The sequence below is a fragment of the Lutjanus erythropterus genome, chromosome 23, assembly GCF_056507025.1.
Source record: "Lutjanus erythropterus isolate fLutEry1 chromosome 23, fLutEry1.hap2, whole genome shotgun sequence".
NCBI classification, from domain to species: Eukaryota; Metazoa; Chordata; class Actinopteri; order Lutjaniformes; family Lutjanidae; genus Lutjanus; species Lutjanus erythropterus.
In genome coordinates, this window is record NC_139339.1 from 16,889,535 (window position 1) to 17,007,942 (window position 118,408).

General features: G+C 37.7%; 10 protein-coding genes across 12 annotated transcripts in view; 3 read left to right on the forward strand and 7 right to left on the reverse strand.

The window, feature by feature from the left end:
* Nucleotides 1-10,876: 10,876 nt before the first annotated feature.
* Nucleotides 10,877-29,516, forward strand: LOC146305932 (sterile alpha motif domain-containing protein 9-like). The gene is made up of 12 exons (XM_084713163.1): nt 10,877-10,985; nt 12,567-15,104; nt 15,724-15,795; nt 15,933-16,201; nt 20,133-20,253; nt 25,323-25,455; nt 25,742-25,956; nt 26,076-26,332; nt 27,358-27,486; nt 27,577-27,718; nt 28,760-28,795; nt 28,909-29,516. Exons 2-12 carry the CDS (start codon nt 12,590-12,592, stop codon nt 29,175-29,177), a joined length of 4,158 nt encoding a protein of 1,385 aa, XP_084569289.1. The 5' UTR covers nt 10,877-10,985; nt 12,567-12,589; the 3' UTR covers nt 29,178-29,516.
* Nucleotides 19,167-24,910, forward strand: LOC146305933 (protein NLRC3-like). Its single transcript, XM_084712557.1, has 7 exons — nt 19,167-19,694; nt 20,133-20,343; nt 20,674-22,453; nt 23,294-23,467; nt 23,877-24,050; nt 24,346-24,519; nt 24,639-24,910. The coding sequence occupies exons 2-7, from the start codon at nt 20,307-20,309 to the stop codon at nt 24,748-24,750; spliced, it is 2,451 nt and encodes an 816-aa protein (XP_084568683.1). The 5' UTR covers nt 19,167-19,694; nt 20,133-20,306; the 3' UTR covers nt 24,751-24,910.
* Nucleotides 29,517-29,888: 372 nt separating the features above from the next.
* On the reverse strand, nt 29,889-33,517 carry mrpl48 (mitochondrial ribosomal protein L48). 2 transcript variants are annotated; one of them, XM_084712978.1, is made up of 8 exons: nt 33,346-33,517; nt 32,987-33,039; nt 32,607-32,638; nt 32,356-32,435; nt 32,016-32,185; nt 31,440-31,542; nt 31,242-31,331; nt 29,889-30,154 (listed from the first exon to the last, which is right to left on the reverse strand). In XM_084712978.1, the coding sequence occupies exons 1-8, from the start codon at nt 33,364-33,366 to the stop codon at nt 30,077-30,079; spliced, it is 627 nt and encodes a 208-aa protein (XP_084569104.1). In that variant the 5' UTR covers nt 33,367-33,517; the 3' UTR covers nt 29,889-30,076. The 2 variants fall into 2 exon arrangements, with proteins under 2 accessions (XP_084569104.1, XP_084569103.1); XM_084712977.1 differs by having other exon boundaries at nt 32,987-33,045; nt 33,346-33,516.
* A 2,961-nt stretch (nt 33,518-36,478) lies between these two features.
* On the reverse strand, nt 36,479-46,488 carry LOC146305935 (E3 ubiquitin/ISG15 ligase TRIM25). Of its 2 annotated transcripts, none has more exons than XM_084712264.1 (8): nt 45,911-46,488; nt 42,422-43,066; nt 41,264-41,372; nt 39,979-40,074; nt 38,980-39,213; nt 38,712-38,734; nt 37,796-37,944; nt 36,479-37,175 (listed from the first exon to the last, which is right to left on the reverse strand). In XM_084712264.1, the coding sequence occupies exons 2-8, from the start codon at nt 43,051-43,053 to the stop codon at nt 36,895-36,897; spliced, it is 1,524 nt and encodes a 507-aa protein (XP_084568390.1). In that variant the 5' UTR covers nt 43,054-43,066; nt 45,911-46,488; the 3' UTR covers nt 36,479-36,894. The 2 variants fall into 2 exon arrangements, with proteins under 2 accessions (XP_084568390.1, XP_084568389.1); XM_084712263.1 differs by having other exon boundaries at nt 42,422-43,194; nt 45,911-46,487.
* A 1,279-nt stretch (nt 46,489-47,767) lies between these two features.
* LOC146305936 (sterile alpha motif domain-containing protein 9-like) lies at nt 47,768-52,085 on the reverse strand. The gene is made up of 2 exons (XM_084712357.1): nt 51,825-52,085; nt 47,768-51,207 (listed from the first exon to the last, which is right to left on the reverse strand). The coding sequence occupies exon 2, from the start codon at nt 51,120-51,122 to the stop codon at nt 48,945-48,947; it is 2,178 nt and encodes a 725-aa protein (XP_084568483.1). The 5' UTR covers nt 51,123-51,207; nt 51,825-52,085; the 3' UTR covers nt 47,768-48,944.
* An 8,686-nt stretch (nt 52,086-60,771) lies between these two features.
* Nucleotides 60,772-67,245, reverse strand: LOC146305937 (macrophage mannose receptor 1-like). Its single transcript, XM_084712365.1, has 7 exons — nt 66,736-67,245; nt 66,605-66,643; nt 65,756-66,100; nt 64,272-64,628; nt 63,810-63,901; nt 62,911-63,025; nt 60,772-61,340 (listed from the first exon to the last, which is right to left on the reverse strand). Exons 1-7 carry the CDS (start codon nt 66,767-66,769, stop codon nt 61,333-61,335), a joined length of 990 nt encoding a protein of 329 aa, XP_084568491.1. The 5' UTR covers nt 66,770-67,245; the 3' UTR covers nt 60,772-61,332.
* Nucleotides 67,246-68,004: 759 nt separating this feature from the next.
* On the reverse strand, nt 68,005-83,706 carry LOC146305938 (uncharacterized). Its single transcript, XM_084712564.1, has 12 exons — nt 83,555-83,706; nt 82,736-83,018; nt 74,662-74,813; nt 74,026-74,296; nt 73,791-73,936; nt 72,723-72,954; nt 71,397-71,572; nt 70,798-71,187; nt 70,026-70,358; nt 69,481-69,563; nt 68,999-69,087; nt 68,005-68,447 (listed from the first exon to the last, which is right to left on the reverse strand). Exons 1-12 carry the CDS (start codon nt 83,673-83,675, stop codon nt 68,417-68,419), a joined length of 2,307 nt encoding a protein of 768 aa, XP_084568690.1. The 5' UTR covers nt 83,676-83,706; the 3' UTR covers nt 68,005-68,416.
* Nucleotides 83,707-83,843: 137 nt separating this feature from the next.
* LOC146305939 (fucolectin-5) lies at nt 83,844-84,259 on the reverse strand. The gene is made up of 2 exons (XM_084713164.1): nt 84,250-84,259; nt 83,844-84,130 (listed from the first exon to the last, which is right to left on the reverse strand). The coding sequence occupies exons 1-2, from the start codon at nt 84,257-84,259 to the stop codon at nt 83,844-83,846; spliced, it is 297 nt and encodes a 98-aa protein (XP_084569290.1).
* Nucleotides 84,260-87,858: 3,599 nt separating this feature from the next.
* Nucleotides 87,859-100,193, reverse strand: LOC146305940 (uncharacterized). Its single transcript, XM_084713165.1, has 13 exons — nt 99,180-100,193; nt 98,850-98,884; nt 98,748-98,753; nt 98,499-98,635; nt 91,949-92,219; nt 91,724-91,855; nt 91,017-91,262; nt 90,527-90,702; nt 89,757-90,137; nt 89,039-89,041; nt 88,623-88,955; nt 87,934-88,019; nt 87,859-87,864 (listed from the first exon to the last, which is right to left on the reverse strand). Exons 1-13 carry the CDS (start codon nt 100,191-100,193, stop codon nt 87,859-87,861), a joined length of 2,826 nt encoding a protein of 941 aa, XP_084569291.1.
* Nucleotides 100,194-115,456: 15,263 nt separating this feature from the next.
* Nucleotides 115,457-118,408, forward strand: part of LOC146305941 (GTPase IMAP family member 8-like) — a 10,098-nt gene continuing 7,146 nt past the window's right edge. The window contains exons 1-2 of the mRNA XM_084711856.1: nt 115,457-115,605; nt 117,262-117,928. Of these exons, the coding sequence (XP_084567982.1) occupies nt 115,563-115,605; nt 117,262-117,928 (710 nt within the window). The 5' untranslated portion in view covers nt 115,457-115,562. The remainder of the gene's footprint in view (nt 115,606-117,261; nt 117,929-118,408) is intronic.

Below are 118,408 nucleotides of genomic sequence, written 5' to 3' on the forward strand. Positions count from 1 at the left end.
ATATGCAAAATAGCCAAAATATCAACACTGACAGACTGACAACTACAATGTAGACATGAAATTAAATTAACATGTGTAAATACATCGTTTACAGGATCAAAAACTATTTTAAAAACAAATCTGCAGCTAAACTTGACACTTAGTAAAAAAGAAGTTTAAACTAATCTTTATCTCACACATATGACTCTGGTCTATTTCTATGAGGGTGACTGTTTTAGCATGTAGCTGCATTAATTGTTCAGGTGTGTTTGTAATGTGAAAGGGATAGTTTAACATTTTGGAAGAGACACTTATTCACATTTTTTTTGCCGTGACTTAAATGAGAAGATTGATGCCACATTCATGTTTCTCCTTCTTCTTCACTACATTTCTTGTAGGGATTGTGTTAATTAGGCAGCTTTAGAGTCACTAGTGGGCAGATTTTTTTGTTACTTTTGGAAAGCAGGCTTGCAATTCCTCCCAATTTACTGGATCAGCTAACTGCTTCATATTTTACAATCAAACATAACAGTGATCAGATTTTGTTATTTTTGGACAGAGCCAGGCTAGCAGTCTTTATGCTAAACTAAGCAAACTGACATGGCTCACCGCTTCATGATTACCATACAAACACAAGAGCGGTATCAGTTTTCTTATCTAAGTCTCGGCCGAAACGCAAATTAAAGGATTTCCCAAATTGTGTGACTGCTCCTTTAATGCCCCTATAGTTCATTTAAAAAAAAAAATCCAGTCATTATGTTGACTTTTTCTTGCCTCTTCTGGCCACGTTGCCATGAGGCCACTGTATTTGAAACAAAACTTTAAGTCAAACTTAAAGGACAGAACAGTCACTGTTCCTCAGCTAGAGGTTTCTTAATGCATTCCCTTTACTCTTACGCAGATAATTATATCACGTTTCAAGAGCAAAAAAAAAAAAAGTCTAATATTTTAGAAGATATTTAAAGTTGATTTTCATAGGAAAAGCCAATATTTGCCTTTAGCTTATGAGTCATAGCAAAGAGTTATTTAGAGAAAATATTTAGATGGGAGGTTATAGCAGTTATTTCTATACCATGGATGTTCCTTGTCCATAAGTTCTCTTTTCATCAGAGAGGACCAGTTAGCATGAAAGTCTGTTGTATGAGCTGGCTAGAGATGTAAATAAACATAATATATTGCAAGAAAAATATAGCAGAAATAATATATTGACCCGCAGTGTGTAGTCCATAGAGGACACTGTGGCTCTAGCAGCAAATTCCATTGTACGTTCAGTTTCAACGTGTCTGACTTTAACCCTGATTTGATCTAATTTCAAACTATTATCCAGAGTCTCTCTGTGATAAATTAAGATGAACACTTATAGAATATCTACTTTGGACTTCATTGAATAATACAAAAGTATATTTTGAAAGTGCATATTGGATATTATATTTACTTCTGTGAAAATGTGAGACGAACACTAAACTTTCTTTCACCCCTTTGTTGTCATTTCATTTGTTACACGGAAAATAACTGACTAGCTTGTGGTTTTTCACTGTCTGAAAGAGGACAGACGAAGGCCTCTGGAAATAAAAAATAAGTGCAGATAAAAGTGAACGAAGGGAGAAAACGTCAGAAAGAAAAACACGGCATGTGATAATAAAACATGTCCTTTAATAAACTGTACATAAAGTAGATTGTGACAAAGATCTCTAATGAACACAAAAGCTCATAACCCGCTGACTATGCCATTCCCGCCATGCACCAACAATAGCTAGCAAGACTGTTGAAACTAAACTATAATAACTGCTCTTTTGAACACTGTGTCTCTTTTTCCCCCGCATTGAAGCCTTAGCGGACTTTGTGTTTACCCCAAAATTTTTCCAAACTGTGAGAGATTGTGTGTGTGAAGCGGAGACAGACGCCGGCGGCACACACGCGTCAAGTTAATCAAAACAGCTCTCACTTTTAAAGAGAGTGATGCTACTTTTATTCTGAAATTTGCTAAGGACTTCAGTGTACAGAATGTCTGTGGGTCTATTTCTGCCCCCCATCTTTGTTGTTATCAAAGCTGTAGGATCAAAAAAAAAAAAAAATGAACCAACGTCATAAAAATCTATCAGTGTATGACTAGTCATTTCTCCCGGCCCCGCTGCCTCCCTCCTTTCACCCCCTCGCCCTCGAACTCCTCTCCGACCCCTGTGCCAACGACCAAGACTTTTATTTCGATCACACTTTCCGTGATCTGTTTCTTTTTTCTTTTGTATTGCTCGCCGTATATTGTAGTGTTGAACTGATTTGTATCCTATGCATTTATGTCTGTAGGAAAACTCTGCACTGTAACATATCCTCCCAACAAATCACTTAATCTACAAGCTCTTTAATTGTGACAAGCCAGAGTGTTTGACAAGAGCCTTACATTCTTGTGTTGAGCGGCACTAGACACGAGGGACTGAATGTGTGCAGTGTCAGGAAAGAAAAGAACTGCTTGTTACTCAATATTCATTGTTTGAAACTGGAGAAAAAAACTTGTAAGACCAGCTATACTGTACAACTCTCTGCTCTTTTGCAAGAAAAGTCTTATGCTAACTAAAACATTCAGTAGTCCTTTAATGCCTGCATTTGTATGGCAAGGTTTGATCATTTACAGTAGATATGTTTCTTTGCATATAACATCCAGTTAATCTAGGCCAGATCAAGCTTTTTATAGTATTGTCGAAAGATTAGTCCACCCTTAAATACTTTAACACTGTTATATGTATGCTTTAAATTGAACCATTTAGGTTTTATCCACCCACAGAAGGCTGGAGGTGGTCAATTGGTCATTGGCTAAATCAGACAATAAGCAAACAGACACACTAACATGAAAGACACACAGTAAGAGGAAGCCAAAAATCTCGATCTCCCCCTGGTGGCTGGCTCTAGTATAGGTCATAAACTCCGCCCCTCCATGATAGCAGATCAGACATGGGCCAAAATAATTGGTCAAAGTACACGTAACGTTTTAGGTAGTTCTTATTGCACTGATGTATTTTCGACAGCTTATTTTTCTCATAATTGTTTTCCTTTCTCTCAGGAAACCAGGGTTTGAGTCCTGTGTGGAACAAAAATAAACAGATAGTGATTTAAAGTTTTGAGTTACTTAAAATGTTGTTCTGGACATGACATCTGTTGCAACCTTTTCTGTTGCGTGACATGTTTTAACCCAAAACATAATCTTTCACTAATGCATGTGCACATCACAAATATGACTACACCTGTTTCTCTGGACATGATACTAAAAACTATAGACTACAACACTTCATTAGGCCTATAAAATGTATATCGGTATACTGATCATCTGCGATTGATGATATAAAACAGTGTCAGAGTATTTCTGGGTGGATTTTCCCTTCAGCATCCAGATTAGCCCTCACTAGGCCTGACCCCAAGTGAAGCGGTAACTGCCCTCCTACAGAAACACAAAGTGGGACCACTGCACTTATCACGGAGCTGAGAGCATTTTATCAGGCAGAGGGAGGCGGTTGTACTTACTGCTATGACCTGTGGGTAATGGTCTTTCCCAGCATTAAAATGGATGTGATTATCGGCCATAAATGATAGACTGCCACTCACCATTTTCAGCAAAGAGTGTTGGTAATTTTACAAAACCAAAATGCAGGTTTTTTCTTTCCAGATCTTAGCATGTGTTTCCACTACTGTACAAAATATCAGCAAGGGAGGATTTGGGCCATCGTAATTTCTTTTTAGTTTTTTATTTCTTCTCTTTTTATTTGAAGTGCTTTTTGAATAGCAACTTGTGAATTTAGATGTATGTGACCAAGTGACTTTTATTTTTTTTTTCCTCGCTCTCAGATTTTCAGTAGGCAGTGGACTCATGTTAGCAAATTGTGTGGTAGTTTGTCAGTAGTTTGTCCATGCAATATCTGTAAACATCAAAAAAGAAAAAAAGTCCAACTGCGTGATGCTCTAGATGCTCATTCACATCAGTTTACTCACCGGAGTGTTACGATTTCTGTCAGCATCAAAATGTGGCTGTGCTGCGCCCTTTCCCATTATTATTTTATGTTTTTCACATTCACTTCCTGTTACCTAGTCCTATAAAGTCGAGCCCCTTCAATGTCACCATGGTAACTGTGGCACAGCCCCTCTGACTTTGTCACCAGGCGGATTATATGTTTGGCATCGCTTAGCGTTTTCTTCTGTAGCCAGTCGGCACATAATATATCAACATATCAGTCACAAATGATGTCAGATTTGGATTTCCATGTACCAAGTACATATCAACTTAATAAATGCTGCAAAAGTATACTAAAATATATATGTATTTATGGTGAATACCTGATTATAACCAATACATGAGTATAGATGAAGTAGGAAATGAAGAGGCCAACACTGCGTGAAGGTATTCAGCATGTAATGCTAACAGTCAATTAAATTTAATTCAAACAAGAGTATCATTTTCCCTCAAGGATACGACTGTATTTTGTTTTTTGTTCTTTTTTTTCATTTTATTAGGTTGTAAATATGTATTTTGAATATATCACTGTTTGTTTTGAAATTGATTAATTTATTTAATGCTTATATATTGTTGTTTTTACGTATCCTGATTTTGTTTTACTAACTGGAAACAAATCACGGGGATGAAAACATGTTGCTTATCTAATTTTAAGCAGACCATGCATCAACACTTTTATAATTCATGTTATTCTCTTCATTTATGTTTTGCTGTTTTGGCTTTGGGTGATGATTTTACGAAGAAAAAAAAAGTGATATTCATTTCATTGTATTTACTGATATGTAACATATTATGTTTTACTGTGTTGTATTTGATCAGATGTGTCGTGGTCACTGCTTGTAAAATGATTTTATTCAGAGAGTTTCCAAATCATGACAAAAGACAAAAGCAGTCACAAAGTCATACTCTGCCATTTTGTTCGTATGGGAAATGTTGTCACTTGCACGTTGCACCAAGAGCAGCAAATTTTAAGGGTGGAGCATCTAAACCTGTTGAGCAAGGTGCCTGTAGAAACTTAAAGAAATGTTGATGCCTGATTTGTTATCTGTAGTCATATGAGAATAATCGAAACAAACAGGTTTTAGTATCATCTCAGTTCAAAAGTTTTATTACCAGATCGTCAGTATTTTCTCATTCTACTTACTAAAAAGAAAAAAGGTGACCCATTGGTTACAAAAAGCAGGCAATTGACAACCCTCATCTGAACAATAAGCAGTCACTCTAGTTTTTTATGGCGCCCCACAGTGTTAAATGTTAAATACATAAATAAATAGTCACATGAATAAATTGTGTAAGTCTCATAGGCACTCGGCGAGCACAGACCAAAGCCAAAGCCATGTTAATGAAAGTAAAAAAAAATTTTAAAAAGTTGCACACTTGCCCATCCTCTGCAAAACTGAATTGGTTCAATGCTACACCCTGCACAACTGTTTAATAAATATTGGGCGGGTAGTTTTTCTGTAATCCTTGCTAACAGACAAACGGCACCAAAAAAAAACCATAATAATCAACTGAACATTTGTTAAGCAAACGAGCTCAAAAGCTGCTACCACATTTAGTTAGTATAGTAAATAGACACTGTAAAGAAGCTTTTATTTAGCACCAGGCTGCATAATATTATCTACTTTGCCAGCTAACTAGCTATAACAGCAAAAGACAGAAGTGTGTAGTTGCTGTAGCTAACAGGAGCTAGCAAATATGGCTTAACAACCCATCCTGGCTAGTTAGTCAGTTAGCCTGTGTGGCCTCGTTAAGCTAATTACTGTGTCAGCATTGTGTTCATTTACAGCAACAGCTTCTAGTTAAATCAGAATTACTTCTGCGTCATTTTTGCTCTAGCTAACACATGCTAACTGGCTTAATGTGGTAGAAGTTCTTGAGCTTGCTAGCTTAAGAGTGTGGGGGATACTTTAACATACCGTAACTCTTTGTTAATGTAAAAATAAGATCATGAAGTCGAACTAATAATTTGTGGAATTAGTTCACAATTTATTGGTTCGTTTATATATTTTACACAATGTAGTCATGACTATTTATTTCATAACATACCGTTTATTCAATATTTAACACTTGAGGCCCCGTAGTTTTATTTGCTATTTTTATTTTTAAAGTAAGGATGAGTGGACAAAGTGAGCAAAGAGGAGTATCAGTGCTGGGTAGAGTAGTGTAAGTAAGCCTTGTGAAGATTAGTTTTGGGGGTTGTAGCTGTTAAAGATAAAAATTAGAGGTGTGAGATGAGAGAAATACGTAGTTTTTTGGGAAACATCACTGGTGTTTATGAACAGGATATCACACCTCTGCTTCTAGTTAGTATCATTTTGAATGTGGCAGGTATTGCACAAGAAATGCTGTACAATGATGAGGTGTGTTCATTTCAAGAATGTTGAATGTCTGGTCAGTCAAATGATGATGGATTAAGTGTTTTTTTGTTTTTGCTTCCTTTACAACTTTTAACCGTCGCAGGAAGAGTGAGTTACATTAATTTGGGCGTTCCTGTTTGTGCACAAGCTTTTTTAACCACACCTACTTACATTTCTGTAGAGCTGCACATTCATTTTGACCAATAAAGTTTACACTGCATGCACAAAAGAGCTTTCGCATTGCACACTCTTAGAATTAAAGGGGCAAACTAGAGCCATAAAGGGTTCTTTGGCTTGTCTGCATAGAGAACCTTTTTCACTTCCTGGTAGAACTTTTATAAAGACATCACATGGAAACATTTCAGTGAGTTGTACTCAGAAACCAATATAAAGAACCATCTGTGAAATATTTCACCCAGAAGACCCTATGAGAGATTTTAAAGAAGAACCATTCTATGGTGTCATGGTTCCACCCAGAAATCTTTATGGGGATTCTTCCAAGAACCCTTTCATACACCAGTGGTTTCATCTAGAACCCACCCAGGGTTCTTCTAAAAAAAAAAAAAGGTGTTCTTTGGATGAAAAGGGTTCTTCATGGAAACCAAAAAAAAAACTCTTGATGACCCCTTTCATCAAAAAAGAGAAGCAGATGGTTCTGGGTAGAACCTCAGCCCTTCAGGTAGAACCCTTTTGGAACCCTTATGTCTAAGAGTGCGGGTTAACGTGCCAACTTGATTCAGTTGCGAGCTGCTGGGGCGGAAGGACTTGAAATCATGACGAGCTTGACATTTTGCATTTTCTCATGATGTTAGTGAACAATCTTTATCTCACATGGTCACATTAATGTCTGTGACTTGAGCAGAGATTTTCTGAAGCGTGTGTGTGTGGGTTTTCAGTAGTAGAGGATATTTTTGAAGTGTTTTCAACAGAAATGTGATCTTTGTAACTGGAGGTTTGACGTAAGGCTGAAAAACATTCCTGTGGTGTGGTTTAGGTTTTAGAGGCGTCTTAACAATTTGACTCGGCATGAAGGTGTTGTAGGTTAGAGGAGGTTTTTTGCAGAGGTGTCAGGCAGGACTTGAGGAATCTGATTTTGTGTTCGTATTGTACAAATTATCTAAACACCTTTTGAGGACTGATTTTGAAACACTAACCTCCAAGTGGAGATTTTCCCTAAATGTATTTGCGGCGTTTCACCTATGAATTAAAGCATTTTGATTTAAGTAACGTTGCTTAATTTGAATCTCTTGTGTCACTGCTTTGAGCGTGAGTCAGTGGGATGTTTTCTCTCGTATTCTGCCTGTTATTTTGTAATGTGCTTCATTCTCAAATGGTGTAGCAAGTGACAGGTGTGTGTTTATTTCACAGAGTCAATCCAGTCCATCATATTAGTCAAGACTAATTGCTTTTAAACAAATTTACAGCTGTTAGACTGAGTTTTCTTTGAGACAGTGGAGTGATCCAGTTCTCTCCCAGTGACAAAGACACCGACATGATTTTGGAAGGTGACACTGTGCTTAACAATGCAGTGAAGAGTGTCATTACGTACATTTTTACACTCTTGCATACAGCTCACAACATAACCCCGTTGGATGCCATGGGCTCAATGCTGTTAGAAACTTTTGCTATGGGGCAAGAAGTACTTCAGGATTTATTTTGCAATGACTGCAACTAAATATATGAGGTATTATTCAAACAAGTATAAAGGTGTGGCTTTTTGTCATGATTTAAATGAGACTGAACTGAAATTATGCCATTTTGTCATTGTGCTAAAATGAATATAAATATTATATATTAAAATATATTTGCTAACCTATACTATGTTGCCTGGTATTTCTTTCTTTAAAAGATGGTTAAGAGATCACAAAATCCAAAGACGACGTGGTAGAAAGTTCATTTGGAGTGCTGGAATGTTACTAAATACTTTTACTCAGGTCCTGTGCTGACAGATTTGAGAATAAGATAGATTAGTTAGGGCTGCACAAAAAAAATCATATTGGGATTATTTTGACTGAAACTGCAATTGCAATATGCAATGCGATTAGTGGAAATGATCAGTTTTGCATTACAATTTTCATGTTCACTGAAAAAATAATATTAATATTGTGATGATGTGTTTGAGGTCTGTATCAAACAAACATTTTTGTTTAGTTTTTTTCAAAAAATTACGATGTGGTTATGGTTCTGCAATGTAGATATTGCACTTGGCTGTATTGCGATTTTGTTGCCATTGTCATTAATTGTGCAGCCCTAAGGTCAGTGATAGACCAAGTAATCAGCTGACCAATTAATTGGTCTTTCGCTCACCTCGACCAGCTTCAACAGTAATAGACGGTGATTTCAACAGTGATTTCTTGCATTTATTATATTATATTATAGGCATAGTTAAATAATGACTTTTTTTTAACTATTGAGATTGTTATGTAATAATATTTAAGAAATAGTAAATTATTTACTATGACTGTCCCCAACATTTCAGAGATCAAATGAATGCACCCCACCCTTTAATGGAAAAACTTCCTAGCATTTCCAGTAAAACAAAACTACTGCAGCTGCTGCACATGTCAATCTGTAATTATACTCAGGTCAACCCACCTCCCTACCTGCCTGCTCGTCTGCATGGGTAATAACATTGGTAATATATTATATCTAATGATATAAGTTATAATAATGAACAGTCACAAGGGCTGTTAGTTTGTACTTTTACTGGTATCACTTTATTTGAATGGGTGGGCATAAGACTGTCATTACACTATCATGACTATTGAGACCTGTCATAAACATAAATTCTTGATTAATGTTGATGACTGTTGTCATTCAGCATCATTCAGTCAACTATGTAAATTTTAACTTGACATTAATTAAGACAATAATGTAATAAGACAGCTGTTAACCTACTTTAGTAACAAGTAAACTAGCTAACTGCATTTATAAATCAAGCAACTCTGGAAGCTAAATCACAATGGTACTGAACTCTGTCATCAAACTGGTGTTATAACATTTAATGACATCTTTATGACTAGTCCAAAAGGTTCTTGAGGTCAAGGGAATAAATGATAAATGTTGTGATATGGTTTTCATACCTTAAGTTTATTTTCCTGATTTGTACTTAAATGTTTATCAAAGGTAGTAAAAGTACAAACATTCTTTATTCGAGTAGAAGTACAGATACTTATGTAAAAAAAAAAAAAAAAAAAAAAAAAAAAAAAAGCCTACTTTAGAGTCTGTCTGTCCATCAAGTCTTTAAGTTAAATCACTTTGGTGCTGTACTCTGTAATAAAACTGGTCTTATAGGATTTAATGACATCTCAATGACAAGTCCAAAGGGGTCTTGAGGTCAAGAGAGTTATTCATGACACCATTATAAAACATATGACAGTGTAATAAAACTTAATGACATCTTTATGATAAGTCAAAAATGAAACATTTTACATGAGGTAAACTTAATAATTCATATTAACAGCTTATTTAAGATTAATGTTAAGTTGTCATACCAAAGGAATCTCAAATCATGTCAACTTTGTATTGAAAATGACAACTTGACCAAATTACATTCACTCTATGTTTATGACAGATGTAATATCATGGTGATGACAATGTAATGACAGTCTTATGCATACCCATTCAAATAAAGTTTTACCATTTTACATATCATAACGTAAGTGATTTATACTTACATACTTTATTATCTTTTCTTTATTATTATTTGTACACACAGTGTGGGACATTGACTTCTAATGGAGTTTTTTCAGTATGAATCTGAATACTGCAAACTCAGTGCTACACAACAAACATAAAAGTTAGAAGCTTGATAAGCAAACATTGAGGTATCATGACAACAGTTAACTCTGAGTTAACCATAGAGATTTGATGAAATGCTGATAAAACCTGTCAAACAGGTTTAAGTAACCACAGGAATGAACTGTTGGTGAAGGAATGCATTGTGTGTAGGATTCCCTGTTACAATTAATGAAACTGAAAGTGCATTATAGTATCCATTAAAACATTCAGAGATCAAATGAATTCACCCCTCCCTTTAGTGGAAATACGTCTAAGCATTTCAAGTAAAACAAAACTACTGTGAGATAATAAAAAGACAATACCAAAAGACATCTTACTCCCCCATTTTATCATTTTCATGGCCAATTGTTCAATCTGCCATGACCTGTATCTGCCTGATTCTGGAAAATGTTTTTTTTTTTTCTTTAATATGTGATGATGCTCTTTATGCTCAGACAACATTCATTTATTAGCAACATATTTTTCCTCATTTATATTTTTGTATAAACATATGCAAGTATAAACTTCCATCTGTAACATTATTTACAAACCAGATTTACAAAGCAACATGTTTCCAAAAGTTTACCCACTTACTATGTAAATAGTTTGTTAAGTTTTCTTTCTCCTTTTCAAGCAGGGAACACATACAGTCTTAAATGACTCTTACAAACAGTTCGATGACAACATACTAATTAGTAACTTGGCAATCACAGTCTGCACATATTTGTCTGTAATTATATCCACCAATCTTGGGTTTGGCATGTGACCATATTAACTCCTCCTCCTCCTGTGTTACATTATATAGTTACCTGAATACATGACTTGTTCACAAGACTTCAGAGAGAGACCTCTACTTCATGTGGAATAAGGTAAGACAATTACAAATATCTCTCTTTCTCTCTCTCGGTCTCTGTCCATCCATGTACATATATATATTCATATATATATATATGTGTGTGTGTGTGTGTGTGTGTGCATACACATATATATAATGTAATAATATGTAAATAGATTTTATTTATAGGGATGTGCATAATACTGTCATGACACCTATCGTGAATTTAAGGGACTCTTTAAATTTTTTTTAAATTTTTCTCTGTTGTCATTAGATGTCATTCAGTCAGTTATAGCACTTTTGAAGCAAAATTGCTTGAGTTGTCTTTGTTATGACAACCTGACTTAAGTCAAGCCAACAGTCTCTTTGTTATGACTTGACATCATTAAACTTAAAGAAACCGTTAACCTTCATGATATATTATTATTATTATTATTATTATTATTATTATTATTATTATCATTATTATCATTATTATCATTATTATTGTTATTATTATTATTATTATTATTATTATTATTATTATTATTATTATTATTATTATTATTATCAAACCATGTCAAATTTATTAAAAATGACATAACTGACCAAATGACACTACATGACAACAGTCATAAACATTCATGAATACTCCATCAGGGTTCTTCATGAGGGCCTGAGGTTCTACCCAGAACCATTTGCCTCTGAATTACCCTTGTTGGAACAAAGGGTTTGTCAAGGGTTCTTTGTAAGACTAAGGGTTCCATTAAGAACCCTTTTCATCCAAAGAATGTTTTTTAAAAGAAAGAGTTCTTCAAGGATTTTAAAAATCTTGGAAGAACTTTTTCATTGAGGGGGTCAGGATTCCAGCCAGAGCTCCCTGGGTGGGTTCTAGATAAAACCTTTGTAATAGAAATAGATTCTACATAGAATTCCCTCAATGTGTACAAGATAAAAGCCTTGGAATATACAATGGTTCTTGATAAAACCCTCTTGGTGGGTTCTGGATAAAGGCTTTGAAATTTAAAATGGTTCTGTGTAGGACCCCTGAGTGTGTTCTAGATAAAACCCTTGGAAAATAAAAAGGTTCTCCCTTGGTGGGTTCTAGATAGGACCAATAGAATATAAAAAGGTTCCCCATAGAACCCCCTGGGTGGGTTGTTGTTGGCACAAATAGAAAGTGAAGGTTCTTAATAGAACCTCCAGAGAGGGTTCTGGGTGGAACCTTGCACAAATAGTTCTAGGTATAACCCTTTATCTTGGGTTCTAGATAGAACTCTCTGAAATGGTTCCAAGTGGGACCTTTAAAAAAATGTTCTAACAAGAACCAAAAACAGTTCTCCTATGAGGACAAGCTGTTAGCACCTGTATTTCTATGATCATATGAAAGCCTTATGACAGTCTTATGCACACCCCTTCAAGAAAAGTGTTACCTGTTACTCATGACTCAATGACTGATCCATTTTACTGGATTGTTATCACTGACTTATTAAGCCTCATAACTGGTTGAGGTGAAGCTAATTTTACCCACTACATATAATGCTGGGTATTACAATTGGTGCACTATAAACTGATTATACCAATCTGTTATGTTATTTCAAATCATAATCTACAAATATTCTCATTTTTCATTAAGGTAAAAGTAAACCAAAAGTACTGATGGCAAGTGGATCTGCCCTGTCCACTGCTGGAGGTGTGGAAATTTATGTGGGAAGTGAAATCAAAGACTCCTCACTGCTGGATGTTGTCTATGCAAATCAGTTTGAAGGAGAGGATTTTGATCCAAAAGTTCTTGAGCAAACAGAAGAAAACTTTTACAGAGGGGCCCCACCCAAATGGTTAAACTTTCACATTAGTGAACAAGCGGAGTCAGACGGCACTAGAACTCCCCTTATCAAACGAGATGGTGGGGAAGATGGATACAATACACTCGTGAAAAAAATTAAACAAAGAAGAAAACACCCTGGAATATCAACTGTTAAACTGTTCCACCAGCCAGGATGTGGGGGAACCACACTGGCCATGCAGGTGTTGTGGGACCTGCGGAAAACCTTCAGGAGCGCTGTTTTAACAGGCACAACTTCAGATATCACAAATGTTGCAAAGGAGGTGGTCCACCTTTTCACAGCCGGCAGCAGAGGCTACAAGAAAACTGTGCTGCTGTTAGTGAATGATGAGCAGATTTTGGGAAATCTGCAAGAAAGTATCATGATGAAACTTGCTGAACAGAAAGTTGTCACCTATAATGCTGTGGTGATATTACTCTGCTGTGTTAGAAAGGATGAGGTTCTACAGAGTGACCATGTTGTCCTCAAACAAGTACTTTCTGACACAGAGCAGCAAAAATTCAATGAGAAAAAGTACGAGCTCAGTAAGAGATTCAAGAAGAAATGCACACAATTCCATGGCTTTAACATAATGCAAACTAATTTTTCTCAGGATTACATCCAGGAGGCATGTGCTGTATTCAAAACAATCAAAAGAATAAACAAACCAAAGACACAGCTTGCTGCCATCCTATCCCTGCTGAATGCCTATGTACCAGGCTCATATCTTCTGGAGTCTCAGTGCCTGGACTTCCTCAAACATGGAGACCCTTTCAATGAAAACCCTTCACTGGAGGACAGAATGAAGCCCTTTAGCGAACTAATTATCACCTTCCAACAAGATATAAGATCTGGGAAAAAAGTCCGCATGGCTCACCCTTTGATAGCACAGTGTTGTACTAAATTGTTGGATCAGGCAGGTGTCACCAGAAGTGATACAGCAAGAAACATCTTGACCGATTTGTGCAGAGATGAGGTTCCTTCATTTTTTCTTGGTTTTGTGAAAGACATGCTGACCAAGAGAGAACGCAATAGTACAGAGAATGAAGAGCAACAAGAGCTGTTTTCTAAACTGATTCAAGAAACTAAAAAAGAACCAGAACTGTGCACATCACTTTTAAAGGTTGCATCAGAAACATTTGACCAAAATCCATTTTTTCCACAAGCACTTGCTCGTTTTTATTACATAGCAGTAAAAGACTACAATCAGGCAGAAATGTGGGCAAAGAAAGCAATGGACAGAGATCCACAAAATTCATTTGTTGCTGATACACTGGGTCAAATCCATAAGAAACATCTGGAGACCAAAAGGGATTCAACAACAGAAGTTTTGAAACTGGCCAGAAAGGCCATTGAAGCTTTCAAGCATGAAGAACAACTTGCTGAAAATGAACTCAAGGCAGACGTGAAAGAGAATGGCAAGACGAGATTCTCTTTTTTTAACACTGCAGGGCTGTTTGGATACCTGGAGGTTTGCAACATGTATCCTCTACATGTATTTGGAGACAGCCTCTTAAAAGATCTAATAAGCAGAGACGAGGTTGAGAGAAAATGTGTATTTCTTAAGAAATATCTGACATACTCAAAGCCTAACATGAAGAAAGATGATCCTGATGACAGGTGCATTTCAAAATGCTACAGCAAGTATGTTGGAGACACTCATTTGAAAGATAACAGACAAAAAGGCACTGATTTCATGCAGAAGCTTAAACAAAAGCTGGTTGACTCCTCCACTGGAGTACCCTCATTTCTCGACAGAGAATTCACTGAATCAGAACTTAAACCAATAAGCACATGGTGGAAAGAGATCTTTCTACGTTCTCCAACTGCAAGAGAAAAGATGCCCCTGAGGTCCAGAGATACACCTGAGCTCCACCTGGTCACCCTCCTCTTGTCCTGGCCTACAGACAGTGAGGACACATGTGTTGTTGGCCTCAGTAAATTAATTCAGGATATGCACCGCTCTTATGAAAATACATATGAGAAATACTTTCAATCAAGGCACCTCCGCCCTCTGTTTTTCATGGGAAAAGGTCAAGATCTGAACAGAATTGTTCACAGAAATGTCCTCAAGGGTTTGTGTCCTGAACAAGATAAGGAAACAGTACAAGACTGGGGCAATGAGAAGATTTTCCGAGATCCAAAGGTCCAAGCACACCTTCTCCAAGTTAAAGGCGTAGTACAAAACTACAGAGTCTATGTAACTATTGGTGGCAAAGAGATTGAGGTGGATGCAAACCTGCAAAACAGCCTCTGCATAAGAGGCACCGTTTCCTTTTTCCTTGGATTCACCATCAGAGGTCCTGTAGCCTTTGGCATCCAGAGAACTGCACAAAAGGATAAGCAGGGTAACATACTATAACTTAAGAAGAACTTAATACCTTCCTACCTTAAAGTTCAAAAACAGCTCCAGACTTGAGTCTAGTTCACTTTTTTAAGTATTGTTGCACTATGCTTGAACTTATCTCTTCTCTGTTCTGGGAGAAAATACAGAACAGAATAATTACTCTTTGTTATTTTAATAGGTACAATGCTTAACTTTCACAAATTGCATCCCGGCACTTTTCAGCATAAAAGACCTATATTGTAAATGCCAGAAAGCCATTTTTAACACATACCAAAAACTCCTATGATGTGTTGATGATCCTGAAATACAAGATCTTCTGTTATCTTGTCACTGAGATTCAGGGATTTACCACCAACATTTTTTATAGATGGTTTAGGAACATTACAGAATGGGACATGACAAATTTGGAGAATACACATTGTACCCCAATCATCTAGATGGCAGACCAGTGCCTGACCCTATTGTGATGCATGTATGAGCTTATATTGCATTTCTAACAATTTAACAAATAGTTGCAATTAAGATATTTTTGGTGAGTCACATTGCTGTTTATTTTTTTAAATGTTATTCTTAATTTTGTGCACTGCTAATGAAATCTCATTCTATTGTACTGTGTGAAGTCTCAGAGGTGGATATCTCAAAACCTGGACGAATGAAACCACACCTGTCTGCCTGGACAGACACCACTACAGGTAAGTAGTATGCAAAAATAAAAACTGGGAATGAGAGGTGATAGTTTCAGATGTTTTAGAATTTTAACATACGACCATTACAACTTCTAGTATTCACTTTTTGTTTACTTTGCTCTTATCCTTTATGACTGCCTCAGGTCAGCATTTCGTGGATCGTCATCAGACAGCTCTGATCAACAGAGTGAGGGATACAGGGTACATCCTAGATAAGCTCAAGGAGAAAGGGTTGATCTCAAAGGAGAACTGTGAAGCTGTGAGTAAGCTGCAAACCACACAAGACCAGATGAAGGACATTCTCAAGTTTGTGACTTCGGCTGGCCCAACAGGCAAAGATGCTCTCTGTGACATCCTGAAAGGGATGAAGAGTATGAAGCCTCTTATCCGTGATCTTCAGGAGTCTGGAGCTTAATGTAAAGTTGAAAAGCCAAAGCACATGTGACAATGAGAAAGAAATTGGGAAACAGACTGTATATTTTGATTCAAAGGAAATTTTGGCTTTGCATGCATTAATGTACTTTTTTAACTGGATTGTTTCTTTTACTTTTTAATATTTTTAGTATTTTTAGACTTTTTTTTTTTTTTTTTTAACTAATCAAGCATTAAGAATTTGAGGTGTAGAGAAGCTGCTGGACAAAATGTTTTCCAGTAAATGGAAGTCATGCTTAAGGTTCTAGTCAAACAGCAAAGCACTTTTTGTAATGGAGTTATACATGTCTGCCATGAAAAGGAATGTTAAAGGTCATTTATGAGGATCATATAATTTTTGTCATTTGTATATAGTTTGTTTATGGTTTGTTTGTGGATAAGAAATGTAGGAAAATATAACATCTCTTAAGACTAGTAAAGATTAAGCAACATACAAAGAAACGTATTCTCGGTGGATATTTTTTCATACATTTTGTCATATCTGTCTTTTGATGTTTAGTTAATTTCTTCCATGTAAATACTCTATTTCACATTTAACAAGATAGGTTAAGCAAACCTAATGCAATTGTAAAGGGCACACTTCTGAAGACTTTAAGGAGGGGATTTATCTTCCTCATCTTGCCAGAACCTGGCAATAGCTCCACCTCAAAAATGTTGGTTTTTAGGGAAGAATACACTAGAATACAAGACTTTTGATGCTTTGCTGTAATGTGCTTGATGTAAGGCTTGGAAATATGAGGTGTAAATGATTAATGCAGAGATTGAAGGTTTGTTTGTTTTATTTGTGCAATAAAAAAAAATCCAACAGGGTCAGTTCAGGTAAATGGTAAGATTTATCCAAACAGAAAGTTTTAATTTAGAAGAGATGAATTGTTTTAATCCTGTATCACTGATTCTTCCCCTCTGTCTATCATTTATTTTATTTTGATATTGTTAAGAATGAGAATAAGATTGTGTATATTTTGAGAATTTTCAGTTTCTCATGAGCAAATAGGGCAACATTCTCTCATGGATGTCTCTAGTACTTTTATCTTTTGTGATTTTTTTTCCCCCACTTACAATTTTGTTATCATTAAATATGTCAATAAAAGTTTTATTTCTGCAACAAATTTACTCAGACTGAAGACAAAAGTTTGTTGTTGTAATGGTTTCACACAAATAAAATAATCCAGGTGAAATTGATGCAATATCTGTGAAAATATAAAATGCATAGTCTTGTATTGACTCTCAATAATATTTGTAAATGTTTTTGCAGTTACTTTGTGAAGGTCTTTTTATCCTGGAATAATGTGCTGCTTTTATTGAACATTTTGTCACTGACCAGTTGAGACAAATTCACAATACTGAAGAATACACAGTAATTTTCATTCATTTTACTCCTTCATTTTACTACTTTAATATTCTGTTGTTATAATAGTTATTTTCACTTTACTTTCACTTTAATCTTTATGGCTTACTTTTATTCAAGTTTTAGGAAAAAACAACAGTTTATTTCTAACTGTTACATAATTTACTTCTCTTGTTTAGCGAATTGAAGGAAGGGTTCTCTGTCAGAGCAAAGTTCCACTCACTCAGATAAAAAGATAGCTTGCTCTGAGGAAATATGAGTTTGAGGAAGTCACACTGAGTTTGAGGAAGTCACACTAATCTTTCAAAGAAGCAGATGCCACCTGACGATAGCAGATAGAAGGTGAGTTAAAAATTTTTACACAGCATTTAATTGAAGTAATGATATGAATGAGGAAATGTCACTGCGTTTGGTAAATTCTTATGAAGATAGTTAAAGATGTCTTAGGCCTGTTTGGGACTGGCTCATCTACTTTGTGGGAGACAATCACTGATGCTTCTTGTCAGGCAATTTCCTGCTGCTCTTTATTGGAAGTGAAAAGTTTATTGCCCCATATTTTACAGTACACTAATAAAGACGTTACAAGCCATAATTTGTATCAAGTTAAACTAAAAACATACATAATATATTTATGTCTTTCTGTATTAGAAACTAAATAAAACATAAGTGTAGCCTAATTAGACACCATACACCTAACTGTACAGTATTAGACCCATTACTCGTACTATTAGTAAAACTCAGATGGTAATTTGGGACACATTACAACAGAACTGTGCTGTAAACAAAGGTGTATTATTTCTCACTGTTAGACCCTTGTTATACTTTATTACCCTGCAATTTGGGACACATAACAACAGACTTGTACTGTTACCTAAAGTAGATTATTTCCCTACTATTAGATCCTTATTAGACTATCATGCAGCGTAACTGGGGACACATTACAATAGAATTGTATTGTAACCTAATGGGAAAACACATATGAGCTACTTCCCCATTTCAAAACAATATATAAACCAGGTCTACTGAGTAATGAACAAAATCAGAGAGGTAGAGGAATATTTTGTCCATGGGTGAGTGCACAGAGTTTATTGTAAAACCGCCAGATAATGTGATTCAACCAAAAAAGTAGGCATCAGTCTTGGCTACTCTGCCGCTCGTATGGGATCAGTGTAGGAGTGTGTGTCTCACACAGATATGTGATTTCACTTTATTTTATTGTACAGTTCTGTTGTAATGTGTCCCTAATCACCTCTAAGAAAGTCTAATAATGATCTAATTAGGGTCTAATAAAGAACACATTATTTCTATTTTTGTCTAATTTGGTACAAAGTAAAGGGTTGTTACATTTTATTATTATACCATTAGGTGTATAGTGTCAAATTAGGATATAACTGCTGTCTGCTAAAGAACATATTTCTAGTTGGTTGATTAGTGTACTGTGAAATAAAGTGCATCCAAGTTTACTCCAAATACTACTAAATGTCTTTTTGATCTTGTCCTTAAAGCATTTTATCTTGCTGAAATGAACCATATTGTGTAAAAAAAAAAAAACTCTACTAAAGCATAACTCTCCCATCATTCTAATGCTAAATGATTAGGCTACAGATTGAATGGACTTTCAAGCCAACTGAAAACAAATGAAATCCACAATTAATTTTTATAAGCTGGTGTATTATACCGCTGACTAAACTGTAAGTACATTTTCAATGCCATTATGTACAGTATTCTGTCAATATTTTGTATTTTCTGTTTAAAGTCATAATCCTGCACCGGGATTTGCAATGAGGAGTGAAAAACACAATGCAAGTTTTCTTGTTGTTGTTTTTTTTTTTTTTAGGAAATGGATGAAGACATCACATACTCCTGTAGGCTTCTGCGTGCCTGTGAGCGGCAGCCAACGTATGAGAATTGAAAATAACTAATGTTCATTTTTGTTAAATAGTATATATATATATAATAAGTAGTAATCTGATACAAAAATTTAGACAGTACTATTATCATTTTAAGATGTTTATGCGTGCCTAGCACAACCATTGACCCATATGTTCTCTATAGAGAAGAGTCTGGGATATACAGTATCAAGTCTGACTTGCTTCAACCAGCAGATCTCAGCTCCATATTTACGGTATGTAAATGTGCAAATAAACACACTACAAATACACAAAATTATGTTATTGTCCCTATACACCTTTTACACTTCTTCTGTTGAGTTTTCTGTCCTAAACAGAGCTTAGCTGTCTCTGTGGTGATGAGGTCACATGCTTGGGGCTCACAGTGACCAGGAAACAAAAGATCTTTATTGACATAGAGCTGGCGGAAAACTCCAGGAGAATAGTCCTACACCATGATTAGACATGTGAAAACAGCCAAAATGATCCTGCCTTCTTCAAAATAGTCTGCATTTAAATATATCTGTGAAATGTCTTTATGAAACTTGACTCACATCACCTCTTGCAGGAGTTGAAATCATTCACCTACACACAGACACATTTACACACAAGTCCTAACCCTCAACAGGGTAAACTCATTCAGTATTTTGTATATTCTCTATATTCTGTTTCAGCGGCTGGAGGAGATTATTGTCCATTTTGTGAAGAAGGAGCTGAAGAGGTTACAGGAGACAGTGAGTACAGATCACCCAGAATGCTTAGAAACACAAAGGGAGGATGAGGACGTGGTGTATGGCGAGGAGACCAAAGAGGCTTTCCTGAAGATCACACAGCACTTCCTGAGGACTATGGATCAGGAAGGTCTGGCTGTCGCTCTGCAAAAAAGTAAGAGTTAAAAAAAAAAAGATCAGACATAAGCCAATCATTGTACAGGTCCACTGCTTCTTTAACTCTAAACTGACTCTCCCTTCCTTTAATAGTTGAGCAAACTTGGTACATCAGTCAACTTTCTCCTTTTCTTCACTTAATGTCAACTACTGTTGTCTCATTTTGTTGTTAGCGACTGACACTATTTCAGAAAACCATTGGCTTTGAGGCAAAGGAACCAGAAGTGGAAAAAATGCTAACTAATATATGCATTTCAGGACTCATTACTGCAGTATAATAGAAACTTCAACAATGGGTCATTGATGATCTCTGTTTTCTCTTCATTAGAAATCGCCACGTGCCAGCATCAACTCAAATCTAATCTAAAGCAAAAGCATCAGCAATTGTTTGAGGGGAATCCCGAAGAAAGACGCCCAACAAGTCTAAATCAGATTTACACAGAGCTCTACATTACAGAGGAAGGCAATGGAGAAGTCAATTATGAGCATGATGTGAGACAGATTGAAACGCCATCCATGAAACAAACAAGGCCAGGAATGACCATCAGGTGTGAGGACATCTTTAAACCCTCACCAGGAAGAGATCAACCAAACCGAACAGTGATGACATGTGGAGTGTCTGGCATTGGGAAAACAGTTTCAATTTCTAAGTTTATTCTCGACTGGGCTGATGACAAAGCCAACCAGGACATAGAATTTACATTTCCATTCACTTTCCAGGAGCTGAATTTGCTAAAAGGGGAAAAGTACAGCTTGGTGACACTTCTTCATGATTTCTTCAGTGAAACCAAGGAGGCAGAAATCTACAGATTTGACAGTTTCCAGGTTCTGTTTATCCTTGACGGTCTGGATGAGTGCCAACTTCCTCTGGACTTCCACAACAATGAGATTGTGACTGATCCGACAAAGTCAACCTCAGTGGATGTGCTGTTGACAAATCTGATCAGAGGGAAACTGCTTCCCTCTGCTCATCTCTGGATAACCACACGACCCACGGCAGCCAAACTGATCCCTCGAAAGTTTGTTGACATGGTGACAGAGGTGAGAGGGTTCACTGACCCTCAGAAGGAGGAGTACTTCAGAAAGAGGTTCAAAGATCCAGAGCTGGCCGGCAGAATAATTTCACACATCAAGACATCACAAAGCCTCCACAGCATGTGCCACATCCCGCTCTTCTGCCAGATCGCTACCGCAGTTTTTGAGGATATTCTGACAACAAATGAGAGCCAAGAACTGCCCAAGACTCTGACTGTGTTTTACGTCCATTTCCTGTTGGTTCAGTCCAGACTGATCCATTTCAGGAGCAATGACAAAAGCCCAGTCTGGACCACAGAGACAAGGGAGATGATTATGTCACTGGGAAAACTGGCTTTTGAACAGCTGAAGAAAGTTAATCTGATCTTCTATGAAGACGACCTGAGAAAATGTGGCATTGAGATCAGAGCAGCATCAGTGTATTCAGGAGTGTTTACACAGATCTGCGCAGAGAAATCCAGGCACAAAATGTTCCGTTTTGTCCATTTGAGCATTCAAGAGTTTCTCGCAGCTCTCTATGTCTCCCTGAGCTTCAACAATTCTGGTGTCAACCTTTTGTCAGACACACCATCGACCTCTTGGTGGCATGTAAAACGCAGATACAAACCAGTAGCAAAAGATCTCTACCAAAGCGCTGTCAACAGAGCCCTGGAGTGTCCACATGGACATCTGGACACGTTTCTCCGCTTCCTCCTGGGGCTTTCAGTGGAGACTAATCGCACCCTCCTTAAAGATCTGCTGAAACCGGCGGGAAGTGGCCCAGAGACCATTCAGAAAACAGTTCAGTACATCAAGAAGAAAATCCAGGAGAATCCTTCCACAGAGAAAAGCATCAATCTGTTTCACTGCTTGAACGAGATGAATGACCATTCGCTGGTGGACGAGGTCCAGCAGTATTTGAGCTCAGAGAGTCTCCCAACAGACCAGTTCTCTCCTACCCAGTGGTCGGCCCTGGCCTTCATCTTACTGTCGTCTGTAGAAGAACTCAGTGATTTTGACCTGAAGAAATACTCTGGTTCAGAAGAAGGTCTGCTGAGACTGCTGCCAGTGGTCAAAGCCTCCAGTGCGTCTGTGTAAGTGGATAGAACTGGATATATTTATATGAAATAAAATTGATTTAAAGCATGCTGACAAGCCAGAAGAAGAAAAATATAACAGTATAACCTGAAAAGTTAATCGTTATAACAAGATGTTTTCACCTTCTAAAAACCTATTTTCATGTTATGACAAGATAATTTCCCCATATTACAACATACAAAATTATCACATCGTAACAAGAAACTTTTCTTGTTATAACATATCACATCTTGTTATATGTGAAACATTTCATGTTATAACAAGGAAATTTATTGTAATAACATAAAACATGTCATGGAAATTTATATTGTTATAATGTGATAAAATATTGTTGGAACATCTTGTGATAAAAATAAATGGTCAAGTTATTACCTTATAGATTATTGTTCTAAATTATTTTATTTTTATTTTTGAATATTTTATGTCATAATGTGATACTTTTATTTTCTTATTTTGTTATGATGTGCTAACATATTTTTGGTGTATAGTTATCTTGTTACAGTGCAATGTGAAAAGTTACACTATTTATCTTATAATGTAAACATTTCATGTTATTAAGTGATAACATTGTTATAACATAAAACATTTCACCTTATTGTGCGATAAGCTATGTTGTTATAACATGAGAACATATTTGTAGAAAGTCTCATTATATATAATGAATAAATAATTAATTATCATGTCATAACATGATGGCTCATTGCTATAAGATGATAAAAAACTTTTTATAACTTCTCATCATAACAATTGATGTTCTGTCTAAACAGTAGTTCACTAATTTTTTAACACAACTGACTGAGTACCAATTACATTAAATATTGTTTATCTCATTGCAGGTTAAGTGGTTGTAATCTGACAGAGAAAAGCTGTGAAGCTTTGTCCTCAGTTCTCAGCTCCCCATCCTGTAATATGAGAGAGCTTGACCTGAGTAACAACAGCCTGAAGGATTCAGGAGTGAAGCTGCTCTGTGCTGGATTGGAGAGTAAAAACTGTGAACTTGAAACTCTCAGGTCAGGATAACCCAGATTGTGAAGGGTGACCCTCCACTTTTAACATTTCTATTCGTGACGTGGTCTATTTATATAACCAAGGCCAAGTTACTATTTTACAGTCTCAAGCTGTACACTTTGGTTAAATTAATATTAGTAAATTGCCAGTTTGTAAAATACACCCAGGTAAAACTAATGTCATCTAAAACAATAATACTGCTTGTAATCTTACTTTCACAAAGGTTATTGTGTTCATTTTTGTTGAAACTGAAACTGTTTTAATAAAATGCTAATTCAATTTTATGGTTATTGTAGAGGTTGCAGTTTGTGCTGCTACTGAATTGCATTCACCAGTATATTATCAATACTGGTCTCTCACCTCAGTGTCTGAACACTAATTGCCAGTTAAATATTGTGCATCTCTTTGTAGGTTAAATGGTTGTAAGATGACGAAGAGAAGCTGTGAAGCTTTGGCTTCAGTTCTCAGCTCTCCATCCTGTCATCTGAGAGAGCTCGAACTCAGCAACAACGACCTGGAGGATTCAGGAGTTGAGCTGCTCTGTGCTGGACTGAAGAGTCCAACATGTAGACTTAAAACTCTCAAGTAGGCTCCATTTTGTTGTTTTTCAGTGATCTTACATTTCATTTCATTTTCATTTCCATGTCAGAAAATGCATAGCGAGTAATCATCCACATTATTGCCTCTGAAGCAGAACACTGGCTCTAGACACAGCCTTTTGCATTTTTCATGATCACTGTAGGTTCTCCTGCACACTTGGAAAGGGGGACTGAGAAAAGTTGTTTGCAGTGTGCAACCTTTTCTATTCTACGCACTGATCCCTTTAACTAAACAAATTGTTCAGCACTTTTTAAAGGCTAAGCCTATTGTGTGTATGCAGACTGTCAGGGTGTCTGGTCACAGAGGAAGGTTATGCTGCTCTGGCCTCTGCCCTGAGCTCAAACCCCTCCCATCTGAGAGAGCTGGATCTGAGCTACAATCATCCAGGAGATTCAGGAGTAAAGCTTCTCTCTGATGGACTGGAGAATCCAGACTGGAACCTGGCAACCCTCAGGTAGAGAGACATGTTCTCATCTTCTGGGTGAGAGTCTTGGTAATAATTTGATGGATATTGGGAGTTATGCCTGTAGGCGAATAAGTTGGTCTGACTTTTATTCACATTTATTCTTCCAGGGTTGACCATGGAGGAGAAAGGAGGTTCAGATTTAGCCAGACAAAGTGTAAGTTTAGTTTTATCATAACAACAAAAAATCACTTTGTTTTATTTCAGCAGAAAAAAGTTTAAATCAAGGTTAAAGTCAAATATTTCTTTAAGAGTTTGGTGCAACATAATTTGAAGTTTGAAGTGTTCACACCAACTTTATTTGGTCCACTTTAACCAAACACTGGAGCCGTTTGTTTTGGCTGGTGTGAAGGCCAGACTTGAAGTCTGAAGTCTGGCAGGGGACCAACCTGGACTCACAAGATGTTCAGTGGTTCTACTTAAGTTGTATCATTGTTTGTATAACCCAGCCTAAATCAGAAATGTATTAAAACTGTACTTTATTAATTAGCCATATCATATAACAGCCTTTAAAATGTGTGTATAATCATTATTTTTTACTGCAGATGTGTGAAGGAGGTGTAGTCAGTGCAGAGAGGCACTATTTTTCACAGTTTCAGAGACATCCAGAGTTTAGAATATATTGCTGTCATACCAGAGCACTACTACTAAATGTGCTTTACTATTTTTCTATGTTACCATATGAAAAATATTTTCATCCAGGGTACAATATATGTAATTATACTGTCATTTATCAATTCCATAGGCCTTTCTGGAAAGTTGAGGCATGAGCCTTTGGGTGGTTCTAAGGTAAGATAATATAATTTTATGTGTTGTATTTATATATAATTATCTGAACTATCTGAAATGTCCACTGAAACAGGACTCCAGTGATTGGACAAAACTTGACCCTGCAGTCATCACAGTGGACGAGGTTCAAACCTATAGGTAAACACAACCACAGCCACCTGCAAAAATAATTAAATAAATTATAAAATTGAATGAATGCTAGCAAATGTCAGTAATTTCTTAAAATAAATTCCATTTTGAACCACTGGTAAAAATCAAAGCTCAGAGCCAATGCTGAGGCAGCTTTACTCTAAATATATCAAGATAAATGTTCTACATTTAACAAATTTTTACTGAAATTCATTTTATGTTGAAATAATCATAGCCAAACTCAAGCAAATGTGTAGTACATTCAAACCCATTTATATTCCCTTTGACTCTTTAGCCTCCAGTCTGACGCAGGTTGCTATGAATGCGGTGTCTCTGCCCTGCGCTGGGTTTGTAAAGAAAAGGTCAGCTTCAAATACCAGTTTTGCTCCTGGGACGAACACAGGGAGAGGCCTTCATGTGTGGGATACATGCCAGCAGGCCCCCTAATGGACATCACAGTCACAGCTGGAAAGTTAGAGGAGGTGCATCTTCCACACTGGATCTGTGTAGGTAAGATGTCCTGCAATGTGAAAGACAAACCTTTAATCAGCATTTTACAGCATGCAAAAGATATATTGATCCATCTCTTCTCTTATCTACTACAATAAATTTGTGCATTTGTTTTGTAGATGACAACTCCAAAATTTCAGACATGTTTGCAGTTCTACATGTGGATACCTGTGGGGATTTTGTTGAACAAGTGTCCGAAGTGACAGCGTCCCACGTCAAGTTATTCCAGCCGGTTTTCTCTCCAAGAGGGGTCATGATCTGGAAGAAACTCGGCTTCTCTGTGAAAGTTTTCTATGACGTGTTAATATACAAGACGATCAAAACTGCCCTCACACTGCATGTTTACCTGGTGCCACCGGATCCTGTCCTACAGCAGGTTATTTGACATGTCACAGAAATAACACAAAACATTACAAAAGGCAATTAATATTACAGTTAAATATAATAAATCTTATACACAGTTAGATATGTAGGTCTTGTTAGTGACAAATGTGTAAATGTGCAGGACTATTTCTGGGCCTATTTTTGTAACTTCTTGTGATTACCAGGCAGCTAGCAGGAACTCATTGTGCCTGCCTAAGAAACAGAAAAAAACAGAAAAAAGAAGTTCCATAAAAGTAATTTGGGTCACAGTTTATTTTACAGTACACTAATAGCGATACCACGTATCAGTCAGATTAAAAATAGAAATAATATGTTGATCATTAGTCAGTTATTTAGTAGTAAATCAGAAAACAGCCTTAGTGATGGTGTAACTAAAGTTGGTGTAACTGAAGTTTTTACTGTGCAAAGATACAGCACTGCCATAAAACATCTGTTTTTAAAATGGAGTTTGGTTTAACAGTCTGTCCTTTCAAAAGACCACAGAGAGCGTTAACGTCAGTTCACCTTAATTTAGCTGACCTGTTTTATTATAATGATCCTTGTAAACAGGAAGTGGAGGTGGAGCTAAAACCGACCTGTTTTCAATGTCACTTGTGTACTAAGCACAAGCCCTTGATTATACTAGACGAAAAGATTATAAAAGTATTTGATTGGGTTGCACAGGCTACAAGCAAGATAAGACAATTTAACATTCAGCTATAATGGCACAGGGTGGTTGCACAGTAAACATATATATTACACAGTTGTTCTTGTCAGTAGTGTGAAGAAAAGTTCATGTTCTGTTGAACATCTTAGCAAGATAAAAATCTAAGGGACCAGATAATCTGGGCCAATCAGAAACTAAAGACTGAATCCTCACTTACCACTTTTAAAAAATGTAATTGTTGATGTTAATATTCTGAACAACAAACAGCAGTCTGAAAAGTAGCGCAACAGCCTGAGTGTGTTTCCCAAAATATTGAACTGTTCCTTTAAACACCTTTAATTCCAAGAATGGTCCAATTTTTCTCCCCACAGACTGTGGAGAAAGATGAAAATTCTGAAGGATCCAAAAGAATCCGAAAGCCACGTCCAGACGAATCTCTTCAGATGGAGAATCATGTCTTCCTCTCAACAGACAAAGACACTGCAGAAATCTTACCTGATGTATGAGCTTATTCTGAAATCTGATGCTACTTTTAACATCCACAGAAACGTTTTTAAGTTTTTAGTTTTAACACAGTATTTCTGTCACAGAAACTAAGGCTCACATTTGAGAGGAGAAGCCCAAATTTCTTTGAGGTGTTCATTAGAAATGCAAAAAGTGACTTCAGGCTAAAACTTGAATGTGAGCACAAGAAAGGGAAGGACACAGTCTGGACTAGCATTATCCGAACAGGTCAGTGGTGATTTAAACTTTTACACAAAATTATATTTCATCCCTATGTACCAACTTTGTTCTTTTGAGCTTAATATGCCCTGATACCCAATACCCTGATTTTTTTTTTTAACATTGTTAATACAATGTTAAAAAAAACAAACAAACAAAAGAAAACTCCAAGACAAAGTTGCACCAGCAAAGATTATTATGCTATTATACAAAGATTAGTTCTAATTAGAGCAAAATTTGTAATGAGCAAATCAACTTTAAAATTGCAGACCAAAGACCAAAATTAAATAGAGATTATTCCACATAGACATAGGCTTTGCTTATCCAAATTAGAACAAATAAATGAATGAATGAATGAATGAATGAATGAATGTGCTTGGTAAAAAAAAGTTAACAAAATGTTACATTGTTTGTTAGCTATCTAAAAAAGTTAACAAAACATGACATTATTTGCAACATTAACAATATTAAATTTTTTTTGCTAGTTAGCTAAAACTTTAAGTCACATATTTTGCTGGCTAGCTAAAAGGTTAACGATACAAAACTTTATTTACTAAAAGGTAATTTTAAGTAAAAAGTTTGGTTTAAAAAAGTTAACAAAATGTGAAATTGTTTGCTAGCCTGCAAAGCACTGAACTGTGTGCTAGCCAGCTAAAATATGAACAAAATCTTTCATTGTTTTCTCGCTAGAACGAAGACACACATCATAAACCTCAGTTGCATCGAGTCTGTTTCTTCAAAGAATTTGATTATTTTGCTTCTCAAGTGTAAGTTTAAAGTTAATACTGGATCATTGTTTAAGTTGGAGTATAAAGAAGTGGTGCAACATGATTCATTTTAATCTAGGTTTAGTGTAAAAACTTAACTGAGGTTTAAAGAGAGGTTTAAATTTAATCTTTCTTAATGTTAAGCTAGTTCTTAAGTTTAGTGCAACATATTTTGAAGTTAAACCATGATTTCATTGGGTTTAAAATCCTTGTTGGTGCAATCCAGCCTAAATCAGCCAAATATCCACACAGTAATGGGCATTTTCATTTTTATTTTCTTCAGAGGACTACCAGAACAAGAGCATTCACCATGACCAGGGTAACATATTTTATTATAATTGAGTACTAATACAACAGAGCCTAGATCAGTATAACATCTAGCAATCACTGCTGGGTTGTTTCCATTGCTTTAATATTCATTGACTTCTTCAGGTCAGCATTTCGTGGATCTCCATCGGACGGCTCTGATCCACAGAGTGCACTACACAGGAGCCATCCTGGACGAGCTGAAGGACAGGAACTTGATCTCAAATGAGACCTATGATGCCGTGAGAGCTTTAAAAACCACACAAGACCAGATGAGAGACATTCTCAAGTTTGTGACTGCCGCTGGCACAAGAAGCAAAGACGCTCTCTATGACATCCTGAAAGGCATGAAGTATCTGAGGCCTCTCATTTCTGAGCTGGAGGGATCTCAGTGAAGGAGCAAAACTGAAGAATATCACTGGAGTCTGGTTTTGCTAAGTGGATATTTGTAAGAAAATTATATGTGTCTGTGTTCCATGGGCTGACAGAGCTCTGTTGTATATATTAAGGATAAGGGACATATTTTATTTTAACATTTTCTTTCTTGTAGATCAAAATGTTGTATTGGATTTTTAAAATCAATTACAGTCTCAAAGCTGTGCCAGACTGGTTGCATAAAACCACTTACTGTCTCTGATGCAACAAAAAACCCAAATGTGGGACTACAGAACAATATATTCACTTATTTTTCTACAGATTTTTGTTACATATTCAGGACAAGTTTTACTATGTACCTTCACATCTAGTATTATTTAAGGACTTTTTTTAAAATAATTATAATTGTACTTTTCTATTTTACGGTGCCTGCTCTGTTGCATAATTTTGTATAAAATGTTTTATGTAAACGAAGGTTTAAGTTATCTCAAGACAGTAACAGCATAATAATCCAAATAACAGCATGTGCATTACATTTTAAATAAACATAAATATTAATCTTTTTTTGGTCTTTGCTTTCTCAGACTGTGCAAAAAAACCTCAGAGCCTCTCAAGTAGGCAACAAAATGAAGAATAAGTCTTTAATTACCATATATAAGCAAGTATATGTAATTTCTGTGCACAACATTTACCTAAAGGAACAGAATTGAAGCAGTAAATATGACAACATCTCGCGCCTGAAAATGAAGACGGGTTTTTATTTTCCAGAGGTCACAAAAGAATGCCACTTATGAACATGTACACAAATTTCAATGCAAATAAATCACCTTTAACAGCATTCAGTTAAGGAATACGGGGAATAAATATACAAACAGACATTCCTTGCTAATGAGGCTTAATGTCCATAGCCCAAAATGTCCTATTGGTTTATCTGGGCGATGAGTCCCTCCAGCTCTGGACGGCTCTTAAACCGTGCTTGGAAATCAGCCTCAGTGTGCTGAGAGGAAAACAGGGAGGGGAGAGAAGAAGAGATCATTAAAACACTGTTAAAATAAATAATGAAAGGTGAACGTGCTGTTTTTAACAACAGTGTCCTGCTGCCACATTACCAAAAGAAAAACAGATCTGTATAAGGTTATAATGTGAAAAGTCTGTTATAACAATGTTTTTCACATTATACCAACATGTTATTACAACATACAAACCTCTTATAACAATACTTTTTATGTGTCTAATGAGAAATGTTTTATGTAAGAGCTGAAGTACAGTGAGCAGGTCATTATTGCAGAATAAACCCGACAGGCTGATTGTGGACCCCGACATGAAGCTGAGGCTCAGGGTGTGTTGTTTTTTAACATTTAAAGAGGTCACTTGTGTTGTGTGCCACTTTTTTATTGATATATTTTTATCTGCAGGTGTAAAGTAACACCACATCACTCTCATAAGTTTGATGCAGAAGCATGTCACCGTGTGCAGCTGCACACTCAGTTCTCATGTCTCACAGGTCTTTACAGTCATGTGATGAGCCAGCTAAATAAAACTGAGGGCCGTTTATTCGTCGGCACAAACATGATACAAAAGTACTGAAAATGTTTGGAAGTGATGCAGCCGCACACGTTTTGTATTTATTAAACATTATCACTGATAGTTTTTTTTTTTTTGAAGGAATCACTACCAAATGAGTGGCTCGAGAGAATCCATGTATCGATCCTGCACAATAAATCCACCTATCCCTGACATCAACTCTTTCTCAGCATCTTTTCTTTGTTTATGTCAGAGGTTTGCAAAGTGTGAGGCTGTGTCCTTACAAATTAAGTCACTAAGTTACAAACTCGCTCTTCAACTGCTTCACGTCTTCTGTCCCTGTCTGAACCTGCCACATCCCCATCGTCCCTGGAGTCAGAGTCGGTCGGAGCTGCTGTAACGTTAAATCCCCTCAGGTGCTGTATTCCCTGGCAACCAGCCTCCACTGGTTTCAGAGGCTGTATCCCATAAGACTGTTAACTGAGCTAACTTGCTAATGGCAGCTACACTGAATTTCTGCATCATTTCCTGGTCTGGAAAACAACATCATGCTAACTTACCTCCTTCAAAGAGAGCTGCACTCCCTCTGGTTGATTCTTTAAAAGAACCTCCATGAAAACTGGACACAATGTGGCGTTCAGGCTGCTCAACTAGAAAAACAGATAAATAACACGGTTCAATAATCAGGTTTTCAAAACTCCTCAGCAAACTGAAAGGGCATTCAGTAATCAAGTAGGAAGAAGACGTTAACGTTTTACCTGGACGACTCGCTCGTGAGTCTTTAAGATGGCATCAACGTACATCTTGGTTCCTTGCTCTTGCATTAGCATGACCTCTGTGGTCTTGGTTGGCAAAGCATAGCTGCAGGTGTAAAACAGTGAAAGGATTTATGTAAATATCGATCATCATCAAAGCATCTATTCTGCTGTACTTCACTGGACTGTACGTGTCCATGTAGCTTATCTTTTGACAACAATTAATTTTATTTACTTTGTGTTTTAGAGGGTTAGGGGTTGTTTTTTAATCAATAAATTAATAAAATCTTTTTCTTCTGGTTATTCTGCTTTGTTCCATATGACGTAATCAATTCCATAACTGAGCTTCATGTGCATATCTTCCACAAGAAGCTCTTGACTGGATCCAGACCTTTGAATCCACCCACTCTTCTGAGCTGACTGATTCTCTGGTCTGGCATTGTGACATGAAACAGCAGCTTCTCTGTTGAAAAGCACTAATGATTAGGGGACTGGTGACTCGCCAATCAGCACTATGGGCGAGACTAACGCTGTCATTAAGCTGTTGCCAAGCGCCGTCAGCTGTGCTGTGCCCCTCACCATTCTGCCACTTTGATGCCGAGTCTGTTGCAGAGATTGTGGATGTACTGGGAGTAGTGCTCCACCACTGTCATGTCATAACCTGACACTTTCACATTCAGAGTCCCGTACGCCGTATCCGTCGCTGCTACAATCAGTTTCTTCTGGTTTTTGTCTTTCTTTTTCTTTGGCTAAGAAAAAAAAAAAAATACAAAACAATAAAAAACATGAGACTTTTGTCCACATTAGACGTATGGCAGGTTAGGGTTGTCACTTTTTAATTCAAACCTTCAGTCAAACATGGGAGTGAGTTAAATATTTTGTTTTTTGCCAAAAATGTGACCTGGTTGTAGAGTCTTACCGCTTCCTTAGGTAAAAGATGTCTCCACTTCCCAATCCCATGCGTTGGCATGGTTTTGTATTGTCTTTCATTTACAGAAGCTGTGGATGAAGAGAAAAATCGGTCTTTTAAACTTGCATTCCATATACATATGCAGCACATCTTGGTATACAAATAAATAACATTTTAAATGTATTTGACAACAGTAACACACAAATTCAATGCAGTTGCAGGCAATTTTATTCATAATTCCTGATCTTTTATATATTTACCCCAAACAGGATGCTGGATAGATGGTGTGGCCCTTTAAATACAAACAGTGTAAGTATTAGTTACAGACAGTATTAGAGAGACAGAATGTAAAACACAGATGATCACTTTAGAGACATTATGGAAAAAATATATACATATATATTCTGCATTCTTTCAGCTAACCAGCTGATCAAACTATTTTTAACTGAAACTTAACAACTGCTGCTTTTTACATCTGCAACTTTGAGGATTCTTCCAGTTTAATACAGCTTGGGTCATATCTTTGTAGTTGTTCTGTAGTTGTTGTTATGAAACATTACAATGATCAAACCTTCACAATATAGCTTTCAGTTAGGCCAACATGAGGTATGAGAATTATAAAAGCAATGCAAAGACTTACCGGCATAATGTGAGTGCTTGATTTAACACAAATGCCTGTTGTGTGACAGACACCTGCAACTGGACATAATACAGCAACATCAGCCTCCATATTTACAGCATAATGATGTCAACTCTTTACACTTGTTGTGGACAAAAGAAGACATTTGAGGACGTCATCCTGAGCTTTGATCAACACTTTTCACTATTTTCTGACATTTTATGAACCAAACAACATCGATTAATAGATAACATAGTCAACTGAATCCTCCCAGTCCTGTTAATGGTGCTCCAAACACTGTGAGTGGAGTTGACATGACCACTGCTGTTTGACCTCTGTGAACAAACACAACATGTAGGAGGAGAGAAAACACACGTTACCTTTCTAAAGACAGGATTCATGTCTCCACCTCTCCGTGTTTGACAGGAAACACACACTGAGTGTAGCGGCGTCTTTCAGTTAGCTGGCTACATGTAACGGGAATGAAAAAAAATCCAAAACACATGCAGTGAGTACAACTACCAGGTCCGGAAGTGCTCACAGGAAGTTAGTCCGTTCTCTTTTGCGTCCGTGGTTTGAGCACGCCGGAATAAACCTTCCGGGGAGGAATCACACGCAATCTAGAGCGGGAATATGGAATATGGATAATAATATATGGAAGCCCGACACCTCAAGTAACCAGGGAAAAAAAGTTTAATCTTTATCTAGCTATTTAAGTTAACTTCCCTATACTGTTATTCTTTTTAAACACGAATTCACGAATTCACATATATATATATATATATATATATATATATATATATATATATATATATATATATATATATGTATATATATGTGTATATGTCCCATCCCAGTGTGTGTGTATGTATGCATACATATATATATATATGAGTCTTCATGCACATGCATATGTATTTGTATGTAGGACTGCACAATTAATCACAGTATGGCAGCATCCAAATCACAGAATCAGAACCAAGTCGCAATTTTTTGAAGAAGGAAAAATGTGAGAGAACAGCATTATAATAAGGTACTGTGGTGCAGAACAGATGCCCTGGCCTAAAAATCTCTTTGTTGGGTACAGACCTCAATAAATATCACAAGTACACATGTACACAAGTGTTTCTCAAATAAGGACAACTACACAATTGTTCACATTTCAACAGGCTTTATTATTATTATGTAATAATTATTTCAGTTTGGCCCCTCACAAAATCACTCGTATCAAAATAAGAATTGACTTTTCACATTCAAATATCTCAGGCCTAACATAGCTTTTTTGTAGTAAAGTGCAAAATTCATCACCTGAAACTGAGAATAATGTATGACCTGTGCATAGGGACATTTGATTTTTTTTTTTTTTTTTTTTTTTTTTTTTTTTTTTTACAATGCATTAACTACTTTTAAAGCACAACTATGAAAAGCAATGTCATCCTGTAGCCTATGTAAACAATTAATAACAAATTGCATTTCTTTATTCTAACATCATGCCAAGCAAACATACTTAAAGTATCCATGCATACACACATCCTTACTCTTTGGCTTGCAATGGTTTAACTTTAGCATGAATGAGACAATCACAACAATCCATACAAGCAGGACTCATTCAAGTAGATTGTTACTAGCCTTGCGTGTTTGCTCTCTGTCAGATCAAGTATGTTGCCAAGATCTTGGCCTCTTTGTAAGGATACCAATCAAAAGGCTTTCTATGGTGATCGAAAACTGGAAAATTAAAGGAACTGACCCTCCCTTACTAAGTACTGCCTCTGTTCGCTTTGGGCTCCAATAACAGTTGAGCAAGCTTGGTTCTCAGCAGAACCTCAGTCAACTTTCTCCTTTCCCATTTCCTGTACCTAGATATGCTATGTGCCACGCTCATCTCTGTTAAAAAGAAAACCACATTTTAAAGATTGTTGTTGCTGTGAGACCTGTTAAAGCAATATAGATACATCCTAAATTAATCTGCATCTGATAGCTAATGTCAACAAAATCCTAATTTACTAGCTAGCTAATCCACATCAATCCTTAGAGTTAGAGCTAGCTAGTTAGCGTTTTGCTAAAAATGAGCAAAAGGGTCAAAATTTAAGGTGCAATGTTACAACAAAGTAGTATTTTCCAACTGTATGCATTCTGCAGTGCATACTAAAAGTAATAAGACAAAGAATGGAATTTGAAATGCAGGCATAGTCACATTTTAAGTTAGCTAACGTTAGCACAGCGCAAGCTAATTAGCTTCCTAATCTGCATAAATCATTAACTAGCTAGTTACAAGCGGGTCAGGCTTTGAAGCCAGTTTGACATTGTGGTCCCTGACACACTGGAAAACATTCCCTGACACACTGCAGCCCAAAAAAGATTTTTCCCATAAGCTTACACTGTGAAAAAAGTAGCTGTAATTTTACTTTAAATTTACTTTCATTCCTTCAGTTCCATTTGTAAGCATTTGTTTAGTCGAGAACAGCTGCATGTTTAAATCATTTTATCCCATTCAAGTTGGCAGAGGCTAAACTGGAAGTTGGCAACTTGGGAAGTCTCTACTCTGCTTGCTTTATGGGCAACACAGCGTGGAAGCAAATACAGAAGATGATACATGGAAGCTGGCTTCATGCACCACTGAGCAGCTCTCATAGGAATGAATGGAGGCCCTCCTCTTCTTCTGTATCCAGTTCTCCTTAATACGTCCATGGGTTCTTAGTGGAGCAAAGAGCAAATAGTGATGGGACTTGGCAAGAGTCAATTCAAACATTTTCTTATCTATGCCTGGAAAATTAAGGAAAATGATTTCAGAAGCAGTCTCTTCTGAGCACCTGTTGTATCAAAAATTCAGGTGAAGTTCTCAAAACAAATTAGATCCAATTTGTCAACACCATTTAGGCGTTTTGTAAAATGTTTAGCAAAGGGGTAGAAAATCTAGTGGCATCACAGACATGCAGAGTTTGAGTCCTTCCAGTCACATTCTGTCACTACACATTCACATTGGTGTGTGTACATATACAGCAAACATCTTCTAATGTAAAGCACCTTAATTAAGTTCAGCAGTATGCAACACAGGTTAAGCATCAGATTCACATTGGCAGATCCTCAGTGCACAGTTAAATCCAGCTGAATCAAAGCTCTGTTACCATCCAGTGTGTCATCTCAGAATAATGTACGACGGTTTGAGGCAAAATGTGGTAGCTGCTCGAGTCCTTAAAGGCATAGTTTGGATTTTTTAAAGTAGAGTTGTATGAGTGACTTATCTGTTTACAGTGAATTAGCTCCAGTAGATAGCGGTCAGCACACCCCGTTTGGGAAAGCAGCAGGAGTAGAAAGCTAAGCAATGAACTGCTATGGACATGGTTAGCAACAAAATGTATTTTAGCCACCTCAAAAAGAGGTGCACCTAAAACATTCTTAAATATTTAGGATATTTTCACTGCTTCACCTTGCTATCAGAAAGCCTTTTCGGATAGGAAACCACCATTATAGAAGCCAAATATCACTCTCTCCAATCCCACCTGACTCCCAACTCTTTTGCCAAAGGAGTCTGGTGGCTTTGGAGGGAGTAATATTTAGCTCATATAACTTTCCTGTCAGAAAACACTGTCTGACAGGAAGGCAAAATGGTGAAAATATATTAAATATAGTGTATACTTTAACTGGTATTGACTGCTTCACCAAACAGCAGGCATGTCGACCACCATCTACTGTGGGTAATACACTGACTATGAGCAAGCACCTCACACAACCCAACTTAAAAAAATCTGACCTATCCCTTTAACTGTACATGGGACATTCAAAGACAGGACGGGTGCAACACTAAAATAGATGTTGAGAAGACCTTCACAACTGTTGCACTCACCTGCAGATGAAGATCAAATACAAAGTGCTTTAATAAGTGTAAAAATATACTCATACAAATCAAGTCTTCGGTTAAACCACTCTCTCTACCCCTCCTCCTCCTCCTCTCCATCTTCATCCTCATCATCATCATCATCATCCTCTTCCTCCTCCTCCTCCGGGCTGTAAAGATCATCAGCCAGCTCACTCTGATCTTGCCCTTCCTCCTCATCATCATCCTCCTCCTCATCTTCCTCCTCCCCTTCACTCCTCATTTCCTCCACACTGCTGTCATCGAGGTCGTCGTCGTCGTAATCATCCTCCTCCGTGGCTTCTTCCTCGTTCTCCTCCTGCTCCTGCTCCTCCTCCTCGAGATCTGAAGGATGACCTGATGGGTGGACAGGATAGCAATGTTTCATGATTTTTTCATCCCCTGAAACTCTGACAGCTCTTACTTCAACATGTAATAGGATACCTTGAAACTGTGTGAATCAATATCTTTATATTATTATTATTTGCAGAAAAGGCCAGAACATTTACTCTCCCTATGTCAATAATAATGTATAGAGCATCTCACAGCACAGCTGTTGACTGCTGTTTGGCATTGTGAGCAGCCATTAAATTTCACTAATATTATCACAGGACCTCTGTATTTGGTGAAATATGGTAAGTAATCTGCAGGGGAATTTTTACTTTATAAATTACTGACATGGCAGACAATTATTACTAGTTAGTAGAGGTCTCCAGGTGATTCTAGTCCTGTGCGAATAGGGCTTTAGACCACATTAGTTTTAGCTTGGTTTGCTTAATAATCTGCCAACTGAGTGTATTTGCATAATGTTGTGTAACAAGCAAAATGCTCAGGAGGTCCAGCAGAGCTTCCATAATGAAGAAAACAGCATTTTGCCATTGCTTTAGGTAAAAAATAACTGATCACAGCTCCTGTCGATGACAGGATTTAGGGCAAAGTCACATTTAAAGTTGATTTCATGAATGAAAAGTCCTTACACAGCGTACTAATGACAGCAACAATGTGATGTGGCAGTTCCTCGTCAAGGAATTTTCTCATTTCTTCTTCCATCATCACCCCAAGAACCTCCGTCTCCATGTCAACGTATTCGGGGTAGAACATGTTTTTTCTTAGCTGCCGTCGGCACCTAAAAAACGCACACGCAAACACACACCATAGATTGAATTTTAAATTTAATTCCATATTTCAAAACATGTTTTCCTATTTTTTCCATCCAAGCACATAATAGACTAATAAATACAGAGCTTCAACAATTCAGAGAAAAATATCTTCTAATCAATTACTTTTTATTAATTGTTAATTGTTATAAATGATAAATTGGTGTGAAGTAAATTGAATATCTATGTGTTTTGGACTGTTGCTCAAATAAAACAAACAGGGCTGCAAATAATGATTATTTCCTCTGTCGATTAATCTGCCAATCATTTTATTGATTTAATCACTTTATTAATCCTGTCACAACCTTGTCAATTGAAAAGTACATTGAAACACATGGAGCACACAGACATATGTCCCAATAATTTTCATGTAGTTTCTGTAACAATTACTTTCATTATTGATCAATCTGTTGATCATTTTCTATATTAATTAATTACTTGTTTGGTCTGGGGAAAACAGGGAAAAATATTGATCAGTGTGACTCTGTATGACAATAAGCAACTGATTTATTAACTGATTAATAATCAATTCATCAATAATAGCTGCAGCTCTAAAAACAAGCTGTTGAAATAGATCCCTTTGGGCTGGGAAGAATTTTAAATAGGCACCTTAAACTATTATATTCTATTTATTTTATAGACAAAACAATTTATCAATCAATCTACTAAATGAACAGAAAATTAACCAATAATGAAATTATTAGTTGCAGCCCTGAGCAAATACAACAGTTCTTACTGTTTTCCTGTTGTCTTGTATGCCTGAAAAAGATACAAAAACAGATGTTAGGACACACAAAAACACAAAGCAGATTTCCATAAAAATAACTGAAACAAAAGTTTTTCATAACACACTTATGGATTACATAAATATAGCTGCCATAGTTTTGTTGCTGTTTCTTCTAAAACTGAAAACATTTCTCCTCTATTTATTAAACAACAAAACGATATTTTCTACGTTACGGTCTTTTGCAAATAGTCTGCCAGCTCTGAGCGATGCGTCTCACCTCGATGAAACGGAAAGGGTCATTTTCCTGCATGAGGCTCTCTATGCCACAGCGGACCTCCTGCAGACGGGCCTGGTCCTGGCAGATCCTGGAGATATTCTTCTGAATCGCCGGCCCGTTGGTGTCACAATGAGTGCGTGTGCATTCCCGCAATCTGATGACAAAGCGCAGTACTTTGGCCTTGAGCTCCTCGCCCAGCCTGGTCAGACTCTGGTCAGAGTCATCCAAAAACTTCTAGATGAGGAAGAAAAGAGAACGAGGCAGGGTATGTCAACAGAATGACATGTTATCATTTAAGTAAGTTTTTAAGCTAAAATACAAATAACATTGACTAGTTCATGGCTCCTCCATGTGCAAATTTGTTGCTTTTGTCTGTCTTATGTGTGTGGTTTTGGACTGTAGGTTGGACAAAGCTAGACAATTTATGACATTACTTTGAGATCTATGACATTGTTTCAAACAAACCTGTTTATATGTTGCAAGCACATCAAATGCATTTTTCACACATGCAACAGATACGCTCTCATTTTAATTCATGTAGCGTTCTGGACCAGCTCCATACATGCTAGTATCTCAGCTGTGTCTGATGGGTGTAAACACTATCTGAAGCTTCATGTCAATAATACAAGCCTAAACAAGGTTGATACCCAATAAGAGGGCACTGAATAAACATATTCGTCTCTTCTAATCACCAAAATCTGTCTCATAAAACCAGGACAGTTTGTCAGTGTTTTAACCTAGAAAAGGGAAATGTTGAATGTAGACTGTGACAGAATAAACTGGTATATAACTACTCGACTGGAGCAACTTGTGACCATATTACACACAGACAGGGATCATCACATTTTTGCACTAATGGAGAATTTATATGTCTAAAAATAATTACAAAAAAAAAAAGTATTTATAAGCCATATCACCTATCCCTGTTACAAATGGTCAACTATTCCATTGTTTTCCAATCTGTTAGCCCTGTTGAACTCTAAATGTGCGCCATCTTACCTTATTCTGCCTCTCCTTTTCCTTCTGCTCCTGGAGTTTTCTCTCTGCCATGCTGTACTTCCTCTCAACCCTGTACAGCTGCTTGTCCAGCGTTCCCTGGAGAACATGAGGGGGCAAGTGAACAATGATACTGATATCACAACTTGTGTTAAGATTTTAAATATTTCAATATTTAATATTATAATATGTCATGGTTTGTCTGCTCAACCAACACTGATAGAAAATTTAGAAAGTCTTCCTGCTGAAATCTGAAAATCTGCTATTGTATAATAAAGTTCAGTTAAAAAGGGATGCTGTTATTGGTCACTTCTGTCTGATGCCACTCGTACAACATGTTGAATTAAACCGGTTTCTGGACTAAATATCCAGAGAAATGAGCTGGAAGCCTCTCAACTTCACACCCTGTTCAGGAGAATGACCACGCAGGAAGTGGTTTTAATTCTCCTATAGAAAGACCACAGAGTCATGTGACTCTCACTCATTCACTCACATACTGCCTTACACACACACACACACACACACACACACACACACACACACACACACACACACACACACAGCAACAAATGACAATGTTCATTCATATGGATTCCAGACTCATCACAAGACTTTGTGTGAGCCGAACAATCAAAAAGGTGGTTACACCGAACGGAGAAGGCTGCACATGACGTTCTTTACACAATTATTTCTCAATACAATGCTCTGAAATACTGAAAAAGTAATAAGAGCTGCAATGATGAGTTGACTAATTGATTGGTTGATTGAAAAATTGAAAAATAATTGGCAACTATTTTAATAACTGATTTAAAAAAATAAAATGGCATAAAATGTGGTTTTCAGCCCCTCAAATATGAATATTTCCTGCTATTCTCTGTTTTATATCATATTAAATTTAATATAATAAATAAATATCATTATTATAAATATCACAAAATAATGAAGTATCAATATATTATAATACAAATATAATGTAGAATATCTTTGGGTGTTGAACTGGCAAAACAAGACATTTGTGCAGACTGGGATGGACATCTTTCACTATTTTCTGACATTGTATACACCAAACAAATAATCAATTAATCTGGAATGTAAACATTTACATTCCAGATTAGTTGATTAATTGATCGATAGTGGAAAACAATTGTTTAGTTAGAGCCCTAAATCTATTTGAATACAGGGATTTTGTCTTGTAAAATTAATTTAAAAGGTAGAAAATTCACACCTTTGTATGCAGATTGAGAAAGAGCAATTCCAAAACCTTAAAACAATAACAACAGCAGCATACCTTAAAATCTTTCATTGTGTTTTTCAGGGTCTTGATTGTGTGTCCCAGGTGTCCTCCTTCAATGGTGCAGGCATTGCACACACACACCTTGTCATCCATGCAGTAATATCTGGAGGTGCACGCCAAATAAAAACAAGATTCAGATAAACTTTATAAATGTGAGATCTATATTGAAAGACATTATTGACTTCACTAATGAAGTGGTGCTCCAATGCTGCAAAAAACAGAACCAATACTAGAGAAACATGGCGCCGAAAAAAAATAGGTTATTGTAAAAATGTTTGATCAGTTTGGATTTGTAAAAGTTATTGAAACAGAATAAAAGTATGTAAAAGAATTAGGAGAGCTACCTTTGTATATAAATTTGTAGTACAATACAAGCAACAAAAGTTTTTGGTGCAGCAACAAAATAGCAGAACTAGAGTTGAGACAGTAAGTTAATGAATGGATTGAAAATTAACCTGCAATAAATAAATGATCATTTTTAAACAAGGTTCCCTGTTAGTTGTTTTAAGAAAATTAATGAAAGATGTAAACTAGGCTTTATACCAGTCTGCTCCCAATCTCTTCTCACCTGTGTGTTTTTTAAATGTTCTTTTTTAGCTTCTTGTTGTTTCTTTTTGATTATTTTGTATAGTTTGCTTGATTTTGAATATTTATCTTTGTTTTGTATTTGTCTTTGTTTATAGTCTGTGATTACACACAAAAATTGTCCTATGTTGTAGGACAGAATGACGAATCCAGTCAGGACTGTAGGATTATCATTTTAAAACACTGAAGTCACACAATAACACAAATAAACTAACTGATTGAGGCAGTGGTAGATCAGCAACTACCATGATCTGCAATATTTCACCCATTTCGTGAGTATGGAGATAGTGATATTTGGCTTATATAATGGCAGCTTCTCATAGGAAAAGGCTGTCTGATGGCACAGTGAGAATATTCGAAATATAGCATAAGCTCAACTTCAGACATCAGCTGACCATCACTGACTCAGAATATACTTTTGTTCAGCCAGTTATTTGCGGCCAAATAGGTGAATGAGTGATCACAGTAACCCAAATCAGCTTTGTGGCACAGAATTTCACTCCAAGATGAAATACCTACCTTTTCAAAATATTAACACAGCAATATGAGTGTGCACATGCCTCCTACCTGTATATCTCATCATGATCTGGGCACTTCCTCTTCCAGAAGTCATTCATCGGTTCTGTCAGTGGATGCTCACGGAACGCTGGTAATTCCAGATGTGGCTTTACATGCTCCTGGCACATCGACACCTCACATTTCAGGCACGTCTTGACCGCAAATGTCGTCGCAGCAGCGGCAGCAACATCCTGTTTGTCACCACCTTCCTGAGAAACAGAAGCAGCAGAGGACCCGCCCGCAGCAGCACTGGTGCCCGACGCCTCGGCAGCAACTGAGGGGCAGTAATCACACGGAACAGCAAACACACTCTTGCCTGGCTGCGCTGCCAGAGAAGATGACAGCAATTCTCTAGATTTTAAAGACGTGGCAGCTGCAGAGGTAGCTCTGCGCCGGTAGTCATCAGAAATATTGGCTAGTTTGAAGTTTTTCTGAAAGTTGGTGCCACACCGGTGGCTGTCGCGGCACTCCGGGCAGCGGAGGCGACCTCGCTCCGCTTGCCGCTTTAGGCGGTCCAGGCAGGTCTTGCAGAAGTTGTGTCCGCATGGAAGCAAGTAAGGGTCACGGTACAAGTCCAGGCACACAGGACAGGTTAGCTCCTCCTGCAGGACACTGGACTGCTCTGACTGGGCCGAGGCCATGTCAGGATTCACACTGTGAGGTTAGAGAGGGGAGCCAGAGAGGAGTGGTGGGAGATGAAGAAGTGGGAAAGGGGTGGGTGGGGGGGTGGGGGGAGGCAGATTTCTTGATGTAGAGCTTCACTCTTTGTAGATGTCAGGTTGCTGAAACAAGAAATGCTTGCTATTAAAAGTTGAAGGGGGGGGATGTCAAAAGTAGTGATACTTAAATATTTTTCCAATACCATGTGTTTAAAATGATACAATGCCCATTTATATTATTATTATAGTACTGAAAGCACTGAAGCTACTAAAATTAAGTTTTTAAGTTCAGTGTTCAGGGATGTTTTCTGTATAATGCTGTTTGTAGGTTATTAAATAATTATGCTATTTTATGTGCCAAGGACTTCTTTTTTCTTTTTGTTGTAGAATGGAAAGAGTTATCAAGAATTGTTTTGGGGGTTTTTTGTAATATATTGAAATTGTGAACATTCGCTGTTTTTAAATTGTCAGATGAAAGGATTAACTGCTTTTCTTGGTTTCTCATTGCGCAAAACAAAAGATTAGAAGATGTCACCCATTTTTTCATTTAAATGATTGATTATTACAGGGCTGCAGCTAATTATTCTTATAATTATAAATGAATCTGTCAGTCCTTTTCTTGATTAATCTATTAGATGTTTGGTGTGTAAAATGTCAGACAATTGTCATAAAGAAAACTGTCATAGAGAAGTCAGAAAAAACAAAAATATTCACATTTGAGAAGCAGAAATAACAGAATTTGAACATTTTCAATATTAACCCTGTTGCGATTAATTTAATATTTGACAACTTATGGATTAATAAACTAATAATTGTAGTACTAGAAGAAGTTTTATAGTCTGTAGTTTACGCACACCTGAGGGTAAGAAAGGATAAGATATAGTGAACAAAGACGGGTGATTTAATATTCCACAGCTCAGACCAAACCAAACTTAAGTGGCATCACTATTACAGCTAAAATAACAAATAAAAAAGTCCAGTTCTGACTCATTTATTTATTGTTACTAGTATAGTACATCAAAACAACTTCTAAAGTACCAGTGATTAGCCAGTTAATCAATTTGTTGTAAACTATTAAATAAAATTAATTAAATGAATTGCAAACTATTTTGACAATTGATCAATCTTTTTGGGGGGTTTTTCAAGAAAAACACACCACATTCTTTGATTTCAGCTTCTTAAATGTGAATATAGAATATTTTCTGGTTTCTTTTGGCTGCACAATTATTGGCAAAATAATTGAAAGTCCTAGTCCTGTAGTTCTGCAAAGATGGTCTGGACTACAAATCTTGTTCCAGATGTAAACAAATGAATGTCGTATCATCATAATTTTGTTTTTTGATTTTTTATTTTTTTTTACCTGTAAAAATAAAAATTGTGAGACAAAAATGATCATTCCCATTATTTGTATCGCATAGCACAATGTAAGTCAAAATAATTGCAAAACAACCTTTTGTTATCAAATTGAGCAGCCCTAGTCCTCTAGGAAAGTAAACTGGATATCGTTGGGCTGTGGACAAAACAAGACACTGTCACCTTGAGCTTTGGGAAAGACTGATCAACATTTTCACCAATTCATGGAACAAACAAGTGACTGATTAATCGAGAAAAATTACTGACAGATTAATCAATAATAAAAAATTACTGTTAGTTGCAGCCTTAAAAAGATCACAAATATACTTTAGCTTTCATAGCATTTTGCCTACAAATGCAAATTAAATGCTTTGACATATGTATACTCAACTATAATTTCATGATGTGAAATAAATAATATTAATTTCCCACTATCAGCTGATGATTATTGGCTCCAATATTTATCATGCATCCCCACTTATCGCTGTAATTTAACACTGTAAACTAAACATCTTTGGGTTTTAGACTGATGTTTGATAAAACAGGCAACTTGAGAACATCATCTTGGGTTTCAGAAAATTATGAGTACCCTATTTTAATAAACAAAAAAACTTAACTGATTAATCTGGCAAGTAATCTGCAAATTTTTAAGGAGTGAAAACATTTGTTAGCTGCAGCTCTAAATGTGAAAATGCCTTCAGTAACTGACTTATTTGAGAGTACATGCGAATCTGATGACACCAACATCATCACTTCCTTCTTCCTGTGTGTGCTTCGATAAAGGGGAAAAACGAAAGTAAAACATATTGCAACTATACGCCATGTGATAAACAGGCGCTGTTTTCCTGTTGGCTCAGTTAAATTTGTGGAAACCAGTCTCGACTTTGTTTTAAAGGCTATGACCTCAAGACAATCTGGAAACCTGCCAACCTGCTGCTGTGTTGTTTACATGAGACAAAAGGTGGTGTCCCAGTTAGTCAGCACTGGTTTCCAGTCCTCCACCTGGCAGCCTTAGTTGAACATAACACAGGCATATAAAGCTGCCCTGAAAACCCCTTTATTTGAATTATCAGCGTTTATTTGGCAGGTTTGTCCTGATGACGGTACTGACAGTAGGTTAAGGGGTCAACCAACAATTAGCTAACTTGGCTCCCTGTTAGCTTTACCCTAATCTCCCTCTGGCTGGGTCGTGTCTAGAAGGGAACCCCGGACCCGCGTAAGATCTCGCGAGAGTAATAATTTTAATAAAGACCACGATTTTTCCCTAACACTAACGACGTGTTTGCATAACCACATTTTAACACGACGTTGTCACTTTGTAAAACATGATTATTTTTGTACAAGGTGCACAATAAAAAGACACCGCGTACACATCTCGCGAGAGTTTCGCAAACCATTGGTTCCCTGCTCGATACGACCAAATTGTTCTAACACTGATGAGCTAAAGTAAAATACAACAGACAGGCAGGCTGTTAAAGCTACTTACCTTGATAAACGTAAGTACACATACGTTGCCTTTGTGCAGAGCTGAAACACTAGTTTCCAAAGCAGTGCAAAATGTCTGTATCACTCACGATGAGGCTACAATTTCCCAAATCTTGGGTGCACCTGTCGAGCTGCGGCTAACGTGTTATCGTTACGACCCCGTTAGCTCTGCTCTTCTTCTGTACCCAGTATCCACAAACAGACCAATCTGTTTCAGGAGTCCGGGGAAATATTCCAGTCATCGGCCATTTCCTTACTCTTCTGGAGCTTTCGGTATTTGACACAAAAGGATGAATCGACACACACCTGTGCGACAGACAAACGGACGGCTAACTTACTGAGGTCGCGTCTTGAAAGGATCCCCAGACCCACGGAAAATCTCGCGAGAGTGGTCATTTTAATGCAAACATAAGCTTTCCCCAACCAGAAAAAAAGTGTTTTCTGTCCCCAAACCCACCTGGATCTTAACCACGACCTTATCACATTATAAAACAGAATTATTTTGTAGAAAGCTCCCTTCGAAAAAACAAAGGGTACAAATCTCGCGGAAGTACACAAATCAAGGGTTCCCTTCTAGTCATGACCGCCACTGATGACACTGGGCAGGTTGATGCGGGGAAAATGCTGCATTCAGTGCTGCTCGGAAATTCTGCATTCACGCTATTTTCCCTTTAAATGGTTGACCGCTAGGGGCGCTGTTGTTGTAATGTCATTTTGTAGTGTCGTAAAGTGTTAATTTTTTTTGATCAGCTGTGTAATTCTTCTGTGAGTGCCATAAAAAGAATAAATCTGACAAGGAATAAGAAAATCGTTGTGCAAATATAAAGAGAAATAAATAAAAAAGGGAAAATGAGTTAATGAATTGAAAGAATATGGAAATATAGAGGAAAATGAGATAATACAAAAGAACAAGCAATTTTATTTATTTGTTCAGTTATTTCTGTATATATTTATATATTGTTAAAATATATTTATTTCGTTTTTGGATGTAAATTACTCAATTTTTATTTTTATTTCTCTAATTATATCATTTAAACATATAAATTCCATTTTTTGTGCTTACTTTTAAATTTATGAATTTATTTATTTTTGTCCTTTTATTTTTTTCTTATTTTTCCCGTTTGCATTTGCTTGAATGAATACATCAGTCCTGCCAGGATTCATGTGTGGAGAAACCCATGACTCAGTCAATTTAAGAAGACTCAAAGCCACCTGATTACTCTTCAAGGAATAGCAAAAGCAGTAATGGAAAGCAAAAAGTAAGGAAAAATAAAGTTATAAAATAAATACATGGTATTATATTCAAAATTACAGGGTTGATACGCTTTCAAAGTATAAATGGTTTGTAATACCATGGACTCTTGAAATGACTTATGTATTTTTAATGTATTTATGTATGTATTTTTATTTATTGTTAACTTAGTTTTACTATTTATAAGTTTTAAGCAATAGAAATTAATCAATTAATCAATATTCTTACTAGAATAGTATGTACTGTATTGTTCTAAATAAAATGAACTATTGTATTGTATTGAATTATTGTATTCATGGAAAAATGTTATACTGAAGGGGGCAAAAAGATAATCTATGCTCTATTATTCAAAATAGTAGTTGCACTTTTGGGCACATTCTGTTTTTATTATATAAGAATTAAGAATTAAGTGTTGTTTTAGCTAATTGGCATTTGTAAACTATAAAAATGTATACATATTTCTCTTAGAAAGTTGTTTACTTTTGATTATTTACTGTGTTTTAGATTGAATGAAAAGGAAGTTGATGGAATTGATGGGAAATGGCATCTTTAATTTCATATTATTTTCATATCAAAACAGCAATGCTTGACAAATTAAAATGTAAGGAAAATCAACACAGACTCCTCTAACTCTCAATATAACACTTGAATTAATGTCAAATACACTTACACTTAGTAATTCCGATAGCCCTTGAAGGCTGCAAACAGAACACCATGTAAAATCATTTCTGGGTGTTTTGGCTGTAGTTAACCTCTTAATAACTCACACAGAAAGTAAATAATCCCATTGCAAGTTTAATTTTATTTCCAAAACGACTGAATTATTTACATACATTATTTTCAATTACATTTTCACAAAATAAAACTATATATTTGAAAATATTGATTGATGTTAGAAAATACATACATTATACGTTCAAATAGCAGGAATAGAACCAGTAACTTATATAAAATCATAAGACTCTGCAAAAGTCCAATACAATCCAGTGCAAGATGTTTACCTCCCATTTATGTTTGTATGTAAGTAGCTGTATTGGAAGAGTACATTTTAGAAAAATATTAATGCTTTTCAGATTTTTTTTAGTAGTAGTAATAGTTTTTTATCAGTATGAATATATAATTTTAAGCCATACCACTACCAGCATTTTTCAAATATTTCTTCAACATCCACACACAGTGCAAGTGCAGACTGCAATGTCATAAATGTTTGAGACTGATAAATGTAAACCTAATTGTGAAAAAAAAAAAAACTGAATATTTACACTTAACTTTGCATCAGAGTCATGACAAAAACAATTACATAATCTGAATGCCTTGGGGAAACCATAGTAATTTTTTTCATGATTGCATGTATCTGTCTGTCCCATTTAGTAACACCAGTGAGGCATTTAAAAAAAAAAAACTTCAGCTTCTTAAATGTGAATATTTTCTAATTTCTTTACTCCTCTCTGACAGTTAACAGAATATTTTTGAGTTGTGGACAAAATAAGACATATGAGGTGAACATTTCTTGAACATTTTTCACCAGTTGTTGGTCTGTCAGCCACTCAGCCTCTTTGGTGCAGCAACTATTGAATGGGTTGCTTTGATATTCATGATGCTAAGAGGACGAATCCATTAACTCTGGTGATCCTCTGACACTCCATCTAAGACCACCACTAGTTTTGTAAAGTTAATTCTCAAATAAAGTGTCCAGTCAATAATGTCAAGCTAAAGTATGTTGCATCTACATTACAGTCGCAAAGTATTGAGTGACTTGACTTTGACTTGACTTCATTGTCAATCACTGTCCAGACACTTGAGGAAGTCCCACTTTGAAGACAACAGGACCCTGAATGGTGAAGCCAAGATAGAAACGCACTGGGCTCAGCACAGAAGCAGTTTCAAGCCCTACTGTAGCCACTATTTTCTTCCCTCCAGCATAAACAAACACCTTTTGTTCTTCATGCTCCTGTGGCATTGTGGGAAGGTGCCATTGCTCTGTCTGGACTGGGAGAAGGATATCTTGGATTTCTGGGACTTGCCACACTTTCCCCTCAACCCACATTTCATTGATCCGGCTCCATTTCTCCCTCATTCTCTCATCTTGTTCATCAGCTAGCTCAGCATTGACTTTTTCTTCCACGATTGCATCCAACCTTGCTTTGTGAATCCATTTGCTCAGTCCAGAGCCCTTTCCCAGAAAAAACAGAGGCAAAAGGTACCGGCCTCTAAGATATTTGGCATACCCATCTCTCTCAAATGCTCTCTCCATGAATGTTACCTGCTGTTGCAGGTCAGGGTCAAGCACAACATCAAGAGATTGTTGCACATGCTCTCCTCTTGTTTCTTGTTCCTCATCTCCATCCTCATCTTCCCAGGTTTCGTCCTCTGACCCATCGTCCTCTGTGGCCTGGTGTTCCACCTCTTCTTCATCCATGGCTTGCTCCACCTGAGGCTCTGTCTCAGGCCAAAACAACAGCAGAACCAAAAGGTAAAATTCAGGACTTCTACGTCCCACTTCTGTGGCCAAGAATCTGTATATTATTGTTTGGAGTTCTGTCACCGGGGTGAGCTGTGGAGAGTCATGCATCTTGTTGCTCAGGATGACGTTGGAGAGGATGTACCCCTCAACTGCTTTGACGTTGTCAACATTTGCCTCGTAGATTGTTTTCAAATCTCCTTGGATTGCCTCTAAATCTGACACTGTTTCCTCAGTCTCCTCAAATTTAGCACGTCTTCCCTTTGATACAAAAAGGCCACGATTCAGACGATCTAGAAGGCCTGGAAAACTGGTAGATTCAGCTGCTGTTTTCTTTGTGAAGTGTTCATAACAAACTGCAATGTCCTTCCAGAAGTAAGGTGGCTCTAAGTTTGTCATGTCAGGCTTGGAGTAGGTTAGGTACCATTCAAAGAAGTCGAACTTGTCTTCAACTTTCATCTGTAAGTCCTGGATGAACCTGTGTTTCTTTGAAGAATTTATCTTACTGAGTTTCTCAAAGGCTATCTTTGCCACTTGAATGAAGCCAAAAAGGCCTCTGTTGTTGAAGTTATTTGAAATGCTTACAGTCCCTGCGGTGTCACTCATTTCTGGGCCTTTTTCTTTGTCGGCTTTCGTCTCCACATCCTTAAATGCTCCAAAGGCCTCTTTTGCCTTCTTTAAGATATCATTCAGTTTCCTGGCTTTCATCAAACGGTGCTTATAGATCTGCCCAAGAGTGTCAGCCACATAAGAGTTGATTTTGGCTCTTCCAATGGCTGTCTTTGCCCATCCTTCTGCTTTTTCATCAGTGAAAAAGCAGAAGGTCTTGTCTTTATCTCTTCTGCTTCTGATATAATAGAGACGTGAAACTGTTTGGGGGAAAATGGGGTTCTGTCTCCATTTATTTGATGCAGTTTTCAAGACAGAGAAGGCATTGTAAAAATTCTCTTTGTTCCGTATATCTTCAATCAACCTTGAGAACTTGTCTTTACCGTTTTTTCCCAGTTCTCTCTTTGTCAGCAAGTCTTTAACAAACTGGATTATATGTGGTTCTGGCTGAACTCCACAAAGTGAGAACATCAGTTTCTTCACTGTAGCACTCCTGGAAATCCCTAAGTCATGCAGTAGTTCCACAGCCGCCTCAGCAAACCCTGGGTGAATCATGCATATGTGTTCAGAGCTGGTGTTGATGAAGATAGTAAATGGCTCCATTCTTTCTTCAAACGGGGGGCCTCCATGGATGGGATCAGGTGGTCCAAGGATCTTTTGACACTCAGACATCAGGAGGTAGGACTCAGGAATGTACGCATTTAGCAGCGCTAAAAAAGAGAACAGTGTCGTGTTCATGGAGTTTCGGTTTTGTGGCACATACACTGAAACTGTTCTAGCAAGGTCCTCATACATTTGACGATATTCCCCAACTTCAAACTCCTCACCACCAACCCAAATGGTTTCATCTCTGCTGTTAGGGACCACAGTTTCTGTTGATGTTTGTTCCATGATGATAAGATGAGACTTCAAGATTAAGATGAAAGTTTTGCTTTTTTCGCTTTGATTTCTTCAAAAAGGTATTCCAGTGGTATTCCTGAAGAGGTGATAACAACAGACCTCAAGGTTAATTATTTAGTTTTAAAAAATGCAATAATTTATACATCCTTTTATTTTTCTATGTTAAATCATTTTTAATGGGTACCACTTTCTAGTAAGGCACCCTTTGTAAAGGTTTTAGTGGTGGATTTGGTCAGTCCCCCACTTTGCTCCAACCTGAAATATCTCAACAGCTTTTGGATGGATTCCCATGAATCCATTGATGGTCCAAAGAGAATGAATTCCAGTGACTCCAGTGATCTCCTGACATTGTTTGTAATCACCATGTGGTTGACATTTAAATTTTGGATGGAAATGCTTTAACAGCTATTGACTGATTTGCCACAAATTTTGGTACAGACAGTCATGCTGCCCAGTGGATGAATGTTAAACACTGTGATCCACTGACTGTCTTTTAAGCGGTATCATCGGCTCAAAATTTCAATTTTCTCAACATTTACCTCCGCTAGGAGGTACCATTTGTCTGTTTTCTTATTAGTCAGCAGGATTACAGAATAATTACTGGCCAAATTTTGACCCACTTTTGATCGATCACCTTCGGGGAAACAACATCTAGGCCAAAAATATTTAATAAGTTAATAACAATTTACTCACATTTTGCAGACTTGAAGAACCAGTTAGCAGTTATTCAACATTAATCATTTCAGACCACTGTCCTCTGTTGTCCACTTACCCCTTAATTAAGTGATTAACATTTCTAATTGCAGAAGTTATGGTTTATTCCCTTTTATCAGAGTTAATAGCATTTATAATAGTAGTTTTGCTGCATTATTAGAAAGTTTACAAACCCCTGAGCATTTTTTTAATGATGTGACTTTTAGTGACTCCAGGTCCACACCAGAGCCAGCGAGCGATCACAACAACAACATGTACAAAAGTGAATCTGAAACTTAAAGCCACCTAGGAATGCCCGGTGGGAGGTAACATTTCCGTAACAAATACTATTATTTAATATGATTATCTAAACATAACAGATGTGCTTTACTAAATAACATGGGGCATAGGAACAATAATAACAATAACAATACCAGTATTACAGTATACTGTACACAACTAACAGCACACATTCTTACCAAATATTGCTCAAATCATGTTTCTACTGACAGCCATGATAAAACCACATTTCCTATTATAATAAAAAGCAATGAAAACTCAAACATTGTTACCTGTCAGAGCTCCAGCAGGTGTGTGGGTGACTAAAAAGCCTGAGGATGTCATTTATAAACAGTTAAAAGCCACGCCTTCTGCATACTGTTCATTCTTTTATCTTGAATAGGCACACGTCTCATTGTGTTGAGCATAATTACTCCATGGAGATCAAGCATATGACAACACAGTGTTGTTTGCGTGAGAAACAATACCTTCCATAGCTTATACTTGAAAGACAAGATACCGTTTACACAGAAATGAAAATGAAGTCCTTATAAAGTATGTTCTGCTTTCCTGTAAACCTCTTTGTACTTTGTCCTTTGTAAACCTACATAGCTTAATGTATTTAACCTTCCAATAAATTAAAGGTTCACTCTTGAGCTCTCTAGTTTGTTAGGAATTTAAATCCAGTTATTTTTTTATGTTTACTATCATGTTTGTCAACAATGAAAATTGTTAGGGCTTTCTTAATACGATCTCAACCTCCATAATGTGTATTCCCTCTAAATCTAAAAAGGAAAACAGAGGAAAAAAATAAATTTTCTCTCATCCACATGATAGGCAGAGCATTTATGCCACCAAAATCAGACACTAAACATTAAAGTAGTTAATATGTTCATATTAACAATGGAGTAAATCACTATTCATATGCAAAAGTTATTATACGACCTGTAACAAGTGTACCCCACCATCAAACAGACAGACAGAAACAGTTAGCGACTAACTAGGGAACATAGAGACAAATATTTCCTTCATGGGCCACAACACAACACAAGTAAATGTAAATGTAGATGTGCCGCTGGGACAAGGAAGAAGGAAGAGGGGGAAGGCAAAGAGGGAACAAGGGGAAAAATACCTGTATGAACAGAAAGAATTACTGATACCAAATCAAACCCATCTTGAAAAACATCCAGACCCAAAATGATTACCACTTACTTATTTTTAGCTATATTGTTTTGTCTTTCTTTTTTACTGTTTTTTTTCTCTCGTCTTATTTTTGTTGTTTTGTTTTTATTTATGTTTTCTTTTCTTCACTATCAATTGTTACCCATCTATTACCTTTTATTTTGGTATTATGTATTGTTAATATGTTTGTATTGTATATATGTGTGGGCACACTGATTGTGTAGGTTGTAGAGCAAAAAGAAACGGTTCTAAAGCCCTTTTCACACTGGACAAAAAAACCTACTCACATCCTACATCATCTGTTTTTTGTCTTCAGTAGGAAAGGACACAATCAATTCATCACCCCAGTACATAAGGGATTTGCATCAGTGCTATCCACTTGACTGTGCCTATTTAACTGATAACAAACTTGTTGTGACTCAAATGGCTGTATAACTGTGGTACATTTCATTACATATGAATTCTTTGTTATTTAAATGCTTTTATTATGAAGCAGCAAAATCAAGAAATCTTGGGTTTTCATCAACAGCAACTAACATGACTCCTACTCGACTGAAAGCGAACATGAAATATAAAATAAAGTAAATATTTTAAAGTACAAACAGGGATGCAGGAGAGAAACTAAACTTCAAACCACAGAGATTCAGTTAGAAGCTACAAAAATACTCAGAGCTGAACACACTTTTCTCTCTGCTCAGAAAAAAAAGCAATACAAACTTGTCTAGTGTTTATGGCAATGGGAAAGGAGTCAATCGCCAATTTTTGGTGGGTTTACCCAATTAAAAAAAAGAAAGAAAAAACAACTTCATATATGTTCTAGTTTTGGTGTAAAATGGTATAAATTATGCTCATGTTGATCCATCTTTACTGGTTGTGTGAAAAAGCAACTCCTTGCTAAGTTCGCCAATAAGGTGATAATAAGGTCAATGCTGCTAATTTACTGCAGCTTTTCAGTTTTCGGCAGCAGGAGACCTTTTCACTATAATACAATAAGTGGCCACTGGGCAAACTGGAAACACGGCAGAGCAGTGATGTCATTTCCAAGTCTTAATGAGGCATCCATGATATTGGCTCAGTAGAGATCAAACTAGCTTTACGATTTTGCTATTGTCATAACTAAACTCTATCTGCTGAGGAATAAATGGACCTTGACTTAGATTTACATTTACATTTAGTTTAACTTACAGAGAAATTATATGATTAGCACAAATACAACACAATACAAGCCAAAATTAGCATACTTATTACACATATGTCACAACATACAACTATGTTTGTCTTCAGTGAAAGGCTCCACAGCTTCACCATGCAGGAGCCTTTGAACGGCTTCTGTATTCAACAACCTGCATAAAGTATAAAAACACAATGAGTCAATTCATTAATCAGCCTCAGACTACGACACACATGCAGAAAAACTGGTTTTGGCGTGGTTTGTTGCCTCATTGCTCGTAAACTTGTGCACCTGTTTCTTTGGTTTTCTCGTAGTTGCGATGGAAGATTTGTTTGTTTTTGTCAGCCAGCCAGCGGATTTTGACTTCAGTCACACCCTGTTCTTCCAGCCACGCCTGAAACTAAGTGCAGATATGCAAATGTTTCAAATTGGAGTTTCATTTTCCTTCAAACAGACTCTCTTTCTGTTTCTGATTCTTTCTCTCTCTCTCACCTGCTTCAGCAGTGAATCACTCTCTGCGGGAAGATTCAGGTTTACCTCAGAGCTTATTCTCATTTTCACCACAGTTCTCTTGATTTTATGTTCTAAAACAGTTTCAGAAACAAAAAGATTCATGTTCAAGTTCATGTTAAGATGTTAAGATTTGTATGTGTATAATAGATGACAAAAACATGCTCATTAACATGAGGTAACAATATTGCAGCCAGTAGGCTAGTTAGCCTGACCTGCTAACATTTGTAGTTCACGTCAGAGTAGAAAAAGAAAAAGTTTAATCTATTCCTCACACGTGTGCTCTTTTCATAAAACTGCAAAAAAGATGCCACCGTCCAGACTCAAGAGACAGAGAGCATCGCTCGTCTTAGAGCCCCATGCACACTTGTGCACCAGTTATGGTTTCTAATCTATGATTGGACAGTTGCTGTTGGGAGTTTAGCAAATTATATAAATTATATTTCCCACATCCTGCCTTGTTTACCTCAGTTCAAAATTTCCCACATTTTCCCAGAATACCTTTGGACTCTCCCTTGTGAACTTCATTAGGTAACAACATTGCATCAAGGGAATGTGTCATAAATAATGATAAATAACTCACCTCCATAACAGGCAAAAGCACGTTTGGAACTACAACTGTCGTCCTCCCACTGATACTGTAATAACTTTCTCACCGCACCACAGTTCTCATCACCTCCAGTATTATCAGGCTTGGGTTTTGCCCAGTATCTGAAAGAGCTAGTGCTTCTGTCGGACCACATCCAGAAGTCTCTGAATGCCCCTATCCAGGTGTCCGTGCCGTTGCCCTGCCTGTGAATCTCAGTATTCTGCGCCCCAGTTTTCACAGAGACTATGTCAGTGTAATGCTGTCTGCAGAAGGCCTGAGCGTCTCGCCATGACAGAGGTGTGGTATTTAGGAAGTACTTTAGTGTACCTTCACTGTCATCTGGAAGAAAAGATAGACTGATTCCAGCATTTTTAGACTCAACATATTGAATAACTACAGCAACAATGAATAAGTAAGGAGTCAGTTTTTTCCCCAACTGAATTGACACTTAGTCCTGCCCCTTTTTGCTCTGTGCTCAAATAAAGGGTATGCACATTTTGTCACAGTATAGAGAAGCACAGTCACACCCCTGTGCACCCCATGAGACTTAAATTTGGATAAAATATGAAGCGTAGTCGATGGCGAGACATGAATCATTTTTTGTTCCCACTTGAATTGTGCCACATATACAAATGATGTTTGTTAATTTAAAAAATAATTTTACAAAATAGGAAGGCTTCGGTTTCTGGTAGGTTTGTCATTGTTTAGTTTAGTTCTGTGTGAAACCATTCGGTGAACTACACGTCATCATCTTGCACAATATACGTCATCGCCACCAACAACGCTGCCCCCGTCATGTAATCTTAGCTGAAGTGTTTTATCCAGTGACTCCTTTTCTTTTTATCATCCAGCAAGAGAAAGAACGAGTCATTGTTCATTAATATTTAACATCTTTCATTTATATTCCATATAATTCAGCTTTGTGTTGTGGACATAACTGCAAACAGCATCGCTGCTGCATGCAAACATGTCTCTCTAATAATATATTAAATGAAAATGCCTGTAATAACCTAACATACAGCCAGAATATCCTTTAGTGTCCTCAACACTTTCATTTAGCCAACAAATTCACCTTGAAGTAACATTATAGCCAAGAATCCAGGCTTCTGTGTGCCTTCAGGCTTTGCTTTGGATATTTCAAAATGCATCAAAATCAGATGCATATCAATTATAGGAAACCCATTTCCTGGCCAGATGTTAATATGCATTAACCACTGTTTCTTTAGTAAGTTGTAATCACTGTCATGTCCAACTGGCTTTAATTTAAGCAGATAATCGCTTGTTTTATTCCCGGTTTCATGGTTACCCCTACTAAAAGGAACCGAGTTGCAGGATGTTCTCTCAGTGTGACTGTGGGGGTTGTGGTCCGGTGGGTGACGTCAGTGCATACCCTCTTTAACAGATCTAACTATCTAGCTAATGAGTATTAATCATTAGCTAACTAGTTACATCTGACACTCCTCAGAGCAAAATATAAACTATGCACACATGAAGCCATATTTCATAATCTAAGCTGATTCAAGTGAAATGGTTGCATATATTCATGATTTAATGAAAATATAGTGGCTCCTCTTGCACTAAACTACGACATCACCATCTTTTGTTTTGCTTTTGAATTGTCTGGTGCAACGAACATCACTGTCACTAAAAGCCACTAGCCGGGATTTAGTGTTTTGGGCTTTCATCTTGGCATCAACAAAACAAATTAGTCATTAAATGCAACTGTCACCGAGCATTTAGATTCACAAATGTGTGTATTGAAAAAGGACTACCTCCCTTGTAACTTACACGTAAAGCAAAGAGAAGCGATGAGGAGACTACATTTGCGTGTGTACCAGTACCCATTTGTATGCATAATCACACAGTCATCATAGTCTAAGCCTTTATCCCACGGGTAAACAACAACATCTCCAATGCCCTCAGACCAGACCCAACGGTATGTTGCTGATTTCTCCAGGCCAATCCAGAGGAAGGTCACACCAGCACTGTCCATGCCCTTCATCAGTTCTGTCTGCTCCAGTTTGTTGTCTACGGTTGCCAGGTCAGTGTACTGCACCCTGCAGAAGTTCTGAGCTTCACTCCAGTTCTTAGGGGTGTCAAAAAAGTGGTACACATGACGCAAAACTGTGGAGCAAAACATAATTTGGAAACAGAACTTAGACATGCTAAAAGTATGCATTACATTTAAAGCAAAAAGAAGGTCCCACACACTGTTCAAAGCTTGCAACTGGAACATTTATCTATTAAACATTTATAAAAATGTATTTATAAGATGTTGTAGATGTTGTGATTGAACAGAGTGTTGCAACGTGTGCTTAGCTACCTGCGTTTGTTGAAATCTCAGTAACAGCCACCAAAAGCATCAAGAAAACACCTGCAATTCAAGTGTTAGATAAAGGTAGATATTAAGATAGAGAGATTTAAGCTTTGTTATGACAACTTGACAATAATGAAGCTAATGTTGTTGGTTCTGACAGTGGCTGTCATGAGACCATTATAACTGTGCCATGAATATTTGCCTTGACCTCAAGTAAAGTGATACATTTTGGACTTGTCATACAGATGTTATTAAGTTTTATTACACAGTCAAATGCTTTTATGATGAGCCCTGAACTGGTACCATCTGGACTTGTCATTAAATGTTATGGACTGTTTGACGACAGAGCACAGTACCAATGTACAATACAATGTCAACTTTGCAGTAAGAATGACATAATTGACCAGATAAAATTTAATGACAACAGTCATAGACATTCTTTAAGACTCATTCATGTTTATGACAGGTGTGATTATATGAGTCCGACAGTGTAATAACAGTCTCATGAACACCCCTATTTCTATTGTTTCAAAGATGTCTCCTTGACTCCCTGTTGGTCCTGCTGTGTGTAATGACTTGCTGAAGATGCACTCAAGCTATAGTTGTATTGAAAAACAATGTGCTGTTAAAGGTGATATGCAGAAATGTTAAATGTCTCCATTGTTTATTATACTATTTTTTTTTTAAATATTCATGATAGTGTGGTTTCCCTGTTGAACCAGACATCCGTGTTTACTATCTAGCATTTATAAGCAGCAAATAAACACTTAATAAATGGTTTATAACACACTATAATGTAGCTGTAACCAAAAATAGTGTTACTGTTGTATAAGTAATTTGTAATACTATAAAATATTCCATTATTACACTTACTCACACTTACATAGTTGTTTAATTTATTAATGAAGTATTTATTTATAATCAGACAACTGCTAATTAGGCCACAAAATACACCTGAAAGCTCTGGAAGATATCTAATAAATGGGCCTTGAATTAAAACAATTTGAACAATTTTAAGCTCACCGATAGATGATTTGTTCATGTGAACAATTTTTTAAAGAGATGATTTTTTTCAGTACAGCTATTATGTTGTCCCGTCTTATTCATCAATTATTAACTGGTTAAAGACAGTTTGGGATGCTTGGGAAGAGTTATCAACAAATACATTAATAAACACGTATCTTCTTGTACCACATTATAGTGTGTATAGACCATCAATTTAGAGTTAATATGACTTATAAATGCTGCATTTGGAGGTTTAAATTTTGGATTGTAGAAATACTGAAATGTTAATGTTTCTTATAATAATTAAGAGCTTGATAATCATGCCTAATAAACTGTATATTAATGTGTTATTTTCTTGTTGTTGAGCTTATATTTTCAGATTGAATAGTGGTTAAAAGAGAAAGTAGTTTGTATTTTTATAAACAATAAAGATATTTAATGGAAAAAAAAACATAAAGATCTTAGTAACTGTTTAGTTTTACCTGTAAAAAAGCCAGTTCGAGGATCCATGGCTGCAAAAGTAGATAAACAAATTAGGATACTGATCACATTCAGGAATTAAAGGTATGTCAGTTTAAAAAGAATAATGTTTTTATAGTATTCAGTCCACCAATAAAAAGTAGTGAAAATTGAGATTATTATTTAAAAAGTTAGACATGTACCTTATCTGATGTGGTGCGTCTGCCGTGTTTTGCTGCCCTAGATCTGTGCTTTATATCAGTCTGAGGGCTTAATGATTTTCACTGTATGCAAACTCACCATAACATGTGATGGTGCAGTCAACATGTATTTGACTACAAATGCAATTTCTGGCAGAATTAAGGAGGATTAAGGAGACATGGTCAGGCTAAACCCATGTATCTGTAGTCTAATAAATCGCTTCAGAGATAAGGAAAATTAAGCTTAAATGTGTTTTGTTGTTGTTGTTGTTGTTTTCACATTTAACACACAGTTTCTAGGGTTCTATGGTCAAAGGTATGAGAAACCACACATGAAAATAACATAAAATCTTAAAATAATTCAGAAATGAACAAAGTAAAGATTGTTTTTAAATTTTCTTTAATAACAAATGGTTTATAACTGACATTCTGCAATCAAAACATGAGTAATCACATAAAGTCACAAACTGAACAGGAATATCACCTAGGATATTACAGTCTGCCTAAAAAAGTCTTAAAGGGATAGTTCATCCAAAAATTCATTATCCACTCACTGTCATGCTGATTGAAGGCCAGGTTTTGTTTTCTCGGTCCACAAAACTGCTGGAGTTTCACTGGAAAATTGCTTTGCAGAATCTCCCAGAATCTTGACCAGTTTAAAAAAACAACCCAAAAGAAATCTCCATACTATGTGTGTGGTGTGATCCAAGTCTCTTCAAGCCTTGACATGCCATACACTTGCACACACACACCATCACACAACGCACACCCAGTTCAGGTAGTATGGTCGTGGCTGACAAGCTAAGGATCTACAGTGAAGATTTAGGCTAAACACACGATGTAAATGAAATCTTTCAAGTCAATTTGGCATGACGGGGCTTTAGGAGACTTGGTCTTGGAAAAATGGTCACCGTTCACTTAAACTGTTTGGGAGATTCTGCAGCAATGATTTCCAGTGAAACTCCAGCAGTGCTTTGTGGACTAAAAAACTAAACCTGTTTATTTTTGGGTGAACTATCCCTTTAAGGAAAAAAAAAACAATAGTTTGACTGAAATTTAAGAAATTCTTATTACCCACAAAATCATAGAAAGCTTTTGTGCACCATGCATCAAGCAACTGATAGGTTCACTCACACATTAGTAAATGTATAAATATTGACAATTAAAGATGAATGTAAAAGGTAGATAACAGATTTTACTTAGTTTTGTAGTTATCCTCTAAATCCCGTAGCTCTTCTCTACACTCTCACAGTATCAGTTAATGTAGGATGGCTGCGTTTCTTATGTTCATTCTTTGACAATCATCCTGGCTAAGGACAATTTGTTGCCTAATCAAATTCTGCTCAGAGTCGAAGTTTGAAGTATCAAACCTGCCACAGACTTTGTTTAAGTCATTTGCATCTGAAATCACCCTCATGATCACCTATGATTTCTTCTTTTCCTGCCTTATCGTTGTGTGTACTCCCTGTCATGCTGTCATCTTCTTGCTTGACAATTTGCCTAATTTCTTTTGGTATGACTAATCTGCACGCTATCCCCTGCTGAAAGGCTTGCTTTTTCCTCCTCCATGCTGCTTTCAATTCTCAATTTATCAGTTTATTATTTGAACTTACATTACTTACATTTTGTTTTATAACATCGTCCACACAAAAGTTAAAAAGGCTAACAAGTTTCAAGAGGGTACATTCATTACTTCTTAATGGTTAATACACAAAACGTAAACACATTCAATACAGTATTAAAATGATCACTCTCAGTTTTTCAATAGTTGTATTAAAACAACAGGGGCTTGACAGTTAGCATCCTGTAATGAGAAAAAAACATGTTTTTACAGAATGAAAGTTTTTGGGGACTGTAGTCTCATGTAGTCACTTGTTAGCAATTGCTTTTAAGACGCATACAAGCTTCAAAATTCACAGGTGGGGTATTTACTTAAAGGGATAGTTCACACAGAAATGAAAATGCAGTCATTATCTCCACACCCAAGGTCAGGTTTAGATTTTTCATCCACAGAACGCTGCTGGAATTTCACAGGTGTTGCAGAACCTCCCAAACAATGTAAGTAAATGGTGACCAAACCAAACATAAAATCCCTTCGTACTGCTCGTCTGGTGTAATCGAAGTCTGCTAAAGCCCCAACATGCTGCTCACTGGCCACCATTCACTTAAACTGTGTGGGAGATTCTGCAAAGCTGTTTTCCTGTGTAACTCCAGCAGTGTTTTGTGGATTCAAAAATAAATGCGATTTTCAATCAGCATGAGGGTGAGTAGATAATGACTGAATTTTCACATTTTGGTGAACCATACCTCTAAGTATTTTATGTGGTAGAATAAACAGTGAAAATCCCTTAAGTTTGTATTAACCACAGACCTTAAATAACAAAAAAAAACACTGACTTCGAGATGAGAGAACTAGTTGTGCACAATGCTGACTCATTTCTTGGTTTTTGGACTTATTCCTGCAGCACTATGTTTATATTTTTGTTTAAATTTTTGTCTAGGGCCACAGTTTGGGATCCAAAATTTGTCTTTTGAATAATAAGTATTATCAAGTCAACCACTTCTGTGTGTTTGTTATCCACATTTGTTGAAGCAAAGTTTTTAACCAGCTTTATGGAATGATTTGCTACTTTAGAAAATACTAGATGTGCCAAACATAAAGCCATCAGGTGGTTAGCTTAGCTTAGTTTAGCACAAATATTGTGAAAGGAGAAACAGCTGCCCTGACTATCAGCACCTCTAAAGTTCCCTGAGTAGCATGTTGTGTCTCCTTTGTTTGATCCACACACGCTGTTTTATGGGTTGTTTCTGGTTTGGACTACTTTCTGGCTCCGAGCAGTTGCCAGGCAACCAACAGGAAGTTACTGCTCCCTGACTCTTTGGTTTTTGCATGGACTAAACAAATAAGATTTAACATGTTAATCAGTGAACTGCAGTGGTGGTGGAGTAAAAGGAGCAGTAGTGCAGAGCCTGTTACAAGTTCTGAAAAAAATTTTGCCTAAAAGTTGTGTTATACACTGCCTGAGTCAAAGTATAACAGTCTTGCCATTCATATATATTTAAAGTACTGAAAAGTAAAAAGAGAGTGTGCAGAATGATGTTTGCTATATTACTGGATTATTGTCATAGTCATGTGTGCATCACTTTAATGGTGGAGATGGTAAAGGTGGGGCTAAACTAACCAGCAGCTGGCTGTAGGGATCTTGCTCTCAGCAAGACAGTGAATAAATGTGTTTCCCAAAATGTTGAGTATTTGAAGAGGGTTTTTCAACCTGTTTCACTGTCCAGTGGCTCTCTGCTGATGACTGCTGACAGTCAAAGTACTACACTTGTCGGGTCAAGCATGCATTTTCAGATTAGGAGGTTACAATCACCTGTCTTCTCAGCGATCTTTAACTGCTCATGACGTTGGAAGATGATTCCATGTTTGTCTCGTCGCCAGCTGAGACTGAAATCAGTCAGCCGCTGAAGTTTCAGGCTCGTCTCCAACTGAGGGAAAACCCCAGTGTTAAAAAAAACAAACATTTTCACTGTCACACTTTTACCTGCAGCCAAATTTGCAGGTTAATGAATCATAAAGCTAAATAAATCTATAAATTTGTTTGTCTTATTGTCCATCTCCAGTCATGTTTTAAACATAAAAATGCTCGGCAAAAAGTAATAAATTGTCTCGTGTTTTTTGCAAAATAAGTTCAAATACCTTGTTAAAATGGCTTACGTAAAGCTCTGCACCTTCCCCTCATACATGTTTCAGGGATTCATGAATACAAATACTTCCCACCCTCTCCAGCCCTCCCAACCCCACTCCTACCCCTCAGTAACTGCACCTAGCCTCTCCTCTGTTTTGCTAGCCAAGTGCCTTTTGTCACTTTCCAACAGAAACATGTCTAAAAGCTGCAGTGTGCAGGGATGCACTAACAAAAAGTGAAAGAACCCAGGATTAAACTTTTATAAGTTACTGAACTGGTTAAAAGAGTCTCTAAGAAGACAACAGTGGAATAAAGACATGAGGCGTAAGCAGGATGAATGGGGAAACTGTGGGATCCTGACACTCAGTAATGTTATGTTTGATTTGACCAGACAAACTGCAGAAATTCAAGATAACTCGGCTACAAAAAAAGGCCTGGTTTTGATCTTTGTAGATTAAATTTTGATCTTACCAGGTGATGTGAGCTAATAGTGATTCATATTCGTGGACAGGGGAGGCAACAAAGCTGAGGAACGAGAGGGAGGTCGGGCAAAAATAAATTTCTTTATAAATTATAATTTTTACCTCTTTCAGGAGTGCATCACTGACTGCAGAGTTAGTGAATTTCACATCAGAGCGTATCTTCATCCTTAATACCATCTTCTTTACTTTGAGGCCTGCAGCATCCACACACAGAATCACACTGTCAATTTAATGTGCCTAAATTCAATTCTGAAAGTGTCTCTGTCAATGAAATTTCACAAGTGATCTCGAGTTCCAATTTGCCAACATGAAAATAGAATAATAATTAATTAAATACACTAAATTAAACAACATTACAAAATTTACATTTTCTCCATATCTGCTTTTCGCTCTGTTTGCTTTGAACAGGGAATTATCTGTTCTTTAGTTGCAAACTGCTGTGGAATGCCTGTCATGATCTTTGTCTCTTTCTGTCATTTGCTATGTTTTGCAGATTGTCAGCTCAACTTTGGTAGGCAGTATGTTTAGGAATTACTTTATTCATTTGGCATTTCAGTAACTCACCGCCCTGGCAGACAAACGCGGCCTTCTCGTTACAATAAGCATCAACCCAGCGTCCGTGATGTGACACTGAAATAGAAGCGCAGTTTCCCCCAGACTGCGTGCCACTCTGCCAGAACCTGAAGGACGTTTTGCTTCCATCCGACCATAGCCAGGTATCACAGAAGAGACCGAACCACACTTTGTTGGGCAGCCAGATAAAGCCCGTCCATGTTTTGACCAAATTGGCAACCTCTGAATTGGCAGCCTCCGTGTTCACATAGGCCATGTCAGTGTGGCGACTTCTGCACAGCTCTAGACTGGTCACCCAGTTTTTTTTTTCTGAGTAATACACGTACTTCTCCTGGCCACCATGGTCACCTAAAGAGACAAACAAGGAGATGATAGCACGAGTGATTTTTTTAGGCCTTTGTTCTGCAAAGCAAGCAGGGGTCAAGCAAGAGATGATGGGTAAGAAATAAACAGAGAATTTACTTAAAAAACGATTCCTTTGGATGGTGTTAAATTTACATGCCCTAAAAATAGAGGGACCTGTATGCAAACACATCCTCTTACATCACACAGTAGTTTGCAGGAAGTAAAATGATATGGAAATTCAAGGGAAATGTCAACCAGCTTGAAGTCGATTTTGTTTTGAATTCCTTTTAAAGCTGGTGATGCTAGTGTGTTTGTGAGTGTGGATTTAATCTTGTGATACTTAATATTTGCCAAGTAGTGATTTGATAAATACGGTAAGCTAATAAAATACAGCTCACTGTTTAAGATAAAACCAGTGGTTCCCAACGTTTTGGGGTTGTGACCCCAGATGTCAGATGTCAGGGAGTGTGCTAGCTGTCCCTTAGATGGGAACCCCAGTGTGGTTATTTTAACTTTAACCTAAACCTGCAACTCCAGAGCCACATGCAGCTCTCTCTCCAGTGGCTCCCTGGCTTTTAACGTTTTGATTTTCATTTATCAGTGTAGGTCTATGAAAAAGTTGGGACAACTCAAAATTTGAAGGCAATGCACTGCAATAGATGTCAGAGTTTTGAGCACAACTCAAACTCTTTAAGTCTGGAAAAAGTTTTAACAACTACTATTTTTTGTTGGTAAAATTTACTTTTCTTCTTTAGATAAACTTAAATCTTTGAGTCTTATAAATCCACCTCACTTTGACCACATTTTGAAATACTTTTTCTTTTCAGTTTCTAAAACTGGGTTATGTAAAGAAGAACAGTAAATAATCTCAACTAAAGACAACTTGACTTGACAATTTTTGAAAAGATATATCTCTGTATTCTTGTGTAGCTGTTGTTCTTGGTGTGGATGGTCTTTAAGAGTCTGAGTTATGGCTGAAACATCTACATTGTCTTTGTCAACTGATCATATTTTAGGACCAGTGAATCAATGGACTAAAAGCAGCCATTTGAATGTTGTTGGGCTGCATTTTTAAATATGTTTGATCACTTTATATGTGCTAAAATAATCAGTGTGTGTCATTTACTTACGTTCATAACACACAAAACCTTTTTCCTCTTCACATGGTAAGTCATTCCACGAGCCTGTCTGAGACAACTCTCCGCACCACTCCTTCCCTGCATTGTTGTTCGGTTCTCCATCGGTCCACCTGGTGAACTTCGCTCCGCCCTGGCCATCGGACCACATCCACCTGCGAACCCCTCCCCTGTGAAGCCCAATCCAGCTGGATGTCACCCGACTGCTTAGCATGTTGACCAGCATGTTCTTGTTGAACATGTTGTTCACGGTGGCCAGGTCGGTGTACTTTACTCTGCAGAAGCGTTGAGCCTCGTGCCAGGTCAGGGGGGAACTGATGAGGTGGTACTGTGGAGGATCTTTGAGCAGAATTTAGACATTTAAGAAACTTTTTTATCTGTCCTGAGTCTGAGCAGAAACCTCCTGAGTCTGATTTACTGCAACACTGAACCAACACCTCTGTGACTTTACTCTCTTCATTGCAGCACTAAACAGAGATCTCCCAAACAATGTCAACTTTGCATAAAGAATGACATAATTGACCAACACTTAATGACAACAGTCATAAACATTCATTAATACTCCTTTGGGTTCACCAGTGTAATGACAGTCTTATGCACACCCCTTCAAATAAAGTAACAAAAACACAACCTAGCAGGACACAACAAATCTCTTAGCTATTTAATGGTAGAAGCCCGAAATTCATATATTATTCTTAATTATTCTATTAAAAATATTAATGGCACCATTATCTTCACATCTCTTTGGAGCCGTTGTCACAAAGGATTAATAATTAATTATTAACAAACAGTTTCACAGAGGCCAAGATCTAAAATCAGTTTTTGTCCTGAACAGGTACTTACTCAGCAAAGCAGTGGTCCTCTGACACAAAAGGAAAATCCCTGTGTAAAAAGCACGCTGTGTTATTTTCATCTTTCAACAACCACCAAAGTCAATATAAAAGAACAAATGCTGCTCCATTAATTGAACTTACCAAGAAAAGGGATAGAACCATATAGCCACACCATTTATCTGTGAGCCGGAAAAAGAAAAACGATGCTTCATATGTAAATCAAAGTACTTCAAATAATTGAATAATTTGAGATTAATTATATTTTGTTCTGTATTAACAGTAAATAATCATTTAAATTACAAGTAGATATATTTTCACTCTATACTGACCTCTCTTGTCGTTGAAACCCTGTAAAACTGACCCTGTTAAGGGGTTCAGGATGTGTGCTGAGAACACTGATGGAAATTTTCGTCACTTTGTCATGTCATATCATGCAAAACTCAGGAGGAAACATAAGCAGATTTGGTTACCAGTGGTCCTTTGACATCAGATGGTTGAACAGGCTTGTTTGGTTGCCCACCTTTTGTGTTTGTGTTGTTTGTCAGCAGTGTTCTTTTGCAAGTCTTAACAAATTCCTAAATTCTAAAATATCCATTGACTGAACATAATTATACCACGGTCTGGGTCTTTTCTGATTGGCCAGCAGGTGTATGTTTAAACATTATCAAAAGTTAGTGTCTCAAAATAATGATTTTTTTCCCCCTCAAAATACTGACTTAGTATCTCAAAATAAAACAAACTTTTTGAAGAGAGAATGTTTGAATGAATGTTTGAATGTTTGTTTGAGAATGTTTCTCATAATTTTGTGATATTAAGTCATAGTTTTGAGATACTATGTCAGACACATTTAGACATGAAACACAAAAAATATTACCAAGTGCACCAGATGACTAACTGGACTAGTGAGATTTGCTTTTGAAATCATTCATCTTATTCACAGTCACTCTACAAATATTTTCCCTTGACAGACACAAATCTCTGGCACTGGATTCCAGCTGAAACTATATTGCCTGGTTACAAATTAAGTAAACAATAAAAATGAACATATATTCATTTTAATTTTTGTATTTTAGCAGTTAGATATATTCATGTTCATTTTACAATATAAGGTTGCACAAAGAAATAAAAGTACGCTACACATACATAAAACATATTGTGTGTACAAATGTTTGTAGAGGGAAGCATTTAGTAGTGCATACTTTGAATTTGCATATGGGGAATGTAAACAGCAGCAACAAAAACACCAGTGATTTTTCTGGGAAGATAATATGAATCCATTTATCCCGTTTTACCACAGTCTTGCATCCTGTCTGGTTGGAATCAGGGCTAGTATTGTAATGTAAAACTAAAACTAAACCAAAAGTAAGAAGTAAAAAAAATAGTCACACCTTACAACTATCGATACCCCTTATTAAAAAAAAAAAAATAAAAAACTTCAGTGAAAATATTGAATATACTCTGAAAACTGAAAACTAAAACTAAAATAAAACTTATAATCTTACTAATCTAACTCTAATGAATAAGCATATTGGCATATTTTGCTTATATCAAACAATGCAAGCTTCACCCTTCTTCAATTTTATTATTATTGACTACATAAGATCGTTTTGGTTTAGCTAAGAAATGAAATGTTATCAGCACATTTCCAAATCCATTTACATAGAAACTTTGCTTCCAGTTAAAAAAAATATAAAAGGTTAAAAATACTGTGTTTCTTTACAATCTTTCTGTTTTTAATTTTTCTGTACTTTCCCTGTTCATTCCCTCCACTGCACACAGTCCACTGGTCATGAGTTTCAACTTCGGTAAAGGGAAGCAGGACTCATGTTTCACCTCCACCTGATTGCACATACCTGTTGGAGAAAACACAGCACACAGACACTGTAGTCTGACTCCCTCCACATGTAGAACAGCACAGTGATTTTACATAGAGTACACTGAATATACAGTGAATATTGTTTTGCACTGCCTTGATGACTTTACATATTTTATAATTATACAAAATCTTGTACAAACCAATAACATCAAATTTGATTTGGCATCAAATATCCCCACCCACCCCCCTTTTAAAGTACACAAACAAAATATAATTTTTAAATCAAGAAAAAGACAAAGCTTAACTGAATTTGAATTTGAATCAATTGTTGTTAAAATGATCAAATATCAAACAATATATATGTTTTGACTTGTGCATGACAAATATAAATTTTAAATGGCATTGCTGGCATAGCAATGTTTAGTGGTTATTTTCACTAATATGTAAAAAAAAATAGTAATAATAATAATCCAACTCAAAGTGAGTAGAATTCAAATTTCAGCTTAACTTCAAGATTTAGTAAACACCCTTTGGATAATATTAATAAATAAAAAAGACAAAGTAAGAACAGGAGGAAAATTGTCTTACATCTGTGCTATTCTGTTCCTTCTTTTTGTGAAACTCCTCCAACGGATCTTGAAATCACTGATGCCTGTGTTTTTCATCTCTGCCTCCAGCTAGGATGCATACACAAAAATGGGTCTTTAAATGTATTAGAAATTTAATGAATAGCAATTTAACTCTTAGAAATTATGAGTTACTAGTCACTTCATCCGTATTAACACTGCTACAGGGGTGAGGTAATCAGCAGTTGGAATTTATATAAATAAAATACTGAGCAAAAGATAATTTAACACTTCATTTGAATGTGGTGTGCATTAGACTTCCATCTCATTGCCATAACTATGTCATGATCCCTGTCATTAAAGTCCCTGACAGTCCCTAAGACAATGACAGTCTTATGCACACCCCTTCAAATAAAGTGTAATCAAACATTACCTTCTACTCCATGCCTTAACACAGAGGAGTATATTTTACAAATGTACATATTAAACAGTAAAACTTCTCACCTGGCTCAAGATTTGTTGCTGGATGACTGCGTTTCTCATGTCAAAGTCAGTGCTGATCTTCACCATTGTTCTTTTCTTAAAATCTGAAAAGTAGTTGCTGATGTGACTACCTCGTTGTTATTTTGGCAGTTTTATTAAATGCTGTGATTTAAAGAGCTATACCATTTGTTTAGCTTGTTTTAGTCAACTGAATACAAATTGCATCTCCAACCAGCATCACTAATGACTTTCTTTCTACAGAGAGAAAGTAGTTCCTACATGAAACTGGTCTATGGGTTAACCCGAGTCACTGAGTCATGATTTCTAGAAAGAGACATTGCTTTTGCATTTTTTAAATATGTTTTTGCAGCTTTGAGCACCACAAGCCATCTACTTCAATTACATTCAAGCGAGGGCAGACATCCAATATCTCCACAACTTTGCAACTCACGTCAGAACTATCTAGATGAATAAATAGCACTGAGCCAAGGAAAAATAGTTATTTGTGGATGAAGTGTTTCTTTAAGCACTAATGTAAAACCTGCATAAACTTGTACAACACTTACAGTAGCAGAGAAACATAGATTTGGTGTTGCAGGACCTTGCGCTCCATTTCCTGTCATAAACATGACCACAGTTCGGACCTTCTCCTACACTGTCCAGTTGTTCTTGCCACTGGAATCTGAATGAGGAGTTACTCCCATCGGACCACCTCCAGGAGTCTCCGAATAGGCCGATCCAGGCCAGCTTTCCCACCGGCATCATGCTTTGGATTTCACGGTTTTCAGTCTGGCTCCATACACTTAGCAGGTCTGTGTGGTGCTTTCTGCAGTAGTGCTGAGCATCAGTCCATTTCATTGGTGTTTCAACAAGAATCTTTGTTTCTGCTGCACCGTCTCCTGTGACCACAGAAAAAAAAGACTCATCAACACATACTATGAACAGAAAAAAATCAGAATTTCAATGCAATTATCACCATTATAACCATGTTCCACTAACCAGTAGTGCAACTGAATTTCTTTTATTGCTCCTAGACTACAATTGTAACTGCAAATCTTATAAAGAATTAAAAAAATTGTGAAATGTGCCCCCATGTATTAAAATGGTGTAGTAGCAGATTTGAGTTTGATGACCCCCCTCCAGCTGTCTGCAGCTGTGTGAAAGCTCTCTTAGCCCGAGGCTGAAAGAGCCCTTCGCCTGGGGCTAACAGCTATTTTAGTCTAGGGCTAATTGCATTATGAAAATCCCTATAGAGAGACTATAGAAACCAGCTCATCAACTGCAGATACTACGTTAACATTTGGGAATGCATCTGAATAACAGTTTCCATAATATTACCATCAAAGCATAAGAAGTAGTGGAGTAAGTCACAGTCCAGGTCTTTCCATTCACCAGTGTGTTGTATGCCAGCACAGTGCAGGATGCCACTCGCATTGCTGGGTTCACCAACATCCCAGTTCCTGAACTCAGCATCGCCATCTCCATTGTAGTAACCATCAGCTGATAGAGACCACTTCCAGGTTACATGGACATCTTTGTACAGCCCAATCCAAAAGTCGTCAAAGTCATTCCCCATTTTGTCAATGACCCTGTTCATGTCCTGAGCATTGTTGATGGTGGCCAGGTCAGTGTATCTTTCTCTGCAGTAGGCCTGGGCTTCAAACCATGTTTTAGATTCACTGTGAATGAGAATGTAGTCACGACTGCAAGAAGTGGAGGAGCAGTAATCTAGTGATGAAGAAAGAAGAAAAATCATCAAAAAAGACTACTATGAGTGCCTGTTGCAGGTTTGTACATTAACTTTGGTAGAGAGTTTTATAAACAAGAACTGTTGTCTTAATAAAATATTAATGTAAATGACAGTGTCATCTGCAAATGGGTTCACCCTTCAATTTCCAGTTTGAATTTTGTATTGTAAGGATTACATATTTGTTTACCATTAGGTGGAGGTCGCTGAGGGACCTTGTTTTTCAGATTCTCTGAAGTGCTGTAGACCTCCACCTCACACAGTTGCGGCGGTACGATAGGATGGATTACAGTCACATACCGACCCACAATCCCACCACAATCCATGGTCACCAGATATTTAGAACTAGGTGAGATGGCCGAACAACTGAAGTAGAGCAAAAGAAACAAAGATGTTTACTTTTATACTTAATTCATATTATTATCCACACTTAAAAATATATATTTATGAAATTACGATAGATCGCAATATTTATTTATTACAGCATTCTAATGCTGTAGTCTTTTATGCCATGTTCCCATAGATAAGGGATGTATTTGATGTTATTTTGGTGCAAAACGTTGGGAGGCAATTTGAAGGTATGCCCTCTCCTATTCAACATTAGATAATAAAAAAAAATATATAACATTTTACCAGTCCTATGAACTCTCCACTAATCTTGGATTGTCATTGTATGTGTTCATCTGTGAAGTTGGTTACATACAAATGTATTTCATATGCATTGTTCAGACGGTCTTGGGGCATTAAAATTCCCCTTTCAAGTGTTCAAACTGGGAATATCTTCCAAATCTGCCTCCATTGATTGCTGAAAGAGATAAACACCAGTAGGATCTCCTTTCAACTCTCCTTACCCTCTAAATTGGGACAATTTTTAAAAACACCAGAAAATGTGGATACAGTGTTACCACCTAATGTATTTAGGGCTCAACAGTAAGGATTGTTCATTTGCCCAGGGCAAGTAAAATGCCATGCTAGGCTAGCAAATCTGGCAACTCACTTGCACAGCAGAGAAAGTGGTAAAAAGGCAATAAATTATTGTTAAAGTAAAATAAAAGTTAAAGTTAAGTTAAAGTTCAAGAAAAGTCTTTTTCAGTATCTCAAATATGGTGATTTCCCCACAATTATGATCTTAAACTGAATATCTTGTGGAGACTTTGTGAAAAACTGGCATAAAAATCCAGTATTTTCTGACATTTTTAGATTTGCAGCCCTACATTAAACATGACAACTGACTTTAGTTTTTGTTGTTATTTGATAAACACTGATGAATGAAAGAATTTGTATAGGGACAAGTAAAAACACGGTGAACAGGGTGGCCCACTGAGCAAGTAAAAGAAAACATAAACATTGAACATTTATTGATCTTGATACAACAAATACTAGAGGACTTTGTCACTCGAAAGTTAATATAATTTCTTTGGGATTTTCTGCTATGACTGCTGCTGCAGTTTGTCTTAGGACACTCTCCACTTTTAACATACTGTATATTCACAATACTGACATACTGTCTGTTTACCTTGTGTTGTCCACCTCGACCTCATCACTATGGCAGCAGTCTTCATTATAGGCAAGCTGGATAACAGTCACATTGTAGGGAACCAGTAGATCCACTGTCACCCACTGATCAGGTTTGTTTTTAGTTATGCTGCATTTAGAAAACTGACGGCCATCAATAACTCTGCTAGCATGACCTTCAGTTTTCTCTCTTGTGGAAGACTGATATGCCACTCCTCTTAAAGCCACATTTTCTATTGAGGAGAAAAACATTAAAAAATATGACTTTTTTTTTCTTTTTTGCAAAAAACATCTACAAAATAATCCTTTACCAGCAGAAATAAATGTTGATTAACCAGTGGAGTCTAGAGGTGTAACAAAAGTCCAGAGTACACAGTAAATAACAAAAGTCAGATTTTTATCTGCCTATAGCAAGTTTTGATTTTTATAGGAAATTTTAGCCAATAAAAAACTGAATAAAAATTAATTTTGAATATGACATTACTGCTATGTTGTATGTACTGGAAGCTGAAACACAGCACTGCAATAAAATGTCAAATGTAGTGTGTGGGGCTTTTTTAAGCAGACAAAACATGAATCTTATCTAATAGCAGGCTTTGGGGCAAACAGTACACAATTTTTATCGTATGGCACATGTGTATCCTGTTAATGTGTGTGTGTGTGTGTGTGTGTGTGTGTGTGTGTGTGTGTGTGGTTACATTTAAAGGTTTATGTTGAACTTAACATCAGAATAAAAAGCAGTATTTTGCTGCCCTCTCTGGTTCAAGCCTGTTTCACCTCTGGTTGGACTAGTAACCACACCTAATAGTAATGTGGGTCCAAAGTACACCTGTACATTACTGCAGCCAGGTGAGAACTTTAACTACTGAATCACATTTTTAGGGAACATTAAGTTACTCCTTATACAAAAACTATGAAAGGACCCACAGCCTTTTCTGTATCATGCCTTTTGTTCTTCCAATATGGCATTCCCCATGAATAAAGTCAAAGACTCAGCTTACATAGGCAGAACTCTCTATCATAGAAATCTGTTTGGGAAAGTGGCATTTCAATGGTGTGTGGAGCTTACCGAGCACAGTACCATACACCCGTACATCACAGATAGTCAGATTCTTCTGTAGTCCAGGAAGAACAACATGGACGAAGCGACCCTGCATTATTCCACACTGGTAGCTGTATCTGCGCTGTCCCTCTGCAGTGGAAATGATGGCACACCTGACAGGAGAAGTATAGAATCAAAGTGGCTGACAAAGCATAGTACTACTACAGGCGAGTAGATACTTCTTTATTCCTGCTAGTATCACCTCTGGTTGCTAGTGTCACTCCTGAGGCCAATGCGGATCTCAGCACCGTTCAGCTCCCCTGAACAGCAGCCTCCCGCACTGGTAACAGACACAGCAGTTATGTGGTAGATACTGATCAGGTCCAGCTGCCACCAGGGGTTGTCTTGCAGTGGAGCTGAGGCACAAGTTTCTTGAGGATACCCTGGGTATTCATCAATAGCCATTTGTGGAGCATTTGTGTTAGAAGCTGGTTTTGCAGACTGCGTAGCTACTCCTCTTGGTGCCACATTAGCTGATGGGAATATCATGAAGAATGTTATGAAATATGGATTAAAATGAACCAGTTCTTCTAACAAAAGTACAGTGCAGCAAGAAAAATAGTCTATAGCCATGCAATCTTTTTGAGGCTGTGATGGTAAAGCAAACTAAACTGTTAGAAATTTTGACCCGATTGCCAGGACATCACCAAAGTTAAAAAAGATCACAAATGTCTAAAACTATGCTACAGTTGCAGAAAACAGTGCTCCCCCAAAGATATTTTGCAACTCTATCAATAACACTAAATGATATTGTGTCAGTTTCTACTTCATGATGTCTACACAGGAAACCCCTCATAATTCAACCAGTTATAGAAGAAATTGCTCAGTGTTCCATTACCTCCTGTAATAAGGGCAGTGGCGTACACTTTGACCTCACAAAGCTGTAATCTCCTTCCCTGTCCAGGGATGAAAATATTCACATAACGTCCTTTCATCTGGCTGCAGTTGTAGGTCATGATAATGTCACTGGTCACAGCAATGACCGCACATCTAAGAGGCAAAGAGACAAGAGTAAAGAAGAAAAACTTTGTAGATTTGTATTTGAGATTCAATATGACATTACAATATATAAAATAATATAATGTCTCATAGGAAATCCTCTATCATACTACACTTTGTGCGGTGTCTTGGTTTGTTTGATGACAGGTTCGTGTTGAAACCTGAAAGGCATTTCTCATGTGCAGTAGCCACAGGGTCTTGTCTATTCTTTACTGCCAGTGCCAGAAACCTCCCTTTCCTGCCTCTTCAGAGGGATCCTGAAGTCCAGTGTCTCTCAGGAAATGTTTCATTGAGAGGCTCATTGAACTGCTAGCTTGACTAACAAGACAAGCCTCTTGGTTGATCCTCAGGATGATGTGAGGTCTCAGTTTGGCAGTGGTAATGTCAGTGGGAAGCCCTAGCTGCAAGTCAAGGTCTGCTCACATTGACCATTCATTTCCTGGGGCCAAGACTGGTGCTCTGTCCTGAATGGGTCAGTTCTGCACCAGTCCACCCAGCTATTACAAACTGTGGTTTTTACTCCAATGCACCACGCACAAGACAACAAATACTCCTGGCCACGCCTTTATTTTGAAACCTCCCGTCCATGGCCACATATACCAGGCACAAATTAATTTGCTATCTTGCAGACATGGAAAAAACAGCAACTGTGCTGGTGTAACACAGCAAATCCACCTGCACTACCACCACAACAGCTCTGCATCAGGTGTAAGATAGGGCCCAATGTCAGTGTGAATGAGGTGAAAATAAAATGGCACTTCTATAGTTGAACTCATTGTATCACCTGGGATTGTTGTCGCCATGGTTCTCCGGTGAGTCACCGATGTGGATTTCAGCACCCTCCAGCTCATGACTGCAGCAATCTGATCTCCGGATGACTTCAATTGATGAGATGACGTATGGACCCCGCATGTCCAGTCTCCACCAGGGCTTGTCCTCAAACAAAGTGGCAGTGCAGCTTCGATATCGAAAGTGCGAATGAGGTCTGCCATCAATCACTGAGCTTGGTGGATACGAGGTGTCCCACATCGAGGATTGAACAGCCACTCCACCCAGAGCCACGTTAGCTAGAGGGTTAGTGCAGTGATTAAAATTATAGAATCAATAATCAAGTAATCAAGACTTTAGTAAAAGTACAAGTACATAGATTCTTTACTCAAGTAAAGGTGAAAATGTACAGGCTCTGTACTCAAAGTATAAAAGTAAAAAAGTATAAACGTAAAAAGTCGGCCTCTGAAGGACATTTCTACCTGCTGTTTCTGTTCAAAGCTAACTGAACTTCACATTTTCTCTGCAGCCAAGTCTCCATCTCTGTCTGTTTTGTCTGTTTCATCTTTTACATTGTTTTTGTCTTTACACTATTTACAGTGGCTCCAAGTAAAACTCTGACTTCAGGGACAACAAAGAAACAGCAGGTTCAGGAGAGGCGTCAGATGGTTGGGCATCACAGGGCAAAAGGGAACCCAAATATTTTCACATCAAACTGGTGTATAAAGGGCTGATTTCAACCACACCAAAGTCAGTGATTGTTGGAACTGTGGAAAGAAGTTTAAATGACGTGTGTTTTACAATGAGTTAACATGGCAGTTACACTCAGTTTAGTGAAAGAGGGAAACTTGAACTTTAATTACGACGTTTAATTACGAATATTTCCTTTCTTGACTTTTTGTAAGTTTATTTTAATTATTGATTAGTCCACCAAAGCTGAAAAACTGTATGACTTGTACATTTTATACATGTACCAGCTCAAACACACAGAACGGATTTCGGTGCTTTGGTGCTGTGTGTGCGTATTACTTTTTGACAGTTTAGTACTTTTCTTACCTGCCTGGTGCGTAATCCTCAAGCTGAGAAGGATGAACCCTGCAAATAAAGTTTAACACTAATATGATTCAAGACACAATTATTCACAAATGAACATGCAGAATGTATGAATGTATGTAAGATAAGATAAGATAAGATAAGATAAGACTTTTTTGATCCCACAACATGGAAATTCATGTTACAGCAGCTGGATAAAGTACAGGTAGGTAACAAATTAATTTAATTAATTAATTAAACACACTATACATTCAGACTATATACATTATGTTCACCCTCCACTTATACAGATATATGGGTATATGGACTGAATGGATGCATATGAATCACTGAGGAGGACAATTAATTATATCAAGAGAAAATAGTATAGACAGTATTCCTCCTTAATGGCTAATTGCACAGAGAAGAAAGAGACTGAATTGCACAAAATACATGCAGCAGAAATATATACATATCAATTTATGACTTACCCCAAATAAAAATGACCTTCCAGCTCCACTCCATGATGTATATTTAACTACACATTATAGTGTAATGCTCATCATGATGTCCGGTGTTCCCAGCCCTTCCTGAGATGCATTTGAATTGACCTGCATACAAATAAATTCAAACCACTTTCACATCATAGTATGCATGAGTGTGAGTCTGGTAACACCTGACTGCTAACTGTGCTCATGATACATACACAAGAGCCCATTTGAAATACCATAAGTCAAAAGAAAATATAGCTAAAATTTAAACAGAATGGGAGGCTGACTTTGGTGTTGAAATTCAGGATGAAGAGTGGGATGATATGTGGCTAAACCTGTCCTTTGTTTTCCAACTAACAGAACAAAAGAACTTAATTTTTAAGATCAATCATAAACTACATATTATCCCACTGAGACACAATAAAATGAACCTATTTCGAAATTGTATAATAAGTACAAGAACACAGAAGGCACATACTTTCACTGTGTATTAGAATTTTGGTCAAACAGTAAATACTTCTCCTTTATTATGTATTCTTGGTATGCATAATCCCCCAAATGTTTCTCCACATTCATAAAAACTCATGAAATGCCTTCTTTTCTGAGCTAGGAGATGCATTATATTAGAGTGGCCATCAGATGACGCCCACTAGCATCACACAGTGCATAAGCAGTGTAATAGTATACATGCCTCTTGAAGCGTTCAGCTTTTATTTAAGAGAGGAACCTTTTCAGTTTTATAAAGTCTGGAGTTCTTTCATAACTTCCTTGAGACCTGATTGATGAAACAAGAAATGCAGTGGGGTGTGCTACAAATCAAGACTAGTGGGTTAATGAGGTATTGTCTAAACTCAGAGTGTTCTGCCTCACAAAGGAGGCTCTCTTTTAACCTGGCTAGATCACCAACTGATGCTAGGAGTAGGTTATGTTCCTAGTTTCAAATTGAATTGACTGTAAAATAGCACCAGACCTAACCCTAACCTAATTGAATATATAATAATATAATAATATAGATTTTCAGACGAGGGAAGATGTTAGATATGCAAAGTTGCTGAGCTGAACAAAACTGTAGTACAGCAGCACAAACTGTATGCATCATATCACCATGAGAATCTCAGTTTGATGATGCAGAAAGTCTTTTTTTTTTTTTTTTTACTTTCTTTTGCTTCAGGTCATTTTAACATATATATAATGATAAAGAACCTAGACACCACTTTGGATGATGTTTTTAAGCTCAAGCTTTGTTGTCAAAGGTCATTTTGCACGGTTGATACTGCAGCTCAGAAGGCTGATTAGAAGTAGATGCATTATTTCCAATGCACTGTGTCCTGACTGTGTCTTTACATTGCTGCTTTTTATTGTCATTGGCTTACTCGTCAAAGCTGTGACTACCTGTAAACCTGTAAAAGTCAATCTTAATTCTTAAAAATCTAAAAAACAAAACACCAGGAGTCACATAATTTTTTGCTCATAATATTTCTTTGAGGCAAAATTCTGTATATTTTTAATCATATCACAAAATAACATAAAATGTCTGCAACAAGTCATAAAGAACTTGCAGTAAAAATTATAAATAATCAAGAAATATAACAGCGCAGGATTGGTTCTTTGCTTCTGTCTCTCTTTGGTTTTCATCCCAGGTGACAGATCACAACACATTTGACTTGATTTTGTCAGCCGGATGTCCTTCATGTTGACTTTCATGCTCGGAGGCACAAGTTTGGTTCGTGTATTTGATTAAACAAATTTGTAAATTAACTTCAAATTAATTTGAATCTAATTAATGGGCAGACACTTCGTAATGTGTGTACCAACACACACCTGCTGTTTGGAGTAAAAAGAGCAGACAGTCAGACAGCAAGAGAATCATGACGCTGTATGATGAAAAAGAACTTCTGGGACATTAGACATAAATAATGGCAATGCACACTTTACATCCATGCATAGCATCTCATGAGAATATCACCATTCTCAAGTTTGCTGATGACACACAGGTCATAAGTCTTAAGACATATGTGCCAACCCTCCCTATCTTGATTGTCCTTTCCTTTTTTCCTCCCGAGATCAAAATTCAATTGTATTTCTCCTGATTTATGACAAATCTTCTTTTTCTTTTTCATTATCACAACCCATATCTGGCACTGTACAGTGTGCATAACCCCTATCCTACCCCTAGACTTCTTTTATACTCAGAGAGGTTGCTCCTAATGTGGAGCTGAGCTTTTTTTTTTAAGTGGAGTTGACCGTAGACCTTACACCTACATATAAGGACACTGATGTCTAAGGGGGACACGATGTAATAAAGAACTTATCTAAGTGAGCACTGTGTATGTATGAGTAAATATGAATTTTAGGAGGACATAAAGAAAAACATTTCCACAACGCCTTGCAAGCAGGCTACTTGTGGAAACTTTCCAGGCTGCTGCAAACAGCAAAGCCTCTAGCCCCCCTCGCTCCATAAAGCTACTAGAGAACATGCAGCTTAGACTTGCAGCTTTTGTGTGACACAAAAGCTCCAGAGGTTTTTAAGGGATTTTCCAAGACATTAAACTGAGTGGCGCTGGCAGTATTGACAGTGCTAAGCTGTAAAACATCTGCTGAGAGAGAAGTTATTGTCAAGACAAACTCCAATGGGCATTTCTTCTCAATTATGTGGATTATCCTCATAAATTGGCAGTTGCATTACAAGTTGAATTGCAGGTTTTCCCTCTGTATACTGCAAGCCTGGTGGCCCAGCAGGCCTAAGGGCAACTACAGTTTCAGAAGAAGTATTCTGGATTGAAGTGAAGTGAAGTGGCTGGGATGAGGATCAGCACAGATCGGCCCAGATTTCATATCATCCCTGTCTTCATATCATCATCTTTTTTTTTTCATATAAATCCTGCTTGGATTAGCTGTTAAATGCATTGTCACGATGTTGAACAGGGCTGTTTTTCTCATAAAAAGTTGACTTTTTAGGGATATGTGGATGAACTTATGTATTTATATAACCATATAACTATTTATATATATATGTGTGTGTGTGTGTGTGTGTGTGTGTGTGTGTGTGTGTGTGTGTGTGTGTGTGTGTGTGTGTGTGAATTAAAATGCAGCATACACAATGCAGCAATAATATTAATATAAAGTAATATGGATCTATGGATATTTCAATGATAGACAGATAAAGAGTTTAGAGTAAACAGAATGAGGTAAAAAAAAAAAAAAATATATATATATATATATATATATATATATATATATATATTTTATTGGTGGACTAACTAGCCACAAGAGAAATTCATGACAAAGAAACAATTGCAGTGTTTTAGATCATTGTTTAATAAAAAGAAAATTTATGTCAACATGATGACAAAAGATAAATACCTAATAAATACAGTCATTTTCTTAATTTCTTAAAGTTATATGAGGTATATAACTTAGACTGCTGGTAAAAGACATAGTCGTCATTACGCTAAGTGAAGCTAACTGACTGCTGGCTGCACCTTCTTATTTACTGTGCAGTCACTCTAGTGAATATGCAAATTTTTCCAAAAAGTCAAAGTATTCTTTTTATCTGCATATAATGCTGCTTCCATAACATCTGACATGAAAGTGCACAACACATTTAAAATCAACAATTTTAATATATCTTTTTCAGACAGGTTCATGGTTTCAGTGTCTTTGAATGAAAAAAAAAAATGCTGGATTCACCCTTTAATGTTGTCATAATTCCCTCCACCATGTTTTTCAACTGTTATCCAGTCAAGGAAGTAGGACTCATGTTTCACCTCCCACTGGTGGGACCCACCTGTTGGAGAAAAGACAGCACACACACTCTGTAGCCCGACTCCCTCTGCAGGTAAACATGTACACAGGCCTGCACAGTCCAACATGTGAAGTATTACTGTAGGTCGAGTTTTATTAAAATGGTAAAATAAGAAATGACCTTCTAGAAATAGGGTTTGGTTTTTAGTTGTTATAGCACTAAGGGTATTTTCCTCTAAATTTTGACAGTAGCTAGTCTTGAGCCTACATGTGCTGGCTGTGGAGGCCAAATAAAAAAAAAGGTCTTGAAGAAAAAAAAAGATAATTTAATAGTTGCAACTCATCAACAACCTGGGACATTTTATACAGCTGCAGATGAGTTTACACTGAAGTCACTTCTAGCTGCATTATCACTGAAGTTCCTTTCACAAAAAGTGAATTCAAAAATTATTTTTGATTTCAAGATTACATTAATGTATACTACAACAATAATAAAAAAGTTTGAAAAATGAAAAAAAAATCAAAACTGTAGTAAAAACAGACAAAGAGACTAGGAGGAAATTTGAAAATAAAGTCTTACTGTGCTTTTTCTTCCTTGTATGAAACTCATCATCCAGCAGATCTTGAAATCATTTATGCTTTTGGTTTTCATGTCCAGCTCCAGCTTTGAAATATACACAAAAAATAGTCTTTACATTTATTAGAACTTATATATAACTCTTAAACTATTCATCACAACTACTAACTCTGCTAGAAGGGTCTGGAAATCAATACTTGGACTCCCTATAAATGTTGAGTGAAGTTAGTTTGATAAGTTTTACCTTTACCACTCCATGCCTTTACACAGGGGAGTAGACTTTATGAATACGCAAATAAAATTTCTCACCTGACTCATGATTTGTCGCTGAATGTCTGGGTCTCTCATATCAAAGTCAGCACTGATCCTCACCATCCATCTCTTCTTAAAATCTGAAAAATAGTTGCTGATGTGATTACCTAGCTGGCATTTTGGTGGTGTTATGAAATGTTGTCATTTTTCAGACTTTACCGTTGTTTACACATCACTATTGACTCTTTAAAGAATAAAAATGAGTATTGAAACTAATAGTTTATCATCCATACAGCTATTGATTTAAGTTATTTAAATACATTATTAAAATCTTAGCAATTTCATGAGATAAGTTATTAATTTCAAATAAGCTTTCTAAAAAAAAAATATGTAGATATTTAATTTTTTTTTTTTTTCATGTGAAAAAAAATGTGAAAACTGGTCAAATTTAGCCCACATGAGCAGATTATATTTTATGGGAAGAAAAATTGAATTGATTTTCCGTTTCCAAAATGTGAAAAACAAAAAGCTTGGCAGTATTTAAGTGTTTTTAAAGTAGAGATGCAATGAAAAATGCCTTTTTAATCCTTTAATGTGATCTAAAGGGTTAAAAAGGCATTTTTCATTTCAGGTGCAAAATCTGGCAGGTGCTCATGTAGGCTAAAATTAACCAGTTTCAACCAGTCCTATCATGCCCTCCAGATTGTAATTCAACCAGTTATGGTGTGGTTGCTCAGTGCTGTATTACCTTCTGTCATGTGGGTGGTGGCGTACACTTTGACCTCACAAAGCTGAAGTATCCTTTTCACTCCAGGGAGGACTATGTTGACATAACGTCCTTTCATCGGGCTGCAATTGTAGGTCATGGTAATGTCACTGGTCACAGTGATGACTGCACATCTGAGGGACAAAGAGACAGACAGAAAAACAAACTAGTGCTTAAAAGCAGGATGATGAATCCTGCAATCACAAAAATGTTGTTGTTGCAAATTTGTTGGCATATACATGGCAAACAACATGGCAGTCCTGTCTAATTTCACCTATATTACCGTGGATTGTTGTTGCCATCGTTCTCCAGCGAGTTACCGATGCGGATTTCAGCCCCCTCTAGCTCTTTAATGACCCAGTCTGATCTTCGGATTACTTCAATAAATGAAATGTCATACAGGCCCCGCATGTCCAATCTCCACCAGGGGTTTTCCTCATAAAGAGTGGAAGTGCAGCTCTGATGCGCAAAGTTTGAATAAGGTTTGCCATCAATCACTAAGTTTGATTGATACAGTGGATTCCACAGTGACGACTGAACGGCTCTACCACCCAGAGCCACGTTAGCTGGAGAGTAAGCACAGTGACAAACATCAGTGTTTGCAATGTAGAGTCTGCAAGACACTGACACAGAAAAGCCCTTAATTAAAAAAGGGGGAAATTATTTTTTTCACTTTTTTACAGTCTTCAGGTTGAACTGGACACTTAAAAAACTGTATTCTACTCTCTTAACAATGAAATAAAATGTTCCAGACAGTCTTGCCACACTTAATCGCCAATACACAAAATCAATCTTCTTTTCTGTTCCTAGTTATTAAACCGATTAATCTAACAAAACCACAGCCCTTAGAATTTGCTTCCTTCATCAACTGTATGTTGTAATGAATTTGCAGCTGTTTCTGTCACTAATGTCAAATTTGACCTGAATAGAAAATTTGACCTGATTGTTGTTGGATGGATTGTAATTCATTCAACAGTTGCAGAAAACAGACTTCACTTGAGACACTATATGTTGTAAGTCTAAATAGCAGTAACACTAAACAATATTCAGTATCAATTTCAAGTTCAAGTTCAACTATACATCTTGCTCGGTGTTGTATTACCTCCTGTAATATGAGTAGTAGCAGTGTACACTTGGACCTCACAAAGCTGAAGTCTCTTTTGTACTCCAGGGATGAAAATATTGACATAGCGTCCTTTCATCTGGCCACAGCTGAAGGCCATGATAACGTCTGTGATCACAGAGATGACTGCACATCTGAGGCAGACAAGTACAAGAAGAAGAACAAAACAACTGACATTATTCATTAATTAAGTAATTTTCCCAAATTGAAAACTGAAAAACAAAATAGGAATTCAGTCTGATTATCAGTATTAGCTGAACCCACTGTATCACCTGGGATTGTTGTTTCCATCGTTCTCCAGCGAGTCACCGATGCGGATTTCGGCCCCCTCTAGCTCGTCCATGCAACAATCTGATCTCTGGATGATTTTAATTGATGAGATGTTGTACGGACGCCGCAGGTCCACTCTCCACCAGGGGTTGTCCTCCCACGAAGTGGCAGTGCAGCTTCCATATGAATTTTGTGAATAAGGTTTGCCATCAATCACCCGATATGGATTATAATAGTGGTTCCATCGTGAAGACTGAACAGCCACTCCACCCAGAGCCACATTAGCTGGAGAGTAAGTGCAGTGACAAAGATTATACAGTAGAAACCACTTTTAGTGATCACATTTGTCCCGGGCAAATTGATCACAATACTTTTTGTTTTTGTCTATTTTTCATGCAGACTACCATCTGGCATTTTTATATTAATTACATGAAGATAATGAAACAGATCGCTTCACTATTTACTGATTTGACTGTTTCAAAATAAATTACAGCTGTTTAAGACTTTTTTTTCAAATTACTGTACAAATTAAATGACTGTAGTGTTTCAAATTCAAATACACTACAATGGAGTACTTGCTGTACTGTATATAAAAAAATAGGGAGGATAGTTTTAGAGACTTTGTTTCCTCTATTCTGATGATTTTTAAAGATTAAAAATGATGAAATAGCTCGACATGAAAGATTTGTTCCTCTAACATGGACTTGTAAAAATCTGACATAAACTAATATTTATCAGTTCTCTGTATGTCCCTGTCCTTTCACTAAGGACACTAAAGAAACAGGAATTCCTCCGGTTTGGCTCTGGTTTGGTGTAGCTGTAATGTTGTCCAGGTTGTCCAAAACTGTGAAGCATTTACACATGAAAGCACTTAACAAGAATATTAGCTTGAGCTGAATTAAATTGAAGTCTTTGCTGTATGGCGAGCTGTCTTGACAGTGATGTGGTTTTTCTTTTTCCCTTCTTTCCTATGCTGTTCTCATAACCCCTGGCATTGATCTTGTGTCCCCTTGAAGGAAGTGACTCAGCCCTGAGGGTGAGAATTGGACTGCACTAACTTCTTAACTGTGTAAAGTCATTAAAACTTGTTCCACCTTGACCAGATACAACAGTAAAATGCTACTTAAACACTGACACATCAATATCAACAATCAAATAATGTCATATATCATACATTTCTCACAAGGGATGTTCTACTGCAGAGTGAGTACCTCTAGTTTTAATGTTTTAATCACTTTCATAATACCTATGTACTTTTCTTACCTGCCTGGTGAGTAACTCTCAAACTGGGAAGGATGGAGCCTGCAAATAAAGTTTAACACTGATATGAAACTCATTCAGCAAGAATTTACACATAATTTAAAGTGTAGATTCTTACAGTTTTCTAGTCATTTTCCTTATGGCTTGAAAACATATCTTTGTTTCACGATCAGGCTCACAATATGAGAAAATCTAATAATAATTTTGGGAAGAAAAAATTGCTCACCATCTAGGATTTAATCTAATGAATTCAAATATCTACTATCTTTTAAAAGAATATATTGGACCTTGACTAGAGTGTTTTCAGTTAAAGTAAAACAAAAAATCCACTCATTTAAACACATGTATATCATTATACAGCTTACCCCAAATAAAAGTAAATCTCCAGCTCCACTCCATGATCTATATGTTGACTAGTTCACAAAAAGTTGCTGGTGTCCAGTGTTCCCAACCCTTCATGTGATTCATGCATTTGAACTGACCTGTATACAAATAAATGCAAACCATACTCTCATCATAGTATGCATGAGTGCAACTGATAAATCTGAAAATTTGGCAACACCCGATCCTTTAAAACGCACAATTTTCTATTTATATTTGATTTGATGCATAATCTCTAGTCGTATTGCAGCTTAAGAGAAAATGTCTGCAACTAGTCATAAAAAAAATGCTGTAAAAAATTTAATAATTGAAAATAAATCATGAATTATACCTGGACAGAAAAGGATTGGTTCTTTTTTTTATTTATTTATTTGGTTGTTAGCACAGGTGACAGATGACAAGACGTTCAATTCTTGATTTGATTTTCCTTCCTTGGGAGATGGTAGCCAGATGTCCTTCATGTTGACCTTTCTGACCAAAGGCTCAAATTTGGTTCATGCATTTGATTAAGCAAATATTTACATGTACATGTGCATGTGCATACCCACACATGCCAGATACTAAGAACAAACAGAGCAGACACTCACACAGTAGAGTGAGTGAGTGTGTGCTTTGATGAACATACAATATTTGTTAGTGAAATGAATACTAATCACATAACAAAACATAAACAAAATATAGGCTACACACACATTTACAACATGTGTCCCAGTGGGCACACATGGCTCATATATCTGCTATTTCCACTTTAACAAAACATATGTTACTCTCAAGTTATGCTTGACTAAACTGATGCATCCAGTGCGGAACCCCTCATGAAATGCGGGACCACTTAAATGATGTGTCCACTGTAGTTTTGGGGTGGATTTTTCTGCCTCTTGTTTTGTTTCTCTTGCCTGTGTCTCCCGTGATGTTTGTCCATCTCTCTCTCAGATTGAGGACACAGCAGGTGAATCAGCATAAAGGTGCAAACAGTAGAATGCTAAAATTCATCTGAAAGTGCATCTAGTCAAGTCATGTATACTGACATATATGACCGGACAGAACAGAATATAGACTGCAGGTACATTTTGACAGACTCATTTTGTGTCTACATTTAACATCTACAGTTATACCTACATTACTCTGTAAAGATTTCATTTTAACATACAAGAGACATATGAACATAAAATGCGAGAACAAATACACAAAACCACAGTACACAAGATGACAAACGAGGCTAGTGAGGTTTGCTTTTAAAATGTATTAATTTTATTCACAATCAGTATTATGAATGCTTTCATGTACTACCTGTTTTTAGTCATTATGCTCAGCTAAAACAACCAGCTCCTGGCAACAGTGCAAACTACATTTAAATACAATACAAGCTCCATCCCTCTTTAAATTTAAATAAGATTATTTTGGCCTCACTAAGAAGTGAAATGTTACCAGCACAGGAGCAAAGCACCTTAAACAGACATTTTGTATCAACTTACATTTAATTCACTAAAAATAAATGTTTAAAAATACTGGGTTTGTTCACATTTTTTTAATTTTCACTCTTCATTCCCTCCAGCACACAGCAACAACACACACAGTCCACATTTTTAAGTTCGGTCCAGCCAGGGGAACCAGGACTTATGTTTCACCTCCCACTGGTGGCACTCACCTGTTAGAGACAACACAGCAAACACACTCTGTAAACTGACACCATCCACAGGTAAACATGTAAAACAGAAAATACATAAAATATACAGTGACCAACTCTATTCATGCAGCCCTTTTTAGAATAGAAAAGAAAGTAGGAAAACAAAAAGAGGAAAGGTAAGTTTAAAAAGTAGTTTTAAAACTAAATGCACAAACAACAAAGCTTGAATGAAAATGAATTATTTTCTGCTACAATCACTATATGACTTGTTCTTGCCAAATATAAGTTTTAAATGTTAGCCAATTATTTCCACTAATGTGCAATAAAATGACTTTATCTTTTTTTAAAAATAAAATATAATAGCTACATTATCATTATATTATTTCCTTTTAAAAACAAACAAAAAAGAGGAAACAGGAAGGAAAGTTTGACAACAAAGTCTTACTGTGCTGTTTCTTTCCTGTGTGAAACTCGTCCTCCAACGGATCTTACTGATGCCATTGTTTTTCCCCTCTGCCTCCAGCTTTGGGGCGTACACAAAAGATTGTCTTTACATTCATTATAACTTCAATGATTAAGAACTTGGGTGTTATTACATAACTGTTATTAACTAGTAATCACAGTCACTTCATCGCGACTCTGCCACAAGAAAATCAGCACTTGTACTTTCAGTAAATGAAATTTAAAACTTAAAACTTAATTACTTCTTGAAAAAGTTCAAGTTTAATAAAGTTTACCTTCCACTTCATGTCTTAAAACAGGGGAGTGGACTTTAAGAACGCACAATGAAACATGTTAATATTTCAGTAAAACTTCTCACCTGACTCGTGAATTGCTGCTGGATGACGGGGTCACTCATGTCAAAATCCGCGCTGATCCTCACTATAGATCTCTTCTTCTTAATGGCTGAAAAATAGTAGCTGATGTGATTACCTTGCTGGCATTTTGGCAACATTATGCAATGTTGTCATTTAAAGAAATATACCATTTGTTTAACATTTGTCCAAATGACTACAAACTGTAAAAGCAGCATCCTGACTCACAGTTGAGCTGAGCTGCGAGGATGGGTGAAAAAATAAATCAAGAAATTAAAAGTCAACAGTGCCGTCTAGTTTCTGAGACTTTGTCACTCTTTTTGACTTTGTTGCTCTTTATAGCTAAACTAGGGGGTCAGGTGTAAATAACCAAAAAACTGCTGTGGGACTGTTTTCACACAGGTGCAAAAAGATACTCAATTTATTTTAATTAGCATGAATGCTGGTGAGACATTGTTTGGGTCAAGTCAGATCTGCCCACTCCACCAAGCTGATTAGCTGATCTGTGCCAGGGGGTGCTGAAGTTAGGTCCCATGGTGGTCCAGCAGAAGGGGCGTGACTTCGACTCTCAAAAGCGGCAAATCCTCACATTTGCTGGACATCAATGTTGGACATCTTTGCTTGAAAAATTACTTTTTTGTAAATCAACTTAGAGCAGTAATGTAAAACTTACATAAACTTTTGTAAAACTTACCATAGCAGAGAAACAGAGATTTGGTGCTGCAGGACCGTACGCTCCATTTCCTGTTATAAACATGGACACATTTCGGACCATCTCCCAAGCTGTCCACCGGCTCCTGCCACTGGAATCTGAATGAGGAGTTACTCCCATCGGACCACTCCCAGGAGTCTCCGAACAGGCCGATCCAGGCCAGCTTTCCCGCCGGCACCATACTCTGGATTTCCTGGTTCTCAGTCTGGTTCCTCACACTGAGCAGGTCCGTTTGGTGCTTTCTGCAGTAGTGCTGAGCGTCGGTCCAGTTCATTGGTGTTTCTACAAGAATCTTTGTTTCTGCTGCACCGTCTCCTGTGACCACAGAAACAATCATGATGCTCTAACTGCTCTAACTGATTACTGCTGTGTATCTTCCAGTGGGTTTTAAAATTGACTTCCTACCTTCAAGACATTTCATTAATTTATCATTTAGTTCTATAGAAAAAAACGAACATGATACATAACATGATATGAGGCTTTCCACAGGTGCAGCAGTGTTTTGAGTTAAATTCTAACATGGTGACAAACATGGGGATGCACAGGGATTTAGAAGCAGTCTGAGGAAGAACCTGAAGCTCGAAACATCACACAAATAAGCTCGAAACATCACACAAATAAATGCTTTAAACAGGAGCTATTTAGTGTGTGAATGTCTCTTGCTGTTCTGGTAAGGTTGCGGTGCAACACCTATCATATTGGGTATCTGGATGTCTGTGTCTTTTTCATTGTTTTTGGCAAAGTAATTTACACAAAGGACAGGGACTGACATACTAAACCTAATTCATCTGTGCTTAGATTTAGCCAGCTTTCGCCGGTTAGTAAAGATGGTGATCTCAATTAAATATGTGCCAAATATGGTTGGGTACCAAACTTAGTACATGTAAGGGTTCCCTAACCTTAACCAAGTGCTGCCAGTGAAAAAAACACACAAAATGTTTATTAATGCTCTAATTACTACTAATCACTGTGTTGTTAAATGTAGATGCAATCTGTGCTCCCAAACTAGTCCCTGCTCACATCAGCGGTTCCACAAGATAATTTAACAATATTATCAAACTGCAAAGGCTTTGTTAACACGGGAAATCATCTGAATAACAGTTTCTATAATATTACCATCAAAGCATAAGAAGTAGTGGAGTAAGTCACAGTCCAGGTCTTTCCATTCACCAGTGTGTTGTATGCCAGCACAGTGCAGGATGCCACTCGCATTGCTGGGTTCACCAACATCCCAGTTCCTGAACTCAGCATCGCCATCTCCATAGAAACCATCAGCTGACAGAGACCACTTCCAAGTGACATGGACATCTTTGTACAGCCCAATCCAAAAGTCGTAGAACTCATTTGCCATTTTGTCAATGACCCTGTTCATGTCCTGAACATTGTTGATGGTGGCCAGGTCAGCATACCACTCTCTGCAGTAGGCCTGGGCTTCAAACCATGTTTTAGGTTCATTGTGAATGAGAATGTAGTCACAGTGGCACAAGTAGCAATAATCTAGTAATGTGGAAAAAAGAAAATTCAACAATAACTCGTGAATGCATGATGTAGCCATGAAGGACTAGTATGAATGCCTGTTGCAAGTCTCTGCAAACAAGATTAATTAAATCACTAAAAGATCAAATAATTGGTTTTTGGGATCTTATTTGGGGATTCTAATAGAATAGGTTTACAGGCTCTAATGTTCATGAAACACATTATTTTTCCTATACTGGCCATTTCTGCACCTCATTTATTCACCCCCTGTCTGAAACAGTCTGCTCACTTATGCTCATAATGTCTTAACAGAATATTAATGTAAATTACAGTATCATCTTCAAATGGGCTGACCCTGCAGTGAGAGTTTTGCATTGTAAGAATTTTAAAAAACCACGTAATCAGTTTACCATGGGGTTGGGGCCGTTGAGGAACTTTGTTTTGAGGATTCTCCAGAGTGCTGTAGACCTCTACTTCACAAAGACGCGCTGGTATGATGGGATGATTTACAGTCACATAGCGGCCCACAATCCCACCACAATTCACAGTCACCAGAGATGGTGAACTAGGGGAGATAAACTGGCAGCTGAAACAGAGAAAAAGAAACAGAGATGGTGTTTACCTTTAAACTTGATTCATCCAGTTTTTTCTTTTAAGTTGCACATTATCCACTGTCCAATGTTTTGTTACTAAATCAGCAATGTTAGTGTGAAAACATACAATACACATTTTTTATGAGGCCTGTTCAAGACTAGCACACACCCTGCTTGTTACCCAGCAGTGCTATCAGAGTTTTGTCTAACATAAGTGGATCTGGCTGACTATTTATAGAAGTTTCCGAAGTTTACCTCGTTCGAGTTTACACTGGTGAAGTTTATCCCTTTGCATTTGTATGCTTACCTTGTGTCGTCCACACGCACATCATCACTATAGCAGCAGTTCTTGTCGTAGGCAAGCTGGATCACAGTCACATTGTAGGGAACCAGTAGATCCACTGCCACCCACTGACCGGGTTTCTTTTTAGTTATGCTACAGGTGGAAAAACGATAGCTATCGATAACTTTGCTTGCTTGACCTGTAGTTTTCAATGCTGAAGAAGACTGAAAAGCCACTCCTCTCAAAGCCACATTTTCTATGGGAAGAAACGTATTAAACAATAAGATGAATAACACTGCACAAAAAAACATCTGCCAAATCATCCTTTACTTACAGAAATGTAACAAAAAGCTTCTGTTCAATGTAAATTAAACAATGGAGTCTAGAGGAGAAATAGAAGTACAAAGAGCAACTTCTGATGTGGTTATGAAATTCTAATCAATTCAAAAGTATTGGTATTTCATATAATATTATATTTCATTTCTGCCAATAGATCCTGCTAAATGTTACGCAATTAACCACCCATGTTTGAAAAAGTGACAGTGCCCTCTTGGATGCCCCTATCATAGATATAATGTGGAAAAATAGTACTCCAAAGTTCCCTCTAAAGTGCCCTTCCAGTGGACGAATAATGATAAAATGCGTTTTTGTGGACAAAATTTGGTGAAGTGTTTTATCGCCAGGCTTTAAATTCTTCCAACATGGCAAGCCCAAAGTGAAATGGCTCAGCTCACACAGGCAGATCACAGATAGTCAAATTCTTCTGTAGTCCAGGAAGAACAACATGGACGAAGCGACCCTGCATTATTCCACACTGGTAGCTGTATCTGCGCTGTCCCTCTGCAGTGGAAATGATGGCACACCTGACAGGAGGAGGAAGAATAAAATCAGAGTTGGAGGCAAAGTATAGCACTGTTTCAGGCAAGTAGATACTTTTTTGTTCCTGCTAGTATCACCTCTGGTTGCTAGTGTCACTCCTGAGGCCAATGCGGATCTCAGCACCGTTCAGCTCCTCTTTTTGCCAGCCTTTCACACTGGTAACAGACACAGCAGTTATGTGGTAGATACTGATCAGGTCCAGCTGCCACCAGGGGTTGTCTTGCAGTGGAGCTGAGGCACAAGTTTCTTGAGGATACCCTGGGTATTCATCAATAGCCATTTGTGGAGCATTTGTGTTAGAAGCTGGTTCTGCAGACTGCGTAGCTACTCCTCTTGGCGCCACATTAGCTGGTGGGGCAAAAAAATAATGAAAAGCAACCTGTTTCAGGTTAATTAAAAACCATTTTCCTACTTAAGCACAGCTCCATAAGACAGGGAGTCTACAGTCATGTTAGAGGGTCTTTGGCGCTGTAATGGTAAAGCAAACTAAACTGTTAGATAATCCATAATATTTGACAAACAGAACTTAATGCTCAGGATATCATGAATGTTTATGAAGACTTTGACTGTCTGCAGCACATGCAACTGTTAGATAGATTGTAGTTAAACAGGTGGGAATACATTTAATTCTGACACGTGTCAGTGTGATGATGGCACATGGTGCAAACTGATGTCCGAACAATGATATGTACTAATCTACTGTGTTCATGAAAATTAAAAGTAAAAACTTTGACTTGCAGCTTGCAGTAGAGGCAGGGTTTGGAGGATTACTTTTAACATGCATTCCAGTACAACTTCTGACTACCTGTTAAAGAATGTAGTCAGTACCCTAATCTAAGTATCACTACATTAAAGGGATGTAGCTTGATTACTTTCCCCTACTTTTGGATTACCTCAATAGCAAATAACGTGAAACTGTTTAATCTAATATAATGTTTAATGTCTGTTGTTAAGGTTATTAATTGTTTGTCCAACTATTCCTACCTTTGTAATGCGTGAATGCACAATTGAATTAAAAACAGTAATTATGCAGATTTGAATATACTTATTTAAGTAGCTATTCACACTTCACATCGATTTCTATGTAACTAACATTAGCAGCTGGCCTGTGTAGTTAGTGTCTGGGGTCTGTTAACCCATGTTAAGGGTTGGACTGTGTAGCTAATGTTAGCAGCTGGTCTTACCTGTAAATGTTCCTTTAAATTAGACGAGACAAAATAATGGCAAAATTTCCACCTAGTGAAAGCAGGTTTTTTTTTTTGAAGAGATAATGAATTAGCAACTGTCAGATTAGCTCATTTCACTGAGACCAGGGGGCTGCTGTGAGATTTGTAAAATTGTAATCCTGCTAATAATCCATGTTTTTACTAAATTGATTACATCTTATTTTTTGTAACTGTAATGGAATACATTTACATTTTTTGGTATACTTAATCCTGCTACATGTAGTCCATTACTCCCCATTGCAGCTCTTTTCTTGAAATTAGTTATGCACTCGTTACTCCTTTTTTCTCAGTATTCTAAATATTTATAATTCAAGAATACAGATGAAATAATTTGAGAAAAACTAATATTACAAGAAAAAGTAACTTTACAGGACAAAGTTGTACAACTAAACGGTACAAGAACATGAAAATCACAATATTCAAAGAAGTAAAACTCATATTAAGGTGAAATATTTTGAGTAGAAGAAAATAATTTTATATATTATTTTTTTCCCTCGTATTATGGTTTTACAGTTTTATTTCCCTCGATGTTAAACTTTTATTCTGATAGTCTCGGATTGTAGTCCTCACGTACAAGTGAACTCTGGGATTTGTATTTCAACCAAAAAGTATCTGAAAGCCATGTCACTCCTTTACTAACGTACTTTAAATTGTCTTACTGCTTCAAAGGGACAGATGTGTATTTTCCAGATGTTCTGGTCGTATATTGAAACGTCTTTTGTGGAACTTTAAAGCTAATATTTTTTGGCATTATACGAACGTTTTCCTGGACTTTTCTTACAAAACGCCTCAGCGGTTATTTTACTCACATAGTTTTCTGCATTTTGTATAGTTGATTTGCTTCGATGTGTAGAAAAGGTGTATAATTATATATGAATATATTTTTTTCTAAAAGGCTGCGTTTGCTTCACGTGGTTCTACGAGCTGCAGAGTTCAGCCTGCGAACGTTCTGAGGTGGAACCACATGTAAACCTTTGAGTCGTGCAGATAGAAACTGGATGTTCTGGTGTATTTTGATGTGTGACGGAGGCCGGAGAAAGACGCTGAGACACTGGTGTGTGTGTGTGTGTGTGTGTGTCTGTGTGTCTGTGTGCCTTCTGTTCATCTTTACTGATACAATAAAGATATTTTACTCTTTTATTTCGCCTCACGACTGTTTTCACCTAAAGATAAAAAATAACCTGCAGCAGGTGAGTCTGGTCTCATCACGGTGGACACTTCAGGTCCTGAAGGACACGTCAAATAAAGAAACAGACACAAATCGTGTCAGAAAAAACAGGACATTTATAAATATTTGGGGGGGTTATAATAATAATAATTATTATTATTATTATTTTGAATGCAGATTGAATATTTGAATTTGTTTGCACCTGAATCATCACTGATTTTTCCACTGTGCTGCCTTCATGATCCCTAGAAATAAATACGAAAAAAATATTTAATTAAATTTCATTATGTTTAATGATGGTTTTTAGGTTTATAAGATCAATTAATTGATTATTTGAATTTTGAACATAGATATGATGATTTTGTGGTAAATCAACTTTTATTTTACATATGACCAAAAAGAAACAGAGGCAAAATAAATAAATAAATAATAATAATAATAATCCTATCCTAAAATAATTTTTCATACTTTCCATGAAATAACACATATCCATTGTACTTTTGCATTTGATAAAGGGAAATAGTCCACGCAACAGTGTGGCCATAACTTATGCAAATATTATATGCGTTTATTTTAATTTTGCATTTGTGTTATAATTCTTTTAGAATTAATGAATCTAAAATTCTATTTAAATTAAACTTGAAAGCTTTAATTACTATATTTATGAAAAATAAAATAAAAACATGCATGATGAAACGATTCTCGAAGATCATACAATTTTCTCCAGTTCCTTCGAAGATTAATAAACTTTTCATATTTTGATGCGACTGTCAACCTGCTGGCAGAGACGGAAGTTGGGGACTCTTATTTTGAAGGCGGCAGAGTCAAAACTATGTTTAAGTTATATATTGATTTATTGATTGTATATCAGTTCTGCAGCGAAAACCAGATATTATTTAATCATTTCTGTCATTCTCAAGTTCAGTCAAAAAATTAAACGGCGAAAAAGTTCCCTGGCACCCAGACACCCCCTCCCTCCCTCCCTCCCCGGGGGGGTCGTGTTGCTCAGGGGGGGCGCAGCGTTGCTCGGTGTCGGCGAAGTGATCAGAGGAAACATCCGAAAATGTTGAAAATTCACCGGATAAAACCTGTTTAATGAAGACGTGTGGAGTACGAGAGGGGAAACTGAGATCAAAAGGACGGAAACAACAACAAAAACGGATGTTTTGAGGTAAGTCGGAAGCTGAAACACAAACAAACATAAACAATAACAATGTCGCTGCGTCCGCTGCTAGGTGGCTAACAGCTAAGCTAACAACACCTGTGTGTACATTCAGTTTGAGGCGGATAAACAAACCGCACAGCGGCCATTCCACCCGAATAAATGAAGGAAAGTTAACATTAAAAATGAAGGGGGACTTGTGACATTATTGTGTGAAGTCACATGTCGTTTTATATCGCGTTTGTCGAGTTTTTCTTGTGTTCTTGTCACAAAAATCAACGCCACCTGTGTATGAGTACTGAGCGAAAGCCATATCCAACGGAACCTCGGAGCAGCGACAGATCTCGCGAGAGTGACAGACAAACCATAAATTTCCCTAAGTCTAACCAAGTATATTAAACCATAGACGTTTTTTTTTTCTTTTTTTACCACAACGTTGTCGCCTTATAAAACCACAATATGAAACATAATTCGTTTATAGAACGTACTCAATAAGGAAACAACATATGCAAATCTCGCGAGACTTACGCAAATGAAGGATTTCGTATAACGGCGGATGATAAACACCAGTAAAAACAATATCCCTATAATAAGTCGTAATTATGAGTTTAAATCATAATAACGTATCGTTGATTATGACATTTTCTGATTATTTGGGCCTTTATCTCAGAATTTGGCTTTGAAACTAATAATGTGACTTTTTATAATCTTTCTATCTATATCTAAACATGTGTGTATGAAGACATTATATAAGCTGTAGTTTATATATACCTCAGGGTAATGATGGATGATTTAATATTTCACAGCTCTGACAAAATCAGATCTAACAAAAACAAACAGCAATTCGGATTCATTTATATTTTGTCTTGTAAAGTTTATCAAAAAACTTCACAAACATATTTTGGCTTTTATAGAAGACTTCGCCAAACAGTTCATAAGCCCCGACACAATCAGTCAATTCAGTATCACTTTATCTGTTTATCAGCTGTAATTTCACTGTCAGAATAATAAACAATATTACAAATTTACCATCATGGGCTGCAAAATGTATCATGGTTCTCTAGAAACAAATCATTTAAAAAAGGAAGTCGAGCTTTAAAAAGTCAGAAAAAGTTATTGAATTCTGCCCATTCATGATCCATCAGAAAATTATTATCCTCCTCCTTCTTCTTCATCATATCATTATTATTAGTAGTAGTAGTAGTATATTTTTTATAGTCTAGCATATGTCTTTATAATATGTAAATATGTGTATTTTGTATTTTTACTTTACTTCTTATTTTTAAGCACACATTTTTCAGACACTTAGTTTACTTCAGATTAAAAATATTACTTTTAGTAATAATATTTAGTAGTACTCGTGGCTAACGAGGTCTCTTCTGAAAGATTAAAAAAACTGGAACACATTGGAATGAAAAATAATTGATGAGTACAAATATCCAGTTTTTATTGTATATACTGAGGTTGGTTTCAGTGTGTACAACTCTGTATGTATGTCTGTGTGTATGTATATGTGTATGTATGTATATGTGTATGTATGTATGTATGTGTGTATGTATATGTGTATGTATGTATATGTGTATGTATGTATGTGTGTATGTATTCATGTGTATATTTGTGTATGTATGTATGTGTGTATGTATGTATGTATGTATGTGTGTATGTATGTATGTATGTATGTATATGTGTATGTATGTATGTATGTGTGTATGTATGTATGTATGTATGTATATGTGTATGTATGTATGTATGTATGTATGTATGTGTGCGTAGTGACATTTGGTCCCATTATGTTGGACAGAAGGCAGACGTCTCTACGGCTCGTATCTCTCACCAAAAATATTTACATGGATAAACAGCACTACGGACCAGAGGGAAGAAATGTGTTTTTGACTGTGGGTGAACTGGCCCTTTAACACTTGCTTTTCACTCCTCTTTTCTATTTTTCAGGCAGACGCCCCCTAGTGGTCCAGTGTCAGAGAAGATGTCCATGCAGCAGCTTCTCACATCTTCTCACATCTTCTTACATCTTATTAAATCTTCTTACATCTTATTAAATCTTCTTACATCTTATAAAATCTTCTCACATCTTCTCAGTGACGTGGGGACTCTGTCCTCTGTTGTCGTCTCTCATCTGGCAGGAATGCACCACAATAAAGAACAAATAAGTATAACCCCCTGTTTGTATCTCTGTGGAAACGCAGCGCCCTTCGCGCCAGGATCCAAATGGACGCCACAGGGGTTCGAACTAGGCAGAGAACTGCCTGCTGGCTCCGTAGCCACAATGAACCTCCACAACGCCACCTGAATCCCTTTGCACTTACACCTTTTCTCCGGGCGCTTTTATCTTTTCACTTTGGCTGTTGGACTTCAAAATTCAGTGAGGGCGATAAGGATCGAACACACGACCTCCAACTCCAAAACCACCTTCTTACGACCTGAGCTATCGTCTCAGGTGATGAAGTCCTCCTCCTCAGAGGTTTTCACTTTTTTTTTTTAAACTTTGCTCTTCAAAAGTCAATGAGTCTTGTGAGGATCGAACCCACAACCTCGAACTCCCTAACCGCCTTCTTATGACCTGAGCTATCGTCTCAGGTGATGAACTTCTCCTCCTCAGAAGTTTTCACTTTCTTCTATGGACTTTGCTCTTCAAAAATCAATGAGCCTTGTGAGGATCGAACCCACAACCTCCAACTCCCAAACCGTCTTCTTACAACCTGAGCTATCGTCTCAGGTGATGAAGTCCTCCTCCTCAAAGGTTTTCACTTTCTTCTATTATTGACACTGATACATTTTAATGAGTCTGTTTCTTATCAGAGGAAACCTTTGTTTGGATTCCGACTGCGGTGACATATTTAACTTCTTCAGCTCATGGTGGCAGAGCGCTGATTAGAGCTTTTGAGGATCTGGGTTCCATCCCCATATGAACTTTTAGGTCTGTGTCCAACTAAAAGAGTAAAACTCTCCAAGAATCACAGGTCACATCGCGTTGTCATCGCGGGGTGACAAGCACAGCTCCACGGCTCCCGGGTTTGGCTCAGCTCTCCTGCTTTTCTGCCTGCAAAACTCACGGTCAGCACAGTCTCCTTTCCTTTTGACTCCTCTGTAACTCACTGCTATATCAACCCTTCCTGTCCACTCCACCTCCCAGTAACAGCGACCAGTCAGAGCGTTTTTACACAGGAGCTGAGGGGGCCGCACGTCAAATCTGTCTGGATGATCAGGATACGTTTGATCGCTACACATATTTGTCATAGTCCTGTTGTTGTTTGACAGTTCGATCTCTCTACTGATTGTGTTTGTGTCAAATGTGAGCTCACAGGAATCTGTTGGAGAGAAAAAAGACACAATGATGATGACACAGTTTGAAGGTTAGATGCGCGTCGCTTTGTTTTCTTGAATCAAATTAAAAACACACTTACACTTCCTCAGCTCTCGTCTCAACAATGGGCCAGCCCTAAAAGGAGGGAGAAAAAAAACTTCACAAGTTGTCTGCCATTAATCAGGTTTCTAAGCTTTTGTCAATATCAAAATAATCCACTTATAGTTGTCTGTACAACCAAACTAAACCAAACTAAACCTTGACCGTCTGCCCCTGATAGCCAAAGCCAAAGTCCCAGGAATAAAGTGAAAAGCTTGGAGAAGCGACCTTGGACCGTCTGCCCCGGTGGCGCAGGTGTTAAGGGGACGTCTTTGGACTCTGAGGTGGCGTGTTCGAATCCCCTGGCCCTCGCTGACTTTTAAAGTCCAACATCCAAAGTGAAGAGATAAAAGCGCCCGGAGAAGTGGTCCAAGTGTGCTGCGGACTTGGCGCAGTGGCGTGCAATGCGATCCCGGGTACAATACTTCAGCGGTTCGATTCCAACCGTTGCCCAGTCCCAGCACGGATGCGGTGGTGGGTAGTGGAGGGGGCCGTGTCCCCTCCCAGACTTTCGGAGCCATAAACGCTGGGGGTTATGATACAGTGAAGCATGAGCGGCTGGAATTTTACGGTGAAGTGAACCTTCGCTTGCGTCACTTCCTTCGGTTGCGTAGCTCCGCATCCATCGCTTCCTTCGCTTGCGTAGCTTCGCATCCATCGCTTCCTTCGCTTGCATCGCTTCCTTCGGTAGCTTCGCTTCCTTCGGTAGCTTCGCTTCCATCGCTTCGCATCCATCGCTTCCTTCGGTTGCGTAGCTTCGCTTCCATCGCTTCCTTCGGTTGCGTAGCTTCGCTTCCATCGCTTCCTTCGGTCGCATCGGTAGCTTCGCTTCCATCGCTTCGCATCCATCGCTTCCTTCGGTTGCGTAGCTTCGCTTCCATCGCTTCCTTCGGTTGCGTAGCTTCGCTTCCATCGCTTCCTTCGGTCGCATCGGTAGCTTCGCTTCCATCGCTTCGCATCCATCGCTTCCTTCGGTTGCGTAGCTCCGCATCCATCGCTTCCTTCGCTTGCGTAGCTTCGCATCCATCGCTTCCTTCGCTTGCATCGCTTCCTTCGGTAGCTTCGCTTCCTTCGGTAGCTTCGCTTCCATCGCTTCGCATCCATCGCTTCCTTCGGTTGCGTAGCTTCGCTTCCATCGCTTCCTTCGGTTGCGTAGCTTCGCTTCCATCGCTTCCTTCGGTCGCATCGGTAGCTTCGCTTCCATCGCTTCGCATCCATCGCTTCCTTCGGTTGCGTAGCTCCGCATCCATCGCTTCCTTCGCTTGCGTAGCTTCGCATCCATCGCTTCCTTCGCTTGCATCGCTTCCTTCGGTAGCTTCGCTTCCTTCGGTAGCTTCGCATTCATCGCTTCCTTCGGTAGCTTCGCTTCCTTCGGTTGCATCGCTTCCTTCGGTAGCTTCGCATTCATCGCTTCCTTCGGTAGCTTCGCTTCCTTCGGTTGCATCGCTTCCTTCGGTAGCTTCGCTTCCTTCGGTTGCATCGCTTCCTTCGGTAGCTTCGCTTCCATCGCTTCCTTCGGTTGCGTAGCTTCGCATCGCTTTCTTCGGTAGCTTCGCTTCCTTCGGTAGCTTCGCTGGCTTTGCTTGATCTTGCCAATTACACACTTCCTTCTTACTTACTTACTTACACTCTTTAAAACAGTAGGAAAGGTACTTACTTACCTAATTACTTACTTTGGTAGCTTCACTTACATAATTAAAGAATTGCCGCCGCCGCCTACCTATACTCTTCCTTCTTTCTTACTTAACTACACTATTTCTTTCATACTTACTTTCTTACTTAATTACACTCTTTAAAACAGTTGAAAGGCTACTTACTTAATTAAAGAAAGTTGAAGAACAAAAGGAATCTATAGTATATGGCGGCGGCGCGCGATTCTTTAATTATGTTAGCAAAGCGATGCTACCGATGCAACCGAAGGAAGCGATGAATGCGAAGCTACCGAAGGAAGCGATGCAACCGAAGGAAGCGAAGCTACCGAAGGAAGCGATGAATGCGAAGCTACCGAAGGAAGCGAAGCTACCGAAGGAAGCGATGCAAGCGAAGGAAGCGATGGATGCGAAGCTACGCAAGCGAAGGAAGCGATGGATGCGGAGCTACCGATGCGACCGAAGGAAGCGATGGAAGCGAAGCTACGCAACCGAAGGAAGCAATGGATGCGAAGCGATGGAAGCGAAGCTACCGATGCGACCGAAGGAAGCGATGGAAGCGAAGCTACGCAACCGAAGGAAGCGATGGATGCGAAGCGATGGAAGCGAAGCTACCGATGCGACCGAAGGAAGCGATGGAAGCGAAGCTACGCAACCGAAGGAAGCGATGGAAGCGAAGCTACGCAACCGAAGGAAGCGATGGATGCGAAGCGATGGAAGCGAAGCTACCGAAGGAAGCGAAGCTACCGAAGGAAGCGATGCAAGCGAAGGAAGCGATGGATGCGAAGCTACGCAAGCGAAGGAAGCGATGGATGCGGAGCTACGCAACCGAAGGAAGCGATGGAAGCGAAGCTACCGAAGGATGCGAAGCTACGCAAGCGAAGGAAGCGATGGATGCGGAGCTACGCAACCGAAGGAAGCGATGGATGCGAAGCGATGGAAGCGAAGCTACCGATGCGACCGAAGGAAGCGATGGAAGCGAAGCTACGCAACCGAAGGAAGCGATGGAAGCGAAGCTACGCAACCGAAGGAAGCGATGGATGCGAAGCGATGGAAGCGAAGCTACCGAAGGAAGCGAAGCTACCGAAGGAAGCGATGCAAGCGAAGGAAGCGATGGATGCGAAGCTACGCAAGCGAAGGAAGCGATGGATGCGGAGCTACGCAACCGAAGGAAGCGATGGATGCGAAGCGATGGAAGCGAAGCTACCGATGCGACCGAAGGAAGCGATGGAAGCGAAGCTACGCAACCGAAGGAAGCGATGGATGCGAAGCGATGGAAGCGAAGCTACCGATGCGACCGAAGGAAGCGATGGAAGCGAAGCTACGCAACCGAAGGAAGCGATGGAAGCGAAGCTACCGAAGGATGCGAAGCTACCGAAGGAAGCGATGGATGCGGAGCTACGCAACCGAAGGAAGCGATGGATGCGAAGCGATGGAAGCGAAGCTACCGATGCGACCGAAGGAAGCGATGGAAGCGAAGCTACGCAACCGAAGGAAGCGATGGAAGCGAAGCTACCGAAGGAAGCGATGCGAAGCTACCGATGCGACCGAAGGAAGCGATGGATGCGAAGCTACGCAAGCGAAGGAAGCGAAGCTACCGAAGGATGCGAAGCTACCGAAGGAAGCGATGAATGCGAAGGAAGCGAAGCTACGCAACCGAAGGAAGCGATGGATGCGAAGCTACGCAACCGAAGGAAGCGCTGCTACGCAACCGAAGGAAGTGACGCAAGCGAAGGTTCACTTCACCGTAAAATTCCAGCCGCTCATGCTTCACTGTATCATAACCCCCAGCGTTTATGGCTCCGAAAGTCTGGGAGGGGACACGGCCCCCTCCACTACCCACCACCGCATCCGTGCTGGGACTGGGCAACGGTTGGAATCGAACCGCTGAAGTATTGTACCCGGGATCGCATTGCACGCCACTGCGCCAAGTCCGCAGCACACTTGGACCACTTCTCCGGGCGCTTTTATCTCTTCACTTTGGATGTTGGACTTTAAAAGTCAGCGAGGGCCAGGGGATTCGAACACGCCACCTCAGAGTCCAAAGACGTCCCCTTAACACCTGCGCCACCGGGGCAGACGGTCCAAGGTCGCTTCTCCAAGCTTTTCACTTTATTCCTGGGACTTTGGCTTTGGCTATCAGGGGCAGACGGTCAAGGTTTAGTTTGGTTTAGTTTGGTTGTACAGACAACTATAAGTGGATTATTTTGATATTGACAAAAGCTTAGAAACCTGATTAATGGCAGACAACTTGTGAAGTTTTTTTTCTCCCTCCTTTTAGGGCTGGCCCATTGTTGAGACGAGAGCTGAGGAAGTGTAAGTGTGTTTTTAATTTGATTCAAGAAAACAAAGTGACAAAAGCTTAGAAACCTGATTAATCGCAGACATTATTATTCTTGGGACTTTGGCTTTCAAAAGTCAGCGAGGGCGAGAATATTCGAACACACCAACTCAGAGTCCAAAGACGTCCCCTTAACGCCTGCGCCATCGGAGCAGATGGCTGAAGTTCGCTTCTCCGAAGCTTTTCACTTTATTCTTGGGACTTTGGCTTTCAAAAGAAGACTCGAACACACCACCTCAGAGTCCAAAGACGTCCCCTTAACACCTGCGCCATCGGGGCAGATGGCTGAAGTTCGCTTCTCCAAGCTTTTCACTTTATTCTTGGGACTTTGGCTTTCAAAAGAAGATTCGAACACACCACCTCAGAGTCCAAAGACGTCCCCTTAACGCCTGCGCCATCGGAGCAGATGGCTGAAGTTCGCTTCTCCGAAGCTTTTCACTTTATTCTTGGGACTTTGGCTTTCAAAAGAAGACTCGAACACACCACCTCAGAGTCCAAAGACGTCCCCTTAACACCTGCGCCATCGGGGCAGATGGCTGAAGTTCGCTTCTCCAAGCTTTTCACTTTATTCTTGGGACTTTGGCTTTCAAAAGAAGATTCGAACACACCACCTCAGAGTCCAAAGACGTCCCCTTAACACCTGCGCCATCGGAGCAGATGGCTGAAGTTCGCTTCTCCGAAGCTTTTCACTTTATTCTTGGGACTTTGGCTTTCAAAAGAAGACTCGAACACACCACCTCAGAGTCCAAAGACGTCCCCTTAACACCTGCGCCATCGGGGCAGATGGCTGAAGTTCGCTTCTCCAAGCTTTTCACTTTATTCTTGGGACTTTGGCTTTCAAAAGAAGACTCGAACACACCACCTCAGAGTCCAAAGACGTCCCCTTAACACCTGCGCCATCGGGGCAGATGGCTGAAGTTCGCTTCTCCAAGCTTTTCACTTTATTCTTGGGACTTTGGCTTTCAAAAGAAGACTCGAACACACCACCTCAGAGTCCAAAGACGTCCCCTTAACGCCTGCGCCATCGGAGCAGATGGCTGAAGTTCGGTTCTCCGAAGCTTTTCACTTTATTCTTGGGACTTTGGCTTTCAAAAGAAGACTCGAACACACCACCTCAGAGTCCAAAGACGTCCCCTTAACACCTGCGCCATCGGGGCAGATGGCTGAAGTTCGCTTCTCCAAGCTTTTCACTTTATTCTTGGGACTTTGGCTTTCAAAAGAAGACTCGAACACACCACCTCAGAGTCCAAAGACGTCCCCTTAACACCTGCGCCATCGGGGCAGATGGCTGAAGTTCGCTTCTCCAAGCTTTTCACTTTATTCTTGGGACTTTGGCTTTCAAAAGAAGACTCGAACACACCACCTCAGAGTCCAAAGACGTCCCCTTAACGCCTGCGCCATCGGAGCAGATGGCTGAAGTTCGGTTCTCCGAAGCTTTTCACTTTATTCTTGGGACTTTGGCTTTCAAAAGAAGACTCGAACACACCACCTCAGAGTCCAAAGACGTCCCCTTAACACCTGCGCCATCGGGGCAGATGGCTGAAGTTCGCTTCTCCAAGCTTTTCACTTTATTCTTGGGACTTTGGCTTTCAAAAGAAGACTCGAACACACCACCTCAGAGTCCAAAGACGTCCCCTTAACACCTGCGCCATCGGGGCAGATGGCTGAAGTTCGCTTCTCCAAGCTTTTCACTTTATTCTTGGGACTTTGGCTTTCAAAAGAAGTTTCGAACACACCACCTCAGAGTCCAAAGAGGTCCCCTTTACGCCTGCACCATCGGGGCAGACGGTCGAGGTTTGGTTCTCCTCGGACTTTGGCTTTCAAAAGTCACCAAGCATGCTAAGGTTCAACCACACATCCTTTAAGTCCCAAAAACAGCCTCTTACAGCCTGAGCTGTTGCATCAGACACTCCGGTATTGGTTCTCCGAGGTTTTTGCTTTTTTTCTTTACACCCTGGTCTTTAAAAGTCACTGAGCCCAATGAGGATTGAAGCCAGAACCTCAAAATTTCAGAGTAGTCCTCTTACACCATGAGCTACTGGGCCAGAGATGTGAACTGTGATTCTTGGAGATTTTATTCTTTTACTTGGAAGCCAGATCCCCAGCTCTGCCACCCTGAGCTGAAGACTTAGACACTTGTTTAACATGTTTCTTAGTGCTTTTCACACTTCCCTTTGGGTGTAAGCTTTCAAAGAGTTTAGACTTTTTTCTTTAGACACCAGCCAGAAATTTCATTGAGTCTGATAAGTCACTTTTTTCTTGGGGGTCTGACCTTCAAAAGTCACTGAGCTTCATAAGGATCAAACTCACAAGCTCAGGCTCTCAAACCATCCCCTTAAAGGCCAAGCTATTCCTTCAGACGTGCAAAAAGTGACTTGAATTGTTCTTGTTCCTAGTTGTATTTCTTGGTCACAACACTGAAGAGAAAATGTTGAAAATCTTATGATGGTTGAGTTGGGAATTGACCCTGCCACCTCAGGTATCAGTTATGAGCAGCTTATCATGTTTTTGAAATATTAGACTATGTGGTATTCAGAGGTGTGGTCGCAAATTTGCGTTGCCTTCATTGTGAAAAACAAAGAAAATGTAGTAAAAGTTTCCAATGGTTTTCATTTGAACACAACACTCAAAGAAAAAGTGCTATATAGCGCTATGTAAAAGTGATCCATCAACATCATCATGTCATATGAACAATAAAGCTACATGAAGTTGGTTGATCACAGGGACTGTTTTCTATTTTCTACTTGGAAACAGTTTTGGAGTCTGGACAGACACAATTAGATCAAATGATTGACAAGTGACAATGAAAAATGTCAGTGCTGTACAAGACAACAATCCGGCAACTACAGCCTTACGTTAAAGATTTTATTTTGAAATCTGAATATACTATTGTGTTTGTCTTCATACTGACCACCTGATAGTTGTGGTGTTAAATCATGTTTTATTAGTGTCCTTCAGTGGTCACATAACGGAACTACAGTTTTCTAATTTTTAAATAAAACCTGGGAAAAAAAGTAGAAATGCATATTAAATACATAGAAAAATATAAATATATGAAATGATGCATGACTTTGTGTGAGCTGCATGTGCTGCTCATAAAGGTCTGTCTACAGTTCACAGCACAATATTCTAGACTTAGTCACAAATGAATTTAATAACCTGTTGTCCTTTTTCTTCTTCTCTTCCCAGATGAGTGCAGAGTTTGAAAGACAAAACTGAGGACCATGAGTTTCTTCATTTCATCCACATCTTCACACTGTACTTTGTTTCAGAGCTTTTCTTTCTACATAGGATCATGTAAGACGCTCTTGAAACTCTCACATGATGGGATCAGGGAGCCTTTTAAGTTTGGACACAGGTCACAACACTAAGAATGGAGAGACTAAAGCCATCAGAAATCATCAATGAAAGATGCTTCACAAGTTGTCTGCCATTAATCAGGTTTCTAAGCTTTTGTCAAAATAATCCACTTATAGTTGTCTGTACAGGGAGCTGCTAATAGCCTGAAACTTTTGGACCCGAAGTCTGAGAAAGAAACTTTTTCCTCAGATGTTGTTGGTGCAGAAGAGTCTATCAGGGTTCCTACACAGTATGGAACACTGTGGGATTTGATTTAAGGAACTTCAGGGTCTGAAAAACTACAAACAAAAGAAAAGAGTAGGAGTGTAAATCACCAGACCCAACCACCCAAACTTTTTATTAATTCATGTTGACAGAGCAAACAGAAAGTAAAAAAAAATACAGATAAAATACAAACATGCATATCAATGTATACCTGAACATAATAATATACGCACATAGATACAGGCGTACACCTGCACACACAATTAAATCCAGCAGAAACATGGACATAAACAGGCTTCTGTACACCAGAATTTCATCATAAATTATACTGCTGATCAAAGGTTTGCAAAGATTCTAAATATGTGAAACCACATCTGCAGAAAAATAGAATATTTACATTTCACTGCATGCAGGACACAAAAATTTGACTTTTACCATTTTAGAAAACTAAAGTATTTTTCTTTGTTGGGTGCACCATGTCCTTTCATTTCATGCTGTTACACTTTATTTTGAAGGCTATCAATTTACAACAGCAAGACTGAAAGGGTCTCAGAAAAAGGCTTGGAGTATCTGTGATTCATTGGTTCATCTAGTTAGATAGATCACTACTTTCAAGTCTTTGTCTTACTGTTGAATCCTGGTGCAACAGGAAAGAGTGAAAAGCTCTAATAAAGACGTGATGTATCTCTGATTCATTGGCTTAGGAAGTTAGATCACTGCTTTCAAGTTCTGAGGAACCAGGAATTAATTAATCTAAAATTCAATTTAAATTAAACTTGAAAGCCCTAATTACCACATTTATGTTTTAAAAAATAAATACATCAAATTGTGCATGATGAAACGATTCTCCAAGATCATAAAATTTTCTCCACTTCCTTTACAGACTTTTCATATTTTGATGCGACTGTCAACCTGCTGGCAGAGGCGGAAGTTGGGGACTCTTATTTTGAAGGCGGCGCAGTGAAAACTATTTTTTATAAAGTTGTATATTGATTTATTGGTTGTATATCAGTTCTGCAGTGAAAACCAATTATGATTTAATCATTTCTGTCATTTAATCATTTCTGTCATTCTCAAGTTCAGTCAAAAAATCAAACGGCGAAAAAGTTCCCTGGCACCCAGACACCCCCTCCCTCCCTCCCTCCCTCCCCGGGGGGTCGTGTTGCTCAGGGGGGGCGCAGCCTCGCTTGGTGTCGGCGAAGTGATCAGAGGAAACATCCGAAAATGTTGAAAATTCACCGGATAAAACCTGTTTAATGAAGACGTGTGGAGTACGAGAGGGGAAACTGAGATCAAAAGGACGGAAACAACAACAAAAACGGATGTTTTGAGGTAAGTCGGAAGCTGAAACACAAACAAACATAAACACAAACAGTGTCGCTGCGTCCGCTGCTAGGTGGCTAACAGCTAAGCTAACAACACCTGTGTGTACATTCAGTTTGAGGCGGATAAACAAACCGCACAGCGGCCATTCCACCCGAATAAATGAAGGAAAATTAACATTAAAAATGAAGGGGGACTTGTGACATTATTGTGTGAAGTCACATGTCGTTTTATATCGCTTTTGTCAAGTTTTTCTTGTGTTATTGTCACAGTAAATCAACGCCACCTGTGTATGAGTACTGAGCGAAAGCGAAGAGTGATCTGGAGAGGGACCTGGCTGCAGACCTCAAATCTCCACGGTTGACAGGAAACACGCGACCTCCACAGCGGAAAATGTTTGTTTTTTCCCCGTGTGAAAGCCACATTCTGCGTAATCACTATCTAATTGTCAAAAGTGACACATTAAAAAAAAGCACATGGATCAAAACAAATATAGACAAAGTTTATTCATGAAATATTTTAAGTCTATTGACTCTAAAGGCTTCATACAATAATTGGCTGTAATGCTGTAATTTTTACATAAACTGTATTTATTTAACATAAGGAATACATCAATGAAAGTAGACAATATGACGGACCTCCTCAGTTAACGGGTCACTGTGAGGTAGATCATAGAGAGATGAATGCACAGGTGCAGTTTAAAATACTGTGTGAGGCATTTAGCCTTTTAACACCAGGATGATGATTCCTGCCACCCCAAAAATACAGGTAATGCATATCTGTCAGCATATATGCAATTTTTTAAATAATCACATGAAGAGCCGGATATACTGTAATATAAGGTGCGGCTGAATGACAGCAGATCTCTTAGGTTTTAATTATGTTCCCCATCAACACTAGAATTAATATTAGCTTTACATCCAGCTTGAACTTTGTTGTATCTGCTACTCAACTGCGACTGGCAGAATTATGAAATGTCAGATTTATTGTCTGTGATTTGTCTTCCGAGAAGAACAATCTCATGAAAGTGATATTTTGCAAATCTTCATTACACAACAGAATTCACTAAAGCAAGTCATTTGGTGTTTTCTAAGCCATTGTATTAACTATTAATTGTTATTAATTATTTTATTAAGTATTCTATGGCTGCTCTGCTAGTGCAAGCTGAGGTTGTGATTGTGAGCCTCCTGTAATAACAAAGCAATAAATGGTAGGCGAGTTATATCAATGATGACTCAAAGTTAACAGAACATTTCATTTTTACTTAAGCATTTGTGCAGTAGAGGTGCAGTCCCACAAGACGAGACTTTATTTTATTTTGTGTAATATGTAAACAGCTCTAAATAAATAACAAAATATTAACAATGAATTATTTTTTAGAGAGAGTAAAGTACTGAAAAAGGGAACATAAGGTGCCAGCACTGACTTTGTTCAATGGCATGTTTTCTGAAATGTCATGTTTTATAAATTAAATTGTCTTACATAAAATGTAAATGTGTTTAATTAAATGATTTCAAAGATGTGTTTTTGAAATAATATTTTCTGAAATGCTTTTGTTTCATGAGATGTTGTGCTGACTAAAATGTTTAGTTTTGTGAAATGTGTTTCATAAAATGTTGTGCTCTCTCAAATGTGTTTTGTAAATGTTCAGTTTCATCCAATGTTATGTTTTCTGAGATGTGTTTTCAAAATGTAACTGTTTTTCAAATGTTGTGTTTTTGAAATGTTGTCTTTTATTAAATGTCATTATGTTGTGTGAAATGTTTTTGTGTTTTGACCCTCACAACCATTGTAGATATGTCATCTGACAATGATTGGTCAGGGCAAAACAAAAGAAATAGTCCTTCCCATACTGAAAATTTCCAACATGAACACAATGTCAGGGTGAAAATGAGGTGAAAATGGAAATTCTGTCTAGTACGAGGCTTTATATCACCTGGGATTGTTGTTTCCGTTGTTCTCCAGTGAGTTACCAATACGTATTTCAGCCCCCTCTAGGGAATTAATGCAGCAATCAGTTCTTCACATGACTTCAATTGATGAGATGTCATACAAGCCCCGCATGTCCAACCTCCACCAGGGACTGAACTCCCACCAAGTGGAAATGCAGCTCCCCAAATAATAGTTTGTGGAAGTACCACCATCAATCACCAAGTCTGGTGGATGAAAGGGGTCGAAAAATGAAGACTGAGCCGCTTCTCCACCCAGAGCCACGTTAACTGGAGAGTTAGCACAGTGACAAAGATTGTAGAATCAATAATCATGTACATGTTTGTTGTGCACATTATGCAAAGCACCTGCAAAAACCTGCAAAAAGATTTGCAAACTTATCAAAGGTGAAAAAGGTGACATCCTTGTAAACCAATCCCTTGTAGGAGGTATTTTCTGTTCATGGTTTCTGCAGACATTACTACTTTTACCTTCGTACTTAAAGTGATAGTTCATCCAAAAATGATTATTCAGTCATTTTCTACTCACCCTCGTGCTAATTAAAGGTTGGGTTTAGTTTGTTAGCCCACAAAACACTGCTGAAGTTTCACAGATAAACAGTGTTGCAGAATCTCCCAACTAAAGTGAATGGTGACACAAATATACAGAAAAAAAAAAACACATAAAATGCCTCCTAAAGCCCTGGCGAGCAGTTCACGGGCACACTGTCACACCAAACACATGGATTTCAAATCCTGTGCATAAACATTTGAACGTGGCTCCAAGCTAAGGACCTACAGTGAAGATTTAGGCTAAAAACATGGCGTAAACGCCGTCTTTCAAGTCAGCTTGGCATGTGTTTTTATTTCCCTCATAACTATGAGAGTGTTTGCTGCAATTCTGATGGTGGGGACTGATTCTTACAAATTGCGAAAGGCCGCATCTAGAGCCAGTGTTCCGTGTGTCCATTCTGGGCTACTGTAGAAACATGGAGGTGAAACATGGCGGCCTCCGTGGAAGAGGACCCACATTCTCTGCAGAAATAAACCACTCATTCTAAGGTAACGGAAATGCGAAAATCCCGACTAGATATTAATGAAAACATCTAGGAATATTACATTACTTTTCAATTGTATTCTGCCTATAAATACCTGTAAATCTTGCACACTGGACCTTTAAAGTGTTTAAAACTTGTTCCACCCCAACCAGCAAAATGCTACTTACACGCTGATGCATCAGTATTAACAATTTAGTGAGGTCATAAATGAATAATAAATCTCTGACAGGAGATGATTTAGTGCAGAGTAAGTGCTTCAAGTTTTTATGATTTAACCACATTCATAGTACTTTAGTACTTTTCTTACCTGCCTGGTGAGTAATCCTCAAACTGAGAAGGATGGAACCTGTGTAATAAGTTTAACACTGATATGAAACAGTTTTACCACACAATTACACACAAATGTGCATGCAGACTGTCTATTCTGTTTTATAGTAATTTTCCTACATTTTCTTTTCCACTGTATGGCAAAGTCTAACATAGGAAGAAGAAAAAGAAGATAAATTCAAGGTTGCATTTAGAAATTTAACTCAAAGAATTACATTATTTTCTGACTTTTAAAAAATTAGATATGTTAAACTTTGAATACAGCATTTTCCATTACTGTTTAAACTAGAATCCACTGATTGAAACACATGTAAGATATTATATGACTTACCACAAAAAAAAATGAATTTCTGACTCCACTCCATGATCTGTATTTAATTACACATCATGGTGTAACTCTAAGCACCTTTTGTGTTTATCGTGTCAAGACTTTAGACTAGTTCACAGAACAGCAGAGCATAAAACGTTGTTGACCTCCAGTGCTCCCAACCCTTCCTGAGATGTGCATTTGAATTAACCTGTATACAAATAAATTCAAACCACATTCACATCATTATATTCATGAGTGTGGCTGTGGTAAAAAAAAAAAAAAAAAAAAAATTGGCCACACCTGACTGCTGACTGTTGAAAAGTTGTTGGATTAAGTGCAGAAATTTGGCACGAGTCACCCAAAACCAAATGTATTCAAAACAATCAGTATGCAGAAGAAAGTGTACTAAATGTAATAAAATGATGTACAGTTGTCTCCTACAATGCATTGCACAAACGAAATGGAAAGCATTTTGGTAACACTTTCTTGGACACTCGTGTTTATAATGCATTAATTAATGATTTATAAATATAATTACAAACAGGCTTGGGGAAAGTACTCCAGATACAAAAATGGTAACTGTATTCCATCACAGTTACAGGTAAAAACAAAGACATAATCCAATTACAGATACATTTAGTAAAAACTGGGATTATAGGTAGAGTTACAATTTTAAAATAAAGAACGATATACTACCATGCATAGTGCACACACAGCTGCCAATTCATTATTATAGTCTCTAGTGAAAAAATGTTTCACTGGGTGGAAATTTCGCATTTTTTTGTCTTTAAATCAATTTTATTTTATTTTAAATTTTTTTAAATTTTGGTGGTCTGATGTAACAGTCGGACCTTTTATATGACCATCTGAACCATTCATTGACCAATGACGGGATGATTAGGCAGTTAAAAGTTGCAGGTAAAGAGAGGCGAATAACCTTAATGATGATTAGAATACATTAAAACACTGTTAATCACATTACATGAACGCTGCTGAGAAGCAGCACACAGCATTATGTGGAGTTTAGAAGAATTGCTGGACATTCCTTGTAAATGGTGGAGGGAGGGGTGGGCAGCGTTTGAAGTGTATTTATGTTTCCCTACTTCTTGTATCCTGTGCAACCCAGTGTTTGTGCAGTTATTCATTTCACAGGGCAAAATCTTTCATACTTTGTTCTCTACTATATTTCTATTCATCAAGTATGTGATTATCCTGTGCAATTGTGCAACTTTAAGTATATAATGTATCTATGTTTTTATTTTCTATTTCTATTTTATTTGTATTTTTATTTTTCTCTGGCTTTTATTTGCTTCTGTTCTTGAACTGCTCTAATGAGTAAATTTCCTCAGCGAGGATCAATAAAGTTTAGCTTATTTTAAGGGAAAAGTAGGTTGTTGTTACATAAAGCTTTAGTTTTACTTTCGTTATGAGACCACTGTTTCTGGGTGTGGTTTGGTATATATATAGACATTTTAAAAGGAGCTGCAGCAGACCCCCAGACACTCTGTCTTCACTTAAACTTAAACCCCTAGACCTAAAAAAAAAGCAGCTGAAAATGACTCCATAAGAACAACGAGAGTGAACCAGAACAGTAAAGTTGACCACCTGACAACTGAACAATCAGCTTATTTGCATATTCATGAAGCCTTCAATAATAAATGAAAGTAAGATGTGGAGTTATATGTCAGCCATTTTTACATTTTTTGAAAAAAATATATATATATATTAGACACAATGTATTACTTCATGCAGAGCATTTTATGTTGTTTAAAACATGACTGATGAGGGACTTTAAATATGTTTTTTGAGCTGAAAACTAAATTATCTTACTGTACTGTGACAAAACACATCAATGGTAGTGTTAATATTTACATTTCACAAATACATTTCATGGGTTTAAAATGGCTAAAATGATTCCGTTCTGTTTTAAATTATCCTGAACCTGTCAAGGCCAAGTCTGAGACAGAGTCGACTGTTTCAGGATACTTCACGTGTGATTCTGATTCTTGACAGACATACTGTCTCTCTTCTGGACAGTAGATGGAGCTGTCTTCTCCTTTGCAGCTGAGGTCAGAGCTGTGTGTGTGTCTTGCCTCTCTGAAAGGAGAAGACATAACTGTAACCTGGTTCGGATAACACTGACCCTGAGCTAATGGGAACAAAGGTTGGTGAGCTCTGGTCTCAGACCTTGTAAATGTATAATTCCTGTTTGGATTTGCAGACCAATAGTTTTCTCTACATGCTGTAGATGTGTTGGGTCTGACTTTATTTGGGCATAGGTTCATCATGACCTTATCTGTAACTGATTAAAGACTGTCCTGGAGGACTGAAACTCCAGAATTGAAGGTAACATCAGGACAAAACATGTATTGATTATTCTTTCATTCTTCTTGGCCAAGTATTATTAATCCAGTTTCTGCGTAAAACATTTTGGACTCTTGTGTACTTTCTCCTTACGATGTATGTGTGACAGGATCAGTGTACATAGGGGGTTTTAAGCATGTTTTAATATAGTTTTGCTGCATGTTTTAGATCATTTATGCAGTTATGTTATTTTTTTCTACAGTCCCTGAAAGCAACAGACACTGACCGAACCCCAGGCACACTCAATCTAAACACAACACTGCTACTGAACAGTACGTTCTGTTCATTGTACCGCATGACATTCCAAATAAATGTATGCACATTCTACAGAGGGGACAAATAGGTGGAGCTTTCTCTGTAGTTTGAAAGAACTGCTGCATTTCCAGTAAATGGTGAAGGGAGGGGTGAGCAGCAGTCAGAGCGTGGAGGAGTTTGCACAGGATGGGGCAGCTAAAGAGGCTGACAAGAAGCATATTTTGTATTTTTCTTGTAGTGTGTTGCTTCTTTTGATTTTTTATTTTTTTTTTTAAGATTATTTTTGGGCTTTTACCATTATTCATAGGACAGCTGAAGATATGACAGGAGAGAGGGCAGAGAGAGGATGTCACACAGCAACTGATAGCCACTGTAGGACCAACAGCCTCAGTACATGGGGTGCACACTCCACCAACTGAGCTACAGGGCCACTCCCCTGCTTCTTCTGATCTTTTAACCTATCTAAATGTCTTTAAGTACAGAGAAGAGTGCTCTATAAATACAAGCAATGTGTTATTACTATTATTATTGGTAGTATTACTGACTAATGGTGACTGACCAACTCCTTGCTGCCATATGGAGGATCATACCTAACTTTTTTTATACATAAAAATATGATTAAAGGGAATTCATACTTTCCCATTATTGATACCATATGAGATAGTTAATTAGAGGACACTTCCTAGGAAATTTGTAAAAATAAATAAATAAATAAATAATAAGGTGCATTTCCACAATACTACAGTTTCAGTTTCAGTTTTAGTTTCATAAAGATTATCTTGGGGTCATCTCATACCATTTTTAGTCAAAAGCAGACACAGAGCAAGTCTCTTTCCTCATGGTGACCTTGGTGGTCTGATGTAACAGTCAGACCTTTTATATGACCATCTGAACCATTCATTGACCAATGACGGGATGATTAGGCAGTTAAAAGTTGCAGGTAAAGAGAGGCGAATAACCTTAATGATGATTAGAATACATTAAAACACTGTTAATCACATTACATGAACGCTGCTGAGAAGCAGCACACAGCATTATGTGGAGTTTAGAAGAATTGCTGGACATTCCTTGTAAATGGTGGAGGGAGGGGTGGGCAGCATTTGAAGTGTATTTATGTTTCCCTACTTCTTGCATCCTGTGCAACCCAGTGTTTGTGCAATTATTCATTTCACAGGGCAACATCTTTCATACTTTTTTCTCTACTATATTTCTATTCATCAAGTATGTGATTATCCTGTGCAATTGTGCAACTTTAAGTATATAATGTATCTATGTTTTTATTTTCTATTTCTATTTTATTTGTATTTTTATTTTTCTCTGGCTTTTATTTGCTTCTGTTCTTGAACTGCTCTAACGAGTAAATTTCCACAGCAAGGATCAGTAAAGTTTAGCTTATTTTAAGGGAAAAGCTGATGTGGAGGTCAGCAGGTTTCTGTTACATAAAGCTTTAGTTTTACTTTCGTTATGAGAACACTGCATGTTTCTGGGTGTGGTTTGGTGCATATAGACATTTTAAAAGGAGCTGCAGCAGACCCCTAGACACTCTGTCTTCACTTCAACTGCAGCATCGTCTCTCTGCGATCTTTGACCCAAACATGGCCAGCAAGTTTTACAACCCCAACATGACCAACTTCTCAGGTAAGTCATGATACTCTATGTTTTAAAGTAAAATTATTTTTTTGTGTATTACTGTAACTCCTACACAAATATTTCAATAGATTTATACTCGGTAGAATTGCAAAGACAACTTTTTGTTCCAAGACCACAATCTATTGTACTTTATTGTACTTTAACACTTTGATACATTTATAAAATGTGTCCAGTTAAAAATGATTTGGTGCATGTTTAACATAAAGACCATTATTGTTCTAAAGAATTAAAGTTCTCTTTTGAGGGAGGTTTGGAAGATTTGGTTTGAAAATAAGTTATCAGCTAAACATGTTCTCTGATGAATTGGGTGATGTCACAGAAAATGTTGTCCTACCGATGTTATTATCTTTGTAAGGAAAATATTTGGGGGTTTTTGGTCCACCTGAGGCTGATGTCACATAACTAGCATTGCTACGTCTTTCTGGATCTTAATCCATTACCTACTGGCACAGAAATAAAATGTAAAATAACAACTTGTGAGGCTGTCATTCTGCATAATTTAAATTTATAATATTTGTGCATTGTTTTCCATTAGGAAATCCTATGTGGACAAAGTTGTCTACTTGCACTGAGCTGAGGTCCAGATGTACAGTTATTTAATTGATTTGACCTTTGATGTTCTGTGCTGCTGAACTTTGTCGAGTTTGCTCACTGCAATGTATTCTGACTCTGAATGTGTATTGTTGATACAATGGCCGTTACCTACAGATAGCAATGAGATCGCATTTTGGCCAGAGAAGACAGATGGTTTGAGAGAGGAGTAAAAGAAGCCTTTTTGTCAACCTGGAACAACCATCCCTCCACAGAGGAGGAGATCTACAACATAATGTATCTACCACATACAATGCAGTCTTAAGATCACTGCACAGTTTAACACCCACCTACACTCATGTGACTCTAATTAGTCACATGATGGCAGTGTGAGCTATGAATACCATGACCTGGATGACTGACAACTTTCACAAACAACACACACATACATGCTTATTTTATACTTTTCAAATTATGATGGATTTTATGTTTATGCATATTGACTTGTACACTATGTACATCAAACCACGCCTCCAGTAACAACCTACACACTACAACTTAGTGTGTGATTTTACTATAGATGAACTGTACACAGTGTATAATATATATTAATTACTCACTAACACTACGTTGTCTGTATAATATGCTAGTGGACGGCATGGAGGACATATAAATTATGTATGTATGTAACAAACTTTGTATTAATGTGTGCTTCTGTTCATGACTGTTTCCTTCGACATCAACCTTAAATGGACCAATAAGACAACCTGAAAAGAGCTGCTAAATGTGGGCAGAGTCAAACATTGACCCAACCCACACTGATCAACTCATTAAATGGCACACTGCAGTGAGGGACACTTGCTCTGAACAAGTGGTCAGGTTTTCACCATGCAGTTCCACTTTCAGCCGACAGAGGAGTCACTGAGCTGCTGCTTTTTCCTGTAAACTGTGACCTGAACAATTTACTGAGGCCACATTAGATAATGGAAAGAAAGCCAGAGATGTGCATGACTAAATCAGTTTGTCTCAGATGGCAATTCTCTTCTATCTTTGTAGAAGCTAAATTTAAATACAAGCTTATTCTTATTCATTGTCTCTCATTCTTCTCCACAGGTCATATAACAAATGATGAGGAGCTGAGAATAGTGATGGTGGGAAAGACTGGCATTGGAAAGAGTGCCACTGGAAACACCATTCTGGGCCGACAATGCTTTGTGTCAAAGTGCAGTGCTAAGTCTATGACTACAGACTGTGCTAAGGGCACAGCTGAGGTGGAGGGGCAACAGATTGCTGTCATTGACACCCCGGGCCTGTGTGACACCAGATATGATGAGAAAAGAACAGCTAAAGATTTATCCCAGTGCATCATTTATGCTGCTCCTGGACCTCATGTGTTCCTGGTGATCATTGCAGTGGGCAGATACACTGCAGAGGAAAAGGAGACAGTGAGAAAGGTTCAAGAAATGTTTGGCCAGGAAGCAGACAAATACAGCATGGTTCTCTTTACTCATGGTGACCAACTGGACACCACTATTGAGGACTTCATTGATGAAAGTCCAGAAATTCTAGAACTTGTGGCCAAATGTAACCATCAGTACCATGTCTTCAAAAATAAGCTTAAGGATCGCTCTCAGGTCACTGAGCTGTTCCAGAAGATCAGAAATTTAGTCCAGAAGAACGGAGGAAGCCACTACACCAGCGAGATGTTCCAGAAAGCCGAGAGGGCAGTCGAGGAGGAGAAACAACGCATCATGAGAGAGAACGAGGAGAAAATACGAAAAGAAAAAGAGGAAGTCGAGAGGAAAATTGCAGAAAAATATAAAAAAGAAATGGAGAAAATTAATGAGAAACTCAAGGCTGACAGAGAGAAAGACAAAGCAGAGTTCATGAAAATGCAGAGGGAACTAAAAGAACAGCATGAAAAAGAACTGAAGGATGGAATTAAAAAGGTGCAGGATGAGTTTGAAAAGGATGCCAGACAGAAGGCTGAGAATTCAAATCCATTAACAAAAGCTGGTAAAAACCTACTTGAAGCTGGTGGAAAAATACTTGAAGCTGGTGGAAATGTAGCTGAAGGAGCTGCAGACCTCGTCGTCTCACTCTGGAATAAAATTTTTTGAAATTCCATCCACAAAACTATAATCCCACTTTCTTGTTTTCATTTTCTGTGTGGATGATGAAGTTAATTCTTTTTTGCAGAGTGATGAACTGAGGTCTGTCATCATAGCATAGTCTCAAATTGCAATCTAGGCCTAAATAT

Bases quoted from the DNA above. Each gene is read 5' to 3' on its own strand.
- LOC146305932 (XM_084713163.1), top strand. From the start codon at position 12,590: ATGGCAAGTGGATCTGCCCTGTCCACTGCTGGAGGTGTGGAAATTTAT. The intron at 15,105-15,723 runs GTAACATACTAT...TACTGTGTGAAG, and splicing joins TGCACAAAAGGATAAGCAGG to TCTCAGAGGTGGATATCTCA. The intron at 20,254-25,322 runs GCGAGGAGACCA...TTCTAAGGTAAG, and splicing joins GGATGAGGACGTGGTGTATG to ATAATATAATTTTATGTGTT.
- LOC146305933 (XM_084712557.1), top strand. From the start codon at position 20,307: ATGGATCAGGAAGGTCTGGCTGTCGCTCTGCAAAAAA. The intron at 24,051-24,345 runs GTAGGCTCCATT...GTGTGTATGCAG, and splicing joins TGTAGACTTAAAACTCTCAA to ACTGTCAGGGTGTCTGGTCA. The intron at 24,520-24,638 runs GTAGAGAGACAT...TTATTCTTCCAG, and splicing joins TGGAACCTGGCAACCCTCAG to GGTTGACCATGGAGGAGAAA.
- mrpl48 (XM_084712977.1), bottom strand. From the start codon at position 33,366: ATGAATCCTGTCTTTAGAAAG. The intron at 33,046-33,345 runs GTAACGTGTGTT...TATTATGTCCAG, and splicing joins TGAATCCTGTCTTTAGAAAG to TTGCAGGTGTCTGTCACACA. The intron at 32,639-32,986 runs GTAAGTCTTTGC...TTGTATTTAAAG, and splicing joins CAAGCACTCACATTATGCCG to GGCCACACCATCTATCCAGC.
- LOC146305935 (XM_084712264.1), bottom strand. From the start codon at position 43,053: ATGGCCTCGGCCCAGTCAGAGCAGTCCAGTGTCCTGCAGGAGGAGCTA. The intron at 41,373-42,421 runs GTAGGAGGCATG...GTGCACCTCCAG, and splicing joins GATCATGATGAGATATACAG to ATATTACTGCATGGATGACA. The intron at 38,735-38,979 runs GTGAGACGCATC...TATCTTTTTCAG, and splicing joins ACCCTTTCCGTTTCATCGAG to GCATACAAGACAACAGGAAA.
- LOC146305936 (XM_084712357.1), bottom strand. From the start codon at position 51,122: ATGGAACAAACATCAACAGAAACTGTGGTCCCTAACAGCAGAGATGAA.
- LOC146305937 (XM_084712365.1), bottom strand. From the start codon at position 66,769: ATGGTGTGGCTATATGGTTCTATCCCTTTTCTTG. The intron at 66,101-66,604 runs GTAAGTACCTGT...TTCTGCTCAAAG, and splicing joins GAGGACCACTGCTTTGCTGA to ATCCTCCACAGTACCACCTC. The intron at 64,629-65,755 runs GTAAGTAAATGA...TTGTCTCTTTAG, and splicing joins AGGTTTTGTGTGTTATGAAC to GTGACCATGGTGGCCAGGAG.
- LOC146305938 (XM_084712564.1), bottom strand. From the start codon at position 83,675: ATGGCCTTCAGCTGTGGCCAGATGAAAGGACGCTATGTCAATATTTTC. The intron at 69,564-70,025 runs GTAAGTGTTGTA...ACTACTTTTCAG, and splicing joins ATCTATGTTTCTCTGCTACT to ATTTTAAGAAAAGAACAATG. The intron at 68,448-68,998 runs GTAAGACAATTT...TTTCTCCAACAG, and splicing joins AGGAACAGAATAGCACAGAT to GTATGTGCAATCAGGTGGAG.
- LOC146305940 (XM_084713165.1), bottom strand. From the start codon at position 100,193: ATGAATGCGAAGCTACCGAAGGAAGCGAAGCTACCGAAGGAAGCGATG. The intron at 91,856-91,948 runs GTGATACTAGCA...TCCTCCTGTCAG, and splicing joins AGTGACACTAGCAACCAGAG to GTGTGCCATCATTTCCACTG. The intron at 90,703-91,016 runs GTAAGCATACAA...TCTCTGTTTCAG, and splicing joins GTGCGTGTGGACGACACAAG to CTGCCAGTTTATCTCCCCTA.